At 35.6% G+C, this 110,140-nt stretch overlaps 9 protein-coding genes and 2 long non-coding RNA genes across 16 annotated transcripts; 4 read left to right on the plus strand and 7 right to left on the minus strand.

Annotated features, from left to right (window-relative positions):
* Positions 1–5,327: 5,327 nt before the first annotated feature.
* On the minus strand, positions 5,328–13,889 carry LOC143470520 (uncharacterized). 3 transcript variants are annotated; one of them, XM_076968720.1, is made up of 6 exons: positions 9,103–9,688; positions 7,587–7,651; positions 7,167–7,302; positions 6,882–7,005; positions 5,860–6,107; positions 5,333–5,791 (listed from the first exon to the last, which is right to left on the minus strand). In XM_076968720.1, exons 2-6 carry the CDS (start codon positions 7,639–7,641, stop codon positions 5,773–5,775), a joined length of 582 nt encoding a protein of 193 aa, XP_076824835.1. In that variant the 5' UTR covers positions 7,642–7,651; positions 9,103–9,688; the 3' UTR covers positions 5,333–5,772. The 3 variants fall into 3 exon arrangements, with proteins under 3 accessions (XP_076824828.1, XP_076824835.1, XP_076824818.1); XM_076968713.1 differs by lacking the exons at positions 7,587–7,651; positions 9,103–9,688 and adding an exon at positions 13,340–13,889 and having other exon boundaries at positions 5,328–5,791; XM_076968703.1 differs by having other exon boundaries at positions 5,336–5,791; positions 7,587–9,687.
* A 915-nt stretch (positions 13,890–14,804) lies between these two features.
* Positions 14,805–20,142, minus strand: LOC143470530 (uncharacterized). Its single transcript, XM_076968735.1, has 4 exons — positions 17,732–20,142; positions 17,324–17,459; positions 17,072–17,195; positions 14,805–16,288 (listed from the first exon to the last, which is right to left on the minus strand). The coding sequence occupies exons 1-4, from the start codon at positions 17,898–17,900 to the stop codon at positions 16,028–16,030; spliced, it is 690 nt and encodes a 229-aa protein (XP_076824850.1). The 5' UTR covers positions 17,901–20,142; the 3' UTR covers positions 14,805–16,027.
* Positions 20,143–25,868: 5,726 nt separating this feature from the next.
* On the minus strand, positions 25,869–31,120 carry LOC143468909 (uncharacterized). Its single transcript, XM_076966394.1, has 5 exons — positions 28,778–31,120; positions 28,357–28,492; positions 28,063–28,186; positions 27,018–27,274; positions 25,869–26,949 (listed from the first exon to the last, which is right to left on the minus strand). Exons 1-5 carry the CDS (start codon positions 28,968–28,970, stop codon positions 26,931–26,933), a joined length of 729 nt encoding a protein of 242 aa, XP_076822509.1. The 5' UTR covers positions 28,971–31,120; the 3' UTR covers positions 25,869–26,930.
* Positions 31,121–38,695: 7,575 nt separating this feature from the next.
* LOC143451593 (uncharacterized) lies at positions 38,696–51,321 on the minus strand. The gene is made up of 4 exons (XR_013114882.1): positions 49,394–51,321; positions 47,447–47,787; positions 47,210–47,365; positions 38,696–39,305 (listed from the first exon to the last, which is right to left on the minus strand). It is a non-coding gene; the product is annotated as an uncharacterized LOC143451593 (long non-coding RNA).
* LOC143451580 (protein Shroom4-like) lies at positions 40,492–42,994 on the minus strand. Its single transcript, XM_076952268.1, has 5 exons — positions 42,265–42,994; positions 42,093–42,171; positions 41,714–41,983; positions 41,478–41,606; positions 40,492–41,354 (listed from the first exon to the last, which is right to left on the minus strand). The coding sequence occupies exons 1-5, from the start codon at positions 42,357–42,359 to the stop codon at positions 41,184–41,186; spliced, it is 744 nt and encodes a 247-aa protein (XP_076808383.1). The 5' UTR covers positions 42,360–42,994; the 3' UTR covers positions 40,492–41,183.
* Positions 51,322–54,020: 2,699 nt separating the features above from the next.
* Positions 54,021–56,304, plus strand: LOC143468918 (protein Shroom2-like). Its single transcript, XM_076966404.1, has 5 exons — positions 54,021–54,328; positions 54,436–54,526; positions 54,636–54,908; positions 55,022–55,150; positions 55,256–56,304. Exons 1-5 carry the CDS (start codon positions 54,222–54,224, stop codon positions 55,415–55,417), a joined length of 762 nt encoding a protein of 253 aa, XP_076822519.1. The 5' UTR covers positions 54,021–54,221; the 3' UTR covers positions 55,418–56,304.
* Positions 56,305–62,904: 6,600 nt separating this feature from the next.
* Positions 62,905–67,368, plus strand: LOC143451584 (protein Shroom2-like). Its single transcript, XM_076952282.1, has 5 exons — positions 62,905–63,465; positions 64,050–64,161; positions 64,306–64,578; positions 64,692–64,820; positions 64,955–67,368. Exons 1-5 carry the CDS (start codon positions 63,374–63,376, stop codon positions 65,087–65,089), a joined length of 741 nt encoding a protein of 246 aa, XP_076808397.1. The 5' UTR covers positions 62,905–63,373; the 3' UTR covers positions 65,090–67,368.
* Positions 64,295–86,949, minus strand: LOC143451599 (uncharacterized). Of its 2 annotated transcripts, none has more exons than XR_013114884.1 (5): positions 86,732–86,949; positions 82,610–82,757; positions 82,353–82,503; positions 80,611–80,738; positions 64,295–64,416 (listed from the first exon to the last, which is right to left on the minus strand). It is a non-coding gene; the product is annotated as an uncharacterized LOC143451599 (long non-coding RNA). The 2 variants fall into 2 exon arrangements; XR_013114883.1 differs by lacking the exon at positions 64,295–64,416 and adding an exon at positions 64,702–65,085.
* Positions 74,415–76,928, plus strand: LOC143455622 (protein Shroom2-like). Its single transcript, XM_076955103.1, has 5 exons — positions 74,415–74,788; positions 75,477–75,630; positions 75,736–76,008; positions 76,107–76,235; positions 76,354–76,928. The coding sequence occupies exons 1-5, from the start codon at positions 74,676–74,678 to the stop codon at positions 76,516–76,518; spliced, it is 834 nt and encodes a 277-aa protein (XP_076811218.1). The 5' UTR covers positions 74,415–74,675; the 3' UTR covers positions 76,519–76,928.
* A 2,771-nt stretch (positions 86,950–89,720) lies between the features above and the next one.
* LOC143462960 (uncharacterized) lies at positions 89,721–95,391 on the plus strand. 3 transcript variants are annotated; one of them, XM_076961291.1, is made up of 8 exons: positions 89,721–90,902; positions 91,040–91,214; positions 91,344–91,509; positions 92,019–92,138; positions 92,323–92,470; positions 92,571–93,823; positions 93,990–94,023; positions 94,661–95,391. In XM_076961291.1, the coding sequence occupies exons 1-8, from the start codon at positions 89,801–89,803 to the stop codon at positions 94,801–94,803; spliced, it is 3,141 nt and encodes a 1,046-aa protein (XP_076817406.1). In that variant the 5' UTR covers positions 89,721–89,800; the 3' UTR covers positions 94,804–95,391. The 3 variants fall into 3 exon arrangements, with proteins under 3 accessions (XP_076817406.1, XP_076817413.1, XP_076817422.1); XM_076961298.1 differs by having other exon boundaries at positions 94,271–94,803; XM_076961307.1 differs by having other exon boundaries at positions 94,517–94,803.
* A 1,035-nt stretch (positions 95,392–96,426) lies between these two features.
* On the minus strand, positions 96,427–99,304 carry LOC143470132 (uncharacterized). The gene has a single exon (XM_076968048.1). The coding sequence runs from the start codon at positions 98,774–98,776 to the stop codon at positions 96,692–96,694; it is 2,085 nt and encodes a 694-aa protein (XP_076824163.1). The 5' UTR covers positions 98,777–99,304; the 3' UTR covers positions 96,427–96,691.
* Positions 99,305–110,140: the final 10,836 nt, after the last annotated feature.

Below are 110,140 nucleotides of genomic sequence, written 5' to 3' on the forward strand. Positions count from 1 at the left end.
TTAATTTGTTGGTTCGACAGAGGTTCCTGCAAAGTTGAAATAAACATTAGTGATTAAACAGCAGTATAGCTTAATTTTTGAAAAGTTTAAAAAAATTGAAGGTGCAGTGAATTAAAAATTTATGCTTTATAGAACACCGCATGATCAAAGAACGGGACCACTTAATTACAAAATACAGACGTAAATCCGAAAAACTTTCAAACTTCTCTATCAATTCCCAACAATCAATTCAACTGTTTGAATTTAGTCTTCTAAAAATCAACAAAACTAAGCAAACCGACATCTTGAGAAGTACGCACATTTACCTGAGAACGTTATAGGCGCTATATTACCGCGAACCTGACATAATCTTTGTAGTGTTTTTTACTTATTAGAGATCTGCTCTGTGGAACAAATGAAGTAATCAACACTTCTTATGATATCCTGGCCGCCGTTGGTATATGAAGCAAGCGTTTTAAATTTAATAGTATTTGGATATTATTTTATTATTATATAATTCTGTATTGTCTATTTACTTAAACGGAAAATTGCTTATCTACAACAATACATATTGACCTGAAACTACTAAATATTGGAACTAGCTAAATCTGATCCAGTTAAGTCATTACCGGTTAAAGCTTCGCTGTTTTTTAATGCTTCATCTTTTGCTGCAAACCTAACATTCAAAGCTGGTTGTACATTGCTATGCTGTTCTGCAAAATGTATGAAAAACTAATAGATGTAAAACATGTTGGTTTTCCCGGCGGGGGTTACATAGTTTGTAGTTTATTTCAACATATACCAGTATATCGTAACTATGTCTTCAAATTATGTTTAGTGCGCCCCGCGGTTACTGAGCTAGTCTTTGTTTAAACTTCCATAGGCACATATACGTTTTATTAATTTTTTTATATCGTAGGTTATCAGAACTTAAAACTGTTCATTAGGACCACTGGTACAGAATCACGTTGGTAACAACGACCAAATTGCGAGTCCAGCGCTCCAATCGCTATATTAAACTAATTGGCGATTGAAGGGGACACTTTAGGCAAATTTGCAAGTGCTGCTAAAATAGTATCATTTCAAGAAACATTCTTATCTATATATCATAAGAAGCGATGTTATACGCTCCTGTAGTTTGACCAAACAAGAATGACAGATAACCCAGGTGCTATTGATTAAAGACGTGCACAATATTCGTTGTTAAAACTTAACAATTTTCAGGAAACACCTACCGAAGTTCCTGGAAATAATTTGTTTAGGTCTGGAATTGTGTCCTCCGAATAGGAATCCTTGTCAAATAACATGGCATTCGTGTTGTTCACTGTATAATTTTGCTTGGATTCCATAGTTTTCTGTGACAAGGCATTCGGGCCATTCCGATAATAATCGAGATTATGTGGGTCCGGAGTGACATTGTTAGTTTTCCTCGAATTGACCGTGCTGACAGCAGTGATCGTTGACAAGAAAAGAAAATTTGGAACATATAAAACAACGAACATGGCAAGCTGAAATCGATTGATTTTCGTCATTGTGAATTGCATTTACTATACAAAACTAAATCGTCCAACTGTTATAGCCAATAGTTGTCGAAAAATTTCTAAACAGTTATATGGGTAGCTCCTGAAAAAGATATGACATAAATTCATGCAAATGCTGTGAAAGCCTTTAGTACAGCCGCCATTCACAAAAATACAAGTTTACAAATATTACAATATCTCTTAATAATTTTTTAATTATAAAAATATATCCAAAACATACTGATAAAGTATACTAAGATGCAAAAGTATATCGAAAAAGTCTGTAGACCGTACCCTCTATGGTAGAGCTTTTCCATCTGGTAGCCTATTGTTTCTGAACATTTTTGTTTGAAGCTCACTAAGTTAGATCTCTAAATCTTACTGATAATATTTTTAATCATATTATAAAAATGAATCAAATTAAAAATAAACTTTTCCAAAAAAGTTTGTTTACAATAACACCTACTTTCTGAAAGGCCCCACTTTACTGTAATCGCTTTTTCTACAGCAACTTTTTGACATGCTTCTCGGCGAAGCAGCGGGCCACGGCCAATCGGTTGTGTCGCGCTGCTCTATGGCACAGTTCTAATCTTCAGCCATCTTATTACTTTTAACAGCATGTGTTAATTGATTTTCTAGGCATGGCAGCTTACTGAATGATTTATTGCCGTTTTTATCTTAACCTTAATAACTAAATGATTTCCATTTTTCTAAGTGTCACACCTTCTAATAATGGTTCTTTTATCATACTTATTTCCTATTCAAGAACATGCAATGTGTGCTTCTACTCATGCTTAGTCGTCAGCTAATATTTGTCCGTACCAGGCATGATGCTATGTCAGATCTGCGATAGACAAACATTTGCAGAGCGTATCAGGCTTGTCTGCTAATTTAACGTCACATCGGTGGCATGTCGAGGCATAAGGTGAAATATTTCGTTACAGCGGATGCGTTATCAAAATAGGCCTCGGTTGGCCAAAAGACATGCAATTATTTACACTGCACACTTGCATTATCGTGATCAATCACTTGGTCACGCTATCTGCTTGATAAATGATGAAGCGATTAAACCTCGCTACTTTAAACACACCTCAACCTTCGATAAACTTTACCTTAGTCGGTATTTTTGAATCATGTAGAAGTTTATTGCCAAATTCCAAGTCAAAATTTAATGCCAATGTACTTATAAAACTCGCAAGGCTTTCTGATAAAAAGAACTTTCAAAATGTGCGCTAACAACATACCATAAAAAGATCTGGATGATGCAGAAAAATGGAGTTTTTGTTGCTAAAACATGACCTTAAACCTGATTTAGACAGCATTTGCAGGCATTGCGCGATTAAAAGATATAAATCAGAACGTGACGCCGCTGCGCTAGATGTAATATCTTTTGAAAAGTATTAATCCAACTTTTAGAAGTTTTCTATTGCCATAACGTGTCAACCGCAGTATTATATTACAAAAACACTACTTAAGTACGATTTATGTCATTAACCAGACCTAGCAAGTGATGTTACTGGCCGCAGATGTGGAAGCCGTCGAACACATTCACCGAAAAGGCTGCATTATAAAATTCTGACCATTCTTTTTATGGCTGAATTAACTTTACTTGTTGTTTTGTGTCAAATGTTTATTTAATTATTGAGTGTCAAATTTGCACATACTTAGCACAAGCACGGGTAAGCAAAACAGTTGGAAAAACAAAAACGTTGCCAATAAATTTGAATGAGCGATGTAGAGTATTACAATGTAATTTTGTAACATGAAGTTTACAAAAGTTACACAAATACGCGTTAAAGCTTCGAAAATTGTCAGTTTTTTTTTAAATCATAAAACCTGTAACTTTTCTCCTTAGTAAGTAACTGTATCGTAGGATCTATAGGGATGTTATATCAAATAGTGATTGTACCGACTTAAGCTCATAGAAGTGTGTTGAAAACAAGCATGTTTAAATAAAACGTGCAAAATACGCGTAGTGCAGCATATCATAACTCAGTAACCAAACCATCTATGCCGTGGGGTGTAACACTTTAAAGCATTCCGTCACTTAAAGCTTGTCAGTTAAGACGAGGAAATTGCTAAAGAAAAAGTTAAATAGGTTAAAAGATTGAATCGGTCGTTTATTCTTTACCATTGACAGCGGTTTGAGAAAAAGATGGTACCAACCTTTACCGTGTAATACGCTCAATTAGTGGATAGCACCTACAAAATGTGCAGATGACCGTCTCCAAACTCAAAATTAATACTTGCCCCAACGGAACCAATGTTACTGCATTGGGCCCAGACAACTTATTTAAGTTGATCGTTATAAAAAAACAACCCTAATTTCAGTCATAAAAACATCGCCCAATTTAAACTCATACAACCTTTATTGTCTTTATCGTTATGTATCGCTAAAGGATTTAACTCCTACACACCTATATTAATCTCTTTCGGTTGGTAAAATATCTTCTTATACACATTCCTGAAGGTGGGCATAAAAATTGGCTTCATTCCGCTTCCCACATGTTTAATCCAAATCTTCACCGGTAGGATTAAGTTCTTAAATAAGTAAGTTTAAGTCTGTATTTGATAAAAAATGTGTCTTCTTATACGCTTCAGTGTGCAAAGTGATAATTCAATTATTACATGCAAAAATTTTTTAAATAAATTTCAGTCAAAGTTTTAATTTCCAAACATGTTTGCTTTGCACCACGACAATGCTAAATCATTATGGAATTATTTTCTTACCAGAACCAAATGGTGCCATAATCCTCACCATCGCCTTTTCAAGTTTGAAGCTTTGCACTTAAATACGCATACAATCAAACTTGTGACTCATCATCAATAGATTGCTACTATAAACATCAAGTGAAAAATGCATAAAATTCCTTTCTTTATCCTTGCAAAGGTGGAATATCACAATCTTAACCTCCAATGTGGCTAACGCCGAAAGTTTATTTGCTTCGTTAATAGTATCCACAATCTTGCGCTGCGGAGACTGAAGTCGCTTTCCACAGATTCAAATGGCGTTCTTTTAGTTTGCCATTCTGATTATAAACAAATTTCAAGTTGTGTAAAACTTGTAGGCATATATTAAATCATGTTTGGACTTCTAAACCATGACGAAAAGCACGTAGATGAGTTTAGTCTTAATTTTGTTTCTACAATCCAAACTGTTTTATAATATTCCCGTAAAACACACAAACGTCTAAATGCGCTGACCTTTAAATATTCCGATCATGCTTGAATAAAATCATGTTGTTTTCTGTTTAACGTGTGCTGTCTTAAACAGTAAAATTATTTTTTACGTTTTAAATTCTTCGTGTCTTATTGCAATGGCACATTTGATTGATTAATTGAACCTAAAATGTATTGTGCAACAATACACAACGTTTAGAATAAGAAAATAATCTCTCCGTAATTATTTACGCTCAAACATGAGAAAAGTACCTTCTAGGCACAGGTTAACCTAAAGAATAATTTATCATTCAGGAACAATCGTTTTTAAATTTATGTGGTAATTCAAGTACATCGGCATAGTTTTGTAATACTGATTATCTAATTTGTATTATTATGTCCCTAACAACTGACATTGCAATGTAATGAACATGGATGTTAGGCAGACCAGTCGAGTTCAACATGTTGTACACAGGATTGCAACATTTTTCTACTACCACTGCGATACACATCTACAAAACAAAAAGGCTGTTTCTCTTAAAACTTTCTGACCATGCTGTGCAAAATCATTTAATATCAAGATATTACAAGTTTCGTCAAAAGCTCGCTATAATCAGCTTTCTTTTGAAAGTCACTAAAAAAATTCCTTAATTTTCGTTTTATTTTGCAAAAATGAGACAGACAAAAATTAGGGATTTTAATTTGTTTAGCAGAAAGTAAATATTTTCCGAGTCAAACAAAAACATGCCCATGCTTTCTATAAACTTAGTGTACATATTACGTAAACATTGCAGAATTTAGAATAAAAAACAATAAATAAGCATGCCGTTACCTCGTCCAACAGGTAAGTTGCAGTAACAACCAAAACCAGTTTGTAAATAATGTGAAACAACTGTACAACTATTTGGATAACGCGGAAGATCAATGTACTGCCGGGTGATTGAGCAAAAAAATGCAGCAATAACATGACATTGCCTCTTACAGAAAAAACTAACGAATGTGCGTTCCCAGTTATAACAACTACGGTAAGTGCCAGAACTGGTATGTCGACGACAGCTGTCAAGATAACAAGCTTATTGGTTCAAACAAATGTCTTGCTTTGAAATGTTCGTCATCAAGTCCCACACATGGTCCTGTGAAAGGCTTCAGTAAAGCACCCTTTGCTTGAAGTGAAAATTCATACCTTGAAATAGCATATTACCGATATTCAGGTTTTCCCGTGGTGGCCGAGGTTAAACGGAATACACTGTTTTTGCGGCGATGTTTCAACTTCCTGCTGATGTGGCACGGTACAGATTTATGACGATACCGGCCGGAATGAGAAGGGTTCCTCACAATGTTATAAAATTCATCCAGATGTTGACCATAACGTGACCTGAACTCAGGAGAAGCTAGTCTTTCTTTCAACTTACTTGCGATTTCGAGACACAGTACCGTTCCCATGGTAACCTAAAAATGTAAACGATTGAAAGAAATGGCTTGTTTCAAACTTGACATCTGTACATCAGCTGAGAATGAAATACAAATGGGTGCATAAAAAATTAAAAATGTCCGATTGTGGCAAACCAATCCAAGGATAGATTATAAAGTTGGATGAGTTTTCGGTTCGAGACGATTAAGCAAAATAAACAAAACAATAATATTAATGAAGAACAAATATTGCTGTCAAAATGTAACAATCATTTTTGTAAAATGTACACAACAATTTCGCAGGAATTTCGTAATACTAGAGTTTATTCTCCGATATTCCCCTGATTCCTACATACTGCTTCTAAATAATATGTCACCGTAAACGATATACCGAAGGAAAAATAAGAAAATAAAGAATATCAAACGAACACTTGAAAAAATGGTTAACAAACGCTAAACAGTTCAAGTTATATAGTTATAACAGCTTATGTTTAAAAAGAAAATCGTTTCATTTCGGATGTTTTCTCGTATAATAACGGATTTAATCGTTCGAAAGTCAATGCTTCCTGGTGTTTGTTTTCACAATGGGTTTTTGCATGATTCCGTTACTTTGAGGTAACAGTGTAAATATTCATTAATAGGGCAACATAAGAAACGCGCATCATTTTATGCAGAAAATTTTGTCAAGGCAGCAATAAAGGTTTCGGTCTGAATGAACCCAAAAGTAGGTCGTATTTTCTTGTGTCACTGCCAAGCAATTGCAAGCAATGCGGTCTTTCATTAAATTTTTGCAAAACGTATAAATTCTCTTACTTCTGCTGATTCCAATCCTAGTTTTTTTAGATTTGGAGGTGTGGCACCGTTATAAGACGAGCTTTTAAAAACTTTGTTGTCTATGGAAGTTTTATGCGTATCCACGTAGTCTCTCCCGCAAATTCTGGAAATATAAAACGTGATTTTATTTGAGCTTATAGTTAATTAAAACATATTCCGTTTAATAGATCAAACAGGGATGGTCAACATTTACATAAACTTATAATTAATGTTGGAATCATAAGCAAGATTTAATTGCAATTGATTTGGAAAGTAAACTCGTACTGAGCGTAATCCTCTGGTTGGCAGCGTTTATTGCAGCACATGTCCGACAGGCGAGGCCGCTGGGAAATAATTGTGATTCGGCGTGATTTTCTGCTATGTCTAGGCCCATACTTGTTATTCAAATTATCCTCATGCACTGTATCAGAATAGGATAAAAAGTTAGTTTATTTTAAAACGGCAGACCTATGACTAAACTTTGTACCTATAATAATAGTTGACTTAACTTAGAAAGGTACTACTATCAATAACTAACCTTAGAATCTTTAAATCAGTAAACACAACCAAGTTTGTTGGACACGAACTAATGTGTGCTAAATGCATGGAAATAACTACCAAGTATTAGTCAACCAAAATACAGTAGTATGCTGGTACAAAGCTTTGCTTTTGCTGTAAAGGAATTAAACGAAATACATCACATACCCCGTTGTGAGATAGTTGTGACGTTGTTGCAAATGCTTCGTAAATAGTCAAGCATATTGTCGCACCTAATATCCGATGTTGGATTGGCAATTGTGATCGGAATCAGCGTTGATAAGAACAAACAGGTGGAGAGTAAAAGAAAGAAAGAACATTGAATTCGACTGATTTGGAGCATTGCAATAACAACCTTAAACATCCGAAGACTAGCTATTATATTTTAAAAAGACAGTTAGTGATTACAAGTGTGGTAGAAATATCAGTAAATAAATAATATGGAAAATATTTTGCAAATCCCTTACTGCTAAGGGTAGCTACCCATTTGTAAACACGTATTTATGAAGTGCAATTACGTTGGCGAGACGAATCGCTTGCGTCATCGGCCGCAAACCTTGACTTGTACTGCATATGTATATGAACTGATAAAGAGATTTAATCGTACACTACTTTCAACATTCGTCAACCCTGGACGATCTTCCCTTCGGTCGCTATGTTTAAACCGTCTATACGATGTCTGCTTTGGTTTCATTTTAAAGTTAGTCTATTTCTAAAAAGCACGCAGATATTCCGGATGAATTTACATTCACTTTTCAAAATGCGCACAAACAATTTTACAAAGCCCTTTAAAACATCACGATGCCGCAGGATAAAACGCATATTTAGTTTCTAAAAACATGAACTTGAACCCAACTGGCACTTAAAGTCACATCGTGATCGGCGGATATAAATCAACATCGGACGCCGGCTGCATTATGAGGACATTGTGTAAAAAGCGACATTAATCCGCATACCATCTTAAAAGCATTCTACATGTCACAACTTTCAAACCGCAGCATCAAATATCAATACCAATGTCGAAGTGTAAATAATCCGAGTCATCACACAACGCAGGTTAGAAATCTGTCGCTCACTCAGTAGTCACTTCGAACATGCAAAATAATGTTAAAACATTTTACGAAAAAGTTGAAATCTAAATGGCTTCACTTCAAAACAGTACTGTAACTGTCTATGCTTAATTGCCCAAGTTACGATTTTCTCACAATAACTTAATTTTCAGCAACGGGACTTACCATGCAACATTGTTAGTCTCATAAATTTTAGCTTTAAATATAATCGTATATTTTTTTGTTATAAAACATTATTACCACTCTCTTGCAGCCTAAACTCAAGCATTCGTAGTCGTGTTGAAAGTAACGTGTTGTTTTACTGACGATGACTACCACGACCATGATATTCATGTTTACCCGTGTCAAGGCAAAGCACCTTTTTCAACCCACTGCGGTTAGTGTTTTGTCAAAGGCCCAATTTTAGTCCTTAGTATCGGGTTTTTACATTCTCGTTTTGTTGTCATGTTTTACCGGGTTTATACAAACTTCAGCATCTTTGCGAGACTTAGTCAGTTTTAATCTCTATTGCCTGCTGCTACAAAATGTTTTGAATCTCAATTTCACATAAAAGACCAACACATATATCACGAAATGTACACTTCGCTGGAAGGTAATCATTTTTATGACTTTACCTTGTTACTGGGCACTTTCAACTTGGCATAGTCTACAATGCGGCGTATGCTGATTTCTCCACCGAAACACAATTTTCTTTTCTTGTCTGCAGAAAATCGTGCTTTGCCTACATCTGGCCGTTTTTGACGACGCTTGTGTAGCAAGAATAATTCTTTGATATGATTTCAGAATTAATTTCCTTCCGCGAAAGTTTATCTGAGTTATTTTAGCAAAACAGTGCAGTCAACGAAAATATGCAAGCTCTATCCTCAAGAAGGGTGCTACTTCGATAATACTAGCTCAGAATTGATCAAAATCTTCGTGTAACTAGGATAATTAGCATCCCGCTCTTATACATAATGCGATTTCTGTGGAAATAAGAACGGCTTTTTCGTTAAAAATTTCTTGTTGTTTTAGTTTGTTTTTCATAGCCTTTGCACCATTCCTGGTTACCATAAACAAACGTTGTCGAGGGATCTTTTTTGCTGTTATGTTTGTCCGTGAAAACTAACCAGACTAAAATACGCCCGGCTATATCACCTTTCGAGCACGCGTTTACCGGGAACTTTGTGCATGCATGCACGAGAAATATTTAGTTACATTCGGCAAAAATTACCAAAACGGCTTTTACCGATTCTCTGTTTTCCCAGAAAAAACTACTTAACTTTGTTTGGTGATCGCCGGTGCACTTGACAGATCCAAAATTAGGTAGCTGCTCATGCGTTTACAAAACTCTTATACTGTTATACTCTCAATGAACCCTACTTTGAAGAACACTGAGATGTCAAGGTTGCGCGCAAAATAAAAAGCATAAGTATTCGTACAAGAACAACTTGTTCTGTTAAAGCGAAAACTACGTAAACGTGGCAGTATTGCATAACACGAGAAACGCTAGAGCAGACCTAACTGACAAAACCCATAAGAACCTATCAAAAGAAATACAATACGTGTCAGACGCTTTATTAGGATTATCGTCGACTGACGTCATAAATTTTGCGGGATTATGAGTAAAAATTAAGCGCAGCATATTTTGCAAGTATTTCACCGCCTAGTGCGGTTTATTAATTTGGTAAGAATAGCGTAACGTTAACGAGAAGATTCAAATAAGTTGTCGATGCTGTTATAACAATTTTGTAAGCATTTTTTAAATTTATCTTTACTTTTTTAATTTAATTTTCTTCATAAGCATTTTCCTTGAATTTAAGTGTATAGTATGTTTGGAAAATAAGTGTTAAATACATGTAAAAATAAAAAAATATTGGACATAAATACAATAAAAACAAAAAAGAAATTGTCAAACTTATATTTAAAAGATTTGTGTGAAAGGTATATTTTTTACTTAATTAGTAAACTCATCTGCTTATAGAGGTTACAATTTTGATGTAATCTGCATATTGCATAGTTTTTCTGCCACCTGTGAAGGATTAGGCGTGGAGAAGAGTATGTTGTGATATTTACTTTAACAAGAGAAATAAACCTACGTTAAGTAAAAATTGAAACGTTAGGTGCCAAGTTTGAGTTTAGGTACCGTGTAGATCTTGTTTATGATGATAGAAATCCATGCGAGGTGGTCGGTGGATAAATTTCGTGGTAGATTAAGGATTTGGATTGCTGAAAAAAAAGTTTATTGGATTCTTGGGAGTGCGTCATACACAATAATGTTTCTATTGTAAATATGACAAGTAAGCGTGTATAGATACCGATGATATGTCGATGCCCTTAAAAGGAAATACAGCAATCATAATATCGATTGTTAGTGCGGTACGAGCAAGAAAATTATTCTAGTCGAAAACTTACAAAAAAGTATTGTTTAAAAATCACTATGACAAGGGTTTTGTTTGTGCTAAACGTATCACCTTGTACCGCAAAACGTTGGATGTGTTTGTTTACATTATTGGTTCTGGTTTGACTAACAGGGACAAACACCGAAAACCCTATGTTGCAATAAGTAAAAATAAAATAAGAACATGAATAAATCAGTTAAAAACTAAACCTTATAGGTAGGGTGTGGCATAAGTTGTCGTCCGCAACAACTGCTAGCCTCAGGAAATACAATAATTTGGCCAAATTTCATATGACTCATTTGAGCCAAACGCAAGTCCACGTTAAAATGCTTTGGAAAGAATTAACATTGCACAAAAGGCTGTTTTGAAAACAGGTACTTTGTAAAAGAAAATACCAGCTTTGACCTCTCACTTGTCTGAAACTAAATCCTCATAATGTGGCAAATTTCACTTCACTATACTTATTTGATATTGCGTGGAAATTCATTACACACACCAACTTCAAAATATTGTTTTGCAAGATTTACAAGGAAGAGAGCGGCACGAAAGTTATTAACAATGCCATGTATTTACGTAAACGCGACGGCATGAAGTCTATCGCCCACGTTGTCTAGCGGGTGAAATTTACTAAAAACAGCTTCGTAAGCAAAAGCACAGTACTCGGAAAGCGATTAACCAGTGCAAAAGTTTGATTTGGCATTGCGGTATGCCTTAGCTTTGCTCACTTTGCCATCAACACTGCAAAGAAATATCGTGGAGCATGTACAAAGTTTATATACAGGTGAATATAAGTTCGTATAGATACTGATCTTTGGGAATGTTATATATGAACGCTTGACGTTTTTCTACGACAATGACTTTGGTAGAACAAATTATTTAATCGTAGTTGGCTTAACTTGTAGCATACGTGATGATGGGATTCTAAATTATACGGCAAAAAATCTGAAGTGTACCTTATCCAATAACGTTTTTTGAAAATGCGGTGTTGTGTAAATGTAATTGTAATCGTCTATAACTTTGAACCTTGAACTTGTACGTGGTGTTTTTCATATCAGTATTTAATTAAGAGTATATATCACATGTTAAGATAAAAAGTTTATTTTTTTGCGTAATCTAGTAATATTTTTGGGAGCGGCACGGAAGTAACAGTAGCATTAGTTTTAACAATTTAAATTAAGGGCTACCTTTTGCATTAAGATTATATATTGTAACATTTCATTATTTAGTTCTCGTTTAATTAAGGAAATATTCTTTTTCTTGTGTGATTTCATAAATCGTTTTTTTTAGGCTACAGAATTTTATTTTGTGTTATAAAATGTAGCGAAAAACGTGTCAAAATTGCAAGAAACAGATGGAACAATAAATAATACTCTTTGCAACTGATGAAAATATCAACTGTGATCTTAAACGCAGCAAATAAATACTTACACTGACACTATTTATGCAACACTACACGGTATGTTCACATAAGCCCGATTTTCTAGGTTTTGACTTGCTGCCAACGCGACGGGTCTAAGTTAAGGTGAAAAAGATCAGGCTACAATATTTAGGTTTTTGATGTTATAGCAATATCCAAATATCAATCATACTTCAAAATTAATGTATTATGAAAGATAAGCCTAAAAAAATCCCATGCCGCAATTGCCCAAAACGTGATATCAGTGCAACCAAATTAGGAATTAGTTTTATTTACAGATTGCGCCAAATAGTTTTGCATTATTTCACTAATTTTTGCAAAATTTATAGATTCTCTTACTTTTGTTGATGCCAATACTAGTTCTTTTAGATTTGGAGATGCGGCACCGTTATAAGACGAGCTTTTAAAAAGTTGGTTGTCTCTGGAAGTGTTATGCATAATCACGAAGTCTCTCCCGCAAATTCTGGAAATATAAAACATGATTTTATTTGAGCTTATAGTTAATTAAAACATATTCCACTAAATAGATCAAACAAGGATGGTCAACATTTACATAAATATATAATTAATGTTGGATGCATTAGCAAGATTTAATTGCATTTGATTTGGAAAGTAAACTCGTACTGAGCTATGTCGGTTGGGGAGCAGTGGTTATGACAACACATGTCCGAAAGGTCATGCAGGCAACCGGGAAAGAACATTGTGAAACGCATAGGATGGCGGATATGTGTAAGAGAGTACTTTTGATCTAAAGCTATCCGGAGCACTGTAGCAGAATATGACAAAAAGTTAGTTTATTTTAAAACGGCAAACCTACAGTATGAATAAACTTAGTACCTATAGTAATAGTTGACTTCACTTAGAAAGGTACTACTACCAATCATTAACCTTTCAATTTTTAATTCAGTATACACATGACCAAGTTTGTTGGACACGCGCTAGTGTGTGATAAATGCATGGAAATGGTTACAAAGAATTAATCAACCAAAGTACTCAAATTGCTGGTAAAAAGCTTTGCTTTTGCTGTAAAGGAATTAAACGAAATACATCACATACCGCGTTGTGAGATAGTTGTGACGTTGTTGCAAATGGTTCGTAAATAGTCAAGCAGATTTTCGCATCTAATATCCGTTGTAGGATTGGCAATTGTGATCGGAATCAGAGTTGATAAGAACAAACAGGTGGAGAGTAAAAGAAAGAAAGAACATTGAATTCGAATGATTTTGAGCATTGCAATAAGAAAATTAAACGTCTGAAAGCTAGCTATTATTTTTTTAAAGACATTTAGTGATTACGTAAGTCGGTACATTTTATAGCTGGAACATAAACATCTGCTAAATTAACCAGCGCTCTGATTGCGTTATTTTAACTGATCGTCATTTACAGAAAAATGAACAAAACGAATGTGTTGAAAAATCTTTTGGTTGTGCTTATTGTGATGACTCACTTCAAGTTAACAACCACTTTTTGTATTGCCATATAGCTCTATATGTATGTAATTCTATTGATTGCATCTTCAATTTTTTAAAACTTTTCAAAAATGAAATTATAATGCTATTTGATCACCATTGTTTATTTCCATTCAGATGGCCATCTCCAAATCCAAAATCAAACTAAAAATTGATACGGCCTACAATACATATGGATCGTAAAAAACAAAATAATTAAAAATAACAATCATGATATTAAATGAGAAGTTTTGCAATATAGCTCAGAGAAAGTTGACTGCACAGTAGATTTGGAATCAAAAGTTGCTTTAAAAACTACTTGTAAATACTTGCCCCAACGGAACCAATGTTACTACAGTGGGCCCAGACAACTTATTTGAGTTGATCGTTATAAAAAAACAACCCTAATTTCAGTCATAAAAACCTCGCCCAATTTAAACTCATACAACCTTTATTGTCTTTATCGTTATGTCTCGCAAAAAGATTTAACTCCTACAGACCTATATTAATCTCTTTCGGTTGGTAAAATATCTTCTTATACACATTCCTGAAGGTGGGCATAAAAATTGGCTTCATTCCGCTTCCCACATGTTTAATCCAAATCTTCACCGGTAGGATTAAGTTCTTAAATAAGTAAGTTTAAGTCTGTATTTGATAAAAAATGTGTCTTCCTATACGCTTCAGTGTGCAAAGTGATAATTCAATTATTACATGCAAAAGGTTTTTTAAATAATATCAGTCAAAGTTTTAATTTCGAAACATGTTTGCTTTGCACCACTACAATGCTAAATAATTATGGAAACATTTTCTTACCAGAACCAAATGGTGCCATAAGACTCACCATCGCGTTTTCAAGTTTGAAGCTACACACTTAAATACGCATACAATCAAACTTGTAAATTATCAAAATTTTTCTACTAAACATCATGCGAAAAATGCCCAAATTCCTTTCTTTATCCTTGCAAAGTTGGAATATCACAATCTTAGCCTCCAATGTGGCTAACGCCGAAAGTTTATTTGCTTCGTTAATAATATCCACAATCTTGCGCTGCGGAGACTGAAGTCGCTTTCCACAGATTCAAATGGTGTTCTTTCAGTTTGCCATTCTGATTATAAACAAATTTCAAGTTGTATAAAACTTGTAGGTATATATTAAATCATGTTTGGACTTCTAAACAATTACAAAAGTGCGTAGAGCAGTTTACTCCTAATTTTGTTTCTACAATATCTACAGCTGTTATATCCCCGTAAAACATGCAAACGCCATATTGTCTTGACGTTTAAATAATCCGATCATGCTTAAATAAAACCATGTTGTTTCTACTTATTGTGTGCTGTCTTAAACAGTAATTTTTTTTTACGTTTTAAATTCGTTATTGCAATGACACATTTGATTGAATATTTGAACCTAAAATTATTGGTCAACAATACACAACGTTTAGAACAAGAAAATATTCTTCCGTAGCTATTTACGCTCAAAAATTGGAAACGTATCTTATAGGCACAGGTTAACCTAAAGAATAATTTATCATTGCAATGTAATGAACATAAATGTTAGGCAGACCAGTCGGGCTCAACAAGTTGTACACAGGATTTGAACATGTTTCTACTACCACCGCTTCACAGATAAATTAAACAAAAAGGCTGCTTTTTAGCCACCTGTTTCTTTTAAAACCTTCTGACCACGTTGTGCTATATTATCTAATTTCAAGGTATTACAAGTTTTGTCAAATGAAATTCCTTAAAGTTTGTTTTATTTTGCAAAAATGAGACAGACAAACATACGGGATTTTAATTTATTCAGCAGAAAGTAAATATTTTTGGGGTGAAACAAAAACATACTCATGCTTTCTATAAACTTAGTGTGCATATTACGTAAACATTGGAAACTTCAAAATAAAAAACAATAAACAAGCATGTTGTTACCTCTTCCGAAAGGTAAGTTGCAGCAACAACCAACACCAGTTTGTAAATATTGTGGAACAACTGTACAACTATTTGGATAACGGGGAAGATCAATGTAATGCCGGGTGATTGAGCAATAAAAATGCAGCAATAACATGACATTGCCTGCCTCTTACGGAAGGAACTAACGAATGTGCGTTCCCAGTTATAACAACTACGGTAAGTGCCAGAACTGGTATGTCGACGACAGCTGTCAAGATAACAAGCTTAGTGGTTCATACAAATGTCTTGCTTTGAAATGTTCATCATCAAGTCCCACACATGGTCCTGTGGAAGGCTTCAGTAAAGCACCCTTTGCTTGAAGTGAAAATTCACACCTGGAAATAGCATATTACCGATATTCCGGCTTTTCCGTGGTGGCCGAGTTTAAACGGAATACACTTTTTTTGCTGCGATGTTTTGGCTCCCCGCTGATGTGGCACTGTACAGGTTTATGAGGTTGGCGACGCCGGGTGGAACGAGGAGGCTCCCTCAAAATGTTATGAAATTCATCCCGATGATTGCTATAACGTGCCATGAACTCAGGAGAAGCTATAAGTATTGCTTTCAATTTATGTGCGATTTCGAGACACAGTGCCGTTCCCACGGTAATCTAAAAAGGTAAACGATTGAAAGAAATTGCTTGTTTCAAACTTGACATCTGTACATCAGCTGAGAATGAAATACAAAAGGGTGCATAATAAATGAAAAATGTCCGATTGTGGCAAACCAATCCAAGCATAGATTATAAAGTTGGATGAGTTTTGGGTTCGAGAAGATTTACCAAAATAACCAAAACAATAATACTAATGAAGAACAAATATTGCTGTCAAAATCTAACAATCATTTTTGTAAAATGTACACAACAATTTCGCAGGAATTTTGTAATACTAGAGTTTATTCTCCGATATTGCCATGATTCCTACATACTGCTTCTAAATAATATGTCACTGTAAACGATAAACGAAGGAAAAATAAGAAAATAAAGAATATCAAACAAACACTTGAGAATATGGTTAACAAACGTAAAGAGATCAAGTTATATAGTTATAACAGCTTATGTGTAAAGGGGAAAATCGTTTCATTTCGGATGTTTTCTCGTATAATAACGGATTTAATCGTTCGAAAGTCAATGCTTCCTGGTGTTTGTTTTCGCAATGGGTTTTGCATGATTCCGTTACTTTGGGGTAGTAGTGTAAATATTCATTATTAGGGCAACATAAGAAGCGCACATCAAACCCATATCAAGTTTTCCAGAAAATTTTGCCAAGGCAGCAATAAAGGTTTCGGTCTGAATGGACCCAAAAGTAGGTTGTATTTTCTTGTGTCACCGCCAAGCAATTGCAAGCAATGCGGTCTTTCATTAATTTTTTGCAAAACATATAAATTCTCTTACTTCTGTTGATGACAATCCTAGGTTTTGTAGATTTGGAGGTGCGGCACCGTTATAAGACGAGCGTTCGAAAAGTTGGTTGTCTATGGAAGTTTTATGCGTGTCCACGTAGTCTCTCCCGCAAATTCTGGAAATATAAAACATATTCCGTATAATAAATCAAACAGGGATAATCAACATTTACATAAACTTATAATTAATGTTGGAAGCATAAGCAAGATTTAATTGCATTTTATTTTGAAAGTAAACTCGTACTGAGCGTAATCCTCTGGTTGGCAGGGTTTGCTGCAGCACATGTCCGACAGGCGAGGCCCCTGGGAAATAATTGTGATTCGGGGTGATTTTCTGCTATGTCTCGGCCGGTACTTGTTTTTTAAAGCTTCCGTGTGCACTGCATCAGAATACGATAAAAAGTTAGTTTATTTTAAAACGGTAGACTACACTTAGTACCTAGAGTAATAGTTGACTTCACTTAGAAAGGTACCACTTCCAATCATTAACCTTTCAATCTTTAAATCATTATACACAACCAAGTTTCTTTGGCACGCGCTAATGTGTGGTAAACACATGGAAATAGCTACCAAGTATTAGTCAACCAAAATACAGTAGTATGCTGGTACAAAGCTTTTGCTGTAAAGGAATTAAACGAAATACATCACATACCCCGTTGTGAGATAGGTATCAAGTCCTTGCAAATGCTTCGTAATATGTCAACCATATTGCATGCACGCGACCTTGGATTGGCGATTGTGATCGGAATCAGAGTTGATAAGAACAAACAGGTGGAGAGTAAAAGAAAGAAAGAACATTGAAGTCGACTGATTTTGAGCATTGCAATAACAAACTTAAATGTCCGAAGGCTAGCTATTATTTTTTAAAAAGACGGTGAGTGATTACGTAAGTCGGTACATTTTATAGTTGGAAAATAAACATCTGCTAATTTAACCAGCGCTCTGATTGCGTTATTTTATCCGAAGTTCATTTACAGAATAATGAACAGAACGAATGTGTTGAAACTTAAATTTTTTAACTTGAAAAATCTTTTGGTTGTGCTTTCTGTGATGGTTCACTGCAAGTTGCCAAACATATTTTAAATGCCGTGCATTCACTCTCTGGTATGATCCTATTCGCACACTTAAAGTATTTGCCCAGACTTAATATTTAGCATTTTGTTACCATCTGAACACTAAACTATTTCGAAACAGGTGTTCACCTATATATCTGTCATACGTCTGTATAAAACTTGCAAACTTTTCAACTTATGCATAGCGAGTTTATAGCTGCTATAAATCATATGCATAGCTATGCATAGCTGCTATAAATCGTCCCTCAGCTTACATTTGCATAGCATGTTATACTTTGCAAGTGTGTTAAAATATCAGTAAATAAAATAATATGGAAAATATCTTGCAAGTCCAAGGGTTGTTAGTTTTTTGAATACAGACATTTATGGAGTGCAATTACGTTGGCGAGGGGAATCGTTTGCGTCATCGGCCGACAATCTTGGCTTGTACTGCATATGTATATTATACTATATGATCTTATAAAGAGATTTAGTCGTACACTACAGTACTTTCAACATTCGTCAACCCTGAACGATCTTCCCTTCGGTCGGTATGTTTAAAGCGTCTTATACAATGCCTGCTTTAGCTTCATTTTAAAGTTAGTCAATTTCTAAAAAGCACTCAGACTTTCCAGATGAATTTACCTTCACTTTTCAAAATGCGCACAAACAATTTTACAAATCCCTTTAAAAACATCACGATGCCGCAGGATAAAACGCAGCTTTTGTTTCTAAAGACATGAACTTGAAACCAACTCACATCGTGATCAGCGGATATAAATCGATGTCGGACGCCGGCTGCATTATGAGGACATCGTGTAAAAAGTGAATTTAATCCGCCTACCATCTTAAAAGCATTCTACATGCCACAACGTTCAAACCGCAGCATCAAATAGCAATACCAATGTCGCGGTGTAAATAATCCGAGTCATCATACAACGCAGGTTAGAAATCTGTCGCTCACTCAGTAGTCACTTCGAACATGCAAAATAATGTTAAAACATTTTACGAAAATGTTGAAATCTAAACGGCTTCACTCCAAAACTGTGCTGTAACTGTCTCGATGCTTAATTACCCACGTTACGATTTTCTTACAATAACTTAATTTTCAGCAACTGAACTTACCATGTAACATTGTTTGTCTCATAAAATAATGCTTTAAATATAATCGTTTAATTTTTTTCTTATAAAACATTACAACCAATCTCTTTCAGCCTAAACTCAAGCATTCATAGTCGTGTTCAAAGTAACATGTTGTTTTACTGACGATAACCACCACGACCATGATATTCATGTTTACCCGTGTCAAGGCAAAGCACCTTTTTCAACCCATTGCGGTTAGTGTTTTGTCAAAGGCCCGATCTTAGTCCTTATTACCGGGTTTTTACATTCTCGTTTTGTTGTCATGTTTTACCGGGTTTATACAAACTTCAGCATCTTCGCGAGACTTAGTCAGTTTTAATCTCTATTGCCTGCTGCTACAAAATGTTTTGAATCTCAGTTTCACAGAAACGACCAACACATATATCACGAAATGTACACGGGAAGGTAATCATTTTTATGACTTTACGTTGTTACTGGGCACTTTCAACTTGGCATAGTCTACAATGCGGCGTATGTTGATTTCTCCACCGAAACACAATTTTCTTTTCTTGTCTGCAGAAAATCGTGCTTTGCCTACCTCTAGCAGTTTTTGACGACGCTTGTGTAGAAAAAATAATTCTTTCTCTATGATTTCGTAATTAATTTCCTTCCGCAAAAGTTTATCTGAGTTATTTTAGCAAAACAGTGCAGTCAACGAAAATATGCAAGCTCTATCCCCACAAAGGGTGCTACTTCGATAATACTAGCTCAGAATTGATCAAAATCTTCATGTAAACCAGGATAATTAGCATTCCGCTCTTATATATAATGCGATTTCTATGGCAATTTGAATGGCTTTTTCGGTAAAAAAATTCTTGTTGTTTTGGTTGTTTTTTCATAGCCTTTACGTCATGCCTGGTTACCATAAACAAACGTTGTCGAGGGATCTTTCTTGCTGTTATATTAGTCCGCGAAAACTAACCAGACTAAAATACGCCCGGGTATATCGCCTTTCGAGCACGCGTTTGCCAGCTACAGTGTGCTTGCATGGGCGAGAAATATTTAGTTACATTCGGCAAAAATTACCAAAACAGCTTTTACTGATTCTCTGTTTTCCCAGAAAAAACTCCTTAACTTTGTTTGGTGATCGCCATTGCACTTGACACGTCCTAAATTAGGCAGCTGCTCATGCGTTTACAAAACTCTAATACTGTTATACTCTCAATGAACCCTACTTTGAACAATACTGAGGTGTCAAGGTTGCGCGCAAAATGAAAAGCGTAAATATTCGTACAAGAACAACTTGTTCTATTAAAGCGAAAACTACGTAAACGTGGCAGCATTGCATAACAATGGAAAGTTAGAGCAGACCTAACTGACAAAACCCATAAGAACCTATCAAAAGAAATACAATACCTGTCCGACCCTTTGTTAGGATTATCGTCGACTGACGTGATCACTTTTTTTGCGGGATTATGAGTAAAAATTAAGCGCAGCATATTTTGCAGGTATTTCACTGCCTAGTGCTTTTTTTTAATTTTGTAAGAATAGCGTAACGTTAACGAGAAGTTTCAAATAAGTTGTCGACGCTGTCATCACAATTTTGTAAGCATTTTTTTAATTTCTCTGTATGGCAAACAATTTCTGCCAAAGATATATCGTAACCACTTTTAATTAAAAATTTGCTGGGCAGCAAATACCACACAAACCAACAATTTACTTCATTATATTGTTACGGATATTGCGTAGATACACGAAGATCACCTAACAAAGCCAGTTATACTATATACTGGACACGTTATTTCAACTTTTTTTTTTCATGAAGAAAGCTCTTCATTTCTAAGCCAAATAACGAAAAACCAATCCGTACAAACCTGAACTGGCACTATTCCGAATTCGAATTCAACTGTAAAAGATGCGTAAAGGTTGCAAAGCTATCCACCTAGTATGGTTAGCCTAATTGGTTTTGCATAATAACAAACATTTCGAAGGAAAACAAAATGCGACAAATGTATGTCTGGTCTTGGGTACTAACTAAATCAACTTTGCAAGGTATTCTTTTAGCGTTTAAAACTTTAATAAATTTATTATTAAGCATTCTCCTTGACTTTAAATGTACAGTATGTTTGGAAAATAAGTGTTAATTACATGTAAAAATAAAATAATGTTGCACATAAATCAACTAAAAACAAAAAATAAACTGTCAAACTTATATCTATAAGATTTGTGTGCAAGACAGTTCTTTTACTTAATTGGTAAACTCATCTGCATATTAAAGTTACAATTTTGATTTAATCTGCATATTGCATAGTTTTTCTGACACCTGTGAAGGATTAGGCGTGGAAGAGAGTATGTTGTGATATTTATTTTAACAGGAGAAAAAAACCTATATTAAATAAAAATTGAAACTTTGAGTGCCAAGTTTGAATATTAGATATCTTGTATTTCTCGTTTACGATGATAGAAATCCATGCGAGGTGGTCGGTGTATTAATGTCGTGGTGGATTATGGATTTGAATTGATGACAAAAAGTTTATTGGATTCCTGGGTCTGCGTCATGCACAATAATGTTTCTATTGTAAATATGACAAGTAAACGTCTATAGAGACCGATGATATGTTGATGTCCTTAAAAGGAAATACAGCAATCATAATATCGATTGTTAGTGCGGTACGAACAAGAAAATTATTCTAGTGGAAAACCTACAAAAACTATTGTTTAAAAATCACTAAGACGAGGATTTTGTTTGTGCTAAACGTATCACCTTGTACCGCAAAACGTTGGATGTGTTTGTTTACATTACTATTTATGGTTTGACTAACAGGGACAAACACCGAAAACCCGATGTTGCAATATGCAAAAATAAAATAAGAACATCAATAAATCAGTTCTAAACTAAACCTTGTAGGTAGGAGATATTCCTGCCTAAGTTGGCGTCCGCAACAACTGCTGCCTTAAGAAATATAGTAATTTGGCAAAATGTCGTTTGAGCCAAACGCAAGTCCAAGTTAAAATGCTTTGGAAAGAATTAATATTGCACCAAAGGCTGTTTTGAAAAGAGATGCTTTGTAAAAGAAAATACCCGCTTTAACTTCTCACTTGTCTGAAACTAAATCCTCTTAATGTGGCAAATTTCACTTCAGAACACTTATTTGATATTGCGTGGGAATTCATTACACACACCAACTTCAAAATATTGTTTTGCAAGATTTACAAGGAGGAGAGCGGCACGAAAGGTATTAACAATGACATGTATTTACATAAACGCGACGGCATGAAGTCTATCGCCCACGTTGTCTAGCTGGTGAAATTTACTAAAGACAGCTTCATAAGCAAAAGCACAGTACTCGGAAAGCGATTAACCAGTGCAAAAGTTTGATTTGGAATTGCGGTATGCCTTAGCTTTGCTCACTTTGCCACCAACACTGCAAAGAAATATCGTGGAGCATGTATAAAGTTTATAACAGTTGAATATAAGTTCGTTTAGATACTGATCTTTGGGAATGTTATATATGAACGCTTGACGTTTCTCCACGACAATGACTTTGGTAGCACAAATTATTTAATTGTAGTTGGCTTAACTTTAGCATACGTGATGATGGGATTCCAAATTATACGACAAAAAATCTGACGTGTACCATATCCAATGATGTGCGTATTTGAAAATGCGGTGTTGTGTAAATGTAATTGTATATAATCGCGTATAACTTTGAACCTTGGACTTGTACGTGGTGTTTTTCATATCAGTATTTAATTAAGAGTATATATCACATGTTAAGCTAAAACGTTTAATTGTTTTAGTGTAATTGTTTTAGTCTAATTCTAGCAACAGGTGGGATAATAAATAATACTCTTTGCAACTGATGATAACATCAACTGTGATCTTAACTTTAGCAAATAAATATTTACACTGACACTATTTATGCAACACTACACGGCATGTTCACATAAGCCTGATTTTCAAGGTTTTGACTTGCTGCCAGCGCGGCAGGACCAAATTACGGTAAAAAAGATCAGGCTAATATACGTATTTCCGATTTTGATGTTATAGCAATATCCTAATATCAATCATACTTCAAAATTATTTTATTATCAAAGATAAGCCTAAAAATTCCCATGCTGCAATTGCCCAAAACGTGACCTAAGTGCAACCAAATTAGGAATTAGTTTTATTTGCAGATTGTGCCAAATAGTTTTGCATTATTTCAATAATTTTTGCAAAATTTATAGATTATCTCACTTTTGTCGATGGTAATCCAATCAGGCTTGTCCATGGGACATTTTTTTCTGTCCCATCCCATCCCATCCCATAGCAATTCATGCTTGTCCCATCCCATCCCATCCCATCCCATGCCATCCCATCAAAATACAATTCAATAAATGTTATTAAATTTATGGAAATTTAAGTCTAATGTCTATTAGAATTGACTACATGTACAAAGAGAGATACAAAACGACAAAATTTATTGACTTTGTTAACTTTAAAGTTCAGAAAAGTTGTCTATCTATGACAATTTATTATCATTGGTACTCATATTCCGAGTCACTGTGCTCATTTAGCAAATTTTCAATGCCATGGGAATTGCAATTCGTGCTGTCCCATCCCATCCCATCCCATGGGACATTTCCCATGGACAAGCCTGGTAATCCTAGTCCTTTTAGATTCGGAGATGCGGCACCGTTATAAGACGGGTGTTTAAAAAGTTGTTTTTTTTCTGGAAGTGTTATGCGTATTCATGTAGTCTCTTCCGCAAACACTGGAAATATAAAACATGATTTTATTTGAGCGTATAGTTAATTAAAACATATTCCGCTAAATAGATCAAACAGGGATGGTGAACATGTACATAAACTTATAATTAATGTTGGAAGCATTAGCAAGATTTAATTGCAATTGATTTGGAAAGTAAACTCGTACTAAGCCAGGTCCTCTGGGATGCATTGGTAATGGCAGCACGTGTTTGAAAGGCGAGGTCGCTGGGAAGGATTGTTAACTTCGCTAGAATTGTTGTTACCAGCAAGACGGTAGGCATACTTGTGATAGAAAACAATCAGGAACGCTGTAGCAGAACATTTCAAAAAGTTAGCTATTTTAAACCGGCAGACCCAGTATGAATAAACTTTGTACCTACGGTAATAGTTGACTTTACTTAGAAATCTACTACTGTCAATAGCTAACGTTACAATCTTTAAATCAGTATACACAACCGGGCTTGTTGGACACGAACTAGTGGGTAGTAAATGCATGGAAATGGTTACCTACTATTGGTCAACCAAAATACTGTAGTATGCTGGTATAAAGCTTTGCTTTTGCTGCAAAGGAATTAAACGTAGTACATCTCATACCCTGTTTATGAGATATGCATGAAGCCGTCGTAAATGGTTCGTAACTGGTCAAGCAGATTGTCGCATGTACCCGACGTTGGATTGGCAATTATGACCGGAAACAGAGTTAATAAGAACATACAGTTGGAGAGTAAACGAAAGAAAAAGCATTGAAGTCGACTGATTTGGAGCATTGCAATAACAACCTTAAACGTCCAAAGGCTAGCTATTATTTCTTTTTTAAATACGGTTACTGATTAGTGATTACGTAAGTCGGAACATTTTATAACTGGAACATAAACATCTGCTAATTTAACCAGCGCTCTGATTGGGTTATTTTAACTGATTGTCATTTACAGAAAAATGAATAAAATCGGATAGTAAAAAAAATTAAAAATAAAAATTATGATATTAAATGAGAATATTTGCAATATAGCTCAAAGAAAGTTGCCTGCACAGTAGATCTGAAATCAAAAGTTTCTTTAAAAACTACTTGTAAATACTTGCACCAACGGAACCATTGTTACTACAGTGGACCCAGACAACTTATTTGAGTTAATCGTTATAAAAAAACAACCCTAATTTCAGTCATAAAAACATCGCCCAATTTAAACTCTTGCAACCTTTATTGTCTTTATCGTTATGTCTCGCAAAAGGATTTAACTTCTACAGACCAATATTATTTCTTTTCGGTTGGTAAAATATATTCTTATACACATTCCTGAAGGAGGACACAAAGATTGGCTTCATTCCGCTCCGCGCATGTTTAATCCAAATTTTTACCGGTAGGATTAAGTTCTTAAAGAAGTAGGTTTAAGTCTGCATTGGATAAAAATGTATCTTCTTATATGCTTCAGAGTGCAAAGTGATAATTCAATTATTACATGCAAGAGTTTTTTAAATAAATTTCAGTCAAAGTTTTAATTTCGAAACATGTTTGTCTTGCACCACTACTACTCTAAATCATTATGGAAACATTTTCTTACCAGAACTTAATGGTGCCATAAGACTCACCATCGCCTTTTCAAGTTTGAAGCTTTGCACTTAAATACGCATACAATCAAACTTGTGAATTATCAAAATTTTGCTACTAAACATCAAGTGAAAAATGCCCAAATTCCTTTCTTTATCCTTGCAAAGTTGGAATATCACAATCTTAGCCTCCAATGTGGTTAACGCCGAAAGTTTATTTGCTTCGTTAATAATATCCACAATCTTGCGCTGCAGAGGCTGAAGCCGCTTTCCACAGATTCAAATGGCGTTTTTTATTTTGCCATTCTGATTATAAACAAATTTCAAGTTGTGTAAAACTTGTAGGCATATATTAAATAATGTTTGGACTTCTGAGCAATGACGAAAAGTGCGTAGAAAAGTTTAGTCTTAATTTTGTTTCTACAAACCAAACTGTTTTATAATATTCCCGTAAAACACGCAAACGTCTTCGCCGACGTTTAAATACTCCGATCATGCTTAAATAAAATCATGTTGTTTTCTCCTTAACGTGTGCTGTCTTAAACAGTTAAATTACTTTTTACGTTTTAAATTTTTCGTGTCTTATTGCTGTGGCACATCTGATTGATTATTTGAACCTAAAATGTATTGGGCAACAATACACAACGTTTAGAACAAGAAAATAATCTCTCCGTAGCTATTTACGCTCAAAAATGGAAAACGTATCTTATAGGTACAGGTTAACCTAAAGTATAATTTATCGTTGAAATGTAATGAACATAAATGTTAGGCAGACCAGTCGGGCTCTACAAGTTAAGTACACAGGATTTCAAAATGTCTCTACTACCGCCACTTCACAGATAAATATAAAAAAGGCTGCTTTTTAGCCACTCTTCTTTTAAAACCTTCTGACCACGTTGTGCCATATTATATAATTTCAAGGTATTACAAGTTTCGTCAAACGAAATTCTTTAAATTCTGTTTTATTTTGCGAAAACGAGACAGACAAAAAATTAGGGATTTTAATTTGTTCAGTAGAAAGTAAATATTTTTCCAGACAAACAAAACCATGCCCATGCTTTCTATAAACTTAGTGTGCATATTACGTAAACATTAGAAACTTCAAAATAAAAAACAATAAATAAGCATGCCGTTACCTCGTCCAACAGGTATGTTGCAGCAACAACCAACACCAGTTTGTAAATATTGTGGAACAACTGTACAACTATTTGGATAACGCGGAAGATCAATGCAATGCCAAGTGATTGAGCAATAAAAATGCAGCAATAACATGACATTGCCTCTTACGGAAAAGAGTAATGAATGTGCGTTCCCAGTTATAACAACTACGGTAAGTGCCAACCTTGGTATGTCTACGACAGCTGTCAAGATAACAAGCTTAGTGGTTCAAACAAATGTCTTGCTTTGAAATGTTCGTCATCAAGTCCCACACATGGTCCTGTGGAAAGCTTCAGTAAAGCACCCTTTGCTTGAAGTGAAAATTCATACCTTGAAATAGCATATTACCGATATTCCGGCTTTCTCGTAGTGGCCGACATTAAACGGAATACACTTTTTTTTATGCGATGTTTTGGCTCCCTGCTGATGTGGCACTGTACAGGTTTATGAGGTTGGCGACGCCGGGTGGAACGAGGAGGGTCCCTCAGAATGTTATGAATTTCATCCAGATGTTGCCTATAACGTGCCATGAACTCAGGAGAAGCTATAAGTATTGCTTTCAATTTATGTGCGATTTCGAGGCACAGTGCCGTTCCCACGGTAATCTAAAAAGGTAAACGATTGAAAGAAATGGCTTGTTTCAAACTTGACATCTGTACATCAGCTGACATTGAAATACAAATGGGTGCATAAAAAATTAAAAATGTCCGATTGTGGCAAACCAATCCAAGGATGGATTATAAAGTTGGATGAGTTTTCGGTACGAGACGATTAACCAAAATAAACAAAACAATAATATTAATGAAGAACAAATATTGCTGTCAAAATGTAACAATCATTTTTGTAAAATCTACACAACAATTTCGCAGGAATTTCGTAATACTAGAGTTTATTCTCCGATATTCCCCTGATTCCTACATACTGCTTCTAAATAATATGTCACCGTAAACGTTATTCCCAAGGATAAATAAGAAAATAAAGTGTAAAAAACGAACTCTTCAAAATATGGTTAACAAACGTAAACAGATCAAGTTATACAGTTATATAACAGCTTACTTTTAAGGGGAAAATCGTTTTTTATTTCGGATGTTTTCTCATATTGTAGCGGATTTATTCGTTCGAAAGTCAATGGTTCCTCGTGTTTGTTTTCGCATTGGGTTTTGCATGATTCCATTACTTGGGGGGTTATAGTGTAAATATTCATTATTAGGGCAACATAAGAAACGCGCATCAAACTCGTTTCATTTTTTGCAGAAAATTTTGCCAAGGCAGCAATAAAGGTTTCGGTCTGAATGAACCCATAAGTAGGTCGTATTTTCTTGTTTCACCGCCAAGCAATTGCAAGCAATGTGGTCTTTCATTAAACTTTTGCAAAATTGATAAATTCTCTTACTTCTGTAGATGGCAATCCTACGTTGTATGGACTTGGTGGTGTGGGACCGTCATAAGACGAGGGTTTAAAAAGTTTGTTGTCTATGGAAGTTTTATGCGTATCCACGTAGTCTCTCCCGCAAATTCTGGAAATATAAAACATATTCCGTATAATTTTATTTGAGCGTATAGTTAATTATAACATATTCCGTTTAATAGATCAAACAGGGATGGTCAACATTTACATAAACTTATAATTAATGTTGGAAGCATAAGCAAGATTTAATTGCAATTGATTTGGAAAGTAAACTCGTACTGAGCGATATCCTCTGGTTGGCAGCGTTTATTGCAGCACATGTCCGACAGGCGAGGCCGCTGAGAAAGAATTGTGATTCGGTGTGATTTACTGCTATGTCTAGGCCCATACTTGTTATTCAAATTATCCTCGTGCACTGTATCAGAATAGGATAAAAAGTTAGTTTATTTTAAAACGGCAGACCTATGACTAAACTTTGTACCTTTAGTAATAGTTGACGTCACTTAAAAAGGTACTATCAATAAATAACTAACCTTACAATCTTTAAATCAGTAAACACAACCAAGTTTGTTGGACACGAACTAATGTGTGCTAAATGCATGGAAATAGCTACCAAGTATTAGTCAACCAAAATACAGTAGTATGCTGGTACAAAGCTTTGCTTTTGCTGTAAAGGAATTAAACGAAATACATCACATACCGCGTTGTGAGAAAGATTTCAAGCCGTCGCACATTTTTCGTAAATGGTCAAGCAGATGGCTGCATGTATCCGTTGTTGGATTGGCAATTGTGTTCGGAATCAGAGTTGATAAGAACAAACAGGTGGAGAGTAAAAGAAAGAAAAAGCATTGAATTCGACTGATTTGGAGCATTGCAATAACAAAGTTAAACATCTTAAGGCTAGCTATTATTTTTTAAAAAGACAATTAGTGATTACGTAAGTCGGTACATATTATAGCTGGAAAATAAACATCTGCTAAATTAACCAGCGCTCTGATTGCGTTTTTTTTCCGAAGTTCATTTACAGAAAAATGAACAAAGCGAATGTGTTGAAACTTAAATTTTTCAACTTGATAAATCTCTTGGTTGTGTTTTCTGGGATGGTTCACTGCAAGTTGCCAACCATATTTTTAAATGCCGTGCATTCACTCTCTGGTATGATCATATTCGCACACTTGAGAGTTTTTGCCCGGACTTAATATTCAGCATTTCGTTACCATCTCAACACTAAACTATTTTGGAACAGGTGTTCACCTATATAGCTGTCATACTTCTGTATAAACCTTTCAAACTTTTCAACTTATGCATAGCGAGTTTATAGCTGCTATAAATCATACGCATAGCTATGCATAGTTGCTATAAATCGTCCCTCAGCTTACATTTGCATGGCATGTTATACTTTGCGAGCTTGTTAAAATATCAGTAAATAAAATAATATGGAAAATATCTTACAAATCCATTACTGCTTAAGGTTGTTAGTGTTTTGTATACAGACATTTATGGAGTGCAATTACGTTGGCGACGAGAATCATTTGCGTCATCGGCCGAAAATCTTGGCTTGTACTGCATATGTATATTATACTATATGAACTTATAAAGAGATTTAGTCGTACACTACAGTACTTTCAACATTCGTCAACCCTGGACGATCTTCTCTTCGGTCGCTATGTTTAAAGCATCTTATACAATGCCTGCTTTGGTTTTATTTTAAAGTTAGTCAATTTCTAAAAAGCACGCAGATTTTCTGAACGAATTCACCTCCACTTTTCAAAATGCGCACAAACAATTTTACAAAGCCCTTTAAAAACATCACGATGCCGCAGGATAAAACGCATATTTTGTTTCTAAGGACATGAACTTGAACCCAACTTACACTTAAACTCACATCGTGATCAGCGGATATAAGTCAATGTCGGACGCCGGCTGCATTATGAGGACATCGTGTAAAAAGTGAAATTAATCCGCATACCATCTTAAAAGCATTCTACATGCCATAACTTTCAAACCGCGGCATCAAATATCAATACCAATGTCGAAGTGTAAATAATCCGAGTCATCACACAACGCAGGTTAGAAATCTGTCGCTCACTCAGTAGTCACTTCGAACATGCAAAATAATGTTAAAACATTTTACGAAAATGTTGAAATCTAAATGGCTTCACTTCAAAACAGTACTGTAACTGTCTCGATGCTTAATTGCCCAAGTTACGATTTTCTCACAATAACTTAATTTTCAGCAACTGGACTTACCATGCAACATTGTTAGTCTCATAAATTTTAGCTTTAAATATAATCGTTTAATTTTTTCTTATAAAACATTATTACCACTCTCTTTCAGCTTAAACTCAAGCATTCGTAGTCATATTGAAAGTAACATGTTGTTTTACTGACGATGACCACCACGACCATGATATTCATGTTTACCCGTGTCAAGGCAAAGCATCTTTTTCAACTCACTGCGGTTAGTATTTTGTCAAAGGCTCGATCTTGGTCCTTAGTATCGGGTTTTTACATTCTCGTTTTGTTGTCATGTTTTACCGGGTTTATACAAACTTCAGCATCTTCGCGAGACTTAATCAGTTTTAATCTCTATTGCCTGCTGCTACAAAATGTTTTGAATCTCAGTTTCACAGAAAAGACCAACACATATATCACGAAATGTACACTTCGCTGGAAGGTAATCATTTTTATGACTTTACCTTGCTAATAGGCACTTTCAACTTGGCATAGTCTACAATGCGGTGTACGCTGATTTTTCCACCGCAACACAATTCTCTTTTCTTGTCTGCAGAAAATCGTGCTTTGCCTACATCTGGCCGTGTTTGACGACGGTTGTGTAGCAAGAATAATTCTTTCTCTATGATTTCAGAAGTAATTTCTTTCCGCAAAAGTTTATCTGAGTTGTTTTATCAAAACAGCGCAGTCAACAAAAATATGCAAGCTCTATCCCCACAAAGGGTGCTACTTCGATAACACTAGCGCAGAATTGATCAAAATCTTCATGTCACTAGGATAGTTAGCATCCCGCTCTTATATATAATGCAATTTCTGTGGAAATAAGAACGACTTTTGCGGTAAAAAATTTCTTTTTGTTTCAATTGATTTTTCCTAGCCGTTGCATCATTCCTGGTTACCATAAACAAATGTTGTCGAGGGATCTTTTTTGCTGTTATGTTTGTCCGTGAAAACTAACCCCACTAAAATACGCCCGGCTATATCGCCTTTCGAGCACGCGTTTACTGGGAACTTTGTGGATGCATGGGCGAGAAATATTTAGTTACATTCGGCAAAAATTACCAAAACGTTTTTCCCAGACAACTACTTAACTTTGTTTGGTGATCGCCGGTGCACTTGACAGATCCAAAATTAGGTAGCTGCTCATGCGTTTATAAAACTCTTATACTGTTATACCCTCAATGATCCCTACTTTGAAGAACACAGCGGTGTCAGGTTGCGCGCAAAATAAAAAGCATAAGTATTCGTACAAGAACAACTTGTTCTGTTAAAGCGAAAACTACGTAAACGTGGCAGCATTGCATAACACGAGAAACGCTAGAGCAGACTTAACTGACAAAACCCATAACAACCTATCAAAAGAAATACAATACGTGTCAGACGCTTTGTTAGGATTATCGCTGACTGACATCATAACTTTTTAGCGGGATTATGAGTAAAAATTAAGCGCAGCATATTTTGCAGGTTTTTTACCGCCTAGTGCGGTTTATTAATTTTGTAAGAATAGCGTAACGTTAACGAGAAGATTCAGATAAGTTGTCGATGCTGTCATCACAATTTTGTAAGTATTTTTTTAATTTCTCTGTATGGCAAAAAATGTCTGCCAAAGATATACCGTAACCACTTTTAATTAAAAATTTGGTGGGCAGCAATTACCACACAAAGCAACAATTTACTTCATTATATTGTCACGGACACTACGTAGATACACGAAGATAGCCTAACAAAGCCAGTTATATTATACATTGGAAACGTTATTTCAACTTTTTTTTCATGAAGAAAGCTTTTCATTTCTAAGCCAGATTACGAAAAACCAACCCGTAAACTGTACAAACCTGAACTGGCACTATTCCGAATTCGAATTCAACTGTAAAAGATGCGTAAAGGTTGCAAAACTATCCACCTAGTATGGTTAGCCTAATTGGTTTTGCATAATAACAAACATTTCGAAGGAAAACAAAATGCGACAAATGTATGTCTGGTCTTGGGTACTAACTAAATCAACTTTGCAAGGTATTCTTTTAGCGTTTATAAGTTTGATAAATTTCATATTAAGCATTCTCCTTGACTTTAAATGTACAGTATTTTAAGTATTTATGAAGTATTTTCAGTAGTATTTTAAGTGTACAGTATGTTTGGAAAATAAGTGTTAAATGCAAGTAAAAATAAAATAATGTTGCACATAAATCAAATAAAAACAAAAAATAAACTGTCAAACTTATATCTATAAGATCTGTGAGCAAGGCAGTTCTTTTACTTAATTGGTAAACTCATCTGCATATAGATGTTACAACTTTGATTTAATCTGCATATTGCATAGTTTTTCTGCCACCTGTGAAGGATTAGGCGTGGAGAAGAGTATGTTGTGATATTTACTTTAACAGGTGTAATAAACCTGTGTTAAATAAAAATTGAAACTTTGAGTGCCAAGTTTGAATATTAGGTGCCGTGTAGATCTCGTTTATGAAGCTAGAAATTCAGGCGAGGTGGTCGGTGGATTAATGTCGTGGTAGATTATGGATTTGAATTGCTGAAAAAAAGTTTATTGGATTCTTGGGAGTGCGTCATGCACAATAATGTTTCTATAGTAAATATTACATGTAAGTGTGTATAGATACAATGATATGTTGATGCCTTTAAAAGGAAATACAGCAATCATAATATCGATTGTTAGTGCGGTACGAACAAGAAAATTATTCTAGTCGAAAACCTACAAAAAAGTATTGTTTAAAAATCACTAAGACGAGGATTTTGTTTGTGCTAAACGTATTACCTTGTACCGCAAAACGTTGGAAGTGTTTACATTACTGTTTATGGTTTGACTAACAGGGACAAAAAACGAAAACCCTACGTTGCAATAGACAAAAATAAAATAAGAACATTAATAAATCAGTTCAAAACTAAACCTTGTAGATAGGATATATTCCTGCCTAAGTTGGCGTCCGCAACAACTGCTGCCTCAAGAAATATACTAATTTGGCAAAATGTCATTTGAGCCAAACGCAAATTCACGTTAAAATGCTTTGGAAAGAATTAACATTGCACCAAAAGCTGTTTTGAAAACAGATGCTTTGTAAAGAAAATACCCGCTTTGACCTCTCACTTGTCTGAAACTAAATCCTCTTAATGTGGCAAATTTCACTTCACTATACTTATTTGATATTGCGTGGGAATTCATTACACACACCAACTTCAAAATATTGTTTTGCAAGATTTACAAGGAAGAGAGCAGCACGAAAGTTATTAACAATGACATGTATTTACATAAACGCGACGGCATGAAGTCTATCGCCCACGTTGTCTAGCGGGTGAAATTTACTAAAAACAGCTTCGTAAGCAAAAGCACAGTACTCGGAAAGCGATTAACCAGTGCAAAAGTTTGATTTGGCATTGCGGTAAACCTTAGCTTTGCTCACTTTGCCATCAGCACTGCAAAGAAATATCGTGGAGCATGTATAAAGTTTATAACAGGTAAATATAAGTTCGTATAAATACTGATCTTTGGGAATGTTATATATGAACACCTGCCGTTTTTCTACGACAATGACTTTGGTAGTACAAACTATTAAATCATAGTTGGCTTAAAATGTAGCATACGTAGGCCTACATGCATATGATGAACGTATAATTATACGGCAAAAAATCTGAAGTGTACCATATCCAATAACGTGCGTATTTGAAAATGCGGTTGTGTAAATGTTATTGTAATCGTGTATAACTTTGAACCTTCAACTTGTACCTGGTGTTTTTCATATCAGTATTTAATTAAGAGTATCACATATTAAGATAAAAATTTTAAATGTTTTGCGTAATCTAGTAACATTTTTGGGAGCGGCACGGAAGTAACGGTAAGACTAACGTAACGGTAACAATTAAGTTTTAACAATTTAAATTAGGGGCCACCTTTTGCATTAAGATTATATATTGTAAAATTTCATTATTTAGTTCTCGTTTAACATCGTTTAATGAAAGAAATAATTCTTTTCTTGTGTGATTTCATAAATCGTCTTTTTAGGCTACAGAATAGTACTGTATACTGTGTTATAAAGTGTAGCGGATAACGTGCCAAAATTGCAAGCAACAGGTGGGATAATAAATAATACTCTTTGCAACTGATGAAAGCATCAACTGTGATCATAAACTTAGCAAATAAATTTACACTGACACTATTTATGCAACACTACACGGCATGTTCACATAAGCCTGATTTTCAAAGTTTTGACTTGCTGCCAACGCGGCGGGAAATTACGGTGAAAAAGATCAGGCTAAAATATTTCCGATTTTGATGTCATAGCAATATCCTAATATCAATCATAATTCAAAATTAATGTATGATGAAAGATAAGCCTAAAAAAATCCCATGCTGCAATTGCCCAAAACGTGACCTCAGTGCAAACAAATTAGGAATTAGTTTTATTTACAGATTGCACCAAATAGTTTTGCATTATTTCACTAAGTTTCGTAAAAAAATTTAGCGGTAATCACTTTTTTTGAAACATATTAAGCTGTTGTCTTAAATAACGTGCACTTGGTTGAAAATGTTGACAAATATAAAACTGCTTGTTTTGGCGTCTTGTGATAAATAAATTAAGTGGTGGAAGCAATTACGTTATTAAACACTTAGCAAATGATCATGTATTGCTGAATTAATGTGTCTGCTTTTTTTTTGAGAAGTTGCCCTATAATATAAAGATACTATACTTTAAACCAAATGACTTCTTTCTTAATTGAATGAAGTTGAGTTCGAAAGGGTTAAAAATGAAAATTAGTTGATTTAAAAATGCGAATTGTAATTAGCTAAACAATGCGCAACATGAAAGTATTGAGACTGCGATGCTGTAATCGTGACCAATTATGTGAGTGAAGAAATTATTTTGAGTCCTCTGTTTTTCTGGATTTCCGCACCTTGTCGGGTAACGTGTTATCTAAAACGCTACCTCGTAAGGTGGGCGAACCGTTTAATGATTTTGAACTTGTAACATTATGGCTCTACATAAAAGCATGTCCCGTTTTTTTTCCAATGTCTGTTCAGCTTTTAATCCAGAGTGATCTCGCCAAATAGTGTTGTGACATCATGTAATGTAAAGGCACATATACCTTCGGCTAAAACTAGACGACTAGCCATTGTTGTAAGATTAACAACGAGAACTCTGATCATAGAGACAAAATGGTAACTATTTGCACGTCACTGTAAGTTCACATTATCACTTGACAGGAAACAGGTGGGAGGTTTCGATTGAACTTTTTGAATTTGCAAACAATTCTGTGTTGTCTTTCTACCGTAGTCACATGCCTTAATTTTTTCAATTAATCAATTTCTTCTATACCTTGTTAGACGTAAACGTTTGCTTTGTCGTTTCGATTAGGGTTAATTCGGATATCAATAATTTTTACTATCCGGATAACGGATATATCCGTATATTTGGTATTTGTCTAACCGGTTAACCGGATAATAACTGCTAAGTGAAACAATCGATTTCACGAGGTTTGCATGAAAAATGGATTGTAAAATCATTACACAGTTTTATTGTAGATCTACGTACACGCGCAGTACGAGCGAATACGAGAAAAATCACGTAAATTTAATGTTCACTGCTTCTGCAACGTCCTCCTTATAAAGCACAATGCATCAATTGTGGAATCCTGTAGACGGGACCGGAGTTTTGTAACAAAGAGTCCACATGCATTTAAATTCCATCTCTTAAATTTAGTCACTTCAAACTAGGTTGTAGTCAAAGCTTTTCAACTGACACTTCACAGACTTTACCTTGCCATGAGAATGCAGTCTTCTATTAAAAGAATCATTCATTATGCTTTCTTTGTGACGTGATAGTAGTAAATTTCCCTCGTGCATTTTACGAGTACCGTAGTTGAAAGTATAAGACAATATAAGTGTGAACAAAGGTTTAATTGCGCTCAGCGGGAGTCAGCCTCTACGTAACAAAGAATGTTCAAACTTACTAAAAAGTGTAAAACGCATTAGCAACGATACTCTTTTAGCCGGTTAACCGGCAGAATTATATCCGGATATCAGATAGAAAAAAAAACTGTGGTTAATCGGTTAACCGTTATCCGGATAATCCAACCCTAGTTTCGATGCTGGTTTTATTTGATTTTGACAAGAGCATGAACATATTTGTTCTGGAATTAAATTTAAATAGCAAAACATTTGGGAAAAGCTCTTTGCAAAATATGTTTAAGAAAATTTTCTTTCGTGTAAATAATACAACAGCTTTTAACGTTAAACCGTAGAAATATCATTTTAGCGAATCTTTATCCGCATTCATAGCAAGCCAAGCAACAGGTTGAAATACTCCATGGCAATAATCGAGGAAATGTTTTTTACCTTCAAACACCCACTAGCGATCATTCTTTCGTTGCTTGTTATAGCGCCAGATTTTTTTATTTCTGGTTTGTAATTACAACAATACTATAAAAAAGGGCATGCAATATAAATAGCGATACCAATCTGTGAAGTATTTCCAAAAGTTTACATACCCGATTGCCTAAAAATAATAGTTGCATTCGTTTCATTCTTTATAACTTTATCTAAGCTCGTAACCTTGTAAATGACGTCCAGAAGGAAACCGGTAGTTAATAATTATACCAAATGGTGTATGTTAACTAGGTATTTTATATGGGCTACGACTACGTAGCAAATAAGTAAAGGAAACCATTGAAAATAAGTGAGCAGGGATTTTGTTAATATTTTATTTGCACTTACTTGTAGGTTACACAGTTATAATTTGCTTTTATATCCCGATGATTTCTTCATCATCATCACGAGTTCAGGGTTGCGTTGGGTTTCTGCGTTCTGGTTCGGAGTTACCTATTCCCATTTAGTTTTTCTCCAGAGCATTTCCATGATCACAAACTATTTGCTCAGTGCCGTCAGGTTTGAAACATCATCACCATCTTCATCGTTACAATCGAAGAAATTGATTATAATTATCTTTTATAAGAAAGACATCCAGAAGTAAGGTATTTGGCAAAGCCACTCTACACTCTACAGCTTCATAGAAACAGGTTGTTGAAAGACGATAATCCAAACAAAACTTGTCATTGCATCTCACAGTGATGGTAAATATGAAAATGTGTTTTTACTGTCAGAGCACATTTAGTATACATAAGGTATCTCATTCAGATAAGTCTATTTTTCAAAGCACGGGAAGCATTTGCAACATGCCCTACTACCCTTGATGAAGATAAGGCAATAGGCGTATAATTTGTTCAAGTGCAAACTCAAGCAAAATGTTCCAAACAAACCATCCTTCTCAACATCAACCTCAATATCGTTGGCTAACTTGTATATAGGTGGTGCAATATCCGGGTCGAAATCGAATTTTTCCTTTAGACCAGTGGTTCTTAAACTGGGGGGCGCGCAACATTCGTAAGGGGGGCGCGAGAGATGACAAACTGTCTATTATATGAGCTATGTCTAAACATGCTTTCTTGACTTTCACTATAGGTTCATTTTTACTAAAATTTTAAAGTGTGTCACCATGGCAATTGTATTTTTGAAATTTGGATTCTGAAATACGTCAATTGTTACGTCATAATATTTGGTGTTTCTCCGCATTGAAGCGTATTGTTTTCGTTTACTCATTCATGCACTCCTAGCTCGACTAACTGTTCTCTTGTGTTCTCTTTTTGCAGTGACCTGTTTTTTCTCACAACGGGGGGGCGGCGTAACAAGAAAAACTTTTACAAATGTATCACTTGTAGAAATACTTAATTTACACTAAATGCATTTTCTTTAGTTTTACAATTATGATGTATACAGGAAGCCAGATGTTTTTGCTACTAACCTGTAAATATCCGATCAGTTTACGACGTATAATTTTCGAGTCATTAACGATTGAAAATTTGTGTGCAGTGTCGGCCACACATAATAAAAATAGTAATGTCGCGCACCCGGTTTAAATAGGGTAAAACCAACGTCAGCCAATATTAAAACCGTAAAATGAAGTAAAATTTAATTTTAGTATTGATTTAATAACCAGGTATTTTAGTAATTAAACTAATTGTATTGACACAAAATGAGTGGAAAAAAGAGAAAGTATGACCAAAATTATCTGAAGTATGGCTTTATAGATACCACAGTGAACGGAAAAGTCGTACCGCAATGCGTGATATGCTTAGAAAAGCTAAGCAACGACGTTTTGAGACCAAGTCGTTTGCAGCGTCATCTTCATGAATATAAAGACAAAACCTAGGAACAAACTTGACTGTGAAGCCGACCTTAGATGTGCATTATCTTCTACAAAGCCTCGAATTAAACGTTTGGTTTCCAAAAAACAACTACATCCTTCACATCAGTTAAAGTTAATTGAAAATAAATTGCTTTTTTGTTTAATGCTTTTTTATTTTGCAATGAGGGGGGGCGCGAAATTTTTAGGTACTGTTAAGGGGGGCGTGTGCCAAAAAGTTTAAGAACCCCTGCTTTAGACAGTCGAGGATCGATCACTGGGTCTAGCTTAGCAAAAATAAGGCGTTCAAAAGTCTTGTAAGGACGCAGAGAAATAAAACAGGGCCGTGACCCTTTGGCTTGGTTTGTTTGATTTGAGTAAGGCAACAACCGTCGCTTCTTTTTTCAAAAGGTACTAATACTTCAAACAAGCTGAGTAGATTTTCGTCAACCAAGCCATCAGCGATTTGCAATCACAGTGCTTTAAAAATCCAGGTGGAAGGTTATCAAGTCCTTGACCCTTGTCATGTTTCGCTGATTGATAGCAGAACAGTGTTTCCACAATCAACTAAGGGGCTGATATCAGACCCTAATCCCAAGGCATTGATAAGAAAATAAATTTAGCATTTCAAATATTGCATCATCATTTATTTTCTACAATCATTGCGCTAATCACGCCTCAGTCTCGGCAACAGTCCTTGTTGGGAAATTTTTCATATGCGCTTGATGTCGCTAACGAACCATATTTGGCATGCCCCAAATTTATGTACCATTTTTCAAAGGAATAGGATTTTCTTCCGTTTATCTGCAAAAGATAACATCGCAAGATATGTTACATGGTAACAACAAAACAAAGCAATTCAACTGCTAAATAACATACACGTAATAAGGTCTTAGCTTTCTTGAAAATAAAAATGGCTCGAACATGTCAAATGAATGCATGCTTCAGCCACGAGCCTGAACATGATTAATGATGGGTTAGAAGTAAGCTTCAACTTGTTTCTGCTAAACAAACTACATAAACCACCAAGCATTTATTCAAAATATACTACAAGCCATTTCATAATTATATAATAGATAACCAAGATGTACTACGCGTTATTATGCACGTTTTGCGTCACATTCTCCAGCTTACGTTTTCACACTTTGCACCAAAGGCGTACACATCAAGTTCGGTGTGTTTTTTTGTACAAAAAGCAGAATCGTATTGCCCCAAAGGCAAAACTTGCTTGGTGAAAAGTAAACGAAGCTCTTAATTCCACGTTGTGTTCTGCCGAGGCCAACCAACATTTCGTAGTAATACAAAGTAGCTATTTGTACCACCAGGTGTACTTTGAGGACAAGCATTTGTGTCCAGTAAGACATTCTCAAAGCGTTTTATTTTTAAAACCAATTATATTTAGTGATTAACTTCAATGCGACAATTAGAAAGAAGAGAGTATCAAAAACAAGGCAAAATGTGTAAAAAAACGTACTAGTTATTTTTACACTGCGCAAAATAAGGCAAATTTGAAATGCCCTGAAAATCACGTGTTCAGCTTTTGGATTAGTGGAACTCGGGGTTCAACGTGACATGACAAGATTATTTCTACAAAAAAATATTTTAGTAATAAATGTTGAGTATAAGGTCCACACATACGACGGCCAATTTTGACGACAGGTTGTCTGCCCTTATATTTACTGGCTTAGTCATAATTCGTTTCAAAATTTATGGGTAAACACTTTGGATTAATTGTTTTTCGCTATTAGACAAGCCGTCATGTAAGAAATAAAGTGGGACATGGATGGATAAACAAATTTAAAGATTATGCTTGCCTTTTGGTTCTAGCACAGCGTAAAAGTTATAATTTCATAAGATGTAACATCGCAGAAAGCAATCGTTATCATTATAAACACCATATCTTGTAATGTTGGTGACGATGAATCATATTTCCGCACGCAATTGAATTTTAATACCTTATTATGTAAACTCGCCAAGGAGACAACAAATGTTGATGCAATAAAATTTTTATTCTGCAGAACATTCAATATAGTTTATTGGTTGTTTCTATTTAAATAAATCGTAATTTAAAAAGTTTGCGTTGTATGTACATGTCATGCTGTTCAGCACAGAAAAACGTTGTCAATCCATCAGTAGTTTAACGTAATTTGTAACAGTAATACATTTTTTAATTTTATACTAAAAATTTATGTAAGACCATTTTGAGACAAAAGTACTCAATATGCATCACAACAGTATGGAATATAAGACAAAAGATCTTGTTAAGTTTTGTCATCGTCTCAATACATAAATTGTTTCACATTGCAAAAACAGCGAATTAGTAACGACCAAATCGGTCAATTACTGGGCAAAAGCAGATCATGCAAATGCGAAGTAACTTGCGTCGGTGTTTAGTGTCCCGCTTTTCATCTAATCATATCGGTACAAGCGGTTGATATCATTTCTGACGTTACAGGTACAGAAAATAATAGTAAAAAGAATAGGCTTTTATAGAGTCTGAACAAGTTTCTTTGTTGCTACATCACGTTAACCTTTTCAGTCAAACTTGTCAAACTCTAGCTTGACCGGATTGATCACTTCTCCTATTGGGTTCCTCTTCGACTTTGATCTTAAATAGGAGGATTTCGAGCATGGTTTGATTGGTAACCAAGTTTGAGCAATGCTTACAACACAAGCAGTTTTTCACAGCAAAGCTTTATCTAGAATCGGCTGTAGTCGGAATTGTTCGCTCTCTGGTATACTGTCACGTAAGCACTGCATTTGCATCTCGATGAGTCGAGCTTTGTCGTCAAGTTCGCGTTGTTCAACAATAAGAGAAGATTTCATTTTTATATATCTTTCAAACAGGCTCATCTGAGGAAAAACGTGAGAACAGATCAAAACATGTTTGCATGAAAGCACCAAATTTCTGATTTATCAAACCAAGATGATAGATTGTGCATAGCAATTTCTACAATATTACAAGAAATGCCTCACCTGTTTACGGCTAAATTGTCTAAGTAGGAACTCAGAAACGATTTGTTGTTGTTTGTCGGTGAATATTTTCAGGTCTTTCGCGTCGTTAAACTGCTCGAGTAGCTTTGCGCGTTTTTGGCAAAGGAATTTCTTTAAATAAAAACAAAGGGATTTTAAGCAAAAATAACTTAACGACAAAGATAATAAGAAAAATAACTTCAAAACCTTACTGTTAACACAAACGTTATATAACTTACCATCTGGTCCTTTGCCATTCCTACGTTCATCTTTATGGCGTTTTCAACAAGAGATAATCTGCCAGAGAGCGAGAGCAACAAATTTGTAATATTGTTAGCGTCTTCGATGAAATGATTGTATTTTTCTAATTCCTTCTCGTTACAACGAGATTGGACAAGGTCGAGTACTTCTTGTCCCAGACATTCGTTTTGATGTATTTCAATATCAAGCAAATCTCTCATAGCATGGATTTCGTCGGTCTTCAGTTTCAGGTTTGAAATAAGTTTGAGCTGAGATAGTAAATATGTTGCGTTTATGGGATATTTTTTAAACTTCTAATCAAGAGCTTAAAAATTGAAACCACACAGACCCGATGTCAAAAAAGTTCAAGCGAATTACCTTTTTTTGAGTAATGCTTTCCTGTAAGTCTTGCGTTACTGCTTTGACAGGTAAAACATCACAACTTTTGGTTCCGCGTCTATGGAAAGAAACAAGATATAAACTATACATCAAAACTCAAAAACATGAAACATCATTTTGTGTTAAGCACAGCATAGACAAGAACAAATACCTGTAACGTCGTCTGCGACTGGACATCTTTGTAGATGCTGCGTCCGGAGATGTCGAGCGTGATGAGAAAATGTCGTAAGTCAACTTTGGAGTCATACTGCGTTACTTCTACCGATTTTCGCTTTCGCAAATTACACAGAGCGTGTTATATTCTCTTAGTTTCACTGAACATAAATCAATGAGGTTTAAGTTAGATGTTAGACCATATTCACTAATTACCGAACACCTCAACAACACAGCCGTAAATAATCTTTCATGTAGCTTCTTGTTCGTTCAATAGTTTAGATTAGAAAAGTTTATACGGGAGCAGTTCTAAGTAGGCTTTCTATCCGACTCTTACACAGACATTACAGGTTGGTGCAAGTCGTCCCTGTTCTGTCAATAGCTGACTGTCTACTGAGACTTGGACCTTATATAACTGCTTTACGGTATATAGAGAAAAAGGGATGTCCATAATTGTTAGTTTGTTGCCTTAAGAGAATCGACGGCGAGGTAAACACCTTCGTGTACGTAACAGCCCGATCTTTCTAAGTACGAATTACTTTTTATATATAGAGCAAAAATCAACGATGTACTAGAATCGGTCTTTCTAAAAGCTGCCCAAACTGGAATTTTCTAAGCTTTCTAGATCTATTCCCTTATTTGAATTTTGACTCGTAACACAACCTGAAACCGTCCGGTAATTATTTGTATGGGCAAGCCTTTACTTGATTGGATTGTAAACCACAGATTTTTTTGCAGAGCCACGAAAGTGTTAAGCAATAACACCACAACTTACCTGCTACTACTAATTTATTTATTTCAAGACATATGCTTGGACATTTACAGTTGTACATTATTGCAAAGTTTCTGCTGAAATAAACATAGGGTTTCCGGAAATCTTGCTTGGAAATCAAGAAAACAACTCAAGTGGCGACCTATCCCATATTTCAGGTCAATATAAAGATTGATGAAAGCAGAATGAATTCTTTATTTGTATAATGAGGTCTGTGTCTCACCAGGTGTTTGAAAAGGTCCACGAAATCAAATTGATCATGATTTTGCAATATTTTCAAACCGTTAACTCAAGCACTTCGGTTTGTAGACATGTTTGCAATTGTTAAATGAGTAAGTAAAAGCGCCTTCCAGTACAAATGAATAGGTATACAAGCCGAACATAGTTAATCTACGTGATACACCGTAACAATGACAAACGTTTGCCGGCATCGCTAATACAATGACCTAGTTCAATTGACTGTTTAACATTGAAAGATTACAGGGTAGGATATGTCTGTAAAATAAATTAGGTAAATAGTGATTATCAACTGTTGGACGTTAAAGCTTTTAATTCATAAAACCTGACCTTTAGCATTTGCCAGTGTCAAAACCGCTGGTATTTTTAATGAAAGCCACTTAAAACCTGATAATAAATAAACCAATTCAGGTGTGAAGGTTTGAACGGGATTCATTTGAATTCAAGTATTTACGCAGTTCTCTCATTAGCAAGTGATGATAAAGCAGGTAATACTCATGTTGACGTAAAATTAAATCAACTATCGCGTAACGGTTAATCTTTGGACAAAAAAGATTATTTTGCACAAAAATATACGACTTAACCTTAGAGATATAACGTAATAGGACTAGACAGTACGTTAATGGTTACCAAGGAATTACTGTCACAAACTCCGCCATTGAAGGCCATACAGCGATGTTGTTTGCCAAACTTTTAGGCTTTATAGAAATGTGTTATATCAATTAATGGCCGATAAAAAGAATCTGAATGTACAAGACATTATCTAACGTCTAGTCGAATACTGAGTTGCGACGATTAGATGTTTCCTATCTAACTGGGCGATTCCACACAAGTGCCGATGTTGATGCTATCGCAAGGCACGTAAATTAAGTATTGTGATAATGACCGAATTCGTCAAAAACCTCCACATTTTCAAGCAGCTCGCGCGGCTAGTTTCTAACGTTTAACATCGGCTTCATAGTTAATGTGACCAAAAACTGCATCATTGCTGCAACAGGGCCTTGCATACTCAATGGCGAATTTATGGTTGATATCAGCGAAAACACGACACATATTTGTTATCGACTGTTAATTAAGGCTTTCACATTTGAAATGTTCCGAAGCAGTTACTAGTAAATGCTTTTTTAATTGATTTTTCACTACCATTGGTACGTGACCAAATAATACGACAAAATGAATGTAGTGAAAAATCTTTTTTCAATCGTGCTGGCACACAGGTTGTCCAAAATTACTATATCTTTATTGCTATAGAAATGTAGCGTGTATGATATGCCACTGTAAATTCAAGAGCGTATACTATACGCACGTAGGCAGAAACTTGAAAGCTACAAAATACGGTGACAAATGGAGTAATCTTGTAGTCATCTGCGCGTAAACTCGTTTATCTCAACGTATAACATTTCTTAATGGGATAGGGTATGCCAAAAAAGAACAGCGCACCATCACTGTAATTGTATAGTTCTGTCCATTTGTGGCACTACCGATATTATTGTAGATCGCAGTAAATAAATATGTTTTTTATATATATACTAGCGGAAAAACTTCCCAGAAAACATGTGCACAAGAACAAGAGCATGTAGCAAAATAATTTTTATTGAATAGGGAATTGTTTCCAAAGTGTAATTTTCTCCTTACGAATATGAAACCAGTGGAAAACAGAAGAAAGCGTAACTCGTTAAAAAGGTTTAAAAAGAGACAAGTATCTGTGACAGAAATCATGTAGATAGTTTTTATTACTTTAACAAGTTCTTGAAATCAAATCCAATAATTTTCTTTAGAAATCTTGTAAAGCTCGCCAGCCAAACCGAATACGTAATTATGCGCAATCAAATTTTAAACCCGTTAATTTGCTTCTTCACGTTTTAAGGTTTCTAATATATCGATGCCTGTTAAAGTGAAGTTCCTATAAATTTGAGTCTTCCTTGCCTAAGCCTGAACAAAGAAAGTCAAAAATGCAAAACAAGTACCGTTGTTTTCGTTTTTAAATAGTAGATCTATTAGTATTTCTATTATGTCCATCCAAAGTAAGCTGAAGACAGATTTAATCAAAAACACTTAAAACAAGACGTTACGGTTTTGTATTTCAGCGATGTGTTGGGGTGACAAACAAGCATTTTCCAATTAAAGTGCGGACTCGGTCAATCGCTTTCGGTTATTATGGTCGACCACAAAGTGACCTAGGTAATAACAAAGCAGTTATTGCGTATGCAGTCTGTTTGACTAGTGACGAAAACGTTGCATTAAAAACCCACAGTTAGTCACTTGTTATCAAACAGTGGCAACTGTGTGTGTGGCACACGTGAATTCACTTTGCGAAACTGTGCAAAACGTGTTATTCAATTACTATTGCAAATTCAAACATATTATTGGTGAAAAATTTTGCAAACATCCCAGCTTGTTTTTGGCTTAATTAACCTCACCACCGCATTTTACTCCATTACGTGTGCAAAGGATACCAAACCACTGAAGCCAAACAATAAAACCGTTGACCTTAAGTTGTTATGTCAGAAATTAAGACTGACAAAGCTTCAGAATGAACAAAGGGTTCGAACTTAATCACTCAAGGTATTAAGAAAATGTGTTAGCAGTAAACATGCTTCGTAAATCGTAAAGGAAACATCAGTTAAACCAACTATGGCTAAAAGTACATAAAACACGTCACAAAAGTCGTTTGTAGGCCTACAACTCAAAGGTATTCCACGTGAAACCCCTGCAATGACTACGATTATGAAAATCCACTTTAAGGATTAACAGATCCCCTGAGATGCCAAAACACACACATCCAGAGAGAAATTCAATTTTTTAGGCGAACGCCCATGACCCCAAAGAAGAATCTATATCTTTATAAAATTAAACGGCTTTAATGTTAAAGTAGGCCTGTTTATATTTAATTCACATGAATAAAAATTACACTTTACCGAGACCAAATCTTTATATATGTATATAATTGTTTATAAACAATGAGTGTTTAAGCACACTGCACATGAATTGGCAATAAACTAGAGTTACCATGTCTGAAAATGGCCAAATTCCTGACGGTCTTAATGACCACCTTTCCCGACACAATACACGCGCTATACTACAGTTTACAGTATGTAAAAATAAACAAAATAAACTAGCCTAGTCAAATGACTCGAAAAATAAAGGCCAATTCGCATAATTACCGAATAGTGAAAATTAGTATGTCACAAAACAAAGTTAACTAAAAATCACACTAGACTGGCGTTAAGGCGATGTCTTTTAGCCGATAGGCCTAGACGAGCTAGGCCTACATCTCGGTCTGCTCCTAGAAGGAGCTTGCCTGCATCTCGTCAGTAAACTTGCATTTTCGGTTGGCCATTTTCATAAGTAAAACAATAACAAACTCTTACCGTGAAAATACTGCCAGTTAAATTTCATAAAATGCATTATTCAAAAATCTCGTACATTTAAGCACTTTTTAACATTTCTCTCTGACGCCGATTTAAACACTAAAATCCGGTACATGTCAGGGAAAATCCTGATGTCTGACAACCCTCCAATAAACCATCTTGGTCTTAGGACTAATTAGTCATTTAATGTAAATTACGACATTTCGCAGAAACCTAACCCATTAATCATTGTACGCTGGCTCACCGAAGATTACTCCCTAAAAAACGATTTAATTTCAGCATATCCTGGAAAGAATTTGAGGTTTTGCTATTGGGGTAAATATTAATTTCACGGCAATGAGTCAACAAAGCACGGCGCCATATCGTGCACGAGGCACTATCACTGCATTACGTAGCTGTAACTTATGTTTACCAGCAAAAATCCAAAACACCAGCAACAAAGGTGCTTAAAATTATGTTCTTCTTCAAGTTGAAAGAATAGTAAAATTGTTAAAACCCGACGTTCGTTAATGTTTTGGGCGTACATAAGCGTTTATCGATAATGCGTAATTTGATTATTTTACCTTTGTGATAAAAACTCCACCTCTGCGTTTTGTCAGGGCTTCCCCTTACGAGCTGAACGTTTGCCAAGTTAACATGAATGTACGCCATATAATTGTTAGTAAAAGCGACGGGAAAAGCCAAAATTATTCCACGTCAGAGCCTCTTTCTTCATGCACCTGGTAAGAGACAGACAAAATTTGAAAAAGATTGTGAAAGATGAAGAACCCATCGCTAAGCATTGTTTTATACTTACGTACCAGCTGGAAAAAGCTGCTCGGGAAATTAACTTTGTCCACATCAAATTTTAACTTGAATTTTCCTTACAATGCGTTTGGTGATTCGCCGCTCACTACAAAACTGATTACAGCTTACAATGCGTTACGACCCATACAAATATCTATAACATTCTGAAAAGCAATATCGGTTGACTTGTACTTATTCAAACTTTCAATGCAGCTCAATTGTTCCGCCGTTGAGAAAAGAAATATATTATTTTCATACAAAAACATGATAAAAATTTCACCACTCTCCAGACTTGATTTCGCAGCAAAGATTTTTGTACTTGATTTGAGTTGCAATGTACGTGAAGTTTTGCGCTCTGAATCAACAAGATCAACAGGTCAAACGAAACTTGTTTGTCATTATTTGGGCAAAGCTCTGAAGCTATTAAGACACTTTGATGCGAATGACAGGCTATAATGGGAACTCATTTTCGTTGTGGTTTCATTTTGCGAAGTTAAATAGTTTGTTTGGATAGTGAATCAACTTCTAGCAACTAGCAATTGTGACTTTCGTTATGGAGTACTTAAAATTATGCTGCAATGCTTCGAAGAGCTACAAGGGCATCTTCTTACGACAATGGTCATTCTCTTTTGTTAAGGTTTAATCAATCATCACTGTCAAACGACGTTCAACGCATAACCACATTTAACAGGTTGAGGTGTTGTGCCAGTGAACTTCGTCGGAGTCAGTGGATCGAGCAATTAGCTCTATTTTCTAAAGCTGCTTAAACGAAATTTAATACTCATTAGCGAGAAGTGTGTGTCATTGAAATGATCAGTGACTAAGCGATCCTCGCAATGCAATCGCATATTCCCCAACTTAATCATCATTAGATTCAAAGTTGTTTATAGCTAGATGCCACTACCACCGCGTAGAGTGATGTTACGTTCTGACTAGCATCACAACTGCAAAATGCAATGAATAAACTAAATACAGTTGAAATGCAAGCTTTCTACGACATCACCACATTGAAAGCAGGACCATCGAATCAAACCCTGAATGGCATAAATGGGCAAAGCCGCAAATTACCTAAATGTCACAATTTAAACTTTAGATATTAATTATGATCTTTATCTCACAATGAGCCTACAAAAATTTTCTTCGCAAGTGGTAAAAAACTTCCATACAACTCTTTACTAAAAATTGAACCAACAATTTAGTTTGTTTGGACAAAGCTGTTGAAACAAAAACTTGAAAATATTAACATAGTTTTGCGTGTGCTCTCATTGGGTTGTTGCCATACCACCTACAGCGATATAATAATATCTTGAAACAGCAAATGACTAATGATGGGGATTTGCGGATAGAAAACGTCACAAAACAAACATTTTTGGGGATCAAATGAGGCACTTAATGTATTTTGGGACCGACAAGGACCAGGAATTGTTCTGAAAAATGGATAAGCATCTCTTGTATTCTCACAGGTTCTAACCACAAACTCATAAATCTATTTTCGACGCTTTGGTCGTTCAATCAAAACTTCGAATCAAGTACTTTTACGTAAAAAGATTACTTCAATCCCACAAAGTAAGAAGAATGCTTTCAATAGATCAGTAGAACCAAAAGAAGTAAAACATTTCCAATAAATTGGTGGTGGCCAAATGACAACTCAAACAGTAATCGAATTTTCAACAAATTTCAAGTTTGGGCAAACTAAACTGGACCTTTATTTCTTACCCTACGACACAAATGCAGACTTTTCAGAAAGTTCCCACATTAACTTAAACGTTAATTAAATGCGCTTCAACGCCTACACGCATCATAATATTTACTTATGTGAGAAAAACTTTCGTGAGAGTCTTTCCAAAGTGTATTAAAGGATGTGGTAGTGTTTGTTGAATTGACCAGATAGAACTATAAAAACGCTTAACTCATAGTCTTAATGTACACAGTAGATGATTGACAAAACTTCATATGTCTACCTTAGGTGGCAACCGATTTTTCGTCCAGTAGGAACTCCCCAAAATCCTTGTTGGTATAAGGGCTTATAGAAGCAAAGGCAAACGATCTTCCTGGTCTAAATTAAGTGTGTAATCGCAGTGAGCTATGACTCATACGCACCTTCATCAAGTTTATTCTGCAAGTCAATTACAGACATTTGCTGTTACTTGACGTATCCTGAAAAAGCTTTCCAAACTGCGAAAAACTTTCGCACGATGATCATCAGTGAACTTGGAGAAACGATAGGGATATGTAAAACAAAGACAAACCAGTTAAAAGGGCGTTGGTTCTAACAAAAATAGAACTGAAATCAAGCAACAGATCTTGATTAGACAAAAATCCAAATCTTCCGATAGCAAACATCCAACACATAATAGGCACTGTAAAGCACGCCACATCTCCACTCAAAAATGTCTAGTAGCAAAAAAATTTGTATCCGGTTAGCTGTTACGGTATGCTCACGTCATAGGATCTGTTTTATCGCTAAACCCTTGCCAAGGTGGCAGAAGGTGAGGAAAAACACTCGAACAGCGAACGGGAGGCATTAAATAACACTCCGAAATATTCATTAATTTTAATTCAAAATAGGGCAAAGAGAACTGTCAACTACTTTTGGGTACGTTCCATTTGTCGTAACTGTCTTAAAATTAAAAACTCGTAAAATTGAGATACTTAAGATAGGAAAGTGAAAAATAATTTGTTTTCAAAAGTAGTGAGTAAAACAAAAATTCGGCATCATACAAGGCCACCAGACCTTAGGGCGGATTAACGATTGTCGTTATCAAAGCTTTCGCCGACCATATTTGCAGAGTTATTTACGAGATCCCTGTCATTGGCCACTTGAATAATTACTGCAATATGAAACTGAGATGACAATAAAACGACGATTTACCAGGCAGATGACAGTCCCATATACTGACAGAACATAATAGATGTTATTGCGACTTTGAAATCGATACCGAGTTTGACGTTAGAGTGAAACACTTGCGTTGTAATAAATCGTAAATTTTACAGACCCCTTTATAGACGTGACACACACTACTTTCTTCATATACGTCAATGACCATATAATCAATAGATTAATGTAGTAATTTAATTTTACGAAGAGCCTAAAACACTTTAGGCTGCCGATTTGCGCGACATTGCTGTCAGGTGTTTACAACTTCCCATTTAAACTAAAATTGTTCTATGTTGTGCTTACTCGCAAAACGGGAAGAACAAATGTTAGGCGGTGGTAGTTACCCATACTCCAGGTCATGTGAATTTCGAGACCCTCCACTTGACAACCTATAAATATAGAACATTAATGATTCCGGATCTCCCCTTAACAATCGTAAGTTTAACGACTTTAGCATCATGGCAACCGCTCGCTGTTGATAACGTTGCTGCGGTAAAAGTTATTATACTGTATGTAGCCAAGTCTATACCGTTGCCTTGCATATGTTATGAAGCAGATAGTAACTGAAAACAACGGTTACGAACTACGATTATATCTAAGAGAATCTAAGAGAAAATAAGAGATCGGTTACTGAAACAAACATTCGACAAATTATGGTGAGGATGATTAACATGTTTCGTGTGGTAAGTATTACCCTTCATGCTCCATAATATTTATGAACTAAGTTTTGTGCCGTAATCAAGTTGTAAAAATGATTGAAAAAAAACTTATACGCCGTAAACTCCATGAACGCACATACGTCATTGATGCAATCTTGATTTGACGTATCGTAAAATGCATTTTTACAAAACAAACCAGGAGCTTGCTCCAAAAAATTTGGAAATGCCACTTTTACCACCTTCAATGCAATGTGCTAAAAATGTTTAAATTTATGATGAGTTATATGAAAACATAACAACCTACTTCGGGTATTTCAACAATGAGTTAGCAATCCTATTTCTGTGAAACAAACTTTGCGACAAGCCGTCTGGTCACGTTCAGTATTTGTTATATTGACAGCCAACTTCGCGTCGCTTTTAAACTCACATGTTGGTAACTACAGCCAACACTAAAGTAGCTAGCCGGCCGTCTGAACCGTTGTAAGTGAAAAACGGGAGTCATGCTGCCACTGTTTTTAGTGACAACTATTTTCGAAAGGGAGTTTGGTATGCTTGCAAAAACATATACATCTGCTGTTCTTATGACGCAATGCAATCGTTACCTAAACAAGTACTCGCCCCAAGATAATGCAAAAATAAGCAATTGCGACACGAAGTTATTTCACCTTCAAAGAAGTTGATAGTCATCATCAAGAAGAAACATTAGCGGCAAGAATAACTAGTAAATTTTGAGGTTTGTTCCACCCTCAATTTACCTGCATTTGCCTAAACGTGCTGATGCTCTACAGATAATAATTGCATGTGATGTATCTCCGAGAAAGAATGATTATATTCCTCATGTTTATCCAATACAGCTTGGGTGCGGTAGATGTAACTATGACACCACATACAACACAACTAATCGTATTCGTATGCGAATTTACGAAGACTTTCATTAAATAAATTAATGGAATATATCACAACACGCCTGGAACTGGATATTATTAAAAATTGCAGCAAACTTGCTCGTCATTGATGCATATAGTAAAAGTTATTTGCGGAGTAGGCGTGTGCAAAGTAATTGTACTTTCTGTCAACTGTTAGACTGATATATCTGGAGCACAAATTATATCTCAACGAAACAAACAAGGCACCGTAAATAGCATAACGCGTTCAAACTCAGCACCGGTGTAAACCGACGCAATACATCGCAGTTATCTGTAGCTATTACGAAGCAGAAAAACGTTACCTGTGCTATTAAGTTTGACAGGCTGTGATTAATCCAATCAGAACTTTTCATACCTTGCGGACTTTTGACATTTTCATTTAGGATCCTTTGCATTTGTGAAAGATAATAATACTAATTGTAAGCAATGATTTTGATGATTGCGTTCAATTTAAGTTACCATGTCAAATTTGGAACACTAATAATTATTGTATTACTCGCAGAGAAAATTACGTAAGTTTTGTTGCTCTGTTTTTTTGCGGGCATGATTATTTTTTCGTAAACATCGCGCTGCTCATTATGACTGGAAATAATTCCCGGACTTGCAGCGGAGTAAATCAATCTTTATTTTGTTGAGGTTTTCGCACTTGGTATATAATATACAGTCATCGCTTTCCCTGAAGTATCGGTAAAGTAAATGTAGGACGACTAATTAATTACTTCAACAACACCGGCCACTTTAAACATGTCGAAAGTCATGTCAATAATCATCTAGAAATTTTCCTTGATACCTTCTGCAGTACTACTGCTGCTCTAGCAACTGTAAATAGATAAAAGGTATAGACATGTATCATTAATTGGAATTCTCATTACGAGGTCAACCATGTAACCATTTCTGGTAGCGTTCCTAATCGAGATGGCCATTAGTATTATAGGATGGGCTGTGACATAGCTTACACGACTTGGTGTATGACGTACTGAAACGCTGCACAGTTTTTTGTAAACAGGCTGACACTTCAAAACAAAGCCGTTCAAAATATCGTTTTATCTTGCCACTGTTTTTGCTTCTTTCAAGAACAAAAGACTGCTTTTGCAAGCCTCAAGTCGCATGGGGTAAACCAATATTAATCTAAATTTGGCACTGGAGGTCAAAATTTAGTAATTTAGGAAATCGAGGAGATGTCAAAATATTTGCGTTTGAGGTGATAAGTTATTACTTCTTCAAAAATATCTTTGACACAAAAACGATATTTGCTTTTCTCAACTGAAAACAATGGCAATTAATTTTTACGTCGCTGTTTTTGACGGCAGGTTTAGCAATAAAGCCTGGCCCAACATATTCCTGGATAAATGTACACGAATAACCCTTCATTTTGTAAATCATTAACTAGGTCATGGAAACCTAAAACTTGTGTCTAAAACAAGAAATTTCGATGCTAGGACCTATTTATTACACGGATAGGGAGGTGAAATGCGTGCGAATACAACATAACATTTAGTTATAAATAAATGGCATCTCATCAGGGTTATGTTTAGAAAAAGCCGTTAACATAAATGATATGCTGCGCAAATAGATGGGCGGGTACCTTTCTCGTGCGGCAAACGCCATGCCTTCGTTACACAGCAAAGTTAAGGGTTATCTATATGCTATAGGGCATAGGCCTTTTCAACGTTCAAGTAAAGCGCTAAATTAAGCGGAAAAAAGCTTGCGTCTTGCTGACAGATATAGCGCATCTAGAACCCAGTAGACAAAAAATTACAGACTGTAGCTGTGTATATTTCACTAACGTGGTTGTGAAAAACCTGATGGGTATATAAATAAACTCAATTTCCATGTGTATACAATAAAATCTGACAAAGTTCCAGTGACAGAATACTCAAAACGTGATTTTTGAATGTGCTTTCGTAAATCGGTGGAATATTACTGAACCTGGTGTTGAATGACAAAACAAGTGTGATGAAACGCAAAATCTCTCGGGTACTTTCCTTTCGCCTATTTTCTCTTCGTTGCCAAAAAAATCAACAACGAAGCCTTTTTCTCGCGTGTCTGTACACCCCATAAAAAGGCGACAGACCTGTGACAGGCAAGTATTCGTCAACGTACGTGAGGTCTAGAAACCAGAAAGCGAACTTGTCAGAAACCTGGCTGAAAAAAGCCTCGTGCTAACAGAAGAGTTATTGAGGCATACTGGAGAACAGTTTAAATCAGAAAACATCTTATAAAACAAGGGTCTAAATTTTCTTTTTGCATTTTTAGCGACATTTAGTGACATACTTTATTTGAAAACCATTGACTGTGCTGCTGAAAAAAAGTTTAAACTACGACAATGGCACCAAAACTGTCTTGTGAGCTTATCTACTCGCGACCATCTTCGCCAGACATCACTTCACCACAATGCGAATTGCCAACTCGACGAAGGCGATACAGAAAGAGGTTTGTACAACTTTTAACATTGAAATACCATCTTCCTAAATCATTGAAGTTAATATGTTCTTAATTATATGAGTTCTTAATCTTAATTCTATTTATGTTTGTTTCAGGAAGCAAACCAAAAGCTGCGAATTTTTACCAACACCAACGGCTTTTGCTACGACCAACTGCAACTTTGATGAGGACAAAATCCATGCAAAGGTAATCAAAGCAATTTCTTTGTCAGTGAAATCGCACTTTTTTAAATGCGCTACTATGCTCATAACTAATTAACACAAACAACAATTTACCATAGGAATTTTCATTGCAGATCAACATGGCCTTAAACCTCAGGCTACAAACAGACGAGCTTAAAATTTTGAAAGATCTCGTCGACATTGAAATGGAACAAAACGAAGGCCTTGGTAACCAATTGCACAATATCGTCAAAAAGGCTTGCAACGAAAAAGAAGTAGAAAAGTACAACACATTCGTTAAAGATTCCGACAAAGTCATCAACCTTCTTTTGTCAGTCTCTCAAAGACTTTCACGCGTTGAAAACGAAATCAAGAAGCTGCCATGCGATGCCGAAAAAGAGGAATTGGTAGGTTACTGTCTACCTTCATGCGGTGTGGCGCACATAATAATTTCAGTTCAATTGCATTCACAGCAAACTACAATTGATATATTTTGACAAACGGGTTTTCGTCTTTACAGGTTTCACTGTGCAGAAAGCGAAGAAGGCTAAGCGGTCAATACAATGACGCCAAAGACTTAAAAGAAAATCACGACAGAAGACAGAGAACTGTCTCAGAAATCTTGACCAGCTGTTTAACATCAAAACAGGTGATAAAATGACGTTTGGTTAAAATGTTGTTAAATTCCATGATAAATTTGATGGAATTACACGACACAAAGAATATTTGTAAACGCTTTTCTTTAATCTTACAGTACGCCAACTTCGAGCTGTACATGAAAATGAAGTCAGCGTTAATAGCGGAACAACGCGAGCTCGAGGAACAGTGTAGGCGGGGCGAGAAACAGATTGAAAACCTGCGCGACAGCTTGCCAGAAGAGTTGCAGATCAAGCTCGATAAGATGCTTGACGAGTAGGCTGTCAAAGTGGTGGGACCAAGCCGACATGCTACCTATACACACGCGATTATAGACTAGCGCACGTTATGACATGCCTCACCAATGTGGTGCACGACATGCAATGGAAAAGTTGCATCTCACAACGCAACAGCAGATGACGAAATAGTGGAGAGTTCATGGCGTGAGGGCAGGACCGCGTGTTGAAACGCAAAGGCAATGCAGAAGACAGAGGCGACACCCTCCAGACAACAACGGAAGTCCGAAGCTGCAGCACGAGAAAGAAAGGGATTACATCAGTCGCAACGCAAACACAAGTGCTGTAGTTCTACGACGGTCGTTAGACTTTATTATTCAGTGATTCGAAGAAAATTTGATGATGTCTTTTGTATTTGTGTGTACATCGCAGCTTGCGAATTATTAACCGATTTTTATCGACAAAGGCGTTACTTGTCCCGTTCAATGCTCTTTTTATCAATCTCTTTAAAACGATAGAATTGCGACACCGATCACTCAACTTTATGACATTCGGACGTCTCATTTTAATGAAAGTAAACGTCCTATTGTTGAATTTTCATTAGTTTTTTGTTTGTTTCGCACACATGGCAACAGTAAAACTGGGCCATAGCCGCGACAATTAACCATTGACGACGATATATTTCTTACTAAACTCTATTGACGTTCCGTTGTAGGACTTGCTTTTGTGCTGAACAGTTTTAATTACAATCGTATTTGTAATCTGAACTAAGTTGCACCATCGCAAGCTCTTACATCGTAAAATATTCTTCAATTTCTTTGTAAAAGTTTTTTTTTCCATTTTTGTATTGAAGCAATAAAGTTGTATTTTCGTAAAATGTTTTAGTAGAGCTTGTCAGAGTTTGTGAAATAAATGTGGAAATTTGATCAAATATGTACATCTGAAAAATTTAAAGACAACTCACTGGTGAGAAAAAAAATTAAAAACATCGGCGACAGGGAAATAAGTTTCGACTATAAGGAAAACCACCTAAAATTTAAACCGTAGAAAACTTCACTACTACGTCGGTGAAAGTCGGAGCAAACGAAGCATGTAAAATAGGCAAGACATGGTCCAAATTTAAGTGCGTTTTACCCAATTCTTTCGAATAGAATGAAATTCGGTGTAACTGTAGCCGTCAAAACAGTCTCAACTGCACCAGTGGAAAACCAACAAAGACAAAAAATCTTGCAAAATGTTTTCAATGAGTGCAGTTAAAGACGGCAAATTAATGACCCGTAAGCTTGTGGAAAGTTTTTTTCAATGCTATACTTAAAAACAACAGAGTCGCTCGAAGCCAGATCTTGTTTGCGTCGGCTTCAAGTTACACGGATTAGCAACGCAAATAGGCGTTAAATGATTGTTGCCAACATTATCACTAAATTCCTAATTACAGTGACTAAACACAAAACATTTTCGCGGTGAGCGTTCTCGGGTTTGGTTAAAGATCAAGTCAATATTGGCTCAATTATTCTAAGCCTCAGTGTGAGGTGATGAGCGGACTAAGACTTATCAACGGTTAAATGAATCACAACAGCACGCGATGGTCACAGACAAAAATACAACTTGTCGCCGTCAATCACAACTGTCCCAGGTAATAGCCACGAGCATTTACACAATTGCAAGCTAAGCTAAATAACTTTGCAAAATTTGTAGTATTCAGTACAAAGAAACAAATTTTGCTCTAAAGTAAACTCAACGTTTCAATGTTTGTAACGGTAAGCTCATATTACTACCCCATTTGTAGCAAGTACAAAATCATCCTAATAATATATACGAGTATACCGGTTATTTTCATAACAATTACTACGGTGGAAGTTGTGTTCCAACAAAAGTATAGTGAGACAAAGAAATGCAAGCAAAACGGATTGCAGACTAACAGAAGTGTGGTATAGGTATGAAAAGTTGAACCACTCTATTAACTTTAAGTCGAATTACAACTACGTCAATCGTTAATCAGTATTTTACCCACCATATCTATTGTGGCTACAAGTATGCAATTAAAATTGCATCAAAAGTGGTATCACCTGAAAAAATGCTTCAACCTTTAACGTATGTTCTTTAGATGACACTGACTTGTGGCATTAAAGCGTTTCAATCGCACTTAGCATCTTAACATATCATTAAACAGGGTATAACGAACATCGCGTGCAAAAGTTTCAAGACACACTTTTTTATCTTAGCTTCATTTCCATGGAGCTCTAAGAACGTTTCAAGTATGTGCCGTATAATCTCTCCAGAACTTGCACCACTTGAAAGCGAAAGAATTAAACTGGTATTCGATGAACGTTGAAGATGGTTAACTAACAATTATCATACAGATTAACGATGTCAAGGTTTGAGCGCATAAAACAATAAAAATGAACTTAGCAAATAAATAAGTTCTGGAAACTTCCTTCGACACGTATTGTGCGGCAGGATAACATCCCACACGGAAGTAGATAATGCTTCAAGTATTAGCGATACAAAACAAACGAAAATACGCTAACCTTTTAACTTGTTGCCATATATCATTACGGAACATTATTTCGGTTTGCTATGAACCATGTAATGATTGGTAACCATTTAAAGAAAATGCCACGATGCACTTACGTGCAGTCGTATTGTTTGGGATTATTGAAAGTTTCTAGCAATTCCTTTCTCCCAACATTGGCGACCCCCACGAACACCGGAGACAAGATTTCTACGCATGACAGCAAAAATAAGTAGGTTACTTACACTTTTCTTCATTACTATTGTTTGATAAATTGCATTGTTGAAATGCGCTAACTTTTCTCAGTGCACGCTCAGTCGGCAACTTTTACCAGAACAAAACATCGAAAAAAGCATCGGGAATATATTTTTGGGGTGACGAAATTCTCCTCGTTTACGATTACCAAAAGCAGTAAATTGCCACCCTTTTTCAAATGGTGCAAAACATTATATCACTAAAAACTGATCTATAATCACCTAGCAAACATAACTCAATCCGAACATTTAATGGATGATTTAAGTTTGACGTTGTACTAAGGTGATTCATACCACTATCCACTACCACAAATACACTGCAATTTATTTATCATTAAACAGAGAAGTCTTCAAATACAGACTTTGCCGATAGAAGTGATTATTTGTAATATCAACAAAACTAGTTTTGTAATATCTGATCAAGTTGAAATACGCCATAAAATGACCAGTTTAAGGGTAACAAAAAACCTTCCATAGTTCTCTTACGTCAAAAGTGGTCTGATTTTTTCATACGTTTGCTTTGATTTCGTGATGACACCGCAAAAAATGTCCACGTGCTTCTAGTTTATGAATGACCGTTCTATTAATAAAACGGTAAAAAGTAACTTTCCCCAAGGTGACGAAACACTTGTAACTTAAGTGAATGTGTAATTTTACACCGTGAGTGACGACAATACAACGTCAGCTATATCAGTAACACTTTAATCAAAATTTAGCAAAGAATAGAAACATACGATAATGAGTCAAAAAGATGAGTACCGGTACGACCATATTTTTATTTTGGAAAATAAAAGGATACCAACTTTTGTTGACTCTATCGAGATCGTTTTTAGCAATATTTCTGGATAAACCTAGACTAGCAAAACCCCCAACACAAACCGTGTCAAAATTTAATTTGCAAGCAATCTAATGGGAACTGAAGAACGTAGTTATGTTAATCTTTTATAACAAAAGTTCTGGGAGCATAATTGTGTCGCTGAGGTAATAATCATTCGCAACGGGAGTGGTCTCATTTCATTACATTATAACTTACAAAAATTCACGAAATACTTTATTACTATTATTAGTCACTATACTATAGGCACATTTTTCGCTCTATCATTGTAAGATCACTTTTGAAAGTCGTAGCAAAAAATACTTCATATTTCACAGCAAACTATTTTCAAACTTTAACGCTTTACTAATATAATTTTAGTTCTGGAAATGCACACATAAAAGTCATAAAATGCATAAATTTGCGCCCCAATAGTGCGTTTTAATCAAACCAAACAGATCAATTTGCTCCTGTCGTCAGGGGCCACACCTGAAACAAGGGTAAGGGTCATCGGATTTGGAAGTTTTTAAGACCATGCGGACGCTTTTGATGCTTACAGGAGTGGTGGTCTGTATTATTTATGTACTCATTTCTATGACGTGAGGTAAGGAGTGGCTAAGCATCGTTTTCACTTTTTCTTCTGATGTCAGTTATAATTAGTTAACTGAGTCAGTGTTCAGGGTGAGTTAAATATTCTACGCTATTGAATTTTGACATTACAGTAGACTACTGGGCAACCGTAAAACAAAACGTTTCTAAAAAGTGGTTTACATATTACAGTACTTTGTTAATGGAGCATTTGGAGTTTCAACATAAACATGCGATTTATAATTGAATAAGTATGTTAAATCGATTTTATTCCTGTGCATGATACATTCAATTCGACGACGAAGATCTTTAACTTAGCTGCCAAGAACAATCTGTTCAATGTTATCCAAATGTACTAAAAAAACCGTAAAAATAAATGGACTAGAACAATTTGGGGTAAACCATGTGATGTGCAATTACTTTTAGAGACATCGAGTGGGCCATTACTGAGGGCAACTTGTCGTCACACAAAATTCACGTCATTTCCACTAAATTAATCTCACTTGTAACCTCTAGCGAAACTTATACGAAAATAAATTTACATGTTAATTAATGTAGTTACATTAAAGAACACATGAACTGACAATGATTAGTCATAGTATATCTGTTTTATCACGCAGTTAGACCTTATTTACAAAGAATTATATTTAAAGTAAGGTGACAGGCGTTAATAGTTTTGGCCTCGTGGCAAAAGATATTGTGACGTCGATGTACCATCCTACCGAAACAAGACTAGAGCTTTATTTGAGACGTTTACGCGCGTCACAAGAAGTTGGGAATTCGGCCTACTGAAGGCCAGGCTCCTGAATAAAAACATATCCATTTATTAAGGAAATTTACGTCAATTAGTAGTAATTTACCTCGTGACCGAAAACACAATGTTGGACTTTTTATAAGCCAAAGCAAACCTATAAAAATTAAAGAAACGACGCGGTTTTCAGGTATGCTAATACCCAGAAATATGAATCAGTATACTAATTGTTTACCCGCCGATAGCATAACAGTGCGGGAAAACCAGTTTCCAGCCATCGCAACTGACACAATTAGGTGGTGTCAAGCACGACGTTCGCGTGCTCTCCGCAATGTTAGACAAATTAAGAAATGGAGAATTTTAGTCGCTTTTCAAAATAAACGTACCAGTTACAACAGCAGTGCAAATTAAACGACATGATAATACATGTCAGTGCAACAGCGAAAAAATAACGGATAAGAAATAATTACCACTTCTTTTTCATAACTCCTATATTCCCCAATGTGCAATACAAACATTCAAGGTTGAAAATTTTTAAACAGCATTTATAACTTGCAGTTATACGGGGCATTAGTTTCAATACAAAATTCCGCACAATTTTCTAGGAAACATCTTTTTACTTGGATTATTTTTAGAAATTGTCACCATTAGCTGGTCAAAAATGTTTCCGTCACTGATCACAAGACCATAGCACGTGAAAGCATTTATCAAAGTGGATTATTGCACAACAATTTATAAGATGACTGCAGTGAACCGTGTAAAACAAAACCACATGAACAGCATGATCCCAAGGACCGATTTCCAGTTAATCGGTGACACTGTTGTCGAAAAAACAATTGCTGAATTAGTCTGACCGATGATTAGGTTAACAAATATTGCTAAAGTAAAATTTTGCAAATTTGTACAAGGTCGTTATGAAGAACCAGGTTCCGACACCTTTGAAATGTTCTTTTAACAGGGTTGGAATGTTTATCTAACAACGGAACATTCACAAAGGTATTACAGTCCACGTGAAGTAAAGGTGCTTTCGATGAACACAAACACCAGGCACCACATGATCGCAATAGCTCAACAAAACGCAAAAGTCTACACGTGATATGCTGAATTTTCACCAATGTCTTCATAAAATTTCTGACTAACACAGACGCATGGGCCTATATGAACAGGATTACTTTACCACAACATTATGATAATATATTTCGTCACACAACCGAAAGTATATTTATCGGATGATATTGCATTGCTTTTTGTTCAGCGTACAACGTAAACTCGATCGTGACATACGTCTGAAGCCGACTAAGAGAGCAATTTATTTTGCCACAGTCACATGGCAAGTGATACATTCCGTATAGCATTAGCGAAGACGTTGTATAGAAAATTTACATTTACGTCAACAGCAGAGAAAAACAACAAAATTGGAATTCCACCATGATTACGCAATAAATCACATATACCACTTGGTCTACTTGCACTCAGTTGTACCCACTGGTTTGTAAACCTCTATGTACAACAACAGACTTCTCAATTCACGTGCCTGAGCACAAAATATTTTTGTTGTGGATGTCGTCTTCTCTCTCCCTACGCCGTTATACCCAACCAACGCAATGCGCTTAATGATGACGTCCTTTTTTGAACAACAAAAAGTTGAGACGAGTGCGAGTGCCAAGCAGCTGTTAATAGTTTTCTATCTGTGAGATTTGCTTTCTTTCGCGCTCCAGTGAACTTTACCTTCAATGTTTCGCCATAGCTATACGAGCAACTCAACTCTGCTAATTTACAACAGCTGTAAACACGTTTTTTCTGAAAATACGGTCGAAAATTGTCCGAAGCAAACTACAATTTATTCACCTTCTGTCTGCCACTTGCAGTGCTAATTGGAAGGTTCTCCATAAGAATAGGTTATGACGTTCAGTAAACAGAAGCTATGAAGCTCGTGTGCAAACACAAACGAATTATCCGGAGTTTGACGAATCAATGCATCGGTAGATGCAATCGACATTTCAATTTAGATCAAGATTGTGACTCAAATTAACGAAAAGTATCCTTAATGCAGAACCGTTCTCTAAATAAAACCATGAACCACAATATACTATCACGTAGTGCCGCTTTTAGCAAAAAGTGCGGAGAATATTTGCTTTAATGATAATTTTTAAAGCGGGGTTTTATTTTTAATACCAACCTCGTGCCAGGTAAACTAAATATATCACCAGAAAGGTTATTTTTGAATAACTCTAAATCGTATTTAACCAGACTACTAATAATAATAATAATGGTTGTCACATGTACCAACTACATGATGCAGCGTTTGTGCGAAATACAACTTTCTAACCAACCGCTTAGATCAAAATACTAAATCAAGTTATTTTGTTCACACATGAGCAAATGTTTTTTTTTCAGGTAACATTGCAGCAATGTTAATAATTGTTATTATTAGGTGGGATAGACCGATAGACAACAAGACGACTACCTTTCTCCAGTATCATTACGATTGTTTTTTTTATATCGATAATGTGAGGTAATTGCTTGCAATTATCGCGTACAGTTGACGCACTTTTAACTGTTAAGCGAGGGCAAAGACATACAAATTAATTCATTAAGTGCAATGAATTTTATTGCTTCAGCTAAACGTTGGGTGCATACGATTATGCAGAAACGACATTCTCCTTTGAGTTATGTTTTTCTTTCGCATACCAAACGCTGGCTCAACCGCTTATATTGGCAGTACGTCCCGATCGGTCACACATTGCAGCCAGCATGTTACAAATAAATGGTAATCCAACCAATTTTAATGGCAACAAATTTTGAAATATTAGTGTAAAATATACGGAAAAGGCATGTGTACAGTTAACTTAATTATTTCAAAACGACTTCGGGTAACTTAAAAAGTGTAAGGCTTAAATCGACTGGGTTAATGGCAGTGAGATGTCGATGAGGCAAGGGAAGACTACATATAGTAGTAGGTGTTAGAAACGTTTAAATAACCACAAGTACACTTAGTCATCAGATTACGCTAAAGGTTAACCGATATCTCGTGCAGAAATTTTCCACACATTGCCAAGTTTATTACATTGTAAAAGAATAATGTCTCCAAGACCATCGTGTTTAATATTCGCTCACGACCGTAGCTTGCTAGATACAACTTTTGAAACAACTCGTCGACGAAGAATGAGAAGGTAAGACAGTGTGCGGTAATTGGTCAAGTTACAATACCATACATAGAAGTAATGTCTGCGGTCATTTTCTTGCATTAATTTACGCCAAATGTATTTTAACTTCAGGCATACGGTTAACGCCAATGGAAAGTTTGCAAAGCGTTCCTAAAACTTCTCAGAGTTTTTAACTTAATCTGATGAGAAACCCACAATCAGCTTAGCGCGACTAGTCTATATACAGTACAACAACACGAATTAAGCCTGTGAATTGAACAAAATTAAAACTGAGTAGTGACGCAAAATTTTAGGACTTAAATACTAAGGCGACACGTCTACTGATGACCACTAAAATTTTTGTTAAATCGGAATTTTTTTAAAGTTTTACTTTTTAAGTCAATAATTTGCGGTTGCAAAGTTTTCTACTTCTACGAAAATTATGATGTGAATGATAGTATGTCAGGTTGATAATAATCAATTTCATGTAAAATGTAAGAAACCGGTTTGTTACAAAAATCGTGGCCACAAAGTTAGAATGTCTATCACTGCCGATTAATTATACTAAGTTATGTTGAGCATTATTGTGATTGAACACATTTTCTCTGCAGAAATCGACTATTTCTTGATAGAAAGATTCGAGAAAAAGAAATCGTATATTTTGAAAAAAATCTTATTATGACACGGGAAGAAATGTCAGCATGTGCCGACGAAAACAAAACGGTATGTTTTCTAGAAGAACATTTTACAAGTTTCGAACTTTTTTATGATATATACTAACTATACAAAGCATAGAAATCAAATAAAATATCATGCAAGTTAAATTTGCAATAGCAAAATAGCTAATAAACAGCGTCTTTTCAATAGACCAAATTAATTGTGGATGTCACGGCCCAGGTGAATCAACTGAGAAACATGTCAACGATGATCCAAATCGAGATCCGAGAAAATGAAAGACTTGGAGCGCACATATACGACCTAGCAAAAAACATGTGTAGCGACAGGGAACAAGAAAAATATTTCATTTTCGTGAAGGACGTTGACAAAATCGTAAATCTTCTTCTCTCGCTAACTGGAAGATTATCGAGAGTAGAAAACGCCATAAAAAATCTTCCGATGGACGCAGAAAAAGACGAACTGGTAGGTAAAAATTTGCGTATGGCTAGCTGTGTCAAAGTTGATACACAATGGAGTCTGTTGAACAATTTTACAGGTTAATCAACACCTTATTGTAACATGAACTACTTGTTTAGATTTGCTTGTGCAAAAAAAGGAAAAAGCTTAGCTATCAATATGTCGACGCCAAAGAACTCAAAGAAAACTGCGACAAAAGAAAAGAAAACATTTGCCAAATACTTTCTCATCACTTTAGTGAAATTCAGGTTGGTTTCTATTCTGTCAATCGTCAGTTTTTTCGACCTTTTGCCTTTGAGAAAAAGATAACGAAATAAAAAGAGGAAACGATAGCCTTACAAGTTAGGATTCTTACTCACATTATGGCACTTATTTTGCGCAGTTTGCAAACTTTCTGCATTACATCGAAGTCAAAACGGCACTGATCATTGAGCAAAGACAGGTTGACGAAAAAATTAAACTGAGCGAGGACCACATTAAGATACTTCGGGACAGTCTTCCAGAAACGTTCAACTAAAGAATGATAACACTGGTCTACAAATTTCAACTTTTTTTTTCAGGTTTGGGTTTTGACAACTGATTGTAGCTAATTTTGGGGCGCTGAATCCGAAAATGAACTCAGATTTTCTCTATCACATCAAGTTTTCTTTCTATCGGTGTCATTATTTTATGAAATTGACCAATTTTACCCTTTTTACAGTAAAATGTCAAATATAATTATTTTCTGACAGCTATAAACTTTCAAACATAGAGATATTTTTGCACTAAATTCATAAATTGGTTCAGATTTCCTCTAAAATAAAAAAAATCCTGTTATGATATCATAATAGGACATAGTTGAAATTGCTCGCGTAGAGTTTTTCCATGCTGGCTTGAACTCCCTGTCTTGGCTTCTCAGGCGTTATCTGTGGGTCAGCTGCTATCTCTGTGCAGCTGGAATATCGTAGGAAGACAGCTGGTGGGAGTAGATTTGACTTAGTAATAAATTCTTGCTTAGTAAGGAAGATTTATTTAGAAGTTTCATAAAGCACATGTACATTGTACAGACCAACATCAGAGTTCAAGCTGAAAAGTGGTTTGTAGAAGGAAAAGGTATTTTCATACTATATAAGTTTGAGTTCAAGTCGGTTAGAGTTTTTGGTATAGTGGTGTTTCTGTGGAAAAACTTGCTCTTAGAAAACTACTAACAAAGAAAGGTTATATTTGATCTCAAGCTATGTCTGCTTCCAGCAAAAGAAGAAAATGTTGTAATGATCCGGATATATTTTGTTACATTTGTGGATGCTTCATGTTGAAGTCTCAACAATGCAATATTACCACGTTTGTAAAAAGGGCATATCTTGCTTACTTTAAAGTCAAGTTAGGGGACCAGGACAAAAGCTGGGCTCCTCATAAAGCGTGCAAGACCTGCGTTGAATGTCTGAGAAGTTGGTCGCAAGGAAAAGGTTCACAAATGAAATTTGGAATACCCATGATTTGGCGAGAGCAACGAAATCATGTTGACGATTGTTATTTTTGTCTTGTTAGTGTGAAAGGGTATAACAAAAAGAGTAAACATCGTTTGAAATATCCAAATCTGGATTCGGCATTGCGGCCAGTTCCTCACAGTGATGAAAAGCCACTGCCAGTATTTATATCACTTCCAGAACTATAACTATACTTATATCCTTCCATTTTTTGGGAAACAGAAAAGCAGAAAATTATAAAGATCTCTTAAGGGAGCTACTGCTTAGTTTTGAAGATTTGGGATGCAGGATGAGCATCAAAGTTCACTACTTGAAGAGCCATGCGGATGAGTTTCCAGAAAACCTTAGGAAAGTTAGTGAAGAACAGGGTGAACGTTTCCACCAGGATATTAAAATTATGGAGGAACGTTATCAAGGTCGGTGGGATTGTCATATGATGGCCGACTATTGCTGGAGTTTGAAAAGAGAAATTCCAGATGCTGCTCATAAAAGAAAGTCCCTCAAAAGAGCATTTTTAAGCTTATAAGTGAAGAGTTCATATTTTATGAAAGCTCTTTTGTTGACTGTTTCTGAACTCGCCCTGCCCAAGTCCCTTTGAGTCAATCTTTATTTTGGCACTTTGCTATTTCTGTGTGTGTCTTCAGAATTTCTGCACTCCGTTGTCTATGTGCATATTGTGTGAACTGTAGGCTATAATTCAGATAATACCTTGTCACTGTCCTATCGACAGGTTCGTCAGCATAATGTAGCGTTTCATGTTATTATGGTTGCTCTTTTGTATGCCTATTTTTTATTCCAAAACATGAAATTTTAATAAAGACAACGCAAATTTGTGTGAATATAATATAGAATGCTTGTTTGCTAATTAAAGCTAGATTATTGCAGGTAAAACAGTGTTTATTGCATCAGAATTCCTTGTTTTGACAACAGAGGGGGGGCAAAAATTGATTTTTTTCAAAAATTAGGGATATTTCATATCTCAAAAACGTGATGTGATAGAAAAAATCTGAGTTCATTTTCGGATTCAGCGCCCCAAAATTAGCTAAAATGAGTTGTCAAAACCCAAACCTGAAATTTTGTGTAGACCAGTGTAATTTTTCCTTAAAATGACCTGGCCTTGAATATTGTGTGGAAAATGTGCTATGCAAAAGTTATGCGTGAAAGAAGTGATATAACACATAAACATACGTGAACTTAAATCTTATCTGTTTTCCTATTGTTGTTTAAATTATAATTACTGCCCACTATGTCGTATAATTTTATGCTTTTTTATTATTTATTTGAAGTATTACGATATTGTCAACTGTATTGTAATAAAAACCGAACAAGATTTTTGTGTGTTTACTATTCAAAAACATGCACATTATCTGAAATCTCACCAAGCAAAGAATTAACGTATAGTTGGTGAGTTTATAATTGAAAACGTGACGGTGATTTCATAGTTAACATGAAACAAAAACAATACCAACTGATGACAAAAGTTGTTTTGTAGAAAAATTTACCAAGTATTTCGGTCACTATAGACATAGAGGGTTCTTCTCCTAATTGTGAGCAATTAAACATATTTCTCCTCACACAAATATAGGCAAAAAGAATAATGATAAATATTGATACATAAAGCAATTGTTGTACAATATTTTACCGAATGATACGATTCTGAAACTGGGTAATCCCATTATTGACATAAGTTTCCTCTTAAACTTGACAATGACAATTTTGTTGTAGTCATTCCTTTGTTAGTTTCGTATTGACAGGAAGTGTGTCTAGTTTCTTACCAAACTAACCAAGAAATTTTAATTGGCAGGAAACACAACAACCTTGCGACATTATTATTGCTGGTTTATACTGTAATTGTATTAGTTCTCTGCTATTAGCACGATAGCCGTTAAGTTTCCAAACGTCATTGACGCATGTTACCTAACAACAAAACAACTTACGACATCAACGTTGTGGCGAAAAGTGTGGAAGCATAATATGGAGAAGTAGAAATCGCAACTTGTTGGTCTACAAGAATTTGAAGTCGTATTCTTAACAACTACCAAACTAGATAAGTGTATGGAAGAAACGCCCTCTTAATGCCAAACAGGATATCACACAACAAAATAAATTGTTTAATTGATAATACTTTAGACATTACATCACCTATCTTTATAGGTGTATTTTAAAAGTATCTGCTTCAGGCGATTTTCATTAAAGAAGCGAGTTTCATTTGCCTTTTCGTTTATTATCTCTAGCAGTACATCAATTTTTAATTTACAAAATGTCATTGACACAAAGTCAATTGCCTCGATCAAAAAGAAAGCGTTTTCAAAGGAAAATGTCGACATGAATGTAAAACTTTCAACTTGGAATATCCTAAAAGAAAAACAACAGAAAAACTGTCTTTTCTGTTTCCATATATAAATCAAATAATCTCGCATCTGAGAGTAGTATAACTAAAGGTTAATATGAAGATCGCATGCGTTTTACGCATAACAAAACTGCACCGCTTAATTCCCCAAACTGATAAGCCCCAATTAACACCACCATACAAGCACCAGGGCTCATGTTGCTCAATTACACGGTTCGTAAATCATTTAACAGTGACCTGTAAAACGTTCCGCAATAAGTCAAGATAAACTCACACGCGTTTGGATATTTTTGGTAACTGGTAAATATAATGGGGACTGCAGAGTGCGAATCGAATGGGTGGGTTATGATAAGTTTCTATTTATAGACGCCCAAGCGGCTTAGCTGAACTACGAAATTCGAACTGGCGTAAACTTGCACTAACCAAGTTCGACAAGAGTTTGTTGATAATGTCGTTTGCCCAAAATGCGTTAAGTTTTCGTAAACATGATTTCTACCAAAAAAAAACAATATTTACCTATCATAATCTTGGGTAAATAAATACACACTGCTCATAGAGGTTAATTAATGGTTAAGTGAATAAGTTACGTCATCAAATCAAAAAGTTTTTACGCAACACACGCGTCATGATAAAGTATAAACATACGTAGCCAGCAACCGGAACAAAACACCAAACAGGAATCGGTGGCGGTTCAATGCCATGAACACAACTGCATTTTATGCAAGACCGAAGCAAGCATTGCAAAAAGTGCACTCAATCTTTAACAGAGTAAAATTGTCTTCTTTGGAACCAGCCTGCGTATAGAACAGAACTTCATTGCTATAACCATAGACATATTTTTTGTGCATTCATGAAACATAAATATATGTGCTTAACATATCCTACTGATGACAGTGAAAAGATCAATAGCATATCTGACGTCAGCCGATGGCACGTGGCCGGTAACTTTTGCAGTAACATCCGGTAATCGGAGCTTTTGGTTTTTGATTCATCTATCTTGTACACAATGGCAGTGTTGTGACACATTTATCAACAAGAAATAATGTCGAAGTTGAAATATCTCAAACACTATCTAGTCATTAAATCGTTTGATCCGATAGGAGAGCGCTTAGGCTTAAGTAGATGTGCATGTTTTCAAATAGTTTCACCAAGGCGGGCGTGAAAAGCCTATCTCTACTGTTATCGTCGAGTCGGTATGTTTAATGACTTCCGACGTTATGCACAATGTCAAGCATAATCAAGAATGTGGATCTGTGGAAGAGATTTTGAAATAAGAAACAAATTTGATATCTACTGATAGGTGTTACATATTTTAACCGGCAATAACGTTACTGATAATAATTGATAAAATCTTATAATTAGATTTTTGCATATTATTTCCGACACAACTTGTCAAAATCTTTTTTGTTTTCTTGACTGCATGGAACGTACCAAGGCCTTGATTATCGCCACAGAAGTTCAACTAACATGAGATTTTTTGAAATAAATGAGCTTATGACATCGTAGTTTTTATCAGCATTGATACATATCAGTCAGAATTCGCTTGATCAGGACCATGTTAATTGGAAAAAAGCTGTGCTGTTATTTTTGTTGTAACAAAATATCATTTTCTGACTTTCAAAAGCTGCTACGAAAACGAACACGAAAATCCCAATTTCACAGGAAATCAAGCAGAAGTGAGCCACAGAATCTGCAATGCTTTACAAGGAAGCAATATGACGTACATGACGGAATACAAAAAATAGGCTATGTAAGAATATCATTGACTTCATATTAACTTTCAGAAACTTGGGGATTTGATTATGGCGTCAGTTTCGTTTGGTTATAAAGTAAAGTAGGTATAAAGTAGGCATAAAGCGCGGTATTTGCCTTATATAACATAACAGTACGCATTGGGTAGACATGTGCGCTTTGATGCACAACTAACATGACAAAAAGATTTAACACTGATCGTGGACAAGATGCTTTGCAGTGTGACGATAACCGTCAATAACTACGCACAATGTGATTGCAGAGACAGCATTTTCTTCATTTCCCTTACATCCATTGAAGATGAGATGAACACAATAATATGCCATTACGTTGGGCGATAATCGAAAATGGAAATTAACTATTGGTATTAACCCTAAACGAAGAAAAGCGGAAAGTTCGAGAGTATTAAACAAATAGTAATACATAACAATAAACAAAAAAGCAAGCTCGTTGAATGTCTTGCTTAGCGAATTATTCGAAACTGTACCGAATTCTTTTCGTGCCCATGCTTGCTTTATATGGCATATATAGTATGGACAAAAATTTGTAGAAAACGACGAGGAGAAATGTGAGGTGAATTATATAAGACAGAAGCGCGTAAAGAAGTGTGGCGGAAAGAACGCTAAGCACTTCTCTTGACCATAAATAGACAACACTTTTCTAAGTTGACGGTAAAACAATAAAAAAAACAATCATCTCCAATAAGAAAACAAAACTAAAAGAAAAAGGAGCATTGATTTCTCAAATGAGCCCACGCCTTCTTCTGATATTGCATCATCAGAAATATATTTGCTAAAAGTTGCAAAATGAAATACTTCCGGGCAATAAAACGTCACCTAATCCGCAGGACTAGGTTATTATATACTTTGTAAGTACGGAGAAAGTACGTTATATTTCTTTTCTTAAGATGGCAACGCCTACACATATTCAAAGTGACCACTGGAGGACATTTCTGGTTGCAAATCTTGACAACGAAACGGTGCCAAGTTAATGCCAAAGTAATCTACAGCTTTCGCGCAAGGTCACAATTGCGCTCCCATGTGTACCGAACGATGAGGAGAAGGGAACAATGAGGGATAAAAAAACAGTGACTTTAATACGTTAAACTCCAGTTCATTCACTTCGTTGTACAGTGAGAGGTAAATGACTGCTTTTATTTGAACAAAGAATCATAAAACCACGTTGTTTGCGAAACACACAAGTATTTCACATCTACAAATAAAAATCTTGTTAATTAAAGTTTCCTTTCTTTTTAAATGTTTCTGCTGCAAGACAGTGTAGTCAGACAATACCCAACTTCCGCAAAACAATATGCTCCTGAAAAAACATACAATAGTCAATGCTAACGACAACAAAGAGGGAACAGCTTTTTATCATTTCCGGAAACATTGTATAGACGAAGCATCGTGGTGATAACAGTTGCAGTGACATTATACGAGATACCAATTAAATGCATTCCTCGTACCCCAAGTTATTAGTAAACGATAACAAAACAAACTTGTCGGAACAGCACAACATATCATACGTTAGACATCGATTAATAAGTGATTACAACAAATTCGTCTACAGTTGCCTGATTACTTCCAAGTAAAACTACATTCTCATCACTTGAAAAAGCCTTGATCAGATATCAAGGAATGTAATGAGCGTGCAATTTTATGATGCTAATGATCACTAACAAAGTTGACAAGACCCAAACATAAATTTGCAATCGAGTAGTACATTAATAATTTGGTGACAAATGGGGTATAAACACCGCATGACAGATGAGGCATGACACAAGGATAACCCACAGAACGATACTAATGCAAAATCCCCACATCATACTAATTATCTGCCAGAATAGTGTTTGTAGGAACCTATAATTGGAACCCAAAATGATTAACAAAGTTGCAAACGCATATAAGCCTTTAAAAACCTATTAAACAAGACTTAAATGTAAGAAATTACATGACAAAACACGCGTACAACCGAAGACAATCCATTATTTGAATTCAAAAGCGTGAAACTTGACGTCATTATGATGAACTGTCGCATTGAGTCGATCATTAGAAGTAGTGGACAAATGCTTTTTACCATATTAAGACTAAATTCGAGAGAGTGACTGTTTTCTACCTGCATGTTAAATAAACGAAGACGGTGCGTCAATCTGCTTTTAGGCGAAATTGCGTAATGATGAATCCGGTTTAACAGTTAGTTTAAGACACAATAGGTAAGAACTCTCGAAGAAATGTTAGGAGTAAATATTTCTGTTTCAACAAAGTATATTTTGTGTAAACACAGATCGTTCTGGTGCAATGACCCAGCAAAGTCGTTATTTACACAATTCTCGCAGTTGGAACCAGGAATCAGACATCAGTTGAATTTGAGGGCGATATGAGGTTATGGCCTCCGTGTTGTTGTCTGTTGCTTAACGCATTGAAATCTTGTTTACCAGTGTTTCATCTAAAGTCGTATCTGGAAAACATTTGGTGAACTCGGTTTGCTTTAACAGGCGCAGCGTTTACCTGAGCGTATCAGGTACGTTTATCTGAGTTATTAAAAAAAAACATAACTTAACTAGTGATACTTGACATGTTTATGAATGATAAATTATTATCATAGATGCAACCGAATTAAAACTTAAGGCTCTCACACTGACGTAGTTAGTAAAAATCATAATCACCAACACAATGTTCTCATAACATAGAAAATGAAATCATAAAAGGTATGATCCCATTCTTTTTACCCTACTGATGTCATCATTATAATCACAGGGCCTTGCTGATGCAACTATGTTTCTGGTAACGTATAACATTGGAGAAAATGTATGAATAATAGATATCTACTCGTGTTAATTACAATTTGTGCACTGGATTTCAGCTTTTGCTGGCACCCAGGACGTTAACTGAAACACTTTCTGTGGGTCTAAAACCGATGTCGCACTTCTGCGCTAGATAGGCTATTTACTAATTCGTTGCAATAGCAGCGGCGTTCTATTACCAGCTAATAGTTACGCGACGTTGGTTGATTTCGCGGACAAACACACGAGGTCATTTCGTAAAAAAAATAAGAAAACGATTTTTGGTAGAGGACAAATTAACGCATTTCACTTAATGTGCTGAAAAAGTGGCGAAATTGGTGTGGTTGAACTATTTTCGTGGTGGTGGAAGTGGTACCTAATTTGTAAAGAAAACAATAATTTTTGCAAATGACCTATTTGAGAGCGGGGTAGCATGCACCATTTAGTGTTTTAGTGAAAGTCGGTTTAGACAAGTAACGCTAATCCCAACAGCAAACATCCTGACTATGAAAAAGTGAAATCAACTTCAAATTAAATCCCCTTCCGTTTTGCTAATCTACCCTTAATAACAACAAATGACTTTTCAGTTTAGAGCAATCGAACTTTTGACCATGTTTCGCATTCCTTACAACGAAGTGGAGTAGCCGTGACGTCATGCAGTTGTAAAAACGTGTCAAAGCGACGATGTTATTTTATTACACCCATGGCGTTTCATTTGCGTGCGAAGTGCCTTGGCTGAGCAAAATAAACAATATTGCCTCATGCAATTTTTCAAACAGGTTTCCTTGAGTTTGCGTGCAAGCTACAACGAAGTTTTATTATTATTATACCCAGCTAGCCAGTTCAGAGTACGATAAAGAGGATTTAGATTAAGTGATCTTTCTATCGCCAGACAAGAGAGCATTTGCATCGATGATTGAGTTTGAGGGTGTCACAGCTGCATGATAAGCAAGATGTATTACATGAGCGCACCTTACTCAGGAAAAAAGATATACTGCGAGGAACTTGTCATTTTTATTCGAAGTCTTTTTGTCAACTCGTGACATTGTTCGTCAGTAGGAGTTGAAGAGATTGTGGTTATGGCAGCTAGCAAAACAAAATGTGACCAAAAACCAAACGTAACTAATATTTCATTAGTGACATATTAATACACTAACAGTATTCTATACAAATAGTTATAAGCGCTTGATCTTCTGATGTGATTATTTTGATTGATTAAAATGATGATTAATCAACAGACAGCAGCCAGACAGTTCATGCACTTGTTATGGCCGATTGTGGAAAACTCATTGAGTAATCACGTGATCATCGAAAGCACTTTTTTTCAAGCGCCCGCCCCATTAAGCCAGCAATGACAACACTGAAAAACGTAGTGACGTTTTTCTACGGGCCTATTTATATTTGGGTTGGCGCCATCATACCATAGTAAGAAACGTTCACTTGCTTGACGTGGTGATATCAGGGATACGTACGACACAAGGGAACGCGTTTTGCCAAGATGTTTGAAATCTTTAAAGGGTGACAAAGAGTACACTCAACATACATGACGCGAGTTATTGTCACATACGCGAAGGTAGCATCATCCTTGCTACAGGAGTATAGCACTGCTCAGAGGTTAATAATAATTATCTTTTTTTACAGAATAATATTTCTTCAGCTAACATAGCAAACGTTAATACAGAGTAATATTTCTTCTGCATAAGTGAATATCTTAAGACTACTTTATTTGAGCTAGCTTTATCACCATATCGTGATGGCCCCTCGATCAAACAGACTTTTGTATGTGTCATGTCCATCGTCGCCAGGTACATTATCACCCCCTGGATCACCACAGTGGTGCCAAGTTGCTGGATTACTGCAAACAAGGTGGGTTAATTGGTACTTTCAACGGTCATGTAGACTCCTCACGCAAACAAATTCATTTGCTGTAAATATCGGTTTTCAAAAAATTGCAACTGTGCAAAAAAATAGCATGCCACTGTTACAAAAGTTTGTACAAAGAACTACACTATTTATCGCATTCAACAAGGTTTGCCTTTCAGTGCGATTGAATTACTTTTACTGGCGGTGATTGACAAGTCAGGTTTCAAGCTTAGTAAGGCTTACTTATGATGGCAGTGCTTTTAACAACTTGCACTTTAAAAACGTGTTGTAATCCCTAACGCTCTCAAATCCGTCTGTGTGCTTTCTTAATGCTAGGCACTGTTCACGAGCTTAACGTTTCGTGATTGCAGTTTCTTAACTTCACTGCTTCAAGTTAAGCAAATAACAAGGTTAGTTCGGATTTAAAGCCTAAATTAATCGGTTGTAAAGTTTTAATACATAAACCTACACGACATAGCGCCAAGAACCATATCATTACCCATCTACTGGCGCCACAATCGATTTTACAGAAAACGACCAGATAAGCGTTGTGCAGGAAACAGTATCGCTGAATGCAGCATTAGACAATTAATACAGCATAAAACGTGATCAATTTTAACAGATTACATTAATGCCACATTAATTGGTGGAAATGAAGTAAAAATTAAATTAAATGTTTTTGATCTAACAGTGGAACCCCATACAACGAGACATTTTCCGCCTCCTCGCAAAACCATTACAGGTCGGCAGCCTCTAAAGCACAGATCTTGTTTCATGTTCAAAAAAACATGACGATTGATGATGTGGAGGAAAATGAAACGCATGAAAATATTGTTGACAAAAAGGTAAACATTATGAAGTAAATTGTCAATAAAAAAACTATAGCAGCTCTTCGAGTATCTAAAGATATGTCAGATGATATCTCATTCAAATTTCAACTGTTTCGTCAGGTGGAGTTGATTTTACGAATTAAGTCAAAACTTGAGGACCTTGAGTACATGAAAGCTCTTCTAAAAGTGGAAATGAGAGAAAACGAATGTTTAGGAAAGCAGATTCACGAACAAGCTAAGCGCGCTTGTACACAAAGGGAATTAGAAAAATACAACATCCTGGTTCAAGATATCGATAAAGTTATTAATCTGCGACTTTCAATCATCAGAAGACTTGCGTGTGTGGATAACACGATAAACATGCTGTCAACTAGCGCAGACGAGCAAGAAGTGGTAAGGCCGACACTGACTTACAATTATATGGATTTCGCATAAAAACGTTGGTTTTTATTGAAAAAACTTTTCACTTAATAGATTGATTGAACTTACAGAGACTTCTCTATCAAAAACGTGACAAACTTAACAAGCAAAAAGAAGAAGCGGAAGAACTGAAATTAAACAGCGATAAACGGCAAGCTTTGGTATCATCGATCCTTGCTGGTCATCTCGACAAAGAGCAGGTGAGAAAAATCAGAACGTGAATAATTTTAGACCGCCACAAACAATCCCGTTCAAGTATTCACTTCCTTCCTACTTCGTCACAGGTCGATTATCCTAATCACCTCCTTTATTACGCAGTTTGCAGATTTCAAGCACTACATAGAAATGAAATCTACTCTGATTGCTGAACAACGCGAACTTGATGAAAAATTTCGACTGGGCGAGGAACAGGTGCGATGTTTATATGATAGTTTGTCGGAAGATTGGCAACTATACATCGACCAAGTGACAGCGGAAAAATGATTTCGAAAGTAAAAGGAAGATCCATCCACACTAAGGGTGAAGGGTTCTCGTCAAAAAAGGCAGAATAAGCTGTATAGGCTTTAGATGTCATGACAGTTTTGGTTGGCGTGGGCTTGGTACTATCGAAGGATCGGACAAACGGGTAACGATACCAAGTGGAAGAACTGGAAGTTGTCACCGAATTGGGTCGCACTTTGCTCTACCGTCAAAAACTACCTAAAAGACTATAAAAGTGCTTTGAATTTCTTGCGTTTTCATTAACGCTCAGTTTAATATCCGCGAGAGTATTATACGTCGTACATGTCAGTTTTGCATTTTATACGTCTTGGGCTAACTAAGCACCCTGTGATTTATTCATTTCATAGCAGTGAAATAAAACATACTCATTTGAAATGGACATCATCAAAAATAATCACAAACTTCACTCCCATATCGTGAATGAGATCAAATTAGTGAAACCTGTTGATGTACTGGTTATACAGCAGTAACAAGCAAGTAATAAGCACTAACCTACAAGTATAACAAGTGACAGATATGTTCCAGTCCAGTGAAAATAATACATTCAATATAAGAAATAAAACATTGCTGCTCAACAAGTGAGGGCGTTCAGAGTTTATAGGAAGGTAAACTCTTTGTTACTAGCGGCCGTAGCGGGTCGAGGCTGGTACAAAAACTTTATTGTAATATAGTCAATGCCACAGTACTTTCAAACATCAACATTTCCGCCAAATTTGGGGAATATCAGCATTGTTTACTTCTTGTCTTTCAAGTTAGTTTTTGTACCGAAATAAAACCGTGAAGGCCTTACGTACATACTGTATCATACAGCCAAATAAGGGCGTTACGCACAACAAGTGACATACCTAATTGACAGCCAAGCCACAGCAGCCAATAAGCGCATTGAAGCAACTAACACACTTTCCACACATGCAGAAAATAGCTAGTTCTACGCGATCGCGCCTTAGCTATGACGAGATTAGCGCTAACTATAGCGTGCAGCTAGGCAAAAATATTGACGTCATAAGTTGATTCCGCAGGTTATAATCTTACAAATCATCTGTTACGAGTTTTTTGGACGCTTGGCATCACTACAGTTACAACCTACACATGTCATGAAGCCGTGCCTGGCTCGCCGCCTCAGATCTTAAGTAGGATAGTAACTGGCTGGGATTTGAAGCATCTGACGTTATCATATCTCACTTGTCCAAAGCATTCCCCAGATAGAGGGCGCAGAGAAGCGATAGCACGCGATGTGGTAATAGTATAGGTCAAAAAGATTTCTCATCTTCGCGATACGCGTGGATGATTGGGTTAATACTGGACTCTGTTCTGGTACAAGTAAAATTACAATGTTGCAGTCTTACCCAATATGGTGAAATCACAAGTAATGTGTCAAAAGCGACATTTAGTGCTAAAAGGCCTAAAATCACTTGCTATTTTCGAAGCATAATCATATCGGTAATCTTTCACTCACAATATCTCTGTATTAAACAACTACAACTAACTCGAATTCATAGTAGTGACATCAAGTTAGGGCCTTACTGTACAGGTTCTAGTGGGTGGTTAATATGAAATTGAAGATCCCTGTGGCATATCCTTTGGCATACCACGGCCAATTATCACACCTTATTGTTGTGTGCCAACCACACAAAAAAAGAAGTGTTCCCGTGAAGTCTGCGTTGTTCAATAATACTCGGTATTTTGAAAAGCTCTTATGAATGTTAATTAATAGATATACCAAACAGAAAACTGACGATACGAAAATACATCACGTTTACCAAGCGTTCCGTAACCATTTTTTTTATCTACAAGAAAACGACTTCGCTCTCTGGGTCAACGAATTCGAACGAAAAAACAATCGATTGTTTGCATAAGAAGGTGTATGTCGAAATTACTGCTGTAAGCGTGCCAAATGTCAAACGAAATAGCTTGTTTTCTACTTTCCGGGCATCAAATACGCGTTTGCGCTTTGAGACTGTAGCAAAATACTTTTTCGCTGAGTGGCAAAGTTTTTCGACAAAAAATCAGTCCAGTTTGAAAGCGGACGTGATCAATGCTTTGTAAACTGCAGATGGTCAACATTTTTGTGTGTCATGACCGGAATTAAGGTAACAGAAGACGAAACGGCATCAAATGACACTTAGCAATATAACAAAAGCCAGCGAGTTACCAAATTCTGGACAAACGAAGGAGAAAATAAATAACATTGCTAAATTGGACTTTTTTCTAAACGATATCATAAATGTTTTTGATAAGACGGCTGAATAACTGCCTACACCGCAAGTCACCAATTCCTTAACCCAGTAGCATCTCATGATTTAGCTGGGACTATGTTTAACAAAGGACCATAATGTCGTGGTCACACACAAAAAATCATTCAATTTCTAATCATCTCGGGTGGTAGAATGATTGGCAATTGGCAAAATCTTCCTTACTAATGCACAGCAATCACTCACGGAATTCTTACCAAGCATCAAATACCGTAGTCAAATTTACATTGCAATATAACGATAGCATTATACTCGTAGTATGTTTACGAGATTAATGGGTCTTGCGCGAACAATGACAATGTTTACCACGCAGTTACACACACGGACGATATGGATGCAAGTGCTACGTAAACAACATCATTCTCACGTGTACAGTAAGATTAATCATTTGTATCAACCCTCAATAGTTTAATCATTTCCTTCCTATTGTTGGCCATGATTGCGTCAACAAACGCCATATGTGACGGTTGGATTAGGTATTTGAACAAAGGTAAAGTCTGGTTCGTTTTTTCCGTTTCATTTCGTCATCAAAACTCAACAACATTTTGCCAACTTAAACACAAATAGGATAAACGCTATAACCAACGATCTCAAAAGCGCAACCGAAATGCCTAATCAAAACATACGCGCATTGTCAGTGGCATTCTCCGCATAGCACAATGTTAACGAGTTATAGATCTATTTCTAGTGTAAGATAAATTATATTATCGATGTAATCGATGTATGGTTTAAATGTACCATCTCAGCCAGGTGCCTTTGACTGACACAACAAGCACGCGATATTTTCGACAATTTAGCCAAGGGGCGCAAAAGCCGCGTTAAACATATTTTTAACCGATACAGTGTCCTTCAAAGATCACAGAAAAAATACTTAGCGTCAGTTATTTTTACATATTGTTTGTCATTTTTAAATTTATGTATAGACCGTGAGTAACCTTTCTAGAGTAATCAGAATCTTTACGTAGTTAAGCTGAACATGGCCAGTTATCCACGGTATACATGATGGCATAGCCTTGCAAAAATACTACCGTAGCGCAAACCGTTTTTACCACCACGCAGAGTAAATCACTTCCGAAATCCGACTGCAATCAACCCAGACGTTTTGTACACCTGCGTGCTTTTGTGTATTGCCTACCACCTATTTATATCAACATAAATGATTTATAAATGTTTCTTTTTGTGTGCAGGCTCTTTGGAGCTTAATAGTGACATAACAAACACACAAATAACGCTTACATTACGCTGAGTTAATTTAACGTGAAATAATAAATATTAAGGGTAACATTAGCAATCGTTGATCTACTTTTCTAACGAAGAGGAGTCGCCCAAGTTAAAAAATAAACAAAAGCAATGGTATAACATGGTATCAAAGTATGCACGAAACATCCAGAAATGTGATATAGGCATTGCGAAAAGCTCCTGATTTAATTACCAAAAATAGTAATTTCATTTTAAGCACATTCCCATAAGTCCAATGCTAATATTTTCCGCAGAAAAAAATCATAATCAAGCAACTACTGTTTCAAATAATTTTCGCAACCGTTTTCCAGGACTAGTGATTAGTGCGCAATAACTTGCGGCACCATTGCGAAACGTAAATGGTACCCCGGTTGAGAACCACTCCCCTATCCGAACAGTTAAAAAACTAATTAAAATTAGTTGTGGTGGTAAATTCGACCAACGACATTTTCATAGAAACGCACTAATGGAAGCCGACACCATTTCTGTCGCGGTCAATAATTCGATGCTATAATTGCATCTTGCGTGAGTCAAAGTACACAACAACTAAGATGCAATACTTTCAGTTGCAAAAAACACTTACCACAGGCTCCGTACTGCCACCACAGGTTTGCTGGAAGATAATGTAGGGATAAGAATATCTCAATCAGCTTTCTCTTTGTTTAATTTTTTCTATAGCGCGCGGTTATGTCCTCTAAAGTTTCCTCCAAACTATTAAAAACAATTCATACTTTGTCCCAAAACATGACAAGTATCGGGCTGTTATCGATAACATTATTATGTTTATTTTTGGAGCTGTGACAGATATGTCTCAAAACTTTAAAACATTTGCTATTACCAAACATGTGTAATAAAGTTTCAATTTCTACGTTGCAAAGCCTTTATTTATTTACAGTCCGCTATTCGTAAACAAGCAAATGTATCAGGTATGTTCTACTTGATGAAGAGATGGTAATTTTGTTTCAATTGTCTATTTGTACTGGGACTTGAAAAGATATATAATCAATAGTTATAAGCTGCCTATACGGTTACAGCGTTTTGTTTAAGTTCATCTAAAAGCGTAATTACATAATATGGTCTTTGTAAGTCTGACATGCTTGTTTGTTTTTTTCAGGTAGTAGTTTGACGAAATTTCGCCAGGGGTCAACAGGTGTTTAAGTAGACCTTCAGCTGTACTAAACTGATTCTTCAGAAGTTTCCAAGACGCGGCGTATAGGTATAGTGACCAAGTTTATGCAGTTATTTTATGTTTAAGAAGACTATACAAATATATGTCCAACGTTAGAATAATTAAACTTTTTATTATTGTCGCTCTATAAAGCGCTGTTACTTCGCGTGCCACAAACATGTTCAAAACAATCGAAAAGCTTCTGTATCACATGGGTAATAAAGATGAATTGAAATATTTACTTGTCTTCGGAGTTTAATGTTTAGATAAGAAGTATCGCGTCATTTAGTATTGCAACTTTAAAAAAATGGTGCTTTAGCACTAACATGCGGATGGTGTTTGAAGCTGAATTCGATGAGACGATATCAGGCACTTTTCTTAACAAAACGATTGCGCAATAATTTAAAGCTTGTACAATGCTTCGTGGTGCCCGAAAACGGATTACTTTATACATACTCTCCTATTAAAAAGCGTAAAAATAAGGAGATCGCAACAATGCAAAAGACAATAATATATATATATTTTTATTTATAATCTCCCGTTTCAGAAATAAAATTTGGGCCAAAAACAAAATGGGGCTTACACGCCAGAACTTAAGTGTGAATTAAAACGTTTATATCACATCGCTGAAATACGTGCAATAAACAAGGCACATATCATTACCTTTAAAACGCCAATGTCAAAGGAATTTGCGTTTTATTTCATTTACAATTTATTAATTAATCACTGACGTTGTTCGACTTGTTCCTGAAAATCATTGAACGCCAACATAATGGAAATGCTTTTGGCAGACATTCAATTTCGGTTGTTTACTTCGTAATATTCGTGAGCTACCGGTACTTATGTTTTGCTTTCGTACGTTGTGAATATTATTGAAGGTCAGTGCAATTGAATCCATAAGGTGTAAAGAATTATCATAAAGATATTTATATCATTAATAGCGGAATTTTATCCTTATTCTTAACTGTTGAGTTGTTTTGTGCGTTGTCTCGGAACATAAACGTTTAGGTCTCCTTTGCAGTAGTGCTTATTTTGATTATTATTGTTTTATGTAATTTTTTCCTCAGGAAATAAGTTTAATATGTTTGTTTAAACTTAAATAAAGTTTTGCGTTATGATACACATCAACACTCAGTCGAACTAGCCTAATAACTCACTTGGAAAATAATGAACAGAATAACAAGCAAGACACAGTCTTTCAAGTGGAGACAATTTGTAAAAGTAGCTGTTTAGACTGAGCATCTGAATAGATTGAAATTAGAACGGATGGATTTGGCCTTGCAATTGGAATCACCCGCCACCAGCTAACTACGTTGAAAATAGATATAATTAATTCTAACTCACTCCTCAAAAGACTAATAGAAATTTGCAATTTATATATGTATGCGATGCATATACTTTGCATTTGTGGTACCTTTCAGAGTAGTAGTCATAGGTAAGTCGCTACAAATAACCCAGCTAGCACTGTCTTTCTTGCAACATTTTAATTCGACGTCACGATGAACATCACGTTTTTCTTTATCTCACATCGTTAGTGACAAATTGATGTTACGAAGTATAGCCTACAAGTCATTAAGGTAAGGATTTTATAGGAGTATTTACAGAGAAATGTAGCCTCTTAGCACAAACAAGCAACAGGTTTTACTTACGAAACATTTTCGCCTATTGGCTACCTTATCAAAGTTAGACCAACACAAAAGATGTGATTAAAAAAAGACTTAAAGATAAGGTAGCTCCATGAAAATTTAAAGTTAGTTAGAGAAGGAATGGAAGGGTAATTGCGCGAAAAAGCTCTAGCTTCTACAATTTCTGAAAATTTAAAGGTTTGTGCATGGATCACATTTTGTTTCAAGTGGAAATTTAACTTTCTTAGATAAGTGCGTTTGTCTGGATAAAATTAATGGAAATTTTGCAGAGAGCGACTTGAAACTTGACATGTTTAAAGAATAAGAGTTGCTAATCTAGACTACGAAAATTCATTAAAAATGGTAAAAAAAATTTCAAATAACATTTTTTTGGCAAATTTCACACATTGGGTATTTTCGCATATTGCCTAGTCTACAGTTGCAGTTGCTGATACGGAGTTGTTCATTGTTTGATCGAGTTGTAAAAGCAAAATAAGGTTATCCATGTTGTCCAAAAAATTTGTTGAAAGGAAATGGTAATACAAAACTCATTTTGAAATAAGTATGGTTATGGCCGCTACCCAACAGAAGCTTCAATGAGAGTTATGCCCAGATTTGTATTTTAAAATATAAGTGGTCAAGAAAGTATTACAATTTTGTTGATGTCACCAACTTAATTATGGTGTAGCCTGCTATAGAAATCGTCTCCTCTAAATATTTTTGGCATAATCTATTTCAGCAGATTGGCATAAAAATGCTGTTCGGAAAAAAAGTTAAAATCTTAAAACATTTTCAGAGAATCTGTCATTTACCTTCTTAAATACTATTTTATGCTAACACTAGTATAATTAGGAAGGGGGCATAGGGTCATACCCCCTCATAAATCTAACATTTTTACACCAAAGGCCTTTTTACATTTTCAGTCTTTTACGGTTATTGCATTTGTTTGTTTGCGACTACTTTTCAGCTACAACCTACACAGAAAAATGTAGTAGAGTAATAGGCGAGAGTATGGCATTTCAAAATCGATGTATTCTACCTTACAAGTTGTATACGGCGTCTTGAAACTTATAACTATAATTTGGCTGCTGTATTGTCCACATAGATATGAAAATACATTTCGTTTACATGATATGATAATAGATATGAAAATACATTTCATTTTTAAGGCGTTTTAAAGCGGTATTTAAGGCGCAAAAACACAAAATTTTTGTGCTAGCGCATTCTGGATGGGGTGTACGAGCTAAGGAATATTAAAACTACTTTTTAAAGTGTTTTGGCTCCCCTCAATGCAATCCTAAATATGCTGCTACATGCTAACTATAAACAGTTTTACTTGTTAAAACAATATTACAGTGATGGTTATCAGTATTTTAATAATTTCATGCTGACGCTGTTATTTTAAGTAGGGTCGAGTAGCCAGTGTACAAAAAACACTATCTTGCTGATTCAAACCCATATAAATCAAGTTCTACTCAATGTACCACAATAAAATTTTATCTATCACATGCAGAATTTCATCCTGTATAACATACTTATGAACTGTGTCATTCAGCCAAAAACTTTTTAAGTAATTGTAACTTTTTTTCAGTGTACTCAGCTTTTCCTGGAATGGAGCCAGTCAACAAAATTTCCGCCAGTGTACAAAACAAAATTTTTCAGTTTCACACGTACTTGTGCTGAGTTTGCCGCTTTCTGATTGGTGGATTTTTTAAACATAGACATCAGATGTTTTCAGTATTAAATTTTTGAACAAATTTTTATTAGAAAATTCAGCCTTAATCTGCAAAACTTTTCTTCAAACATCACCGGAAAATGTGAGGTAAAATTAACAAATTGTTCCTGTCATGCAGTGGTTAAAGACTTGGTTTACGATGCATGGCAAGTTACACGAAAACGATCGGTATAACAGGAAGTTGCGGGATACTTTAAATAAGCCAAACAAAACATTAAAAACCAACAGTACATATAAGCTGACTACACAAGAATGCTTTCCCTGGGTCTGTTTCCGTACTGGCAAGTAAGGTTTGTGATAAATATATCAATTAATGTAATATAAAATTGTGTACGACATAGAATTCTCGTCTATCGAATCAGCGAAGCATAACACTTTGTGACGTAATCGATGCCTCCCCTGTGCGTGCATTTTGATTTATTCAGTCCTTTTGGTTTCTACGTTCAACGCCGCAACATGTCTTTGTGCTGTTGCTGTCACAATGTTCTATCTTGATTTATTCGTTCAATGAAACTTCAATATAATCAGATTATACAGTTGTCGAGGTGTACAATTGATTCCAAGATTAAGAGAAGCGAAACAACGACCTGAGACTCATTTATCATCGAGGACAGACAACAATTCTACAGACAAACTTTGTAATTGAAGTGGTCGTCCTTACAGGCTAAGGAACGATAAACAATCATTTCATTACAGGTTTATTCTAAATGAAAAAGATCGTCATCACAATATGGGCATATCGTCTCAATTGTTTTTCAATGCAAAGATAAATAAGAATAGGGAAGTAAATCTGTTTGTTAAATATTTTGTTTCAATATATATGTGATCAGTATATAAATACCTTTTTTAACGTATCCAGTATTGGTGAGTGGTGACTACTTTTCCATAGACATGAAGTAACATTAGTTTGCTGTCAAAAACAATTCATTTTGCCTTGGTCGATCTTTTTCGTACACTGGCTTTGCCACAAAAATCAGTCCCAAGCGAAGAAAAGTAGTTAAAAAAGAAACTCATTTAGAAAAGATAGCTTTGTGAATATTTTTTAGAAACATAGAGGCTTGCCTGTATTTTATGGTAGTTGCACAAATTTTATGCAGCTTATTAGTGTTTGTTTGTTAGCTTATATATATTCGACCATGGGTAATTTGTTTCATCGTAACTGTTTGGATGTTATCTAGTGTCAGGCGAGTCCAGTCCTTATAATGCTAAGGCCAAGCCATCAAGTAAGGACACCATAGCAGAGAAAAGGTCATAATCACCACTGTGAAAATGTTTAAAATCATTAATGCGTGACGAATAGGGAAAATTGGCTTCATTCATAGTCTATGCTTCATTCAATGTTGAACCGTCACGATTGCTGGAATTTTGATTGGAATCTATGAAAATTTATCCAACTCACAGATAGCCAGAGATCGAATGATAAATTTACCAGCCAGCCAAGTTACAAATTGTGCTAACTACGAAATGCACTGGGGAAAGATAGAATAGTTGCAAACTTCACTGGCTGTACACCTGCACACTTAAGTTAGCACATCTGTACACCTGAGATCTTGGCAAATCCTGTAATGAAATACAGACTTGCATAGAGGAGGAATTAATGCACAAGTGTGTGAAAAAAGGGCTCTCTAACCTGCGTGTTTCGTGAGATATTACAGTTTTTGCACTGGACATCGATGTAGGCTTGAAAATCAAGTTTTTTTTTAGGTGGATGAGTTTAACGCAATGAAAATGAAAAAGTATATGTACATAAAGACTTGAGATTTGGTGTACAGTTAAAACAGAAATCTTGCATTTTTGCTTACTACCTGCAAAAACTCTATTAGTTTTTTTTAATAACAATTCTTGTTAAAAATCGTACACTGATGGGTACTTTTGTAGATAGGCTGCCCAACCCTATAGTCTAGTTGGGTAATTCTTTATCGACTGAACAATAACAGCAGCTGGATAGCCCAACTAGACCAACAAAAAGGTGTTGTAGTTCATAAAGCTAAACTTGGCACATATGTGCTTAAATTATAATTGCCACCAATGCTGAACCCCTCCACCATATACATCTGGAGCTTCCTATAGCCTAGGCTAGGCAACCTACACATACAAATACAATTATATATTTACGTTTACATGTATATATCTATAACTAACTTAATTCCGGTAAAAACTTTTTGCAAACTTTTACCTTTCATTTTGGCATAAAAATATGTCAGCCATAAATTTTCAGCTAGGCCTAGCTTGATCCAATGATCCTTGATGCAAGCAATTAAAGCAAAAAACAAACGGTTTTCTGGTTCTGGTTTCAAAGAGCATAGTAACCTTTACAAAAATTTTCATATGTTTTCAATCAACAACCACCTTCAAAGGCCAAATGTAAGAACTAAACTTCCTTTCAACATAAAAACCCAAAAGAATCACGTATTCAAGATTCCATTTTGATTTCGTACTGCTGAAGACACATAATCTAAAGTTGATTACTAAATGCAATAGCGTAACAGCACACAATGCTTCCAGCTTCTATAACAATATAAGCAAAGAACTTTTACTAATACAATGAGTTGTACTTTTCATTTCTAACTTTTTTATAAATAAAATTACATACTATCTTATAATATTAAATAACTATGATAGCAGTAAAACAGAGAAATAATTCCTTTAATTTAACAATGTTCTACATCTGGTTACCCTTGCTACAAACGTACAAAGTTAAAAAATCAAAATGGACCGAATTTTCAAATTCATGCGTAAAAATGAAGAAAGAGTGAAAGTGACCAGATTTTAAATAGCGGTAGGGAGTTTAATGCAACGTAGCAATGTCGCTATTTTCCTTGATTATTCCCAGTACTTTGAAATGCATTTTATGCTTTTGAGATTAATTTGTACTTTTAGTGCACATGTTTGTAATTATATGTGGAACAATTATAAGCGTGTGGTAATGACGTGATATTTTAAAGAACTAATAAGAGAATCAACTTCATCATACGATTAACTTTAATAAAAGACAACTTGAAATCAAAGAGCGTTTAAAAACAAAATTAAAGAATAACTGTTCAATAGAGCAGAAATATTCAACTCAGTAGCGATGCGATTAAAGCTCCGGGTTCGTAATAATGTGACCAGTGTTCAATACTTTCCTAGGCTATCATAGTAAAGCTTTTCGGCATAGCGCTACCCATACTTGCTCCTTTTTAGTGATCCAGACAAACAGTTCCAAACTGTTAAAAAAATAAAAAGCGTTTAAAAATATGTGTGCACCCAACGGAACTTGCACCAAGGCAAGCTAGATTAGTCGGGGGTCGAGGAACGAGGAATGAGGGATGAGGATCGATAGCAAATTTTAAATTGAGCAAAGTCTTTTCACAGTCCGAGTAAAAAAATTGCAATACCAATCATCATATCAAAACTGCTACAGATTTCTGTTACTATGCGCAAGGAGAAAGTGGTGCAATATATTGTATGTTTGTTATTACATATATCGTCTGAGTAAAAATGCATCACCTTATAGGCCTACAAACCCACATCTCAAATTTCAACAGTTTTACTATAATTTTAAGTTTTGCCTTTCAAAATGTGAAAGCATTAACAACATTTGCTAATCAAAGGCCACACAAACGAGATTCCGGTCCCTAGGATGGAGTTTCTTTTCTGCGGTTTTCTTTAAACATCCATTTGTTGTGCACTTAAGATATTTATTGTCATTTTAATCTAACCATGTCAGTTTATATATTTATTTCGGCTTATAATATACGTGTATTAATGTTAGGGAACATGTCATGTACATCTTCCAACAGTGTAGTTGTATTGTTGTTTGTGTTATTATTATTGTATTATTATTTTGTGTTTTTAGTGGCCGTGCTAACCTACCATCTTAAAGCACAATTGCTTTATTGCTATCTTACATGTTTTAAACCCTTGGACTTTGACACTTTTTACTGCTCGTTAACTTTTTGTGAGCATTTGTTTTATTGTGCTGTAACTACAACGGTTAGCATCGTAACTTTCGTTCCGCACGGTTAATGGCAAAAAATAAACAATACAATACCATACAATAAAGACTTTTTTTAATGTTACCCTCTTACCCTTGCAACTAACTCCAAGCTAGAACAACGGCAGCAGCGTACATTATTTAAACTGGTAAATTGGTAGGCTAAGATAAAATTTGAAAAAACAAAGCTTTGGTCTAGGATTTAAACGCAAGATAGATTGGTTCCTTACGCATGTAAGGGCATTGTGACACTGACAGCACAGGAAGTACACCCCAGGCGCGCAATTTCACAGTAATGCAATGTCTAAATGTACGCAGTTTGATTAATTCAATCTTTAATAGGCCTACAACAGAAAATTTAGTGCACAGAAGTTCTGTCCAAGTCATAAATTGTGTAAAATTACGCACCTAAAGTGCGCCATTGAAGCTAATGAAAAACACTTTCTGTTGTGCCTATCTGTTATAGTGGAAAGTGTTGCACATGCATGCACAAGGTTCATCAACGTGCATGCCAACCTTTGTTATCTACACGCGGCTATTTATAATAATAATATCAAAGAAGAACTGGTTGTTTGAATGCCCCTTTATAAGAAACAAAAAAAAATTAGGATTTAATGCACGCCATCACGATGCAATTTGTGTCTTTGCATGCACAATTTCTCATCGAAAACTGCTATACTTTCAAGTCGAGCCTATCTGTTTATGCTACACTCTGCAGGACAATGAAGTTAACAACATACTTTTTGCTCCCCACACTGCCACATTCAATGAAAAAAAATAAATGATACAATGCACACTACAAATTGTTTAACCGAATTGGAACAAATGTCGAAAGTGATATGACCAAATAATACGCCAACTTAAAATCCCTGCCGCAGGTTGGAGAATTTGCAAACTCTCTATTTGGAGTTTTAAATCACACATGTGGAAACAACATTTGCATAAAACCATTTACAGCTACCCAAATACTTGATCTTTTATTATTTTTGTTTTTTCTTCTACGTAAAGTCATATTTTAATGTCACTGTCATTCCTAGTTTCGTAACGATGGAAATCATGTTGCTGTAATTTGTTAAAATTGGCTATCTGAAACAATAACTAGGCTACATTGAAAGCCTGGATATTGCATGGTTTTATCTAGTCTAAATACAGTATAATCAACTATAAAAATCTTGTATTTACTAGCTAACAGACTGAAGGTTGTTTGTCAACTGGAAAAATATTTTGGTTGATAATCTGTTACTTGTAGGTTTTGTTGCTATTGTTAAAATGGTTGGAAAAATCAAAAAACATGGTCAAGCATGTTCACCTCATGCTGGGTTTTTGAAGCCCACTTTGGCTTACCAACGTCGCTGTGCAACAAAACAGTCTGGTAATCATCAAAAATCAAAAAGGAAAGGACGAAAATCAAAAGCAGAAGCTAATCAAAAGAACAACTTGAGCTGGAATAAAAGTCCTATGCAGGAAACTGGTAGCCGTTTGTTCTCAGCAGTGGAAATGTATGGTAGAGTTACTCCACCCAAAGCTGATGGAAATGATCAAGAAATAGCTTTAAACAGTACTTTTATTACTAAAAGTCAATTTGATAAAAATGAGGAAACATTGATTGAAGCCAGAAAAATGTGTGACACTTTGAAGGAGCAGATACAGGAACTTCGAACCCATCAAGAAAATTTTGATGAGCATATGAGAAGCATGAAACCTGATGTATCCATGTCTCATGGCCATAACAGCGTCAGAGTTGATGGTTTAAACAATTCGAAAGTGAAAGCTCAAATACTATCTAGCAATACGGCAAGTGCAAAAAAAAATGAAAATCATACTGAAAACTCTGTAGGTTATCCATTGCATCCAAATTCCATTATCAGGGTTAACGTGCAACCTAAACAGCAACCATTATTAGATACCAGCAACATTCATAAAAATGTAGAAAATCCACCTGTTACCAATACACCAGAGTCCATCATAAGAAAGTTGCACACTGAAAGAGATAAGTATAAACGGCGGGTTTTAAAACTACAGACAGAGCTAAAAATAGTTAAAAGGAATAAAGAAAAACTTCTAAAATCTCCTGAGATAATGCTCAATGACTTGTGCTTTTACAATGCTGACATGGTTGGTGAAGGTCGTATAGCAAATGTGTATGAAGGTACACTCCATGGGAAGGCTGTAGCAGTGAAAAAGCTTGTCAGGCCAGGACTGATGACTGCATCTGATAGAAGTTATCTTGCTGCAGAAGCTGGGCTTCTTGTTTTACTTCAGCATCGGAATATTGTGCGTGTCATGGGTGTTTGCACTGCTCCTATGGAGCCATTAATTGTCACAGAATTTGTTCATGGAAAAACAGTTTTAGACATGGTAACGAGAGCAGGTATGGTAAAGCATATTTCAATTGCAAATATTTCTAATATATACGGTAATCGGTAGGTTTCTGTTGGGCATTGATCTTATCATATATAACATGTTGCTGTTTAAACTGAACTCATTTGATTTGTGTATGTGTGAAAGGTGGTGGACTCGACCCAGCCAGTTTGTTTTCTATAACAAGAGACGTGGCTTTGGGCATGGCTTATTTACATACCCAAAAGCCACCAATCCTGCATCTTAACCTGAGACCTTCAAATGTGCTTGTAGACCCATATAGCAGAGCAAAAGTAGCAGATTTTGGATTTTCAAAAATCAGGTTAATATGTTTTCTGTATATACAGATAATTAATTAATTTAAACTGAATATAAAATGTATTTGGGACAAAATGAATGCTACATGCAATGTTTCTGCCAACTGTATTTAGCTATTTTTATATGCTCTTAGACTGGATGCTGGTGTTTCAAATGCAAGCAACCTGGCATACCTAGCCCCTGAATTGATGAGGTACCCAGCTCATTTGACCATCAAAACAGATGTATTTGCATTTGCTATTCTTCTTTGGCAAATGACAACAGGGGAAGACCCCATGCAAGGAAGAACCACTTCAGAAGTGTGTAACAGTTATTTAACATGTTTGTTGCTTCTAGTTGTTAGGTTTAATGTAGTGTTAAAGTGTTGTAACCAAGTTATTTTCTTCTGACTTGAATTAAGTCTAGTTAGTTTAATTTGTGAATCAAGTCTATTCGGTTTAAACTGTGACTCAAGTCAAGTCAATGCCTTTAACTTAATAACTACTCTGAGGTCACACTATGTGTTGCATGAAATTGGTTACTATAACATCATAGCTGTCTACAAGTTTTTAGAAAAATATTCAATTTTGTTACCTAAAGTTTTCTTGCCGTCAGAGTTGTCATAGCATGACTTGAGTTGGTTTGGGCTTTGACTCAAGCCAAGTCATTTAGTATCTTTGATTTGAGTCGAGTCACCAAAAATGCGACTCGAGGCTTGACTCTAGTCTTTACAACACGTGGTTACATGTGCAACTGTTCTAGTAGCGATCTTTTCCTGGCAGTCTTTGCTTCATATTGGCTTCATACATTTTGTCACTTTTATTTGCAGGTGTTGGATATGATCCAGACTGGCAAGAGACTTGATTTCCCTGAAACCCTTCCACAGAGCATGCAGCTTCTTATTGAAAAATGCTGGGACAGCTCACCTATGCAGAGACCAGCATTTAAGGTTTAAATCAACAGTTTTTGATTCTCTAAGGGTTGCTAAGATTTCTACAAATCTCAATGTGCCCATTCAAAATTTATAATAATATGACATGTCATTTAAGATTACTACTTGTTTGTTTGTATTTTGTGGAAGCTTAACCTCCTGATTACACAAATGTTACTTGGTCATTGCTTGTATCTTGAAGGAGGTTATCTTGCTGTTGGAGACCATGCCCCTGCCTGATTACTGGATGTTAAAGCTAAAAGAAAATGGAGTATCAAGGATGGATATGTCTGACCTTGGTTCAACAACACACGACTCTGTCGATTCTCTTGGGTCTGCAGCACCAGCAGGTGTTAAGATATTCATTATTACATCAGCTAGAGTAAAATCATCAACCTTATATTTTTTTTATACTATTAATGTATAAAATTATACGATTTCTGTACTCAGACTTACCACAAAAACTTGGATCTTCAAGACCCCATGTTCAGCAAAGCAAAATCGATGCAGTCACAAGGGAAAATTTGGTTGAAGCACCAAAATTAACTAACTTAGATGCTAAGACAGCACCATCTCATCCAGATATGAAGCCCCAGTTGAATTTATTATCAGCCAATGCCGATGATAAACTTCTCAGCAACTCTATGTTGTCAAGAAATCAGCATGATGTGCCCCTTCCATGTGATCAGGTTCGATATGTTTCACATAACCTACAGCAAGAGATAAGCACTCCAGAAGTTGTTAGGTACAACAGAAAAATTCCACCTCTTTTGCATGATATGGATCAACTTCGACCTCACATCCCTGCGTCAAAGCATCTCCAAACTTCAACAAAATTGTCCCAACACAATTATGTCTATGAACTAGCTTCCCCACACGCTGGAGTCCAACATAGATCTTCAAAGTTCGACCATAAGTTTCGGGATTTTGTTACTGATGCATGTCAAGCAGAATCAAACTCCAGAGTCCATGCTTCTTCTGTTTCTCATTTGATCCATGAACGTTTGGACTTTGGGTCAAAGCCGTCAGTTTCAACAGATTATATTAGAGTTCACAGCTTAAGCACCCTTCCTGAATCAATAGCTACAAGTGCAGGAAAATCAAATACAGGAAGTAATGACACTGCTTTATATCCAAACCCTCTTTGTGATTACAGTGTGAAACCAAGCGCCCATTTTTATACAAAACCACCTAATACAGATGTCAGGGTTTGCACACCCCCAACTGACCCATCCTTAGATTATCTGTTGTCACAAAAGCTTGCTGAAGCCAAATTACAATCAGACCTTTCTAAAAGCAATTCTGTCTTGACCAATGCCAAGAGACTTCTATTAACCAGTCCATTAAGGCAGCAATATAAATCCACTTATGAACCTTCCTCATACTATCCGGGCAAATATAATTCAGCACCTTGCAATGGTGTTACTTCTCAGAACTACAAGCATTCAGCACAGCTAGATGAACCAGCTTCCAAACCTCTTTCACAGCTTTATTCACAATCACTCGCCTCATTCTCACGTGGGCCAGCTTCAAAATCTAGTACAGGAAGCTCAGAGAGTTACCATCCATTACCACCAGATATCCCAACCAATCGTTATTCTGTCTTTTCGGGGAATTTGAATAGGGCTTCGAATGAAATCAGCGCTTGGGGTGATTTCGACCACTCAAGACCACAAGCTGAAACACAAATGAAACCACATCAGGTAGAAATGAAAGCTATGGTAAATACTGTATGTTATTTTTTAAGTTTGACTCAGTTATTTTTTAATTTTAGTTGTAAGCACTTTTTAACACTACACAGAAGGAAGTTTTTGTTGAAACGTTTGTTGTGCAAGAAATATTGTCATGGATTGTTCTTTGTATTTCCAGGTTCATCAGCATGAAGACAATGCATCACAAACAGGTATGAAATTTTAAACCTGACTGTACTGTAATTTTCTTGCCATATAAGTGTGATATTTCGTTGTATCATTTTCGGTAGCTGTTCTAATTACTGTATAATTCAAAACCAGATCAAAATAGATACAACTTAAATATCCCAGGCCCCATACCATACCTTTATTATGTTGTATGTATATACGGTATTATTCAATCATGGGGTAGTTTCAAATCGGTTCTGGTTGTAACCGTTAAATTTCAAACATTTGCAGACAAGTTGGCCATTGACTGGACTACTGCTTTCTCTCTGTCAATTTCTTTAAGCGGTTGCTAACTTGTTGATTGATCGTTCTTGTTAATGAGAACACTTGTTGACCGTGTAAACACAGAGCTTTGTTATCGTTGTAAAGATATGGATTTTTCCGTTGATCCTGCGCTTGTTATGTATGGCGCTATTTAGATCAATGGCTTGCCTAAGTGTATGACTTGGTAAAGTGTTTTTGTTGTGTATGTCACAGATTTCTGAGCTCAATGCTTTCTATCATTTACGAAAATCATTTGTTATGTCAACACTGCTTCGGATTTGTCACAATCTGCAAAGACTTTGTCAATTATTACAACAAAAACACATTATTATGTTGTTGGTTACCTTATATGTACAGGATTATCTTCTTGTGATGGCAATTCTGACAAGATAGCTGAGGTTCTTGGTCACACAGCCAGAAAACTAGAAAGCACGTCAGCCGTCCTTTATTCCGCTGCGAAGAAAAGAAAAAAACTGATGAACCTATCAGAAAGTATTTAATGTATATGAAAATGAGCAATAAAACCTGAAGAGGTTTTCCCATGTATACCATAAGACTAGACTGTGTAGAGACTTAACATTGATTTTGATTATATATTCCGCACTGTTTACCATGCACTATCCGAAGCAATTTTAACCATGTTTTTGTGACGTTTATTTTGTCATAAAAAGTGCGGTGAACAACACAGGAATGCAAGAACAAATCAATAGAAAACTAGTTTAGAAAATAACGTGTTACCATTGCATATTAATAAATGAGTTCTACTATTCAAGTAAAGAACTAGAAGAGATTAGCTGTTAGTTTCGTTGTTATTATTGCTACCTTCTTTTAGGTGTGTATATGTTTTAACGTCGTCATGAACCACGTTTCTTAGCGCAAATTATTCACTGTGATTTTTTGCTTTTTTATTGAGTTAGTATTATTGCACAATAGACTATGCGTTTGTTCAAGGGTAGTGGTATAAAATACGGTACAATTTTGTAGTGTAATTCGTCAAATTTAGCAATAATGTATTTCAGGAATTTTATATTTTTACAGTTGAACTATGTCGTTTGTATGTTGATGTAGAATAAACTATACCTACTATAGTAAGTTTTCTTCAAATTCGCGTCATGCAAGGTAATAGTATTTTAACTGTTAAATAAAAAAAAACACCGATGTGCGCTCCGTTTTCTCAATAAAGCGAGTCCACATCCTATAAACCAAGAACGGAAACCGGCAAAAATGAGAGCGCAGTGGTTTTCAAATCCTCAGATGACCAAAGTAGGATGCACACGAAAAGTAATATAGTGGTTCCCTTTGGTGTTATCATTAACTGGTTTGAACGGAAGAACAAATTTTATCCTTTACGGATTTGAATGGATTCCGTACTTATTTGTTTTTTTTATTCCCACGCTGTTCTCATTGATCTCTCGGTGAACTGGTATTTGCCCATAATACGCAGTGCGTAAGCGTTCGATGTGTCCGTATGAGATTGGTGAATAAGTTTTTAGACGGTAGCTCATGCGTTAAGATCGCATGTTTGCCTCTCACTGCACCTTATAACCTTAAGCTGCAGGTGCTGGTGTAAAGTTTCCATTCATTGCAGAGACAGTTCTCTAGTCTACGATCTATCACCTTTTTCTCTCTGTTAATAGCGATTTTGTTATCACAAATTGCTGTCTTTTTGAACTCGTTCGCTTGGCGTTGCAAAGAACGAAACCGCAAAATCAAATGGTAAACTAAATAGCAGCTCAATTTTGGAAGTTTGCTTCAATATGGGAGGTTATGTAATCTCTGCCTGCCATATCTTTAGTTTGTATTAATCGTTGACCTAACCGTAAACTTTTACAGTCAATTTTCATTTCTTATATAGTGATTGGCACGACGTAGTAACAACCTTGTAAACTTTGTTTTGAGGCGCCAACAAGACCATTTAACGGCCCTAACTGACGATATGAATCATCGTTACGGGTTGCCGAAGTAAATGTTAGACGCGCTCTTTAACCAAAATGAATCACATCCGAAATCCAAGTATTAAATGTACCACTTGACGTAAGAACATTACAGCTCATGAAGGTGATATCTAGACAAGTTTTCCCATCGACTACGAACGTCTGATAACTTCCACATGCTGCTACACGTTCAAGTATAAATACAATTTTAATGACATGTGCAAATATACAATGAAATGACGCAATAACAGATATAAGTGTGAAGAGAAACGGTAAAGCAATCCACGGAAAGAGTTATAGCTAAAAAGTTTTTTCACTGCTTTTTTGTTCTTTTCAAAAACGGTCAAACAACGATCTTATAATGTATACTGCATAGGCTAGTTAACCACGCCTTAGCCTGATTCTACGGATACTTTTTAATTATCTATTTTGCAATTACACACTAAAGGCACGCTTATACGTATAAAATGTTAGGCACAGTAGTGGAATTCTTTTGCGGTAAATGTACTTGTAAAGTATCGTGTTCACAGGGTGAACTATTACAGAAGCACAAAGACGTATCAGGTATTTCTACACCACGAAATGGGTCGTCGTGGTCGTCTGTTGAGGTAGGACTTCTATTCCCTCGTGGCACAACATAGTCTTGGCAATTGTGAGTGTGCTCACTGGAACTAGTTATGCGGAAATCTCTCCGCGAGTCTTCAGAAACGGAAGGCACATTTTGAAGTGTGTGAGGTAAATTGGCATGCTGATTGGTCATTTGACTAGAATCATCCGTTGAAGAACAATGCATGTCTGTGCACAATGAAGATTCTGCAAGGTCATGAGAGCAAGATCCCACATCCACATTTTCTTGCTTGATATCTCCGTTTGGTGGAAAAGTAGTCACTACGTGGGATTGAGGGAGCTTTCCATCCCATGTTTGGCAGTGATACGAATGAATTTCTGACAAATATATTTTTTCATAATGATTGTCAGGAGTTGCTCGACTTACTGCAATCGACCTCTTTTTAACTGAAGTCCTCTCTTCTGGCCTGACATTTACCTGCATGGATGTTATCTCATGTTCTGATGTAGATATTTGATGTGACACGTTTTCCTGTTGACCAAAAGGTGCTGGGTGCATTCCGGAACCACTGCGAACATTTTTAGCTGTACCATTTAAACGTGGCCTTACGTTGTTATAACCATTCAAGTTTCTAGGGTATATCTTCTTCCGTGTTGCCAAACTTGGCTGCACTGGTTCATCAAGAACGGCACCAGCAGATGATATGTCAGAGCTGGTACCAGCTTTGTGAATTTGGTTGACTGCATTAAAACTTTGCAGAGAAGGAGCATTATATTGATTACTCTCAAAGGAAAGGCCAGGCCTGTTTTTTCCTGGGGTGAATTCATAGTTAGACGTTTTTCTTGTATACGTTCTGCCATCAATTTGTACAAAAGGAGGAGATGACTTTAATCTTTTCAGTTTAAAAAGGCAGTACACAGCCATACAGAGAAACAAAACGCCAAAAAGTGCTAAGCACATTCCCAATACAGCTATAACCCTCTGCCGATGTCGAAATTCATCCTCAACTTTGATATCTATTGACTCTCTGTAGGCCTTCTCATCACATCTTGTTCCTTTATAAGACTCATAACATTCACAATAAGGAATTTTGTCACTTCCCAAACAGCAGTTGCCATGATTTCCGCATAAGTCAGCATTTACTTTTGAACACTGATCACAGCGAATCGGGACTTTAACAACAAGGGTAACGGTGTAGTTGGCAATGACATCAGAGGCAACATTTTGGGCACTGCAGGTGAATATATTATTGTTGTGCTTGACTTCTAGTTTTTTAATCTTTATTGTGCCACCACCACCACGTTTTCGTATTTTTACTCTAAAACCTTTCGGTGTGTTATGTTTGTCCAACAGCTTACCGTTGTGGTACCAAGAAACACCCGGTTTTGGCTTTCCAGAAACCTTGCATTTTATTGTAATTTTATCGCCAACTTGTTTCTTGTAGGTCTTCTCACTTTGTTTAAATTTTGGTGCTTGTAAGCAATTTTTGCAGAGAAGTTTTCCAATCTTTCGTAGATCTCTTCGCTTCACTTTTCGTATCGGATTGTATTGTACCCAAAGCATATCGTTGTCATTAGGTTTTTGTAAAAATAATAAATACTTTGTCTTTCCTGGTTTTACTTCTTGGCAGTCTGAAGATTTTCCAACAGGGCCAAATTCTATTTTGTCACCCTTCTTAAATCCACCATTGTGGGTAGCAAAAGTACTTGCCACCTTGGCTGTGATATTGTACATTTGATGGCTTCCCTTGCCTACTTTTCCTGTAATTTTCTTTGGAGTTGCTTGTATGACAATATGTGAAGAAACAGCCATCTTCTCCAATGATAAACCACTGTGCGGTCTGCAATCCTGGCCCTCTGCAGTGTTTATTAGGCAGTACACAGAAAAACATATCAGAATAAATTTAGGAAACATTACCATGTTAAAAATTTGTGCAATTCTTCTGAAAATAATAAAATTTTGTAAAGTCATCTAAGACTTAAAATACTATTCAGTTCTTCATTTGGTTACCTTGGGACAAAATACTTCGCCTATTTGTTTATATATATAATGTGGGCCTATACATAAATGCAATATATACACATATACACTAAACACAAGTATTCCACTTATTACTCATATGCATCGAAAAACCAAGCACTCAATTTTTATTGGACTGGTGCATAAATTATCATTAATTTATTAGTAGTAATTAAATTCTTCCTAAATTACATCATGTATCCAAATGAGTTAATCTCAATGTAAACATAGAAGTAATTTCCAAGTGGTTACAAGAAAGTTAAGCTTTGCTTTTGCATACGTATAAACATACCATATCTTATGCAAACAACAAGGTCATTAAAAAAATAAGTTTAATAAAAATTCGCAGTCAACACAAATTAATTCTATGTTGCCAAAATCAAGCCAATACCATAATATACTGTCACAGCTGCCCTCAACATATCAATCTAAAAGGTATGATAGTTAGCCAGCTACAGGCAGACAAGAACCCTACATGGCTATATGAACAATAAACTTACTTTCACTAACATCTATTTACTATAGGCTATATATATATATATCAATGCTGTTGAACTGCTCATGTTAACAATCAACATGCCTGTCATGTCAAATTTGGACCAAAGTAAACTCCTTCTTATAAGTGGTTATCCATTATCTATGACCGGATACCGATAAGATTTCCAAACCACAAATTACAAGGTGCTTTTTATAATCACCACAGCCTTATAGTCTGAAGGATAGCTGAATAGATAACACTGTGTGAAAGCAGTTAGTATAAAAGGTAGCATATGACGTGATAAACAAGAAGGAATTTGAGGTCTAATGTACAAGTGCACAATCAGATGACGTCACGATTCGAGTAGCTGGGGTCTAGTATACAAAAGCATCTTGTGGTTGTGCACTTGTATACTAGACCCGTAATTTGCAGGGGGGTAACTACCGGTAGTAACTTTGGCTGACAATTGTTTAATTCTTGCTGATAAGGCTGTTGATCAAAAGAATTAACAAACAGTTTTAAAACCACCCTATAATTCAACCAAAACCATTATACCGTATAGTAAAACCTACTGTCAAAACTACTTACTGATGGCAAAAGACTATTTTTGGCACAAACCTCCCTGAATATCAAAATTTCTTAAATCTGACTAGTCGGTATTCAGGTATGGTATTATTATTTCTGCCAGTCTTCCAAATAAAAAGTTCTAAATAATTTCATCGACAATAGAAACGCCTACGCGGTTAACGACCTGGCAACGGTATGTAAACGGCGCTCTATCAAACTCCACCCGCGTGTGTACATATAGGTCTTACACAACATTAAAGAAATTCTTCTGTCGGTGTTATTGAAAGAGGGTAATTCCGGTTACTAGATCACATGGCCCCGTACACAGACAGACAATGTGACGGCATAATCATCACCTCTGTGCTACAGGAAGCGACGATAAAGGCGAGATTACACAAATACAAATAGCGCTTAAGACGTGACAACTATTGAGAATAACCGAACGAAAATTTAGTGATAATAAATTCGCTTGTTATGCGCTTGGAAATGTGGCCAACATAATATCGGATGAATAAAAACAACACCAAGCCATTTTTTATTGTTCGTTGCTGTTTTTGTTCATCTTTGAAAGATTAAAACATTACATTTTATTTTGTAAAACAGACAAAAAATTGATCTATAACGAAATGGAATATGTGTATCAGTACCAACTCTTGAAACTCGCTGGTCATCAATAGTAAATAAACAGGCTTGTAGGCTACGTCATCCGCTTCAAAAATACTTCCAACTTATAACACGTGAAACGTCCTTGTGCAAATACAGGGCACCTGAATAGATATTTTCATGAATATTTAAGGGTTGGGCCCAAACGCGAGCACACCTCATTTCGAGTAATGAATACGTCGCGCATGACGTAATCTCCTAATATCTTGAACTCAGCAATTCTTTCCACATCGTTAGAAACACCATGACAAAAGTAAACTTGATATAAAGGAAATAAAATTTTGCAACTGCATATATCAGCTTGAAACATTTTGCAATTATTCTAGTTTGAGATGAGTAGCCTAGCAGTTGCAGCAACATTTGCGCTACTAGGCCTGTTTACAAAACACAATGTTTTATAGTTTTGTAAATGTATATTCATAGTATGTGAAATAAAAGATCTAATAGCGCGAAAAAGAAAAATTTTCAAAAAGAAATACTATACCTATGCTAGCTGCCGTGGAAAGCAAAAAAAACAAACCTTGTTTTCCAATTCTCATCAAAGCTTTAGATTAACGTCGCGGGAACATGAAGTTGGTGGAAAGGTTGTTATTTGTCTCATCTCAGCCAATGACCTGACAATGCCAAAATATAATCTCTATTCATAGCTACATCACAGTTAGCTTTAGCTTATAGGCCTATTGATATTTCGTGCAGTGATAGAAGGCGTTTTGTTAACATAACTACGTAAAGGCTTTTGGAAAGAGAAAATTACAGTACACTGAGGTTTAACGCAATTTCTCCTTAGTTAGAAATAGATGCTTTCGTCACTAGCGTTTCCGCTCTTCAGTATTATCAATCTTATAGACACTCATCGCCGTTGTTGCCAAGACCAGTTAAGTCGTCAAAACGCACGTGTTCTGCAAATCACCTGTCATGTAGCCTGGCCTAATCTTTTAAAAGATGTATATGCTTACATTTTTTAAGGCGGCTTCTTAAATATAGTTAGCTTAAACACATTACGTATAATAAAACTACCGCAAATGCGCGATCAAAGTCTATGCAAGTATGACACCAGACAAGAACTCAGATTGCACGCCTCTGTCAAAGCACTTTCATTACTCCCATGTTAAGCATTGTGAGTAATGCAGAAAGTTTTGTCGCAAACATTTCTGTATCATAATATCCTCAATAACACCACGCCTTTTAGTTTCATTTCTCTTTTTGCAGCTTATAGGGTAAGCAACAGGGTTACTTTTAAACCACTTTAACCGAGATTTAAGTCTATAACTTAATCCGGCTCAAAACCACGAGCGTTTTAATCAAGCCTGCAATTATTTTTCATGTTATGTTGCCGCTTCTAAACAAAAGGAGCTAATAATCAGGAAAATTACAGAATATATATCAATTCCTCTGCGGTTGTTCGCCATTCATAGTGGGTGACAAGTGTCTCTTTCTGTAGGTTATTGACAGACTGCCTAAGGATCATGATTATATGACTGATATAACCGTTATAACTCCAAAATATGGTGGTACCGTAACTAACTTCAACAGGGGTTGCCTAATCATCTCGGCAAGCAATTTTTGTAACAGCAGATGCGCCATTACGTATAAACCATAAAAACTTTATTGAACAGATGGCAAACTACTGAATGAAATGAATAGATCACTAAATGTAAAAGTACTGTGGGCGTACGCATTTATAGGCTAAAGCAAAGTAGTTGACATAGTTAACGGAAGGATGTTAAAAATTTGGCAAAGCAGAAAATAAGAAGGAAACGCCCATACTGTGGTATTTGAAGCGGCGATGGCGCTAAACGCCGCACTTCCATGCTGTGGTCCGTTTTTGAATAGCGCAGACGCTGATAATAAATGTTCTTTTATTCAATTATGGTTTATCTTCGGTTAACGGAAAACCGAATAGACAGTTATAAAACCAGTAACATCCAGGCCTCTCGTGTTAAGAATGTTTTAATGGCTACAATTTACTAAACTTGCTTCTAATAACGATAAAATATATAGATTATTATTACAAATCTCACACGACATTATGTGTTTTCACTGTACAACGTCACGTAGGCCTACTATTACTCTTGCAAGAAGGGCTCGCAGGCAGAATACAACCTAATCGAAGCAGAGTTGAAAGTCGGACCGGGCTTTTCGGGTCGGATTCAGGCTTAAGTTTGAAAGAAAATTGGGCAAGATTCGGATCCGAATCTATACTCAAACTATGCGACAACCACGACAGCTTTGCATCGTAATTTCGCTTTCATTACACAAACGTGCATTGCGCGCAGAATTCTACAAATAACCCGCAGAGCGAAACGCGCAACTTAGAAAGTAATGACAATCAAAGAATGGAATGAAAAGATAACTTTGATTCATTCAGTCAAATTAACCTTCGGGCTTAAATCGGCCTCCTTATAAATTATCGGGTTCGGATTAACAATATAAGCCCTGTTTACAACTGTGTCATGGCGTTAACTTTTCGCCAGTTCGGCTGTGGAAGCGAAGAGTGCGGTGCGAAAAGTTTATGAGACAAGAAGATTAATCTCACAAACAATCCAGAAACAGACAAAATCTGCAAAGTTTTTAAGGTTTAAAATGTAAATGTAATAACTGCAAAAGTACAATAAAAAAACTGATAGGTTAGCATGGCCACAGAATCCAGTCAAATGCAAACCAATCCAATCAAAATCGAACAACGGATTATGCTTATACGAAATAACTCGAATAAAAATACCAGACTCATATCTGTGTCATATTTTATTAAGGCAAAATAAGGAGGCAAAATTGATATCTTTATTTTCGGCTAATGATGCAATATAAGGCAAATAATTATCAAATATTGATCACAAAATAGTAGACAAATCGAAATCAAAATACATTTTTTCCTTTTGTAAAAAGTTTGAAACAGAAATAGCTCTGAAGTAGATCAAAATATCAGCGGATTTCGTCACACACAGAAAAAACACAATTGCTTATTCATTAAAATACCGTCAGTTTTCACATCTTCAACAGGTTAGTGATTCAATTGATAGCAAAGATGCTTACATATCAGATGAAAATTAATTAAATGTTAAATTGAAAAGGCTATATACAGTAATATCTTCTAACTTAGGTCAGTGTCACATTTGTTTCGTTGAGAACGTAGGCATGGCTTTTCCATTAGACGATGTTGTTCTGTATACGAATCTAGTCAACAGATGAACTTTTCTTAGCATTATTCAGAGAAAAACATACTTTACGTCACAAACTATAGCATGCAAAAAAATTCTGAAAAACGTAAAATTATGATTGTATTTAAATCGACACTGAAAAATTTTAATTTTACCTTTCCGACGTCAATCGTGAATGCGGATATTGTTGGTGTTTTGTCAAACTACAAACACACGTATTGTACAGTAGTAATCGCATCTTCTACATGCCACAGTGTACCATACTGAAACACTATATAACCATAGGCTATTGCTTTTTCATCCAACCAACTATTTTGGCCATGTATGCAAGCAATCGGATTTCCTTATTGCTACAACTGGGAGAGTGTTAATACTGCAGCTATAGCGAATGGTGTTACAGTTACGGCAGTAGCAAGTATAAAAGATTATTTCATTAAGGCCACCGTCATCAGATTAATAATGAAGCGATTAAATCAACCTCTTTACCTGAAACGTTTAGTCCCGTGAGAAAACGATTTTCTGGCGATTTTTTTGAACAATTTTACGGAAAACTTTTGTCCTACAACATATAGAACAAAAAGAAGAAACTTGCGGGAAAAAATATAAGTGTTAGATTTTTTTGTATGATGTAACGATATAATTAAAACAGCATATCATCTAGTCAGTTTTGTAAAAATAAAAACGGTTTGTTCCAAACTGTTAGCTTGCAAAACAGTTTAAGATGCAAAAAAACATATGCAAAGATCAGGACAACGTCTTCAGTTATTGTTTCTGCTGCTGTAATCGGAAATGCAATCAACCAAGTTCACACAGGGTTAGGGAAAAAGTGATGTAGTCATTTGTGGTATAGAATTCACTCGAAGTTAACGTTTGAAATACTATAACATCAGGAAAAGCGTAAAAGCTTACACGATTATCTGAAGACCACAAAATGCACTTGACTCCGGTCAAATAATTTTAAAAACTTGCAGTCATCAATATATTCATTACTTTAAAAAAGTTAGTTGTATCAATGGCAAATTTGAAGGATTTTGTCATGTCATTAGGTCAAGTCTACGATTCAAAGATGGATAGGATAACTTATTAAAGGGTTTTACTTGATGCTGTTTTCAATGTACTTAGTGGTAGTTGAATAAACGACGAAATTGTTCCACTTGGTTCATTGAAAAATATACTCAGTTGATCTGATTTGAAGCTAAGTTTATCCAGTATAGGTAAAATTGAAACTGATATCTAACGCAACGTTTTTCTTTTAAATTTGTGTTAAGGCCGTTAAGATGTAGCAAATATTTTAATTATCAAAACACAAGCAAAGATATAATAAACAACCCATAAATAAATAAGTACCTCATGCAGTACGTGATGTGCATATACTTGCCACAAATTCTAAAGTTATCAAATGAGGTACTTATTCATTCTTTTCAAAATACTTGAACAATAGATGCAGAAAGTGAAACACATTAGTTTACCTTCGTTGATGATAGGTTGGACAACAGCTATCACCACTGTGCTACTCACTTTCTGATAATCTCCACCATCACTAATGTTAACTTTTTCTACAAAAGAATCCAGAACTTGGATTATACTACAGTCAGACCTCGTTAATCCTGGCCTTACTCAAATTCAAATTATGCGTATGCGTAGGAGTTTAAAGAGTGAAACTGCAACATTATTATGCATAGATAGTCGGCTATTGTTTTCGTTAACTAACTACTACTGTGTATCTGAGACAATCGTGAATCATTTTCGCTTCACTCTTAATAATCCGGTTCATCGGATTTTATTGCTATTTATTTAGCACATTTGTTCCAAAACTTTTATGTTGGAGTCGGACTGCGGGGTTTCCGGATTAAAGGGGTAAAATGCAAAGGAATAAATCTGTTCCTGGCAGTTTTACGTCGGATAACGGGGATTCCGGTTGTTCGGGGTTAGGATTAACGAGGTCTCACTGTATTTGAAAAAATTCAAGGGAACATTAATGAAAATGTTTCAGTTATCACTCACAAGCCACAAGGAAAATGTTAATGTCACCTGTCAGCCTGACCACTCTGTTGAAGTTCCTTTTCAGGGACACTGAGGAAACTTCCAACAGTGGCAACAACCGCTGATAAAGTTAAAAATGGAACAGATCTAAAATTGAAACAAAATATAACCAGTAGCTGTATCAACTCAATGTTTGATGCCTTCAAGCTAAACGTAAATCTGTTCCATTAAACGCTTTATCTTATATTACATTCTGATCCAGTGTTTTTATGTCTACAACATTGTTTAATGCGTCCACCGTTGATGAAACTTCACTAGTGGTTAAATTGCCTGGACCTGGTGCCAGAATTTCAAGATTATCAGTTACTTCTTGTCGTTTCTCTGCCGAAGTGAGCGATGCGTTGGTATAACTCTGAAGACAGTTTTGTGAAGCAAAAAAGACCTTTGTAATTGAAAGAAGATCTATAACTTAAACTTAATTTATTATACGTAGTGAACTAATGATGCATCAGTATAAAGTATTTTACCTCGGCATTTGTATCACAAGATGAAACCCATTTTGGTTGAAGCCACATGCCATCTATACTGCATGATCTTGTTGCATATGGCTTTACAACTGCATACATAAAAACGGTTAATTTTAATTTAAATGCCATTTCAAGGAAATTGAGTTAATGAATTAATTTAAGAATTAATCTAGGATATCTAAAAGTGCCCATATCGGATTCTTAAGTACTGCACAGTGATATTTTCAAATATTTGAAAAGAATGCTACTTTGCTTTTGAAACAAACTATATCAAGTTTGCCAAATTAATAGCAATTAAAATGTCGAATTTCATTTTGTTTTGGTGAATTATTATTGTTTTTTTATTTTTTTGATGAAATTAACATGGGCTCCTGGTGGGCAAATGGGGCACTTACCTCCTCTGGAAACAAAAGAAGAGGCACTATTATAACAAATAAAATGGCGAATTTTGACCGTGCAGTATTCAGTTTTAACGTTTTTGTCTCCATGGAAAACATTTAGTTGATGGCCCTTGTCAGAAAACACGTTACCATACATGGTATAGCAAAATGAAAATCTCTGTCCTATAAAAGATGTTGCAGAGATTGGGCTCGTAGAAAATAAGTTTAGTCTGTTACGTAGTGGCTGTTATCAGGTTCAATGAAAAATGTATGACTTTTTAAGTAGCTTCGCCTGCAGGAGTTATTCTATTTAGTATATATGTTGCAATATTTACTCGGTTAAACTTTTGTGAAGTATAAACGTTACCATTTGAGGTATTTTCTGGGCATTTTTCAAACGATGAATTTTGGTAACCAGGTTGTGTTTCTGAAAACGTAATTTTCATTCCATCTGTATTGTTTTGATAAAGCTCAATTTCTTGAGGACAAGTAACTACAATTATTAAAAAATACTTATAAAACCAAAAATATATAAGAGATAAAACAATTGTTAACCTATTACAATACAAAATAAACATATAGCTTTCTAGTACTTAATGAGGTTTCAACCATTTTAATACCACTATAGTGCACTTTCTTGTACTGTAGTACTTACTAACCGTCTATGCTTAATTACCTGTAGTGTAGATTTCAGTCGTTTATACCCAGGGATATTTTACATACACATTCTCCCGTCTCATCATGTGCACAACATGCACCTTCACCGTCACAACCTTTACAACTTGACTCACATTGTGCTTAGTAAAAATGAAAATAAAATATTGCTATACAGAGGCTATGTTTGTAAAAATTTTGTTTTGCAAATAAATTAGAGATATGATAAAACAACATAAAATTAAGCAAACATTAGCAATTTTCTTATAACATTAGTGTTTGCATATATTACTACATGGTGCATGCAGTCAAAATTTAGCTTTTTAACAACATTAAAATACAAGTTTATCCTTCTTATATGAAAAACCTGGTATTATCTATTTAGGTTTCATTTCTCTAAACGGTTTAAAGTGATCAAAATAATAAGGTGTCTAAACAAGAGCAATTTAATGTGGCATTACCAAGAGTTGAATGGAACTAACAGCATAACATATAAACAGTACATATACTATGGTTGCCACCAGGCATATTAATCATCAAATATAAGGCACAACTGGTAAATACAAAACTTTAGTGTCTAGGTAACCAAGCAATTGCTGTTCTCTATATTTTCGCAAAGTTCAGATTTTATTCCCATTGCCCTCAACGAAGGGTTTATGAGACGTCGGCAGACAATGAAATTCTGTATTCACCAGTTGTGCCTTACATCTGATAATATAAACAATAAGTTTATATTAATAATATAAGCAATGCGCTTTTTATTAATCAACATTAAAACCAAACTTAAATCAATTTCATAGCAAATACGGCCCCTTAATTAGGCTAAAAAGCATTATAATTTTATGTGTGTATAACGCTACGGTGATAAAATGTGTAAATAGGCCTACTGGTGCTGTACCCTCCCCAGATCCAAATGACCTTCCTTCTCCAAATAATTCTTTTGCTGGTTTTAGTGCTTGCGATTTTTCTGTATTTAAAACAAAACAAATGGTTTGCAGGAAACTCAAAAGCAAACATTTTTTTAGAATAAAATTCAACAATACACCGGAATACGGATCACCAAATTCACCTGTAATGAAATGGTTGTTTATTCTACCTTAACCTGTAAGGTTGACCATTTCAATACAATGTTTGTCAGTTGAATTGTTTATTATCCTCGATGATAAATGAGCCTCAAGGTCGTTGTTCTGCTTTTCTTAATCTTAGAATTAATTGTTCACCTTGACAACTGTCAATTCTGATTATATTGAAGCTTCTTTGAACGAATACATCTAGATAAAACATTGGTACAGCAACTACAGCATAAAGACGTCCATGTTGCGGCGTTGTTCGTAATAGCAAGAAAAAGAATGAATAACTCAAAATGCACACCAATAACCAGGAAGCAATCGATTACGTCACGCAGTGTTATGCTTCGCTGATTCGATAGATGAGAATTCTATGTCTTATGTTATTTGCTTACAGACAACTGAAATGGCGAATGCGGATCCAAAATAAAGTGTCATTTTTGCCTAGAATATAGGCCTACAGTACAGAATATGATATTATAGGTAATCATGTTTTCATCAGCTAAAAACAAAGCATAGTGTTTATTGTAAAACAGCGTGGTCCAACTTCTTTACATCGCGGGCCAAAATCAGAAAATTTTTTTATCTTGCGGGCCAATGTTTTTAAATTAAAACTGAAGAAATGTGAAATTACAACTGAAGAACAATGTGACATTGATATTAGAACTGAAATTAGAACCGAAAAAAGTTCTCTTGTTTCATTAAAACTGAAATTAGAATAGTTCAAAATTTAGCTATTAAATGCTGATCAATGTGACATCTGCGGTCGAGGTTCTTCCTCGACAATAGCGACTATCAAAGCTGACTATCAGTTCGCGGGCCAAAAAATTGGTGCTCGCGGGCCAACTTTGGCCCGCGGGCCTGCAGTTGGACCACGCTGTTGTAAAACATTGGGCTTACTTCTGATTTAGAGCAATAATTCTTACGAATGATTAATCAATAGGCATACCTTGTATTCAATTTCTATTTTGTGTCCAGATTTGTCCGACTACAGTATTCTGATGAAATTCTACAGTTTTTATTCGAACTGCTGAACTGAATTGCTTTTCAGAGTGATAATGATTAGAGTAAGTGACTGAACTTAAATCCTCCACTTCAGTCATTTTTTCAAAATATTCAACTTGAATTGAGCAGCTTTCCAAAAAGTACACAAATGACTCGATTTGACTTGAGTCGGTTCGCTTTGATTACGTTTTGGTGTTAAGGTAAAACAAATCCCTATTTATGGTCCGAACACATTAAAGTGTAACTTGAAATAGATTTATTTGTCCACGAACGCGTACAATGCAACCAAATGGAGCAAATTTTGTAATAAACTTAACCGCTTTTGCGATTGACTGAAACGGTATTTTTGCTTTCTGTTTGGCTTGGTTTCGAGTATCAATTGACTTGACTTGACTCAAGTCTTATTAACCATAAACTCGGCTTTAATCGAGTCATTTATACCAAAAGACTCCATTTGACTTGTGCCTTAAAAGCTAAAAGACTTGACTTGCGACTTGAATTTGATGATTTAGTTACTACTCGGCTACTTTTATGTAATTGTCTAACCATAACAATAGAAAAATAAAATTTGTTTCAAGTTGTGGTTTCAGTCCACTATATTGCTAATATTATTCAATGGCAATATATAGCATACACCATTCAATCGATTTCGCAGTCAATGATATTATTGATAATAAAACACTTTTGCTTTCATATGACATTAATATTGGCCTATCATCTTAGCTAGTTTATTTGTTAACATGCCAATTCAAACATCCTTGTTATTACTTAGGATTTTCTCTAGTTTTTACGTCGTTTTTTACTTAAACTTACTCTTTACTTTACATATGAAAA

Source organism: Clavelina lepadiformis, chromosome 1, assembly GCF_947623445.1.
Source record: "Clavelina lepadiformis chromosome 1, kaClaLepa1.1, whole genome shotgun sequence".
Lineage (NCBI taxonomy): Eukaryota > Metazoa > Chordata > Ascidiacea > Aplousobranchia > Clavelinidae > Clavelina > Clavelina lepadiformis.

Bases quoted from the DNA above. Each gene is read 5' to 3' on its own strand.
- LOC143470520 (XM_076968703.1), bottom strand. From the start codon at position 7,782: ATGTTTAAGGTTGTTATTGCAATGCTCCAAATCAGTCGAATTCAATGT. The intron at 7,303-7,586 runs GTATGTGATGTA...ATTCTGATACAG, and splicing joins CACAACTATCTCACAACGGG to TGCATGAGGATAATTTGAAT. The intron at 7,006-7,166 runs GTACGAGTTTAC...TTATATTTCCAG, and splicing joins CAACCAGAGGATTACGCTCA to AATTTGCGGGAGAGACTACG.
- LOC143470530 (XM_076968735.1), bottom strand. From the start codon at position 17,900: ATGCTCAAAATCAGTCGACTTCAATGTTCTTTCTTTCTTTTACTCTCC. The intron at 17,460-17,731 runs GTATGTGATGTA...ATTCTGATGCAG, and splicing joins GATACCTATCTCACAACGGG to TGCACACGGAAGCTTTAAAA. The intron at 16,289-17,071 runs GTAAGAGAATTT...TTACCTTTTTAG, and splicing joins TAGGATTGTCATCAACAGAA to ATTACCGTGGGAACGGCACT.
- LOC143468909 (XM_076966394.1), bottom strand. From the start codon at position 28,970: ATGTTTAACTTTGTTATTGCAATGCTCCAAATCAGTCGAATTCAATGC. The intron at 28,187-28,356 runs GTACGAGTTTAC...TTATATTTCCAG, and splicing joins CAACCAGAGGATATCGCTCA to AATTTGCGGGAGAGACTACG. The intron at 27,275-28,062 runs GTAAGAGAATTT...TTACCTTTTTAG, and splicing joins TAGGATTGCCATCTACAGAA to ATTACCGTGGGAACGGCACT.
- LOC143451580 (XM_076952268.1), bottom strand. From the start codon at position 42,359: ATGACTCCAAAGTTGACTTACGACATTTTCTCATCACGCTCGACATCT. The intron at 42,172-42,264 runs GTATTTGTTCTT...TTCTTTCCATAG, and splicing joins AGTCGCAGACGACGTTACAG to ACGCGGAACCAAAAGTTGTG. The intron at 41,355-41,477 runs GTGAGGCATTTC...GTTTTTCCTCAG, and splicing joins GACAATTTAGCCGTAAACAG to ATGAGCCTGTTTGAAAGATA.
- LOC143468918 (XM_076966404.1), top strand. From the start codon at position 54,222: ATGGCACCAAAACTGTCTTGTGAGCTTATCTACTCGCGACCATCTTCG. The intron at 54,527-54,635 runs GTAATCAAAGCA...TTTTCATTGCAG, and splicing joins AGGACAAAATCCATGCAAAG to ATCAACATGGCCTTAAACCT. The intron at 55,151-55,255 runs GTGATAAAATGA...TTAATCTTACAG, and splicing joins GCTGTTTAACATCAAAACAG to TACGCCAACTTCGAGCTGTA.
- LOC143451584 (XM_076952282.1), top strand. From the start codon at position 63,374: ATGTCTCCAAGACCATCGTGTTTAATATTCGCTCACGACCGTAGCTTG. The intron at 64,162-64,305 runs GTATGTTTTCTA...TCTTTTCAATAG, and splicing joins GTGCCGACGAAAACAAAACG to ACCAAATTAATTGTGGATGT. The intron at 64,579-64,691 runs GTAGGTAAAAAT...CTACTTGTTTAG, and splicing joins ACGCAGAAAAAGACGAACTG to ATTTGCTTGTGCAAAAAAAG.
- LOC143455622 (XM_076955103.1), top strand. From the start codon at position 74,676: ATGGCCCCTCGATCAAACAGACTTTTGTATGTGTCATGTCCATCGTCG. The intron at 76,009-76,106 runs GTAAGGCCGACA...TTGAACTTACAG, and splicing joins GCGCAGACGAGCAAGAAGTG to AGACTTCTCTATCAAAAACG. The intron at 76,236-76,353 runs GTGAGAAAAATC...TTTATTACGCAG, and splicing joins GTCATCTCGACAAAGAGCAG to TTTGCAGATTTCAAGCACTA.
- LOC143462960 (XM_076961291.1), top strand. From the start codon at position 89,801: ATGGTTGGAAAAATCAAAAAACATGGTCAAGCATGTTCACCTCATGCT. The intron at 90,903-91,039 runs GTATGGTAAAGC...TATGTGTGAAAG, and splicing joins AGACATGGTAACGAGAGCAG to GTGGTGGACTCGACCCAGCC. The intron at 94,024-94,660 runs GTATGAAATTTT...TTATATGTACAG, and splicing joins AGACAATGCATCACAAACAG to GATTATCTTCTTGTGATGGC.
- LOC143470132 (XM_076968048.1), bottom strand. From the start codon at position 98,776: ATGACTTTACAAAATTTTATTATTTTCAGAAGAATTGCACAAATTTTT.